This window comes from Topomyia yanbarensis, chromosome 2 (assembly GCF_030247195.1).
Source record: "Topomyia yanbarensis strain Yona2022 chromosome 2, ASM3024719v1, whole genome shotgun sequence".
NCBI classification, from domain to species: domain Eukaryota; kingdom Metazoa; phylum Arthropoda; class Insecta; order Diptera; family Culicidae; genus Topomyia; species Topomyia yanbarensis.
The window spans coordinates 197939965-198042333 of NC_080671.1; the positions used below are offsets into that span (position 1 = coordinate 197939965).

The following is a 102369-nucleotide window of genomic DNA, read 5'->3' on the forward strand; positions in this document are numbered from 1 at the left end:
AATATGTTGAGCTCATCTTTGAAAGGATGTACCGAGTTTGATAAATTAGTGAATGTTCAGAAACAAAAATAGTCTAACAGATGCATTTTATAAACATGTCAATGAAGTCAAACAATGCAAATACAAAGTGCATTTTTAAAGTGGAATAAATGTTCAAAAACTTTTCTAGCGGTTAAGATCTATAATTCCGAAACCAACTTTCAACTTTGAAGGGAATATTGGATTAAACCAATTTGCGCATCAAACCTATCTTAAAATTAAGTTTGATTTGTGTTTCGTATTCATCTTGTCAGCAACTAGACCATCTGGGTGTCTAATTAAACGATGTATCTAAACTAGTACCCAAATTAGCACTAGTTAGACACACACACAAAAAAATACAAACAGTTCAAACGACCTAGGTGAACGTCAAAAGCAACTAACTTATCCCGAGTGATGTCCCAGGAAGCAAATTCAGAAGCTCTGGTTTGTTGACGAGAAAGCGAAAACAAGCTCTTGTCTTGTGGCTAGGGAGCCAAACGTCTGGCATTATGCAATATTAATACCCAAGGGGAAAATTAGATTTTCTATTTGGATTGGATTGGATATGTTGTGTGAACTGTTTGGAATTTTTTGTGTCTAACTAGTGCCAATTTGGGTACTAGTTTTGATACATCGTCTAACAAGACACCCAGCTGGTATTAATTAGTGACAAGATGAATTAGAAACACAATAAAATCAATCTTAACTTTGAAGGTTTAACAATTTCGAAGAAGCTTTTCAACATAAAAAGCGCTTCTTTTGATATAATGATGTTGAAATAATTCTTCAAAAATAGTAAGTGACTTAGTGTCTTCAGCAAAGTTGTTGATAATTTGATAATTTTAAACAACTTTGTTGATAACATGAACGCTACACAAATTCAATATATCGAGACATAAAATATTTCAGAAATTTCCTTAAGCCAGTTCTTTTTGATAAAACTATTTATTGTAAGCTTCAGTGACTACATTGAGTAGAATGTGAATTTTTTTGTTTATACACAGCAGAATAGATTTATCAATTGTAGTAATATCAGATTAGTTATGGTGTTTGCATTTTGACCTCGTCTCATCAGAATCAGAACTTAGTTAACGGATTAATGTCCCGGACGGAATAACAAAGAGGCCATTTTGGACACACATGGGCAATTCAACATCATTTACCGGAACACCGGTGTCCGGTTCCGGAGGATCAGTTCAGATTTCCATCAGGATACTCGTCAAATCATATTTTCTCGATGAAATAAGACTGAAGGAAGAGCAAAGATGTAATTTTAATCACATATGGCCATTTCAACACAAATTCCGGAACTCCGGTGTTCGATTCTCTAGAGCAAAATCCGATGTAGAGACTGTTCCCATCATGCGAGATATCAAACCATACTTCCAGTGTCCGGATCCGATTTAGCGGTCATTTCCATCAAGCGATACGTCAAGTCACACTTTCTCTACAAAATAAGATGAATGGAAGAGCAAAGAGGAGTGATTTAATGTGCCGCATGCTGGAAATGACATCCAAATCGGTCTCTTTGCTCTTCCGTCAGATTTATCTTGTTGCGAACGTTTGATTTGACGTGTTGTATGATAGTAATGGCCTCTAAATCTAAACTGGTCTTCCGGAGCCGGACACCGGTGTTCCAGAACCCCTTGAGCTGATGAGAACTGATAAATTCGAAACATTTGTTTTGGCTTAGCAGGCCAATGCAAGATGCACTATGCTATATTTCTCTTTAGTGTAGAACAATTTTGGTAAAAGCTATTTTTTCTCCATTAGGGAATAGTGTGTTGTTTACGCCGGGATCTGGCCGATACTCAAGCCCGGGAAACAGTGAAACACAAAACACAAAGCGGACGAACAGCACCCGAAACAAAATAAACTTGGCTGGCCCCGCACAGGCCAGCAAAAGGGCGTTCGTTTCCGCCTGCTTTGGACAACTTTCAGTCCGCACAACACTAAAAGTTCTTACTTACAAAATAACGTTTATTTGCACAATTTACAAGAAGTTATATTTAAATTTCACTGTTTCAAACTATTCTAAGTCCCGGTCTGTGGGGAAGCGGTCGTGCGACGTATGCACGGCGAGTGTGACGCACATTAGCATGTTTACGCCGGGATCTGGCCGATACTCAAGCCCGGGAAACAGTGAAACACAGGGCGGACGAACAGCACCCAAACAGGAAAACTAAACAAACTGGGCTGGCCCCGCACAGGCCAGCAAAAGGGCGTTCTTTTCCGCCTTCTTCGGACCTTTCCAGTCCACACAACACCAGAAAGTCGCTTACAACATAACATTTATTTACACTATTTACATAATTGTTATATTTAATTCCACTGCTTCAAATTAATTCTAAGTCCCGGTCTGTGGGGAAGCGGTATGCAACGTATGCACGACGAGCGCGACGCACAGTCAGTTCTGCTGGACTGTGTTGTTCGGCGATAAACTTTGTACTGCCGTACTGCCCTGCTGCTCCCACAGGACATGAGACGGCTGAAGGGGAAGATGACCCAGCCGTGTGCGATCATCTGCTCTCGGTGCTGCTACGGCGACGAATTTGCGTAGAAATCGCCGTACAGTGAAAACTTATTGTTGTCTTCTCCAGTGGCTAACATCAGCAGTCAGCTGGGCAACGATGATCGTAGCGCAGGATTTGCCTTAGGTGATTGAGGCTGGAGAATAATTTCATCTGTGCGTCGGGGGAGAAAATATTTGATTTCGCACACTATCTGCAAGTGTCGATTTTGGCGGTCAAAATCATTTTTCTGGTGCGATGTTCACTTCGGCGTGAACATTCTCCCCGCCTTGAATTATTAAAGAAATTCAACAAGTTGTTGCTTAGGCCTGTGAGATGGGTCGAACTACGATAGAGTTGGTAGCGTTGACGATTCCGCTAGTTGGTATGGACTAGCGGTGTAGCTGTGATGACGTTGTATTGTCTGTTTCTTGCGATGACGTAGTACGGGCCGGAAACTGTCCGGAGATAGTGTTGCTAGGCGATGGTGACTCGTCGACGGCGATCACAGAAAACTACTGTGCGGTCCAGTCTGCTACTGGAGTGGTGATCCCGTGACGTCACAAACGTTCGTGGTGATGAGAATAGATTTCCTACCGATATTCTGTCGGGATGATACTCGTAGAAGGTGGAGTCCGATATTCTGTCGGAATGGTGATCGCAGAGCTTCGTTGATGTAGCGATGAGTGCACCTACGATCATGATAAAACGGTCCGAAATTCTGTCCGGATGGATGTGCGTACAGACCATAGTGCGGTTAACGATCACGATGAAAACTGAAAGAATAGAAAATCTGTACGCAAACATCGTTGCTGCTGAGCGAAAAAATTGTACTTAACTATTGTCAAGTCACAGCCGGGGGGTTCCGAGAACCCGCCCGGCGAGGCTTGTGCTCTTTACAGATGCTTCAGGAACTGCTCGATTCCCCCGAGCTTGGGCCAGGATCTCGTCTGGCGACTCTATACCCTGAGTGAGGGCCGGGATCTCGTCCGGCGGGTGTGTTTGCTGCTATGGCTTCGTTGATGGTGATGACAAAACCGCTTCGTCGTAACTTACTGTGTGTAGTGATGCGATGTGATCAACTTTGTGGTGCAATCCGTACATCCGTGGACGGATTACACGCAAAAAGATGGATTCCTCCGGTCCAACCACAAGGAGTGCGTTGAGGAACAGAATCCCACGGAAAGTTGATCCAGTATCGGGTGAGCTGACGGATGACGTGAAGAATTTGGCGAATGTCACCTTCCGGTTGCATGATTTCTGGCGAATACGCGATCATAAATCCACCAAATCGCCCTTTGGTGGGACCAGAAAACACCAACGGTGAAATATGAAGCACTTGGTTGCTTCCCAGGTCGGAAAGTGACTCGACATCCGTGTGTAGTTGTATGTGTGTGTGAGAATCGTTCTTCGATCGTCTTTGACGGGAAAAGTGAAGCCAATTGCTTCCAGGAAGAACGAATCGTGCGTATATGTGGGTTGACGTTGTGCGCATTTTGGCCACCAGAGATCCTTAATGTGCCTAGTGTGCGTGTACGGGGTACGATACAGCTCTAATGCCGGTAGAGCAAATCTAGTGCAGGCTTATGTAGGGAAAACACGATCACGCGCCGTTTCGAGTGTCTGTTGGCGACACCTACGAAGAACGGCGGTCTGTGCTGCACTAGATGAAGCGGCCGTCGGTTTACCGCGAATTGATGACGTGGGATTTGGCATCTGATGCCACACTATGGCTCGTTTCGAGTGTGAATCGGGCTGGTAGTCTTCGTCGTAGGGTGCTCACTAATATGTGATGACGTAAATGGCTCACAACGGTGCTCGTCCCGAAGAATCGCAGCAAAAGCGGGACGTGCTGTGGCCACGAATCGGTCCTGCTTGGACCTACTGTTACAGCGCGGTCGGTGTGTAACATTCGCGAATTGTGTTTGTTCTTCAACGGCAAGAAAAAAGACTACCAGACGCACTGATTTTTCCACACACTTGAATAGAACTGCACTCACCGGTTTCCGTCGATGATGCGATGGAAAACGCGTCCTAAAGCTGGCAGATTTCTTGCATAGCTCTCCAGCTGGCCGCCGATTCTCCAAATCAGCAGCGAAAGTGATCTCAATCCGCGTCTTCGCAGTGTTGGAAAATGGGTGCAGTCTCCATTGCATTTTCTCCCACAGACCGGGTCGATCGCGATGGCGCTCGCGAAAACAAAAGCGCGATCGTTGCGCGCTTTTTGCAGCGGACCGCTTGGCTTGCGGTAAATGAAGCGCCATCCTGCGAACTTGAGGATCTATCCGGCTCGAAGGACCATGTTTACGCCGGGATCTGGCCGATACTCAAGCCCGGGAAACAGTGAAACACAGGGCGGACGAACAGCACCCAAACAGGAAAACTAAACAAACTGGGCTGGCCCCGCACAGGCCAGCAAAAGGGCGTTCTTTTCCGCCTTCTTCGGACCTTTCCAGTCCACACAACACCAGAAAGTCGCTTACAACATAACATTTATTTACACTATTTACATAATTGTTATATTTAATTCCACTGCTTCAAATTAATTCTAAGTCCCGGTCTGTGGGGAAGCGGTATGCAACGTATGCACGACGAGCGCGACGCACAGTCAGTTCTGCTGGACTGTGTTGTTCGGCGATAAACTTTGTACTGCCGTACTGCCCTGCTGCTCCCACAGGACATGAGACGGCTGAAGGGGAAGATGACCCAGCCGTGTGCGATCATCTGCTCTCGGTGCTGCTACGGCGACGAATTTGCGTAGAAATCGCCGTACAGTGAAAACTTATTGTTGTCTTCTCCAGTGGCTAACATCAGCAGTCAGCTGGGCAACGATGATCGTAGCGCAGGATTTGCCTTAGGTGATTGAGGCTGGAGAATAATTTCATCTGTGCGTCGGGGGAGAAAATATTTGATTTCGCACACTATCTGCAAGTGTCGATTTTGGCGGTCAAAATCATTTTTCTGGTGCGATGTTCACTTCGGCGTGAACAGTGTGTGTTAAAGGTTTTCTCTCTTATATAGCCTAATGTATCTCGATATTCTGAATACACGGAGTTTTCATGTCTTCAATAAAATTTGTTATGGAATGTCTACAACAGTTTTTTTTTTATTTTAATTTGTCCTTAAGGTCCTTAGGGTCTTTCGGTTTGGTTTCAGGTTAGAAAAATTTCCAATCTTATGTGCTACCCAGGTAACCAACAAGCATTAGTGTGTGCAGTAAAATAGCATATAATTTGCATTTCGGATGCTTCTTGCAGTATATTTGCATCCTTTATGCATATCTATTGTTAATCAGCATTCAAAAAACTGTTAAAAAGCTTCTTGCCAGTATTCAGCATGCTGAATGCACAACAGCAGTAAAACAGCATTTTCTTGGCACAGCAGTAGAGTGGCCGTATATTTTGCCAAAAGCGACTTTTAAATAGCATTTAAAACAACTTAAATGCCTATCAGGTAGCCGTTAAGACGCATTTTGCATGCTTATTGGTTACCTGGGTAGGGTTAGGAATCGAATTCAGGTGAGTTACGTACACCATTTCCCGCCCCATTCAACAAAGATTTTCAACAACATTTTCAAAAACTTTGCTGAAACCATTAAATCTCGAGCTAAATATTTTTGAAGACTCAATACTTTATATAGTACTTTTAGGAGGATTAACCGCCAAAATTATTTTATTAGAAGAGGTGCTGCTTTACGTTTTATTATATTCGTCGAGGATACTAAACATCCAAAGTTGACAGTTTCGAAATAATTTGATCGTGACCGAGAAAAAATGTTTTCGCGTATTAATTTTTTCTTCACTATGAAAGCGCACAACTCCAGAACGAGTCCTCTTATACAAATGTTATTTTACCTTTCAACTTATAACACAAATAAATATCAATAACAGGAACTAACTTGAAATATTTTAAGATCTTTATTATTTTCAATCCTTAGCAGAATAGATTTATCAATTGTAGTAATATCAGATTAGTTATGGTGTTTGCATTTTGACCTCGTCTCATCAGAATCAGAACTTAGTTAACGGATTAATGTCCCGGACGGAATAACAAAGAGGCCATTTTGGACACACATGGGCAATTCAACATCATTTACCGGAACACCGGTGTCCGGTTCCGGAGGATCAGTTCAGATTTCCATCAGGATACTCGTCAAATCATATTTTCTCGATGAAATAAGACTGAAGGAAGAGCAAAGATGTAATTTTAATCACATATGGCCATTTCAACACAAATTCCGGAACTCCGGTGTTCGATTCTCTAGAGCAAAATCCGATGTAGAGACTGTTCCCATCATGCGAGATATCAAACCATACTTCCAGTGTCCGGATCCGATTTAGCGGTCATTTCCATCAAGCGATACGTCAAGTCACACTTTCTCTACAAAATAAGATGAATGGAAGAGCAAAGAGGAGTGATTTAATGTGCCGCATGCTGGAAATGACATCCAAATCGGTCTCTTTGCTCTTCCGTCAGATTTATCTTGTTGCGAACGTTTGATTTGACGTGTTGTATGATAGTAATGGCCTCTAAATCTAAACTGGTCTTCCGGAGCCGGACACCGGTGTTCCAGAACCCCTTGAGCTGATGAGAACTGATAAATTCGAAACATTTGTTTTGGCTTAGCAGGCCAATGCAAGATGCACTATGCTATATTTCTCTTTAGTGTAGAACAATTTTGGTAAAAGCTATTTTTTCTCCATTAGGGAATAGTGTGTGTTAAAGGTTTTCTCTCTTATATAGCCTAATGTATCTCGATATTCTGAATACACGGAGTTTTCATGTCTTCAATAAAATTTGTTATGGAATGTCTACAACAGTTTTTTTTTTTATTTTAATTTGTCCTTAAGGTCCTTAGGGTCTTTCGGTTTGGTTTCAGGTTAGAAAAATTTCCAATCTTATGTGCTACCCAGGTAACCAACAAGCATTAGTGTGTGCAGTAAAATAGCATATAATTTGCATTTCGGATGCTTCTTGCAGTATATTTGCATCCTTTATGCATATCTATTGTTAATCAGCATTCAAAAAACTGTTAAAAAGCTTCTTGCCAGTATTCAGCATGCTGAATGCACAACAGCAGTAAAACAGCATTTTCTTGGCACAGCAGTAGAGTGGCCGTATATTTTGCCAAAAGCGACTTTTAAATAGCATTTAAAACAACTTAAATGCCTATCAGGTAGCCGTTAAGACGCATTTTGCATGCTTATTGGTTACCTGGGTAGGGTTAGGAATCGAATTCAGGTGAGTTACGTACACCATTTCCCGCCCCATTCAACAAAGATTTTCAACAACATTTTCAAAAACTTTGCTGAAACCATTAAATCTCGAGCTAAATATTTTTGAAGACTCAATACTTTATATAGTACTTTTAGGAGGATTAACCGCCAAAATTATTTTATTAGAAGAGGTGCTGCTTTACGTTTTATTATATTCGTCGAGGATACTAAACATCCAAAGTTGACAGTTTCGAAATAATTTGATCGTGACCGAGAAAAAATGTTTTCGCGTATTAATTTTTTCTTCACTATGAAAGCGCACAACTCCAGAACGAGTCCTCTTATACAAATGTTATTTTACCTTTCAACTTATAACACAAATAAATATCAATAACAGGAACTAACTTGAAATATTTTAAGATCTTTATTATTTTCAATCCTGTCTGGAGGCTATTTATAGAATTGATAATTCAACAAAAATCAAATACTCATAAAAACTGATCCTGACCTGTAAGATATAAACGGAAAACGTCATTTTTCATCATTTTCTACTTTCCAACATATTATTGTCGTTGTTAATCACATTTAGTTTTTGTCTACGCATCCTGAATAAAAATATTTTAGCAAATATTGAGATGTATGCAATTTTTCGATGAGCAAGTTTTTGTTTATAGGTAATCAACTTAATCAAACTTCGCTTCCCATTCGAAACATTGTCCCTAGTCGATAGTTCGGAGCATCTCACAGTGGTCCCCAAGAACAAAAAAGGGGTTTTTTTAGATTGCGTCAAAACGGTTGACTTTAGCAATATTATGTCTTTGAGAAAGTTTCTTGGAGTAGAGCTCCCCTTCTTTCTGTTTTATCGGATTGATGATTAATCCCCCTAATAGTGAGTTACGAAATTTATTTTCTTCAACAATTCAGATAGACAAATACTTACTTCAGCAAAGTTGTAGAGAAACTTGTTACAAATATTTTACCTGAAAACTTCAACTCTCTAACTTTTGAGGTTTTTGAGATATAGGACATTATTTGTAAAAGGCCCCTTAAAAACTGTTTTTTCATCATAAGTTTTCTTCTAGATTTTTTCCATTATATAAATGTTCTAGAACATTGTTTGGACTATTAAACTGCTTTACTTTGCCGAAGACGGAAACTTGCTATCGCTAGTATGTGTGGAGATATTAACATTTTTTTATTGAAAATAGCTCTTTTTCCAATGCCGATAACTTTTAAACGGGCAAAAACGGGCAAACCACTTTATAAACAAATTAAAGTGCGAGAAAAGCACACCAAATACTGGAAAAATCAGATCCCCCTAAGGCGGCCCTCTGTGGAAATACTAGAGCTGAAGTTTGTCTATGCTAGAGCTGTTCCGGCATTAAATACATCGCTATATATATTACTGTTAGCTTTGAAATAAAGGGTTAAAGTCGCAATAATTAGCCTTTCTTACTTTTGTAAGCACGTCTTGAGTAAATACCCAAGCAACCAAAAGTTGATATAAAGGAGCTGCTAAAGCTTCTCGTTTTAAGTAATTTTGCAATACGTTTTATGTTCTAATAGCGGGTTAAGCAGTTTTATTAAAGCTTTAGCAGCTTGAAAGTTCGCTAAAAACTTTTTGTGAATTTTAAAGTGTGCTTTTTAAGTATTATCCTAACTTCTGTTTGATTGGGCCAAAAGTTACAGTGGTTCAAAAACTCAATGCATACGCCTGACACCGGAAACTGACAATTCCCATGCGCCTACTTCATAACAATGGCGTAAGTGCAACTAAACGGCGAGTAATCAATTGCATTTAATGACGGAATGAGACAAACTTCAGCTCTAGTATTTCCACAGAGGGCCGCCTTGGGGAGATCTGATTTTTCCAGAATTTGGTGTGGTTTTCTCCCACTTTAATTTGTTTACAAAGTGGTTTGCCCGTTTTTGCCCGTTTAAAAGTTATCGGCATTGGAAAAAGAGCTATTTTCAATAAAAAAATGTGAATATCTCCACACATACTAGCGATAGCAAGTTTCCGTCTTCGGCAAAGTAAAGCAGTTTAATAGTCCAAACAATGTTCTAGAACATTTATATAATGGAAAAAATCTAGAAGAAAACTTATGATGAAAAAACAGTTTTAAAGGGGCCTTTTACAAATAATGTCCCATATCTCAAAAAGCTTAAAAGTTAGAGAGTTGAAGTCTTCAGGTAAAATGTTTGTATCGAGTTTTTCTACAACTTTGCTGAAGTAAGTATTTGTCTATCTGAATTATTGAAGAAAATAAATTTCGTAACTCACTGTTAGGGGGATTAATCACCAATCCGATAAAACAGAAAGAAGGGAAGTTCTACTCCAAGAAACTTTCTCAAAGACATAATATTGCTAAAGTCAATCGTTTTGACGCTATCTAAAAAACCCCCTTTTTTGCTCTTTGGGACCACTGTGCATCTCTACAAAAAAAAGCTAATGACAGCTATGAGACCTTGGCTTAGAGATCAGTTATGCGATCCAATTCCCTCAATTTTTCAAAAGCCCTCATGATGCCTAAAACAACAGGATATAAATAAAGTGATCTGACAACATATTTCAATTAATATTATTGAATATTTAATTAAATTTTAAGTTTTTTTTTTAATCCAATTAATTTTAGTTTGGGGAGGGGGCTTTAACCCCCAACCCTTTGTCATTGTAGCAATTATATGAATGGATAAAATAAATATTCGAAACGAGTTATGTAAGGTCGAGATCACATCATTTGGAAACCGGCTATTTCGAACATTTAGTATCTTCGAAAAAATTTACAACGTAAAACAGCACATCATCTGATAAAATAATTCTTTCGTTAAACGCTCCTAGAGGTAAATATGGCGAATTTATTCTTCAAACAAATTTCGTTCGAGACTTAATGTCTTCAGCAAAGTTTTCGAGAGTGCTTTTACAAACCACTTTGTTGAAGAAATGAATGCTCCATGTGTTCAGGGTATCGAAATATGTTAGGCTATTTGTGAAAGATACCTTTATAATAAGTTTTTATGATATTATTCACGATAAAAAGTTATTTTGAAAAATAAATAGATGTACGGACATTTCGTAAATTTCGTTTTGTAGCTCGGTATGCTCCCTACATTAGACTGCCCAGAAAAATAATGAATTTTTGAAAACTCTATCGGCCCACCCCTGAGTCGATTTTAAGTCCCACCAGGAATACTTGTTCCAAACAAGTATGGGAAAAATACATTCGAAATTCACTCCACTGTATTCATCTTCTGATACATCTCATGCTTCCAATTGCTGTGTTTACACTGAGCATGTCGCAAAGCTCATTCGCAAAAGCAGCTGTGCGGCACTCAATTGACTCCCGTTCATTCTAAGTCGGAGAGCCTCTCATTCTCTCAATATTTTGTAAGAATGATGTTTGGGTGCGAGTGAATCAGATTGGAATATTATTGTTTTGGTTTGCGAGCCACTCGATGAGTCTCATCTTGATTCAATCATCATATTAAATCATTGAATCGTTCAATCGGTTCTCTATCCTTTGTAGAGGTAATACATGGAAAGATTTATGCCCAGGTAACCAACAAGCATTAGTGTGTGCAGTAAAATAGCATATAATTTGCATTTCGGATGCTTCTTGCAGTATATTTGCATCCTTTATGCATATCTATTGTTAATCAGCATTCAAAAAACTGTTAAAAAGTTTCTTGCCAGTATTCAGCATGCTGAATGCACAACAGCAGTAAAACAGCATTTTCTTGGCACAGCAGTAGAGTGGCCGTATATTTTGCCAAAAGCGACTTTTAAATAGCATTTAAAACAACTTAAATGCCTATCAGGTAGCCGTTAAGACGCATTTTGCATGCTTATTGGTTACCTGGGTGGTTAGAAGTGCAAAGGTAAAATAGCTCAAGAGGGAGGATGCGCAAGCTTATCGTTTAACGGCTAGCGTGACCTACCAGTTACTGACTTTATTTCTTCTGTATCATGTTGAAGTGTTTTTTACCATTTGTATATTTATTAATATATCTGTCTTTTGTACAGTTCAAATATTATCGTTACAGTTGAAAACTGGAAAATGTAACAAGCGACATTTTTTTCTAATTCACGACGTCGGGAGTAGTGTGCATTATAGTGCATAATTTTATGAAAAATTCGCACTACTTCCGACGTGATTCCATTGTTCAAAACCGGAGAAAATGCGATTGTGGCTGTTTGGATTTTCCAGTTTTCAACTGTAATCACAATATTTCTTTGGATATTATGACGCACATGAAATTCAAGGTTATAACATCCAAAAATAGTGTACGAGGCGTTATAACGACCAAAGGGTAAATTTAAAAAAATAAATGCATCAAATCATCTAAAATCATCCCAACGGAACACCTGTAAGTACTATTTAATCCTAGTCAAACCAGCCACAACCAGTTTTCAATGAAACAACCGATAATGAGCCGTGATCGTTTGTTTTATTTGATCCGAAATTCTGACAGAAACCTCAAACCAGCTCAAATTCTGGATGGGAATGAAACCATCTTTTTCGGCAATTGCCGATCGAGCCAACCCCATACCCGGTCAGCGTGGCAAGCAGAAAGTTAGCAAAAGTTGAGCAAAGCGAAATTGATGCTGGCAGAGTTTCTGCGAGCATTTTGCGTGATTTGTGCGAGAATTCTGGCAACGAATTCGCTCAAATGCAACAACCGTTTCTGACAGAAGCGGTTAAACCAACCGGTGCTGCTCACTTTTATCCACAATCGAGCCAGAAATGTACGGCCAAGATCTCTACACGCTTCCTGCCACATCTTTGTCAGATGTTTTGCTCGATTCGTGCTAAATTCTACCAGGTTGGAATTGCCAGGATCTTTGCACAGTTTATGTCCGAGTTATACCAGGGTTTAGCCCGGTTTCTATCAAAATTTGTCAGAAAACGCCAGCGAAACAGAGTTCGCCCTAGCTCAACTAACCCGACAGGATACGCGCAGAAATCTGGCATGGCTGCCAAACCAAGACTTACAGAAATTTAGCAGAGCGGTCTCTGCCAGAAAATTTGCTCACTGGGTAGAAGGTGTTTATACGCGATTAAAGAGATTAAGCACAAAGTCGAATGATGCCATATTAAAATCCTAGAGGGCGAATATCTTTCGAAATTATATTTTTGATACGGGTTTAGCGACTAGTTGCCAGCAATAGATATCTGACGTCAATAAAAAGTCATCTGCCCCCACCATATTTTTTTTTTAACAGGCTTTAGAGTCTAAGGGCAGATCACTCTAGAAATGTATAACAAATTTGCATCAAATTAGAAAAAAAAGGCATTTAATTTCCCTTTTTGCATCAACTTTGCACTCCCTCGCAGAAAATTTTGTTTAACAAACGTCCTACGCTGATTCACGTTGTTCGACGTTTTGTTGAATGAAGGCTTGATTTTTTTGTAGGGTTTTGACGTCTTACACGCAACGCAAAATACATTACGAATTTCTATTTTGATGGAAAGAAATGCATTTAATTTAGCTGATTTTTAAAAATACATCACAAGTGATCTGCCCCTAGTTTAGAGTAGATGCCGGAAACTACTAAACGCTGTACTGATTGAATGATTATTTAATTAGTAATATCTATCAGATACGACTTTGGACAATCTAAAAAGTCAAAAAGCTTGCGATTCGATTATAATCGATTTATTATTATATTGTGTAAGGGATCATATATTTCCGTGCAAAAAACATCGATCTATTGACTGAATTATCAATTGCGAAATGAAATGTTTTTCTTCCATATTTTAAAATTTACAATAAATATTATTAGCAGAATCTCAGCATGATAATGCACTCGCTTCTAATAATTGTTGCCGAAAATAAAAAACTAGCTATGCGTTTACCAGATTTAGCATTTCCGATAAAGCACAACAACGAAACGTCAAATTTCTGACCGCCATGAAAATGCTTATTTTGTAGAATTACCATAACTGAGAAACAGCTCGTTTCTGATTCGGCCAGCGATTCTAATTGCACTGTGTCTCGCAATCGTTGGCTCAATACTACCTAAATTTAAGTTAAAAGAACTTATTCTGCGGGTTTTTTTATTTTTATTTTATTCATTCCAAACGAGTCAAATTCATGTATTTTGACAGGGCGTTTGTTCGTTTGGAATCCCCATAAAAAATCCTCCCGATTTTCCCTACGACGAAATCGGTTTTCGTCGGCTGAATCGCCCGACTTTAAAATCGACGAATTGATAGATTGTTGCACCGACTCTAATGAGAGTTCAACATGGGCGTATGTCAACGAAACAACCGACGAAATCAGTCGACGTAACACAACTAAATCGGTGGATGCAAAACAATTAAATGGGTCGATTTATCGATACTTATAAATAAAGGGAACCTAGTTTGCTTCGGGAATTTCTGTAAATAAGCACAAAAGAATATTGGAATAGAAGAATTTATTGGTGAATTTTTTTCTCGCTAACTATTATGAAGGGAGGTCAGTACATATTTTGAACTAGCACTAGCAATTGGCACCAGCATTCACTGCAGAAGCTATTCACTGGAAAACATAAAATAAAAATTAGCTCCACCAGTCTTAAATAGGTAACGTCAATACACTTACGTTTGAATGCATAACCGATAGACAGTCTAGTATCTGTTCCGCTGTTAGAGGAAGTCACAAAATCTCGACGGTTGCTAATACGAATACGGAATATTATAATATTACAAACGGAAAACAATGTAACTGAAACTTACCCAAAACTAGCCGATTACCGAATAATTTTCGTATTCCGAAATTATAATCGGAATATTTTCCATTGCGTGTGCAATTCAAGTAATATTTGAAATAAAAAACTTCAGACCACTGGTTTTGTCAATCTCGCTGTCAATAAGCAAACCGATTTCGTCTGTTGAATAATATGTCAATTAAATTATGTTTCTATGTTCCCAACCGATGTCTCAGTCGATTAAATCGAGCACCAGATTTACACAGATTAAATCTGCCGACTAATATATTAATTCGCAAATACATCCGACGTAATCCGATTTAGTCGGTAAATTAATAGGTCGATCTCCAATACCCCCGATTTCGTCGGTCGAGTGTGCAATTTCGCAGCTGTCAAATTTTCTATGGGGAATATTTCAAACGTCTTCACGCTCATCTGGCATCGCTGCTGGTCACAGACAATATTCAGACTAGAACTGATAATCAGGCCGACAAGTAAACAACTTTTAATTCAGATTATGTATCATCACATTAGATTTTCTTTCGATTGAATCAAAGATAAAACCCAATTGTTGCAGTTAATTCAACTTACATTATTATTGTGTCTTCGAAATACGTGCGTTTTAGAACATTTTACAACACATTTGCAGCAAACGAGTGTTGTTCGCATGTCTGTTAAAATAAAGGTTCATATATTTGTTACACCCCAGATGGTTATATTGTCGTAGCGTGTACTTGTCAAATTAAAAAAAAACAAGATGGTGATCGCGTTTGCAAATCGATCTGTGATTAGTTTTTCGTAGAAAATTAGGTGTATTATTGTAAAAGATGTTATCAATTTATGTTCTCTAACTTTTTAATAAGGTTAGTGGTCGACTGGTGATGGAATGTAAAGGAAGCACCAAAGTAGAATAGGTTTTTTTGTTGGTAGAAATTCATACGGATGAATCGCCCTTGGGTGGGTCATTTTGCTAATAGTTATTTTGCACGGATTATGACTAATTTGCTTGCTGATCTCTGGATTACCCGATAAGAACTACCTAGACTTCAAGGCTTGCTGTTATGCATTAATTCGTATCATCGCAATATGTAGATTCGCTGAATGTTGCGAAAATATTGATTTTCACTCCGTCGCTCCGAAATCGATTTTCCACAAAAGTGAGGTGTCATAACAATACTGGAACTGCACTTGTTATGTGCTGTCGCTTGACAGAATCTTTATGCTGTCTTTTTCGGATGGTGGCGGTGGTGGGGTGAAATGCTGTCGATCTGTTTGGGTTTTAGTTTGTGGGTGGCGGCACGGGTGGAATCCAATGTTTACGTTTTAACGCACGCGTTGCACATCAGTCTAGCGAACAGCTGATTATTTAGAGTTTGGGTGAGCAACCACCAGTTGCGTCTTGTTTGTGTTTCTGACGACGATTGAAGTTTCGATTGGACTGCTTTGCTCATACAGTCAATATCAGTACGCGGTTGTTGACCTTTGAACTACATTCCGTTTATGTGGAGCGCAACGTTTGTGTTTTTCTCTTGGTTTTTCTTCACTTTAATCAGTACTTGTTGCTAATAGAGGTCATTTCAAATTTTTTTATGCGTCCTATTTCGCGCGAGACAGCTTTTTCTACTTATGCTTTTTTATTGTTGCCATTACAGGAATTATTACTAACACAACGACGTCACCATGAGTTACGAGGTGTCTGAGGAGCCAGATCTTATCGACCTGAGTATGGGTCAGTTCAACACGACTCAATCGCTCGAAGAGATGAAGCTGGACAAGAATATGGTATAGCAATCATTTTGGTTCGAGCTAGAAACTTTGTTTATCAATGATTTCTTGATTCTTTCCAGGTGTGGCTCTTGTTTTCACTTATTTCCTCGATTATCTGGGTTGTGTACATCACCTTTTACAACTCACGTCTGTTTGGATACTGCATCACTAAACTAGTGAATAGATTGTTCATTAAGGGCGCCTATTTTAAGATAGGATCGTTGAATGTGAACCCACTCGCCGGAAAGATTATGTTCCGCGATGTTGTGTATGTCTGTTATGATTACACAGTTCGCGTTCAGGATGGCTATTTCATATTTCGCTGGTGGCGTTCGTACGTGCCGAAGGACGTATCAGAAGACCTATCCCATTCGGATACGCGATTGTCGGTTATGTTGAACGGTTTTGAATTGCATGTTTACAACCGATCAGACCTTTATGCCAAAATTGAAAAAATCTTCGGACTGAAGTCATCGATTCTCATTCCAACGGAAAATATGAGTGCTGAGGAAATTGCACGTTTCAAAGAGCAGGCAATGAACTATGAAAACCAGCGGCAGAGTAACGAGCAGTCAGGAAAGATTAAAAAACCTCGACCAGAAGCCATGACAGCCACAACGTGGCGAGATTTGATTCCGGTGATAAAAATTGATATTTGTTCTGGAAGATTCGTCTTCGGAAATCGATTAACTCCAACGACGCTCTCGATATGTGTGGAAGAGGCTCACTGTGTCTACAGTACAAAACCGGCAGTATCTAAACTTGATCATTTTATGCACTTTGTTAAGGCAAAGATAGAAAATTCGAAAGTGTTGTTGGCACCAAGTCCAAAATATACGGGTTTTGTGGACGAACCCCCGCGTTACATGGGAGAAGGGTTTGTCGTAATGATGGCCAACAATATGGAATTATATTTTTACATGGACGAAGTTGGTCTGGTTCCGGAAGAGCCGGTTACCTTGACATTGGCGAATGGGGATGTTGTGGAAGCAGCACCGCCCGTGTGGGGTATTGATATTAAATGTGGCAAAGGAACTGATTTCAGCTACGGACCTTGGGCTGACCGGCAACGTGACCATCTATTCAAATTTTTCTTCCCACCGGACTATCAGGCCATGCAGGTTACCAAGCCCCCCAAACCCGGGGACTGTCGTGAGATGCAGTCGTTTGACATCAGCCTTTGCACACTGAATGAAGCGACAATCGATATTCTGTTTTCAAAGAATAAAGAAACTAACGCAGTTCATGTAAACATTGGTGCTGGATCGTATTTGGAAGTGACACTTCCTTGGATTACTCTACAGGATGGTTTCACGACAAAAGTTACCGGGCAGCTGTTGCACGTAGAAGCTACTACCAGTTTGCAGTATCGAAGTCTAGCCGAGTGTGAAACACTTCAGTTCAATGTGAAAATTCATTACCCCGTGCGGTGGAATGATCACCAGGAGTGGAATATCAATCTGACCGGAAGTAAAGCCACCGCTTATATCGTATTTTCTCACAAAGAGTTTTTCCAAAACTTGGTAGAAGATTGGGCCTCGAAAGCAAGACCGGATGTGTTAAGTTTTATTCCTTACACGTGGAAGTTTGGTGTTATTTTGAAGGAATTCGAAATCATCACTCTAAGTAACGAGTTCAATTGGGTTGACTGTTCCAGCACGAATCAGGAAAATCATCACCTGGCTTTCTGTGGAGACCTGTTCGATTTAAGTTTCACTCTTCCGTTCGATGATTTTCTTCCGCTCAAAATACCGATTGTATTTTGGATTCATGGGGAAGGTTTGGATTTGAGCATGTACCTACCGGAACAATCGAGCAGTAAACCGATTTTGGTAGCGCTGGATAAAAATGCCCGATTGCTTTCACGAGACGGTAACGTAAAGCGACGTAGCGAACTTATCATAAAAAAGTGGCGACGCGTTTGTCAACGTTCGACTGGTTGGATTGATTGCTGGACAGTTCCCATAGTGGCCCTTTCAATCAAATACATTTACCACCCAATGCCTCCACTAGGACCTGATCCACAGGCTGACATTACAACACCGGAAAAGGAAGAAATACTGCTGAGTCCGATGCGAATACCAAAGATGAGAAAGTCGCCAGCTATTACCTGGAACGATGCTGGACAGCCAAGGTTTGATCCGACCACTTTGCCACCGGATCATGTATCGGTAGAACTGGAAATTGGATCTTCCATTATGCTGGCCTACGGTGCTATCCTTAGAAATTTTATCCACCTGAAAGAGAACATCTTTGGTGAGGATCAATCCTTCACGGATATGGACAAATCGAACTCCAAGTCTAACGCTGGCAAAGGTAGTGGCGGGACTAAATCTTCGAGCTCAAAAGACGATCCAAACAAGTCTATTTCCGAGACGAGTGTCAACGCCGAGGAGAAACCCAAACGATTCGACCCAAGACTATTTCGCCCGTTAGAAGTCACTGTTAGTGTTACGATACATGATCTTCAGGCTCACGTTATGAAGAACTGCAATGAAAACGACCCTCCATGTCCGGTTGTTCTCATTGAGCGTCTCGGGTTCGAAATGAAGAAACGGTTCCACGAAACAGAGCTCCAAGTACTGGTCAGTCCATCGTTTCTAGTTTCTTCGGACACTATAATTCGACCATCAAAAGATAAACATCTGAAACAGGGACATCTGCTTCTATCGGCTGTGCAGGTTAGAGGACACGCAATGTTCAGTAATGAAGGACGACAGTTGGACGAGGAAACCCTCGAATATGCATGGTTGCTTGAAGTTCAGCTCGGCAAACTATCTGGAAAAATGACTCTCCCGCAGTTGTGTAACGTCGTCAATGGACTAGAAACGCTAGCTTTTCTTACGATGGATGGTGAAAATGAATTAAAATCTCCCAAAACGGTTCGATATTGCCACCACGGAGTTCCGACTAATGCTTGTCCGCACACGAAAGAGGACGCAAAATATCGCTGCCCTTCAACGGAAGACATCAAGTACCGCATGACGCGAGTGGCAATCGATGCGGTTGATTTCTATATAATCGAAAATGGTACCGCATTGCACACGTGGATTTCTCCAATCCGAATTGCAACCTGTAATCTGCACGGTCAACAGGTCAAATCCGGCGTCACGTGTCTGATTCCAACCGTTCTACTGCGACAATTCATATCCACAGGAGGTCATTTCAGTCACAGCAATGGGAATTCCCATAGCAACACGGGAACCAGTGGCAGCAACCGCTCTGCAAAAGCTCACCATCAAAATACTGCGAAACACGAACCGGAACGAAAGGATGATAATAACCCTTTATACAAACGAACCGACGATCCATGCTCAAGTGGAATTAAACAGAAAAAAGTAGGTGAACAACACCAACAATCAATGCCGCCACATGCCTGTCGCCGAGACTCGAAAGAAGATCCGTTCGGTTCGCTTCCCAATCGGCGTAGTCACGATCCAGACCATGGGCATCGCCGGGAGAAGGAAGAAATCTACGGTTCGGTTCATTCCACCAGAAATAGCTGCAGGGATATCGATTCAACTGAACCGTGGCTGGAGGTGGGTTGTCTCTCGCTGGGGCCAATTATAATCGAGGCTGCCTCGGCATTGCCTATTCCGGAACATTGCTTGCATTTGGTGCAACATAAGTAAGTATAATATTGATTCGACGTAGTAACGATAACTACACAGATGAGACAAGAAGGTAAAGAGTCATTTTTATTTCAGTTATCTGAAACTGCATGATGAGCGGGCGAAAAAACTATGGTTCTTGTGGGCCAACAGCAACGATCCGATCCGTTGCGGATGTGTTGGTGGATGCGTCTTTTTCGGCACTAATCGGAACGGGCCTCGCTTTTTCAAACCGTCTGCTCAAGATTTGCAAGACTTCATCAACATTGCCCGATACCACATTTATCCCAACTCCCGTGAATATGGCTTTGGACAAAGTTTGCTTCACGACGAACAGCTGGTGTTCCACACACCGCCATACAGTTTGCAGCCAGTTTCGTTGCAGGAATGCTACGAATACGTGGGCAGACCAAACCTGCGTACCGCTAGATTCGGTACGGATTCCAAGTCACCATTGCCACCGAAGCACGAATCAATATTAAACACACAGAAACAATGCGATGTTTCGCCGAACAATACTATGATACGTAGTGGAGGCGACAAATCCGGAAAGTCGTCTTTAGAGCGGGTTAAGGAAAAGGATAACAGCTCTCCGCTTAGCGCTGACCGCAGCAGAGGCAGACGCTTTTCCTACTCTAGTGGCAGGTAAGTGTAGTGATAGCTCAATGCATTAGGCCTCTCATTGACGAGAGTACCTGTGAAAGTTCAAATCCCGCTTAGGATTGTTAGTCACGGTTGGAATCTCTTCAGAAGTGAGATTTTTGATCAGGCTATTTGCTCCCTCTCTAAAGAGGGAGAAATCCAATATTAACGTATACTTCGATTGGTATGCACCAGGTAAAATGTTATCTCAAATTATTGACACATTTTGTATAATGCTACCTACATATTTATTTTTAAACGCATTCTCTTCGTCCAGTTAGAATGAAATTCCAACTAGATAGAAGACTTTTGTTGAAGATGTGTTAAGCGTCAACAAAGAGTTTGGAAAAGTGGCCATCTTTGAAAACACATTTATGCAAAACATTGGCAAAATCTTCATGAACATCAATTAGTAGTATACTAACAATGCCTCGAAAACATTGATTTCCATAAAGATTATGTAAAGCCAAAAACTGTTTTTTTTTCGTTTTCAGTGATACCCGCTTTTTGAGATTTCCTCAACTGAACCTTAAGCTATGTCCTTTTCCAGCTTCTACAATGCTCTATTAAAGCAGTTCAAAAAAAAAAATCCTATTCGTTCCTTTCATGTTATTTTAATGTGGACTAACAATCGAATTTTCGTGTCTTGCAGGCAAAATACCATCTCGCATGATGTTCCCTACTATCGATTGTTGGAATCTAGCCCTAAGATTAACAACTCGAAGCTGTCGACTTCGTCTGGGGTTCGCCAGGACTCAGAATCACGTCTACTAACACCAAAGGCAATCAAAGTGCAGGTACCAAAAACAAGTGCTTCGGATTCTCGTCTCACGATGGAATATTTCCAAGGCGACGACACAACTAGTGTACCAGAGGACACCACTGAACTGTCCCAGTCGGCTCCTCAAGCACACCCGCTTGAGTCTGATTCGGAGCATTCTCTGAGCCCCAAAGTACCGGATGAAGTCATAATACGGGACGTTCAGCGAACGGTTTCGCTCACTTCTGAAAACCCCTCCGAAGCGTTCTTCTCTGCCGATGAAGATTTACATGCCTCGCGCAGTTCGAGTCTGAAGGCAAGCGATGTTCATTCGGTTATTCCGAAGAAACGTTTTGCGTCCGACCTCAGTATCGTAGGACCCAATGAGCTGGAAGGGAAACTTTCAACGCATCGGAGCGACTATGAAATACACACACCAGAGCACCGCAGCCTGCCAATGAGACCACAATCAACAGCAGAATTGGTAAGAAAGGAATATTACTGGTACAGAAATACAACGTTCAACGAGTTGGTCAAAATGTAAATTTGTTTACTTATACATAATGACAGCTTTGACTACTCCTCGAACACTATGCTTGTGTACTTTTTTTAATAGTCGAACAATTTAATAGATTACGAAGAGCCCTTTTGATAAATCTTGCTGTTCTGCTATTTTGTTACACCAGTAACAAATATTAGCGAACGTTATGCACTAGTTCAAGCGGGTTCATAGCTCGAAATTATGCATGACAACAGTTTTTTTTTGCATTTTTCGTTGATTTCGTTCCACATCTGTTAATAGTTTCATTTCGTTCATGCGTGATTTAGCATCTATGGTACTGTAGAATATGATGTAGAAAAACAGAATAATTACAGCAATTTTCTTGTTTTTATGCTTGCAACCCAAAATATGCGCTAAATCACAATCAACCTCGTCATGTAATAATGGGTTCCACTCATGAACAATGAATCCAAACGAAAATCGCAATAATACATCACACGTCATGCAAATTCGACTGGACTTTCAACTTCATACCTAAAAAACAAAATCGTATCGAATTCATCCCCGCAAGAACGATGAGGAACGTCGGATTCATGGTCTAGCGACGCCCCTGCGCAAATTCAGTAACATTACTTCACGCCCCGAATTTCGTCATTTCAAGCCAGTTTACGACGTGAGTAAAATATATAAGTAGTAAACATGATGTGTGCTGGATCGTTTATACGTTTTATCCTTTTCCCTAGCTTTCTTTTGTTTGCCATTCGCTTTACAGCGATAACACAGCATTCTAGTTAGTCTCATTAGTTTTCAACAAAGTGTCTTTATATCCGTTGCTTTTAGTTTATTTTGGTATTCATCAACGATTTGTTACTCTGATTAGAATCTGAACTGCGGACGAAGAATTTTTTTTATATATAACGCTTACTAGCTTAACCCGCTTTTGCGATTGGTTACCCCAGAGCATGTTGGCTTTGCAGTTCCACAGTATCTTTGAAATTATATAACTTACCCCAAATGATTCTGTGCGTCTCTAATCTGTTTTTTTGTTCGTAAAATATTGTTTTTTATTCAATTCGTTTATTTGATAAGGCACGTTTACATTATAGCTTAAAGGTGCCATTTTTTCTTTGTGTTGCATTTTGAATTTTCTAAAACTAGGGGGTCACACATTTAAATATTATTTTGTTTTTTTTTTATAATGAAACTAAAGAAATTTATACTTATACATATAATATTCGTAAGATTAGGGGGGATGGTGTCATTTTGTGTATATTTTACATTTCTTGCAAAAGAAATGTATAGGATTCGCTCAAACTTTGAAAACTTTTTCCGAGGCCCGGAGGGCCGAGTCTCATATACCAATCGACTCAGCTCGACAAATTGAGACAATGTCTGTATGTGTGTGTGTATGTATGTATGTACAAAATGTCATGTAATTATCTCAGCAATGGCTGAACCGATCTTAATGAAACTAGTTTCAAATGAAAGGCCTAACGTTGCCATTTGACACTATTATTTTTGATTTTCGGTATGTTGTTTACTTTCCGAGATATGGGCGATTTTGTCAAAACACAGCAGGTTTTTTGCAAATTATTTTCGAACGAAACAATATTGCCCCATGAACTGCACATAGATAGAAAGCTTATAAAAATACCTTTCTAACAAGCTACAGTTTTTAAAAATCCTGCACGAGCGGCGGAGATATTAAACATTTTGAATTTTTATTCCTCGCTTACCAATTTCCACTAACTAAAATGAAATTGTTTCATACAGAGTATTGTTTTACTGGTGTTTTAGGGGCAAAACTAAACCGATTTTGAATATCGGGGTATGAAAACACATCTACGTGATTCAAGGAATTCGATGTTGAGAACATTTTGTGAATTACCTTTATAGTAAATTAACTATTTCTCAAAAATCAAGTTCACTTCAAAGTCAAAATAATGTGTTGATAAAGAAACAGTGAGTTCTAGTATTTATCCTTTGGATTAGGCATTGCGTTCAATCATGAGGTAAGTGTTGGATGCTATATCAATACACGGATCAACAAGTAATTCACCTAGTAGTGAGATAAAAGATTTCTCATATAATTATACTCGTGGCGTCACCGAAAGCAACTGTATGTTTGAAGCCCAAAAATCTAGCGAAAATTTAGCTCTTTTGCAAGATTTAGGTTATACTGGTTATGGCGCAAAAATTACTACTTACATTATTTATGATAAGAATGTAAGAAATCAATATATCATAATAATATACCTATAAAAATAATGTCACTGCATTAACCATCATTTGCCATTCCTCACACCCCCCATCTCTCTCTCTCTCTCTCTCTCTCTCTCTCTCTCTCTCTCTCTCTCTCTCTCTCTCTCTCTCTCTCTCTCTCTCTCTCTCTCTCTCTCTCTCTCTCTGTCTCTCTTCTATCGCATCTATCTAACTATTTCTGTATCCATTTCTAAGTTGTGTGATAAGATCTGCCAATCTGAAATATTTATTAATTGTAATTGCGAAGGTTTGAGAAAACAAAACTATGTTTTGTCTGCTGCTACATCAACTCAACTTTAATTCAATTGTATTCAAAGCCTGTATCAACACTATAATTAAGGAAATTCATGGCTATATCAGAAAAATATTTGGCTTAACTGGGTAATATAAAAGTTTGACGAAGAAAATTTTCAAAAGAGACATTCCACGTGCGATATTTAAACTATTCGTATCTCTATTGAATTTTGAATGAAACATATGTTCAAAGACTGAAAGCTGAAGCCAGCAGGATTGGACTTGCCATCAACGTTTCTAAGACAAAATACATGAGAGGAAGAGGTTCTAGAGACGACAATGTAAACCTCCCACCCGAGTTCGGATTGACGGTGACAAAATCGAGATGGTCGACGAATTCGTGTATTTGGGCTCACTGGTAACCGACGACAATGATAACAGCAGAGAAATTCAGAGACGGATCTTGGCGGGAAATCGTGCCTACTTTGGACTCCGGAGGACGCTCCGATCGAACAAAATTCGCTGCCACACGAAGTTGATTATCTACAAGACGCTGACTAGATCGGCGGTCCTCTACGGCCACGAGACCTGGACTATGCTCGTGGAGGACCAACGCGCCCTTGGAGTTTTCGAACGAAAGGTGTTGCGTACCATCTATGGTGGCGTGCAGATGGAAGACGGAACGTGCCGCAGGCGAATGAACCATGAGTTGTATCAGCTGCACATTCGTTGTATTGGTACGAACTTTCATGAAAAATAATGGATCAAAGATCAAAAATATCCACAAATTAGATCCAGGAAAAGAAGTCTACCAAAGTACCCACTCTCGATGGGGGATGCAACTACAATGTGTCTTCTAACTTATCGTCGTCCATATCTGGATATACTGAGTAGTTTGAACCATTTCATTTTCACAGTATTGGTCTGTATAGGACTTATCCATATTTCCTGCACGAGAATTCCGAACGAAACAATATGAAAGCTATAAGGATGAATGGAAAGAGACTGCATTGCAATCTACTGAATGCACGGCTTTTATGCTATCGACATAGCCTAGACATTTCACACTATTTACTTCAATGCAAATAAAAACTTTGAAATATCTACCTGTCTCTTTCACGAATCGCATTCTCCCTGTCGTTCTCTGTTCAAGGGGCTTGAAAGCACATGGGACCTTGTCTCACTTTACTATATTCAATCGCGCGTTATAATACTGGACCAGTAAATTCTATTCTGTACATAAATCTTTTTTTCGAGAATATGTGACCAAAAAGTAAACTTCGAATTCTAAATCAAATTGAACGTTCCAGGTTCCTGATAACTAATTAAGGTCCAACAATAAAGTAGAAACACCAGATAATCTTAAAACGACGCCGTCAAGTAAAGAAGCATGAAAACAAAAAGAATAAAACCAAAAAAAGATGGAAGCCCTAGAAAGTCCATTGCATATTTATTAGCCTTTTCTCATAAGATGGGATTTTCAAAAACATTTCAAAACTTTCTGATGAAATGGTTCTCAACTTCGTACAATCCGGTTTATTCATTTTCTTTATTCAAAAATGATTTTAGCTTCAAATATATGACCATTTCATTTTAATATATTATTTCATTCGGCATCTTTTTATTCGTTTTGTTCATTTGCGTCCATTTTACTTATTTTATTCGTTTCATTCTTTGGAATCACTCTGATCAGTTTATTCTTTTTGTGCATTTTACTCATATCATTTATTTAACTTATTTTATTCATTGTTTTCATTGTATGCATTTTATTCATTTTTTCCAGTTTATTCATTTTGTTCAGTTTCTTCATTTTAATAATCTGATTACTTTTTCAGTTTTAATCATTTCATCCAATTAATTTATTTGATTAAATTTATTTCTTTATATTAATTTATAACCTTTTACCATTGTTTAATTTTTCATTTTATTCAATGCATTTTATTCTGCTCATTTTCTTTTTTATTCATTTTATCACTTCAGCTCATTTTGTTTATTCGTTTGTTTTATTTACGCATTTCATTTTGTTCATCCATTCTTTTTATTCATTTGATCCATTTCATTAATTTGATTCATTGTATTCACTGGATGAATTAAATAAATTTGATTCATCTAATTCATTTGATTAATTTGATTCATTTGATTCATGTGATTCGTTTGATTCATTTGATTCATTTAATTCATTTGATTCATTAGATTTATTCGAGTCATTTGATTCATTTGAATCATTTGATTTATTTGATTCGTGTGATTCATGTGATTCATTTGATTCATTTGATTCATTCGATTCATTTGATTCATTCGATTCATTTGATTCATTGGATTCATTTGATTCATTTGATTTATTTTATTCATATCTTTAATTTTATGCATTTCATGTTCAGTCATTCGTTTTATTTCATTCAATTTGTTAGTATGAGTTATTAGTATTATTCGAATAATCTTATAACTATTTCTAAATATAATCTTAATTTTTATTTAATAACCTAATCTTATTTGATTCGTGTATTTTATAATTTTGATTTACATTAATTTTTCTACTCATTTTATTAAATTAAAAACCTATTATTTCATTTTTTCGGTCGTTTTGTTGATTTCTATAATTTATTCAGTTTATTCGAGATTTTATTCGTGCAAGACTAGAAACTGTTTTCATCCCACCTCTAGTTGGGTGCCTACTTCTCGTGAGTTCTGCAAACTAATCCAATAGTGAAATGTGTAAGAAATGTCTCATCTCATTGCTAGGTGGATTAAATCGGTTTTTTGTATAGTAATGCACTTTAGGATTTTGGAAGGAAGATTATTGGGGCAATTAATTATTAACTAAACGGAACATTTTACAAACATTATAACTAGGAATAGATAGATTGAGCGATTTAATTTTATTAAAATAAGGGGGTTTAATTAGGACTATTTAAGTAGTGGGTGGTACTTAACGATATGAGGGGTGAAATCCTACTTCTATGTATCAGATACAGGAGAGAGAGAGAGAGGGGGGGGGGGGTGGATAAAGCTGACAGGGGAAGAAAGATATTAACTTTGAGCTTCCGGCATCGGGAATCAACGGTAAGGATTACAGACTCGGACGGTTTTCATCAGGATGCATCATGTATTGACTTATTGGACGTCTAGGTCACCAACACAGTTGCAATGTGTATAGACAACATACATATAACGCGATGTTTACCATTCGCCATTTGATTAAACCTCATTTGGCAAAAATTCCACCCGATTTAACCTAAATATCGCACTAACACAACTGCACATGAATTAGTCAATTGGTTCCTCCAGACGGTTTTGTAGTACGGCTTAGATGCGGGTCGACAACACACCGCACGTGTGATTCGTGTTGTTGGGTCATTCGACAGAGACGGGGTCATTTGGAGTCGCGTCAACCCATCTGGTGTATGGTACAGGCGGAAGAGGGCACTTCTGAAAATGATAAGAAAAATAATAGGGACAGTTAAATCTGGATACTGATGGTTTTTAGAAAGGTGTATACTGCCGTTCCACACTAAATTGTCCCATGTTGCAAAACTGGCAACTGAGAAAAACGCGATTGAAGATAAAAATTGTATTAGCAATCTGGAGGGAAACGGTGCAACAAATAAAGCTTTGTTGTCTAGAATTACGTTCATAGCAATCATTTCCAATATAATCAGTCCAGTTTTTCATTATAGAAATCCAATTAACGTGATTTTTTACGAAAAATGTTAAGTGGGACTGTTATTCCGAGAAATCGAACGGAAACCGGAAAATTCTACGCATATCAGACCCATAACAATCTATGCAAACGATGCTCATTACTCATTTTTTGACAAAAGTGTATGTCGTGAGTTTTTTCGTTGCTCGGAAGATTTATTGCTTCATCAAAATCTGAAATAGGGTAAAGTTCCTATTTTCACTCTATTTAGGAGGGTACCTCACAAATTCATTAACTACTCTGCCTACATTCGATGGAGTGCGTATAATTTGGCATCGCCAACTTTGCTTCGTTCTTGCGAACCAATTTTATAACACAAATAGCCTAAAAAACGATGGAATGCTAGTCGCCCTACCATTTGACCCAATGTGTTAAACAAAAATAGCAAATGCTGCACTAACCAACGGTCTCAAATGGGTAGCGTGATAATAGAAACATTGCGAAAATAGGCTCATTATCCTAGATACGTTCGCCATGTTATGCCAGCGACGATAGTGATAAAGAGCTTTACAGGATTGTTTTCACTGCTGTAATCAATATTACCACGGACATCTATTTTTTAATGAACCTTTATTTTTCCATCAATTTTTTCAGTGCCCGACATCTAGTGTAATGTACTTCTTAACTAAATGCTACGTAATTATTTTTTATTGCACTCTTTTTTGGGTTTTTTGTTAGTGGGACAATTATGCCTAGAATTTGAACAATGGGACAAACAGACATGGATTTTTTTCACAAAGTCTTCGGACAAACTGTATGATTTGGATGTGTTTTCTGAAAATATACTTCAAAAAAGACTGTTTCATAAAAAAGTGAAAATGACCAAAAAGTAACATGGGAGAATTATGCGTAGAACGGCAGTATACGAGGGACATATAGAGGAGATCGCGGCTTGCCAGTACATCTCGAACCAGGACATTGGGTGATCTTTCCCGGGCCCGAAGGGAATTGAATAGTTGAGATCTGGCAGAACAGTACTCGGCGTATGCCCAGACAATATGTTCGATACCGTGATAACCGTTGCCACAAGTGCAGATACAGCTATTCGCGATCCCAATACGTCGGAAATGAGCGTCCAGCGTGTAGTGATTGGACATGTGCCGAGACATCACGCGAATGAAATCCCGAGCTACATACATCCCCTTGAACCAAGGTTTCGTCGATACCTTAGGGATTATCGAATGTAGCCAACTTTCGAGGGTTCTCTGATGAGTAATACTAAAAAATTCGCTGAAGCAAATTGGTCTTTCATATATGTCACCTTCTGAAGCGCCTGCCTTAACTAAAGAGTCCGCTTCTTCATTACCTGGAATCGAGCATTGCGAGGGAACCCAAACTAAGGTAATCTTGTGCGACCTTACAGAGAAAGAACTCAGGTGCTCCCAGATTTTCCCCAGAAAATATGGAATGTGCTTTCTAGGTTTCATTGAACGGAGAGCCTCGATTGAGCTGGGGCTATCTGAGACAATAAAGTAATGATCGGTGGGCAAAGTTTCAATGATCCCAAGGGTATACTGAAAAGCAGCAAGTACTGCGACGTAAACTGAAACAGGATCATTGAATATACCGAAGCCAGTGGAGTCGTTGAGGCTTGACCCGTCGGTGTAAAACATCTTGCAGTCGACTTCTCTAAATTTACAATGAAAGATGCTTGGGATCACTTGTGGACGTTTGTGATCCGGGATTCCACGAATCTCGCATTTCATGGATGAGTCGAAGAATACAGTTAAATCAGAAGCATGAGGGAGATTGATATGGTTTGAAGATCCTTTTCCATGTAATCGAAGTGGAGGACATAAATCGGGTTTGAGAATTGATCTCGACATGCCTTTCGAAATTTGCAATTACTAACGGGTTCAAGATATCGCATCGGATGAACAATCGATATGAGAGGTCTCAAAGTCGATTTTATGCGCTTCTATACTCATCGTATGTATCGAGTGCATGCAACCCAAAGCAATACGCAAACAACAATATTGGATGCGCTCTAGTTTGATGAAACGTATGTTCGCAGCGGAGCTTAAACAGAAACTGTCTGGTCCTGGGGCTTTATTGTTACATTATAAGAGAGCAAGTGAGAACTCCATCACCGAAAACGGTGTTTCATTCGCACTATCGTGAGGGGACGCGGCACAGTAGATCTTCTGTGCCGGGGCAGAATCCGGTCAAACCTTCTTGACAAGATCGAATATCCAACGGTTTGAATATTCCACGTTCTCGTTAGTACTGTTTCGGTTTCGTAAGCTCCGGGTCGTGCCCCAAAGAGTGCTCATCGGTATTTCTCTCGTTAGCCCGTCGACGAACCGGCGCCAGTAGTTACGTTTTTTGGCTGTCATCAAACTCTTCATGCGCGTTTCCGCCATCGCGTACTTTCGGTAGCTGGTTGGCAGCCCGTCATCCCGGAAGGTCTTATACGCGGCGGCCTTCTCTGCGTACACGTCTGAGCACTATTTGTCCCACCATGGGTTGGGAGGATGCCCGCGAGAGTTCCCGCGCTTAGTCTGTGCTTGAATCGCGGTATCGAGAATCAAGCCAGCCAGGAACCCGTACTCTTCCTCCGGAGGAAGTTCTTGTGTCGATTTTACTTTTCCGGATATTACGGACGCGTAGCTCTTCCAATCAATATTTCGTGCGGGGCCATACGAAACATTGATTGTATTCCGTACCGTGAGAGTTAACATCACCTAACACTAGCCTCGGTGCGGGGAGGAGTTCCAAAATATCGCTAAGCCGTCGGTGGCTAACTGAGGCTCTAGAGGGGAGGATATAGGTGGAAGCAATGCAAAGGTCTTTGCCTTTAACTCTGGTTTGGCAAGCGACAACTTCAATGCCTGGTGTCGAGGGGAGATCGATTTGATTAAAAGAATAGCCCTTTTTTAATCCCCAAATCTACTCCTCCGTAAGAGTCATCTCGATCCAAGCGAATAATATTAAAATCGTAGAAGTGTAGGTCTATTTCTGAAGTAAGCCATGTTTCGCATAGTACAAATGCATCGTATTTCAAGTTATTCAGTAGGATTTTACAAGAATCGATTTTCGGGATAATGCTTGTTCAATTCCATTATAAAACAGTGATTAAATCCTGACCTCGTTCGATGAATTAGCCATCGAAGGATACAATCGCTGAAAGGAGGGGCCATTCCGCAGTGAACTGCATCAATAATCTTTTTACTGCGGGGAGAAAGCTTATCAAGATGCTTTCAAGGGGGTCACAAATATTTAATGCTGTAAGAATACGGTACACAGTATCAGAGAAATTTATTAAGCCAGCGCTTGTTTCTTTCCCTGGTGGAGAAATGGGAACACTTGGGGTTTTTGATGTTCCTGGAAGTGCTGGGAATTCCTTTTCTGAGCTAAGATTCTTGAGACCGGGAGCGACTTGATTCGGTTTTGCAGCAGTACTTCCTCGAAAAGTTATTTTAGCGGGAACTGGAGGAGACACCTTCTGGCCTTTACAAACGAAGCTTTGGAGAGGAAATGTTCCTCCTTTTTCTATGGCTTCTAGGCACAGCAGAAGATGTTCCCTCCTGGGGTTAATCATAGTCGCCTTCGTCAGCAGACAAGTCAGTATAGGTGTTGGAGTCCGATGGCGTTTTTAGTATTTCTGCAAAAAATTGCTTGGAACGTCCCCGAAGGGAACGCTTAAGATTCTCTTGACGCTGCACAGAGGAGTAACTAGAACAAATTCCTGGCCAATAACCAATTTTTTTTCGATTTTTTATTACGGTATATTTTTTTTACATAGCTACTGTATACCCTGGCAAAATTATTAGTAAGTCAAATATTGTTAAAGAATTTTTGCATTGATGTGAAATGGTGATATTTTCAGGCGCTTTTTAATTATTTTCATAATATATCCAGCAATACCGCTTTCTAGTGATGATGGCTGTATTAAATAAGACAATATTATTACAAACGTAGTTGAGCACAACTATTTGTTTAACTTCAGCCTAAAACTAACTGAAAATAGTAGTGTTGCTGTTCATTGCACCAACTTTAAAAAATACGTTTTTGAACATTTTATTCCAAACTTTAATGATAAAAAAGTTATATCATACGGCAAGATCCGGCAAAGTTCCTGAAGCAATATTACCGAACAGCTATCCAAAAAATATTGGAATTCTTCCGATCCCGTCCAATCCACAAATTCCAAGCGATTTGAAAATATTGAAAATTTTACTAATTTGAGGTACATCGAAATGCTGTAGGGCCAAATACTATGTTTGGAAAAAAGTATCTCTATGAATATATGGACAGGAGTACCTTCCCCTCTCCCCTTTCTGCTGATCATCTGTTTATGCAACTGGAAAAACAAATGTATTCGCAAAGATCATCTCAAGATTAATAGTATTCGCAAGGATATAGAAAATGGACCTCTACACTGGTAGGTGGATAGATGCCAATTTCTTCCAAAAACTAGTTAATGTCTATTTTTAGTTCATATTAGGGCACAATAACAGCAGCAAATAGTTTTGCCAGATAGAGAAACTTTTTGACATCACTTCCACAGGAATCATTCGCACACGGTGTAATTAATAATAATATCTTGATTTTTGTTCCTCTACCCTGAGATGCTCGTATTGTGCACCGAATCCCAATCCCAAATTCCAATTTGTATAATTACAACTCGTAAACGACAACTTCTCCAACCTATTTGCTAAAGAAAATCTGTTTTAGCTCCTCTACTTCCTCTCGTTCGATAAATTTCGACGGTGTATCAATTTTCTGGAATAATAACAATAATATTAGGTTCTTAGGTATAACCCCATTAGTAAATAATTTTCTCGCCTATGAAAGTACGACTCATCAAATTGTATTTACATTTTTATATCGCCCAAATAGTCTAAACCTAGCGTTTTGAATTTCAATTCTTTTTTCTCGACCTCCGATAAGTCCATTTTTTCGATCGAACCAAACACAGTCTATCTATTTTCAAGCAATATTTCAAAATCTAACAGCAATATTTTTGTTTTAAATAATGCTATTGTACAACCAACCAATGCTTTTTTGGTTCAACTAAATACTTGAATTTGAATCAAAGTTCCAATATATTTGATACGAATATTCCCTGCTTTTTGCTGTATGTAGTAGGTAGAGCAGAACCGGCGTAGGACACCCGTTAAGAGCCTGAGTTGACGTATGTTTTCTTCCCGCCAGCTGCAACTGATGCTGAATGCAAACGTTCGCACTCCAGTATCTTCGCTGGATTAAGCATGGGGAGTTTGAAACAGCCATATTTAAGCGATGTACCCAGTGCACGTTAGTAGGAGAACCAAGAAGGGGTAACGTAAAATAATACTTAACTTGTCTATGTAACGATATCCAGATGGCTTAGTGGAAGAACACTGCTTCACTGGTCACTGGCCGGCTAACGGTTCTCAGAAACAGAAACACAAAAGAAGGGAAAAATACTGAGACGGAGAGTGCGCAAGATAACCTTGAACGCGGATTAGCACTACACAGAAAAAAATATTTTGTAATTTTAAATTTATTTTCATGCACATATTTGGAGCATGAATGTAAATGTAAAATTAAATTCCACCACAAATACACACAACTCGTTGTGCTTTCTTCAACGATTTTTATTATGATTTTACACGGGATACCAATGCACTTTAATGTATGCTCCCATTGAGTGCATCGAATACAACTTAATTTTCAATCAAATTTTTGACTCAGGCTTTGTATGTTTACATTCGTATTGATTTCATGTCGTTTAAATTTCATTATTTTTTAGTGTGTATTCTTTGGCGCTATACACTGCACGGATTGGCAACAAATCACTTGTGTCTCAATCGAGCGCTCGAAATTGAATGTCGGGGGCACACTTCTGTGCTAGACTCTTTATCTAAATTGTATACCTATATTTTTCAGTTGTAGTGACGAGAAGGTTTAATAAGATTAGACAGGCAAGAGGACACTATTACACGCTTTTTGAGGCAAATATGCGTCCAGTTGTATGTATGTATGGATGTCCAAAAGGGCAACGTATCCCTGAGCAAAATGGAAGGACAGCACTCGGAAAACTGGGTGCGCGGTCATAGATGTTACCATAAAGCACTGCGCATACCGACAGGCGCAACGGTTAGAATGTAGATGTCCAGTTGATGTACATAGGTTGCAGAAAATGACTGTAGAGGCAACCCGATTGTACACCAAGAACTTACAATTAATCTAGTACATATGCTTAACAATTATAACAACTCCTTAGCCCAATGCTACATCATCCCAATAGCCTTATTATTCTTGTGTTTTCAGTCTGCCAAGTTTGTATTTGTTGATAAGCGCTTGTTTGTACGCTCCAGTGCAACGCTATCCTAATAAATGTCAACTACTGCGAAACTACATAAAATTGAAATTCTTTGTTCCAGGTTGATCCGCATGACTCATCGGAAACGCATTCGCTGTCCTCTAGCTCGTTCATCTCGGCGTTATCGTCTCAAGAAGACATCACCCTGGTCAACTTGCACATGCAAATCAATCGTCCCATCGTCGACTCGCCACTACTGATGGCCAGCTACGTCACTCATCTGGCGCAGGTGCGCTGCTCGAACTGGTCACACTGTTCGATGCCGTTTGGAGCCGATGCTTTCTCAATGCCGCTGTTTCAACAGAACGAAGATGGTGGATTAGTTTACATTGGCAGCAAACTTGTGCCTCATTTTGACAACTATTCGCACTGGCGAGAAGTGAGGATCATTTCACGTTACGACGCTTGCGCTGGCCAGCCGTCATCTTCGGGGATGTCTACTTTACCAAAACCTCATCCGTGGGATCCAAGCGTCATGGTTCGTGGTAGTTTCGAGAAGCATGACGGCAAAGAAAATGAAAATGAATTTCTCAGCTCACAAGGAGAGACGGCTACCAGAAACTCGGTCGTGATACGATTCAAAGGGCAAGTGGATATGATGCTTACACCACTGTTGCTTGAAGGATTGCAAAGGTAAGTTCTTGAATTTATTTTATTTGAATACGTAAAAACAAGTATAAAATAGAGCACAGTACATTAACAAAATGCAGATAAGGCTATACCTAAGAAGGATGTCTTTTAACGCGCACCAAGGGTTCCATGGGGCTGTGAAATGATGCAGTTGCTTGGCTTGGCTCGGGAAATGAATCCTCCAAGACACCAGACGTACCTGATTCACCGAGCATTTGAGTACGACGAATTTCTCGTTTTCGGCGTATTGCTGATCGTTCCATCTGTGGATTACTCAACTCTAAAACAAATCGGGATGTTTAGATTTGCGCTTATATGCTGTGCTTGGTACATACCTGCTCGCTTCTGGATTTTTTTCTTCAGATAGTTAATTCTAGTGTGAACATTTCGATCGACTGCCTTTTTCGTTTCCCGATTATTGCCATAGGTTAGAACATCCTTGTTATCAGAGAAGAGCTTACTAGTGTTTTTCCGTGCAGCTGTCCTGGATGGAGGAACTTTCTTTTTGGAGTTCTTTGGGCGCACAGTGGTAACTCTATTCGCAGACCTTCGAGCAGTAGTTATTGGCACTTTAGTTGTTTTCGTTGATTTACCTTTCGAAAACCACGATTTGAACGAGGCAATTTGATCATTGTCTGATGTCTCGGCTAATGAGCTATCTGCCAAATCTTTGCTAGAACATAATTCGCCATCGCAGTTTGCTCTACGTAAACGAGTATAATCCATCTTATCTTCTACTTCCCTTTTAGTTAGCGATTTACTAATCCTTTCTTCGTCGTCCACTAATAGCGATAACTTATCTAGTTCGCGATCCGATAGTTTGGACAGAGCTTCAGAGAAATCTGCGTCACTGAAGGTGCTTAAATTATCAAAGGCCGACTTCGACAGCCTGTTGTTTTCTTTCGCTCGATCCCGAGCCACACCGAGACTTTCGTAGTTCTGATCTTGAGTATCGATGTAGTAAGTTCCATCTTTTTCTAATGGATAATCAGCTCCCGTGTTGTAGTAGTAAGCTTCGCCGAAACGATGTCGAGTAGTCTGGAAATTCCTATCGTTCAGATCCGCCGGCTGTCTGCGGTTGGTTTGCAATGTGTGATAGCATTGGATCGGCTCATAAAAAAATGTACTAAAAATCAATATAAATTCGATGATATTCATGTTCCACAAACTGTCTTATGTTAACCAAGATGCTTGCGCTTGAACATTGTAATTTGATTTGTCAATTCAAATCAAAGCTTGCTGGGTACAGCTTTTCGTTTAAATGGTTCAGGCTATAAAATAACTATAATAATCAGTGTGAATCATTGAAGAATCAGACATTGGCACGTGTATAAAGCGTGTTTGCCCAAAGAGAAACGTCTTGACCTAATTCTGATAAATTTTGAAAATCGTATATTATCTCTTAAATCTCATAAATGGTCATTCTGGAAAAAACTACTAAATTTTCGCCTCCCATTCGCTCAGTAACATTTGCCATCATTTCTCTCCCTTGATACATTACAGAATGATTGAATCACTGATCGGAACGCTAGCTACGCTGCATCCTCTAACAATAATAAATGATGTTCATGCGTCCTGCGTTCGCAAAGTGGAAGCAGTGAACGTGCTGAAGCGAGACCAATCACTCAGTTACTGGTCGCAGGTGCACTCGAATTCCAAACGATCAACTGCCGAGCGTAACCTGCAAGGTCCGGGCGGTCCAGTTCTAACCGACGTATACGAAGAAAGTATTTCTACCCAGCTACAAGGATTGATTGTTCTTCCTAAGATGAATGTAACATTAATTCAAAGTTCAGTAATCGAAGAGGTCATATCGTTTGCCGCGTTGGACAATGTGCAAGAACTAAGTTGCGCGTCGTTATTGGCAGTCTGCTTTGAGGGTGTTTCGACAAGATTTCATTTGGGAAAGACTACCAAAGCGTCGATGCATACTGTGTACACTCAACCGGCGGTTCGAACAGGCGGACTAAAAAAGAGTGGGTTGATTCGAGGTACTAGAGCTTTGCTAGCACATCTTTCATCTCAATCAAGGCCAGATAACGTTCCGGGAGAACCTGTTTTGCTGGAAACATCTGAGAAGCAGTTGGAAGAGCTAATAATTACGCTGGACGTGGGAAAAGCTCATGCTCAATTAAGGCGACTGAAGAATGATCCAGTCGCTGTCCAAGATTCGCAAATAGTAATTACTGCTATACCGGCACACCGTTGTCGGGCAATGTTCGACTGTACAAAAATTCCAGAAGAACCAGTCCCAGATGGCAGCTCTGCGATGGGCTATATAATGTTTGAGTGTGGGTTGGAAGGTGTGAGCGTAAAAATTGTTAAAAGGTCGCAGTTTGAGAAATCGGAAAATGCTGAGGATGCACTAAAGCCTTCGCCGGAAGTTACCAATTCGGAAGTCAACCAGAGCAGTGTAACTGGTAATAATCCACTGAATCTGGTCACATTGCTGAACGAAGCTGGAGGTAGCATGGCAGCTGAAGCACTTGCAAAAATTGGAATGAAAAAACCTTCAACTCCTAAAAGCAGCACCCCGAGAGATAAAGCCAGTGCAGGATTTGACCAAAAATCGAAAGATAAACCAAACGACAGTTGGATTTCTCGTGACCGATTCTCTAACAAAGCTATTGATGATTCGATAGTGGATGATCTGGATCAAGGAAAAGATCAGCCATCTCAGTTAGGAACGCATGGCACGGCAGATGAGAAGAACGTTTCCAATTCGGTAGTACCATTGAAAAACGACAATGGGAAAACTTCGTCCTGTGTGGTTGATTTTAAAACGGTTTGGTTCAATTTTGCTGCACCTCCCCGAACACCCATCACTAGGAAAATCGATTACTCTCGCTTGGATTGGAATCTGCTTAGCACAGCGTCACCAGCTATTACTGCTTGGATGAATCCTAGCAATCGTTTCGCTATCAAAGTTGTAGCATTGATCCGAGCAACCTATGTAAGGCGCACAGCCGTAATGGTAGCACTGATGGCGGATGCGTGGGAACGACAAACTCTACACCGTCCATTAAAAAGTCGCTACCCGGGAATGTTTACCCCTCTAGCCAAAACGTTGCAGGAAGATCCCAGCTGCTTACTTTGCACGATGCTGCAAAAGTACGTTCTGGAGGAAACAGTAGCCAAAATTGAAAATGATCTCAAACAACAGTACGTTCCACAATTGAGTACGTTGAGACAGGTAAGTAAAAATGATAAAATTATCGTATTTGAAATAAAAGTACGCTATTTTCGTTTTCTAGGCTGTTATCGTACTGAGCAGACAATGGAAGAATGTACTGTACAATCCAATGCTATTTGAACATCAGTATAAGGGAAAATTGAACAAACCGATTAGTGTAACATTTTCGTTGCCACAAGATGAGGTGAGTGTAGAAATCAAAATCATCTAGCATAAAACTAGCGTAACATATCAACTGTTTCATCTAATTTTACATAGCAAACTGTTGAATTCCGCATTCAAAAAGCTAAAACTCTCTCTTTCAGAGATATAAACCAATTTGGGGTAAGTTCATATAGTTGAACATTCTCCATGCGACTTGTAGAAACGCAGTGTCTTGGTACCACTTGTGTTCACGCTGTTTATCTGTATTTGGATCGGAGAGGCTTTGTTGTAAATAACCACACAGAACATTTTAACAATCCGTTTTTTCGTCGATATTAACCCACATACGATTTTCATTAATCATTCACTATGTGTGCTTTTGTGCCGCATAGTCAAGCTCTCGATAGGTCGAACACAAAATCGTACATTATAGTGGCCGAACAGTTCGGGTGTTGTTTTGATCCATAACCGAATGTATTGCAGATGTCTAGGTTGCTCGTTCCATGGACTATCATTTATTTGAATTATTACCAAGTCATGAATTGCCTAGTTGTCATTCTCTGTTAGATATTTAAACCGTCCATAGTTGTACCTGATTATAGGCCATAGCTAACGTATAGATGACTCTAGTCTGGTGGAACAGCTAAGATTCCTTTTATTGTCCAGTGCACTCTTACGGATCAGTTGTTGTTTTGATTGATGCGAATATTTTGTTATTTTAGACTTTTTTGAGGTCCTAATCGTTGCTTTTTATCAAGCAGTTAGCGCTCAACCTCCGAGTGGAGCAAACACGTTTAGAGTCGTTGGAAGTCGTGCACGAGCTATTATCTTTGAGCTTGTCACGAGGTTTTGGAGCATCGCCAGCCCGTTTTTCGATTAGATTTATCGTAAGCAGTGTCAAAATGAGACGTCGTGAGAACGGTTCTATCACATTCGCCCGAATGACATTCGCCCGAAAGTCATTTACCCGAATGACGTTCGCCCGAAAACCATTTACCAGAATGGACCATTTACCCGAATGTCATTAACCCGAATGGATCATTTACCCGAATGCCATTAGCCCGAATGGACCACTCGCCCGAATATCATTAACCCGAATACCACATTCACTCAAGCATAATATAAAATCGGTAATTGTCTAGTTTAGTGACTTTAGTGATAGAAGTCCGACTTTAATGCGGTTTTTTCGCCAAAAGGATGTATTTTAACCTAAATAAACCAAATCCGAGCGGGAAATGTGAAATCTTTAACTAAAGTTTGATAAACTAAACAATAACAAGTGAGCTTATACAGCGGAGCTAGTGTGATGCGGCTTGGCCGCATATCCGAGGCCAAGGATCCGAAGCGGCGCAAAGCCGCTGAGGTTCTGTTGGACGAGGCGTTGATCCACCCGTCGCCGGAGTTATAAGCAAACCTGTGATCCTTTTGTTTGCCCGGTTTACTCAAACATAGGGGCTATAGCTAGTTTAAAGCCGACTGAGCGGCAGCGAAGTCGGACAGAGCACCAGAAAGCGATGTGGCGTAGCCACATTAGTCAACCGTACACTAACCACTGTGGCTATGCGACATCGCTTTTAGGTGTACTATCCGACGTCACTGAGGTTCTGTTGCCAACGCCACAAATGCTCTTCAGGTGCAAACTGATGCATATAGGACGCAGTTGTCAGCTCAAGCGGTAAAATCTTGTGATAAACCGGTCAAAATACTAAGAAATCTTTCGGAAACACCATCGATCGAGGTAAATATATATTAAGATGTTCCGTTAGCGAATTGAATCAATTAAATTAGTAATTATATCTTGCATGGTGGAAGTCCATTTGGCATGCTATGCTTGGTTTACTGAAATATAGGGGTTGATTCCTTCTTTAAATATGAGCAGTACTTTGAGTTTGTATACCAGATAGCCCTCGCAATCAAACCGGTGATCCACTCGTTTGCCCGGTTTACTCACACTTAGGGATTGATTCCTTCTTTTAAACATGAGCAGCTCTTTTCCCACAATTAGGGGTTGATTGCTTCTTTCAAACATGACAAATCCTTGGATCTGCATGCCAAATAAGTTTGCAAAGAAACTGTTGATCCACTCGTCTGCCCGGTATACTCAAACATAAGGGTTGATTCCTTCTTTCAAAACAAGAGCAATTTCTTGAATCTATATACCAAATAGCTCTCTTTCGTTAATACTGGATTTCAAGACAGGATGATTCTTCCACCTAATTCACGGGTGACCAAAGTTTTTTCTGAAAAATAAAACACCTTGTCGTCAGACAAAATATTCGAAAGATCACCGAATACAACTAATTTACAAACAAGTTGTTGCCTTGGCTTTCTTGCCCCATCAAGGTATTCCAATGGCACTCGAAGAATTGAGGAAAAGTTGTCCAAAGGCTCTCGACGATTTTTTGGATTACATTAGTAAAAATTGTATAAACTGATCAAAAAGTTTCTCGATACCTCTTCTTTGCCCCCCGCTTCGTGGTCAGTTTTCGAAAATGTATCGACAAAGATTCCTAGAACCACCAATAATGTGGAAGACTAGCACAATAAATGGAATGGTTTGTTAAGCCGTGGAAATTCCATGGTGTGTTGAAGCAGTTGCAGCTTGAAGAGAAAAACCCTAGTACGTATGTTTTACGTACAAGCGGTACCAACAGCTAAAAAGTCTAAAAAGAACTCACGAAAGGACCTAATACTGGAAACCCTAGTTAAATCATACAAACCAGGTGATTGGATTAACTATTTGACTGGTATAGCTTTAGTGTTAATTTCTTCATAGCATCAAATGTAATAAAATTTGTATTTCATCTTAATAAATTAAATTTTTTCGATTGACATTTCGATGTTTTTCGGGTATATGGAATTCCGGCGAATGGCATTCGGGTTTATGTTGCATTCGGGCGAATGACTTTCGGGTGTTCGTGGCATTCGGGTGAATTACATTCGGGTTTATGTGACATTCGGGCAAATGTCCTTCGGGTAAATGGCTTTCGGGCGAATGTCATTCGGGCGAACGTGACAGAATCGTGAGAACACGTTTCGCATTAGTTATGCGCATTTGCAACAGAAGTCATCTTATGAAGAGCTTCATCACTTCGTCAGTACCGTTTTGGTATTGCAAAAGAACCAAGTTGTGCGAATTCAACCAAGCCGAAGCCCTGCTTGTGCGTTTGTTAAGGTCAACGAACTCGCTATGACACAGGCAACTGTTGTAAATCACGACAATGTACAGTGTACACAAAACAGAGATCGACGGAAAGATTTACAAACCTCGGATAACGTTTGAGGGTGGGCTACAAATAAAATTCTACGATCTTTCCGATGACGTAACAAACGAAATGAGATGATGCGGGACGAGAAGTACGCTTTCGGTGGCATCTTAACTGGTGTTCGAGTCATGAAGATGACGGTAAAACGAACATTCCATCGTTTGTCATCATCGATGGAGAGATGACAGCCCTATCTTACTACGGACAACACCAAACGTGCCGTCCACAACAGGATCTCATGCATTCGAAACAAAAAAAAAACTTCTGATCTAGAAGCTGGCCGCAGACCAGACTAATAACACATCGTATGCAGAGGTCGTGAAGCAATCGGCTCGACCGATCTACCAGAAACAAATACAGCCAAAACAAGCGAGCACCAAACCGTCTAGTTCGAAGTCTTCCCCGCCAACGGCGCTCGCTCCATCACCGCCAAGCGCAGGTTTTCCAACACAACAGAACTCGAACTCCGAACTTCTTACAATTCGGCAGTCTACCGACGACGTTTTCAAATTGCCCACGAAGCAACCGATTAGCGGAGGAGAAGCAATTCGCAGAGCGACACCAAACGACAGGAAAAACGACGGTGACGAAACCGACCGGTCATCAACTTCTACGAGTAGCCGACGATCGCAACGCCGACCTCTGAGTAAGAAATAACTACAAGACGGTGGAAACGTAACGTAGGAGGAGGTAGGCTTGTAATGGCTTGTAAACAACATCACGAACATAACCAAACTCAACGCTCTTCGAACCTTCGCTTGAGCGAAGGAACTAGACATCGTTTTTATGCAAGAAGTCGAGAACGAACAACTTTCCCTGCCCGGCTATAACGTAATCTGCAACGTAGACCATTCAAGAAGGGAAAATGCAATTGCACTACAATAATACATACAATTTTCTAATGTGGAAAAGTCTAGATGACCAGCTCATCGCCCTACTGATGCTGAAAGAGAGAGTTTTTACAACAACACTTACCTCCGCCACCAGATCGCAAATGTTATTTTTGCAGGCGCATTCAATTATGTACTACGACAGTGTGATGCGACAGGGTATAATTCGAGCCCATCTCTTCAAGCGATCACGCAACAAATGTAACTTTGTGACGCGTGGGTTAAGCTAAATCGTCAAAATCCGGGCCACACATACATTACACACAACTCGATGTCCAGGCTCGACCGGGTCTATGTGTGCAATGGTCTATGCGATCAGCTACGAAATACGAACACTCACGTGTGCTCCTTCACAAACCACGAAGCCGTCACTGTTCGCATGTGCCTCCCCCACCTCGACAGAGAACCTGGCATGGTTTTGGCCCCTCTGTTTCCATCTTCTTACGGTTGAGAACGTTAATGAACTATGCACCAGCTGGCAGGATTGGACTCGCCAACGTCGAGAGTTCACGCATCGTTCGTGCACATCAACGAAACACACATCGCCAGTGAGCCTCTGTCGACATTCCAGCTTGAGGAAAGAAGGAGAAAAAGAACAACGGTCACACAGCTGCGCAACGAATTGAATGAAAATCTCGATCGTTCCGAAGACATCGAGCACCACCTCTTGCAGTACTTCCAGGCTCTATACGTGCGGGAAAAGACGCTTGAAGACAGGAACGACGACTTCGTCTGTGAGAGAGTTATTCCTGAAAACGACGACTCGAACGAAGTATGTATGAGCGAAATTACAACGACCGAAATATATGCAGCAACCAAAACAAGCGCATCGCGAAAATCTCTAGGACATATCGCTTCTCAACTACGACTTGGAACTCCTGTTGCGCATTATTAACGCGAAAATTGAAAACTTAATGCAAAATCACCGAGTTCTAAGCGGCGTGTAAAAATGCTCCGCAATATTCGATCGCAATATTTTCCAAGCCATCCTTTCGTTAAAGGATAGAATCGCAAAGCTGATTCATAGTAAACAGAGCCTTCGATCTGGACCATGAGTTCGATGGGGTCGATCTTAGATTCCGCTTCGATAACATGTGCGAGCTGTGGTACGAAAGTCCGAAGAAAGGATTACAAAAACAATATTCAGCAGAGAACCAGGAAGAGGACGCCGACTTCGTGGGAGGCCACGAACACGTTGGCTAGACGCAGTGGAGGAGTACCTGAGATCCCGTGCGGGGGAACTGGAAGGACGCCGCCCGAGATCGACAAAGACGGAGCTCTACGATACGCCCGGCATTGGCGAGATGACGCTTTAGCCAAGAAGAACAAGAACGAAGAACATGTGCGGCTCGGATTCAATCGCAGGTTAGTTGATCTACTCTCCCGGTTTTCCGAGATGTCGTCGTCTCGCTTACTTGTAAATGGACATCTTTCCGCCACCTTTCCTATACAACTATCGGTACCGCAAGGAAACCTGTTTTCAAGCTGTTTATTTACCATATACCTACAGCAACTTCTACGAAGATCGAGCGAGTATGTGGTGATAATCTTGTAAAACACTGTAAAAATTAGCTAAGGACGCTTTGCTCCGACAAATGTTCCATGTATTTTTCTGACGTTAAGGCGCACCACAAGTCGCCGCTGTCGCGAATGTTACTCCTTGTAGTTCTCCGGGTCCAGATGGTGTACCCTCGATTTTTGTCATTGTTTCCGGTTTATAAAAAAGGGAAACAAATCGAACATCGATTGATCTAGGAATTTCGTGTTTAAGTGCGGTATCCAAACTATTCGAGATTTTTTTTATCCTGTTTTTGTCTGCAAGCACTACATCGCAGACGACCAACATGGTTGTATGCCTGAACGATCGATATAGAAGTTCTTACAAATGGCATACACGGATTCTATCGACATTTTATCGACATAACTCTTCAAACTAGTTCAAAATGAAGATTTTGTGGACTTTATCATTGAGAGCATGTAGAAATGAAACTAAAAAATATCTGTGAAACTGGGATGCCATTCATTTTCGCCCCAAAATAGTACTAAACTAGTGTTACAGTAAAATGTGTAATTTAAATGTAAAAAGGGAGGAATAAGAGATTAGTGTGTACTGCAAGAGGTGGGCATTTGACAGCCCGCTTGAAAACAAAAGATCGCTGCACAATTTGCTTGAAAACAAATCCCCGGAAGAACGGGTGCCAAAATAAAAATGGATAGTCGGAGAAAAGGAGTTGACCGAGTACGGTCGGTGGCGGTCTGCGATTCCCGCCGGAAAAAGGGAGTCTGAAAAAAAAGTCGACGGAGAGCGGTGGTATTGCTCCCCGACGGGAGGCGTCAAAAGGAAAAAACGCCACGAGTGAGTGAACGGTCGAGGTCGGGCCGTAGTGCGACCGCTATTGCCAAAAGTGGTGCCCTTTTTCCCACAAAGGCGAGATTCGTCCGGCAAGTTTCGTGGTGGACGGAAGTGAAATTAGGTTGGCCGAAACGAACGCGCACGTGTGCCTATTCTTGCTTCGGCCGGATCAAAAGGCTAGTTTTTCCATCCCCTTTTGCTTGGGTCTCGTCGCAATCGTCCTGGTGGTCATCGGTGTGGTGAAAATAACGGAGACATTTCAGCCGTGCGCTCTGCGATCGGGAGACAATTTTGTTTATCGCCAGCGACATCAACAAAACTGCGCTCGTGTTCCCGAGACCCGAAAAAAGCAAGATTTGGAAGTTCCGGAACTTTCGACGAGGCCGAAAGACGTGTTAGGTCGAGCAGCATTGAACGGGAATTAACCTCGCAGGTTACAATTAGTTGGCGCTATCATCGAACGCACCGGCGACGACGGTGAACGAATCGACGCAGTCAAGACCGTCCCACCTCTCCATCAGCCGGCCTCGTTATGCAGGCGCACGTATGGTGAAGAACGACTGCCAGCCACGAGACATCACAGTGATCTGCTTGGTTCCAAGATGACCCACGAGATGTGATCGTCAACTACCGGTGAGTCTGCACATTATCTCTTCCCTCTTACAATAACATATTTATATTGGTGGGATTTCGCCTTTTGATTTGGGTAAACAGCAGCAAAATAAATATTTTGTTACAATGGCGCCCAACATAAAATCCCACATGTTTATTTGAGCCAATTAGCAGATTAGTGTAACATTAAAGATTTGTGGTAGTAATTAAGTTTATTTGGTTTGCGATCCATTAAGAAACTTTTAGGATGGACTTCACCCATCTAAATGACGAAGAGATCAACTACGAGTTGGCCTTACGTCACATGGTTAATCTAGGTTCTATGACTCATAGAGTCAAAGTTCAAAAGTTGAGGGCCGCTGTTCAAGATGACCGGACCCGAAACATTTTTCACAACAGTTCGGATCACGTTATGAGTCCAACTGTTAATATAGAATCCTGTCAGGTAGCCATTTATGAGCTACAGAAAGCTGTCGGACCTGCTCTTCAGAGCACCGACAAGCAAAATTTAAGTCAATTACGGTCGCGACTCGTACATTATAGGAACAGGTTGGCATGTCTCAAGCCGCCGGGTTTCCTAGCAGACGCGCACAGATCGCTCGACGCGCTTGTCAGAGTGTTAATCAGTGACGTGAACAGTGCTTTAACCAATCCAGTGAGTGTGGCAGGTTATGGAAGTGCAGGAGGGGCAGTGCCAAAAACCAATCGGCAGCTGCTAGCGGACGAGAACAATCCAACGCAAGACGATAACGGCGCCAGGGCGACTGGACCGGACGCGTCGACAGAGCATAGCAGAAGAAGCAGTCAACATACAACGCTTCCGGCATCCAGCTCGTTACTATCCGCGAGCCGAGGGCAAGGTGCTCTCGAATTGGACTTCTCCGGCAGACGTTTCTATAGCGATCACGGACGGATTACGACAGAGTCACATTACACGCCGCCACCACTGGACATTCCATCGATTCCCAGGAGTGTTTACAATCACGAGCGGTGGGACAATTCGCGCTTAGCGGATCAGCAAGAAGAGGAGAGAGCCGGCTGGAATTCGATCGATAACCAACGCAGGTCGGAACGAAACGACCGAACAGGAACAGCCAGCGGCACGAGAGGAAACAGGAACGTATGGGAAGAGTACGACCAGCTGCGCGATGATTTACTGCATCATCTACTGCGGCGAGACACCAGAACGGCGAGCGATCGGGGCGACGAGAGGCGCACAACGAAAGCAGTACACAACTGGCCATTCAAGTTTCGGGGAGAGAAGGACACAACGTCGCTAAACATATTCTTGGACCGAGTTGAAACATTCGCTAGATCGGAAGGGATGAACGACGACACCTTATTGGCATCGATCAAACATCTGTTACAGGAAGATGCTTTGGATTGGTACGCACGAGCCATGGCGCAGCACACATTACTTTCCTGGGAGGCATTCAAACGGGAGATACGGAAGGAATTCCTACCCAGTGGATATGCACAGATTTTGCGCCTTGAGGCTTGCTTCCGATTCCAAGGACCCAACGAGGCATTTTCGAAATATTATAGGGATATCGCAGCATTATTTCGGTTTGTTACGCCACCGATGTGCGAGGAAGAGAAGTTTTTCATCGTAAAGAAAAACATGAATGCCGATTATGCAGCGATCGTGACCGCAGCCAGACCACACACTATACAGGAAATGGTGGAAATCTGCACCAGCTACGATGAAACGAGGATGCTTCTGAACAGGCAACGCAGGGTTCCAATTCCGCACAGTGCGCTTTTAGAGCCTAGTTTCGCAACACCCACTGTTGTACCAAGACCAGCACCGGCAATGCAGCATCAACCACGGTTCGGCAGGGTACACACAGTAGAGCTGGAGGAAAACTCGGCAGGCGGATTGGTCGACGGGCAAAATTCCTCGCTCGATGAAGAAGGAGCATACTCGCAACATGATGACGGATACTGGCAGCTGAAGATAGACCAGCTCACGGAGCAAGTCAGCGCGCTGAAGATGCAGTTGACGACGAGGAACGCTAGACCAACGTTTACGTCAGCACATAATTTGGAGAAGGCGAACGTCGCACAGCAGCACAGACAATACGCGTCACAACCACTCACGCAGCAGACACAGCGTCAGTACAGCAACCAGGTACAGAGACAGCAACCTCCGCCTGCGCAGCACCACTCTCGGGAGTTGCAAGCTCCGCAGAACTCAGTACGAGGAGAGCAAGACAGAGCTGGGGAACACAGAACAGATCCGATAGACCAGAGACGTACGGGTATGATCTGCTGGAACTGCGATGAGGAAGGACATCGTTTTATGGATTGTGCAAAGCCACAGGCAATTCTTTTCTGCTATCGTTGTGGACGAAAGGGATACTCTCTACGCAGCTGCATCACGTGTCGGACAGATGCGGGAAACGCCACCGCGGGGAATCTGCAATAGAGGGTAAGGAATCTCCGCAATCAATAGAAAACCCCTCCGATACCACCGAACTAGGATTACTAAATACAATTATCATTAATCCCGGACTAGACAATCGCCCACATGCAATCATTAGTATACTGGGCAAAGAAATGACAGCGCTGCTGGATAGCGGGGCGAACTGCTCACTGCTAGGTGGCAACAATGTAAAGATCGTCGAACAGCTAAGTCTGCGCAAAGGAAACGTGATTGGAGGCATCAAAACAGCGGACGGCACGCAACATAAAATTTCACACTTCGTTCGAGTGCCGATAGTTTTTAACAACCGGAACGAGACCATCCCATTGCTGTTGATTCCGACAATTCCGGATTGCCTGATCCTGGGCATGAACTTTTGGGACAAGTTCGGAGTCAAAGCAACATGCTGCAGTGTGGAAACAGAGCTGGAGGAGACGGAGCTGAACGAGGATGAGCCAATGAAAGTCCTGAGCGCAGCACAACACAGACAGCTTAAGGAAACGCTTGCGAAGTTCCCAACAGCGGAAGGAAGGCTGGGCAGGACAACATTATATGAGCACCGAATAGACGTCGGAGACGCACCACCACGCAAGCAGCGACACTATCCAATGTCTCCGTATGTGCTAGAAGAAGTGAACCGCGAGATCGACAGGATGCTCGCTCTGGATGTGATAGAAGAAGCGCTATTTTCTCCGTGGAACAACCCACTGGTAGCGGTTAAGAAGAAAACTGGGAAGTACCGGGTCTGTCTGGACGCCCGCCACTTAAACTCGGTGATGGTTAACGAAGGGTACCCTATTCCGCAAATCTCGTCGATCATCAACAATCTCGGCGGCTGCGAGTACATTTCGTCAATCGATCTCAAGGATGCGTTTTGGCAGTTACCGTTGCAGGAGGCATCTAGACCGTTGACAGCATTTACGGTTCCATCACGAGGACACTTCCAGTTCAAGGTAGTTCCCTTCGGACTTTGTACAGCGAGTCAAGCCCTCGCGCGACTAATGACACACTTGTTCGCAGACATGGAACCATACGTATTTCACTACCTGGACGACATCGTAATCTGCTCCAAAACGTTCGACGAACACATCAAGCTGTTGGAAGAAGTAGCGAGGCGTCTACGAAGAGCAAACTTGACGATATCGCCAGAGAAATCCAAGTTCTGTCGTCGAGAAATCAGATATCTGGGGTACATTTTGAATGAGAGCGGATGGAAAGTCGATGAAGAAAAGATCGAGAGCATCGTGAAATTCCCAGCTCCAACGAATCGAAAGGAGGTGCAACGGTTTCTCGGCATGTGCAATTGGTACCGACGTTTTATAGCAGATTTCTCTCGAGTGGCAGTACCAATAACGGAACTGACGAAGACAAGGAATAAGTTTCGATGGAATACGCAAGCAGACGAAGCATTCCTAAAGCTCAAAGCAGCGTTGGTATCAGCCCCGGTGTTGGCAATGTCGGACTATACAATGCCATTCGCTATTGCCTGCGATGCCAGCGATGTCGCGATTGGAGCCGTACTGACGCAGGAGACCGACGGAGAAGAACACCCGATTTGCTACTTTTCACAGAAGCTATCGTCTTCGGAACGGAAGTATTCGGTAACGGAACGGGAATGTCTGGCGGTCATCCGCGCCATCGAGAAGTTCCGAGGGTACATAGAAGGAGTGAAGTTTACAGTTTTTTGCGACCATGCCGCACTCAGCTACCTGCGATCGATGAAGAATCCGACAGCCCTCATGAGCCGGTGGTTGTTACGTTTAAACGCATTCGACTTTGAGATCAAGTACCGGAAGGGAAGCATCAACGTAGTGCCGGACGCACTATCACGGATAGTGGCATCGGTGTCCTTCGACGGTGCGAACTCCACTGATTCGTGGTACATGCAGCTAAAGGATAAAGTACAGAAGGAAGGCGATCGTTTCCCGGACTTCAGGTTAGCGAACGACGAGCTGTACAAGAACTGTTTAAGCAAGGACGAAGATGGAAATGCGATCCACTTGTGGAAAAAGGTGGTACCATTCGAAGAGCGACGCGGGTTAATAGGCAAGTTCCATGACTCACCTACAGCAGCACACTTGGGTTTCCACAGAACTCTTCAGAAACTTCAAGCCCATTTTCACTGGCCGAAGATGCGGGAGGAGGTAAGCAACTACGTCAAGAGCTGTCAAACCTGCAAGGCAAGTAAAGCACCAAACACAAGGATGATGCCACAGATGGGAAACTTGAAGCCAGCCAAAATGCCCTGGGAGTTAATATCAATGGACTTCGTTGGTCCGTTCACACGCTCGAAGCAGGGAAACACAGTTATGCTAGTAGTCGTAGATTGGATCACGAAATACGTCGTCGTACATCCAATGAAAAACGCGGACGCTTCAAAGATGGTTCAGTTTCTGGAGCAGGAAGTCTTCTTGAAGTTTTCACGTCCCAGAATAGTTTTATCGGACAATGGAAAACAGTTCGAGTCGACGGTGTTCAAGTCATTGCTAGCTCGGCACAACATCGTGCATATGAAGACGGCTTACTACTGCCCAATGGTAAACAATGCAGAGCGGGTCAACAGAGTACTAATCACCTGCATTCGAGCATTGCTAGAAGGAGATCATCGAGAGTGGGATTCACAGCTTCCAGCAATCACGGCGGCCATCAACGGTGCGAAACATGATGCGACCGGAGTAAGTCCGCATTTCGCCAACTTTGGAAGGGACCTAATACTTCACACAGATCTCTACGTGCAACAAAGTCTCAACACCCCAGACGACCCCAAGGTAGCACAGGATATGCGACTGTCAACGGTTCGGCGGGTACAGGAATTCGTACTGCAACGCATCAGGAACAATCACGAAAAGGCGAAGCAGAGATACAATCTTCGAACACGAACAGTAGCATTCAAACCGGGAGATTTGGTATGGCGTAGAACCTTCGGTCAGTCGTCGAAAGCAAACCACGTGAACCGCAAACTTGATCCCAAGTTCGTTCCAGCGATAGTCAAAGACGTCCTGGGCGTCAACCTGTACACTCTAGAAGACGTAGCCACGGGAAAGAGAGGCAGGTTTCACGCAAAGGACATTAAGGCGGATTAGAGAAAATTTACTCAGCTATGTCGGTAGGCTCCAACCTGCTAACCACGAGCATCATGCTCCCAAAATACCGTTAGCCGATCGGGACAAATCGTGCCCTGTCATGGTGTGGCGAGCAATAACTTTTCAAACTACCTCCCCATCATGGCACACCAGCCAGCGTCATTTGGATTCGAAGAGCGGTCTAGGAAGGCCCATGACAACTCGCAGTCGCAGCAAGGAGCTGTCGTGACGCGAGGGACGGGACAGGACTTCCATCAACGAGGACAGAAGCCTTCAGCAGGCAAGCCGTTAGCGAATCGGGAGAAAACGCACGTCGAGAAGCAGAAGCCTTCAGCAGGCAAGCCGTTAGCGAATCGGGAGAAAACGCACGTCGAGAAGCAAAAGCCTTCAGCAGGCAAGCCGTTAGCGATTCGGGAGAAAACGTGTTTCGAGAAGCAGAAGCCTTCAGCAGGCAAGCCGTTAGCGATTCGAGAGAAAACGCATGTCAAGAAAGCAGAAGCCTAAAACAGGCGCGCCTTTTCGGAACGAGAGAAATCGACCAGCGAGCACGCGAGCGCAACAGGAAGGAAAGCAGGCAACCGCAAACTAGAGACGGAACTTTCGGAGCGAGTCTCGGGAAAACCTTGAGCCGTTGCACAGGGGTGCAGGTCGACGAAGGCGGACCCCTCTGGACTCCGCAGACATAGCAAAAGTCAATCTCATAGGTAAGCTGCTTCATGGTGACACATCAAACCAAGATAGACCTCAGTCACTGGCGCAAGCGCACGAGCCGTATTCGGAGCAAGCAAAACCATGCAGTGGATGGAGCAGAGCATACCAGGACAACAATTGAGCACAGCAGACCGTGGCGAAGCGGAATCACCAACGGACATACACCGCTCAGAGCGGGGGATGCAAGTAGGACGAAGCCAAGCACCCAACCCTCCTCACAACCTGCCAACTCCAGCTGTTTACACAACGTTCCAGCGTTTGCCGTTCTCGATACGGGAGAAATCGAAGCACGAGAGTCCACGACACGCAAGCCTCAGAAGGCCAGCCGTTTGTCAGAGCGAGAGAAACTGATACAGTAAGAATCCAGACGCGGACGGAACATAGAATCGGATAAGTAAGTAAGCTATGAGCAACACCAGCTACAAGCACAGAACGAAGACATGAAACGGAAGATAATCAATCCTGGATTGGTGTCGACAGCCTGTTAGATTCAGCACAGTCGCGATCCGTAAATCGGATCCATCAGACAGTTGTAGTGGGGGTCGATGTGAAATCAACCAAAAGAAACGCGATTCTGGGCGCGGTAAAACCCTAGCACTGGACTCATATCGATTTGGGAGACTAAATACCTCCTTTCCTACGCAGCTGTCAGTCTTAACAAACCAAATAATCTACCACATTATAAGTCCTTAGTTTCAGTATTAGTCTTAAGTGTTAATTCTAACCTATTTAGCCCTAATAATAGGTTAAGAGTTTATTGAATGTTTTGCCGTTGCAAACGATGGTTTCGAGTTTGAGACAAGGACTTACCCGGAGACTTATAGCCAAACTTTAGTTGGCGGATTCGCAATGTTTAGCCAGGATTCGCTGGCGGTATTATGTAGTTTTGTGATTTGTTTTTTGAGATTAGTTTGTTCCTTAGCTAGCTGGAGCATGTAGAAGAATGTCGATACATCGAGCATCGCATTCGATTAGCGATTTAATTAGTCTCCGGGAGACTCCTTAAAGGAGTATGGCTCATAAATTTCTCATGAATCGAGCCATTGCCGATTCATGAGAAATTTTTCTGTAACGGCAATGTTGTGTTACAGTAAAATGTGTAATTTAAATGTAAAAAGGGAGGAATAAGAGATTAGTGTGTACTGCAAGAGGTGGGCATTTGACAGCCCGCTTGAAAACAAAAGATCGCTGCACAATTTGCTTGAAAACAAATCCCCGGAAGAACGGGTGCCAAAATAAAAATGGATAGTCGGAGAAAAGGAGTTGACCGAGTACGGTCGGTGGCGGTCTGCGATTCCCGCCGGAAAAAGGGAGTCTGAAAAAAAAGTCGACGGAGAGCGGTGGTATTGCTCCCCGACGGGAGGCGTCAAAAGGAAAAAACGCCACGAGTGAGTGAACGGTCGAGGTCGGGCCGTAGTGCGACCGCTATTGCCAAAAGTGGTGCCCTTTTTCCCACAAAGGCGAGATTCGTCCGGCAAGTTTCGTGGTGGACGGAAGTGAAATTAGGTTGGCCGAAACGAACGCGCACGTGTGCCTATTCTTGCTTCGGCCGGATCAAAAGGCTAGTTTTTCCATTCCCTTTTGCTTGGGTCTCGTCGCAATCGTTCTGGTGGTCATCGGTGTGGTGAAAATAACGGAGACATTTCAGCCGTGCGCTCTGCGATCGGGAGACAATTTTGTTTATCGCCAGCGACATCAACAAAACTGCGCTCGTGTTCCCGAGACCCGAAAAAAGCAAGATTTGGAAGTTCCGGAACTTTCGACGAGGCCGAAAGACGTGTTAGGTCGAGCAGCATTGAACGGGAATTAACCTCGCAGGTTACAATTAGTTGGCGCTATCATCGAACGCACCGGCGACGACGGTGAACGAATCGACGCAGTCAAGACCGTCCCACCTCTCCATCAGCCGGCCTCGTTATGCAGGCGCACGTATGGTGAAGAACGACTGCCAGCCACGAGACATCACAGTGATCTGCTTGGTTCCAAGATGACCCACGAGATGTGATCGTCAACTACCGGTGAGTCTGCACCTTATCTCTTCCCTCTTACAATAACATATTTATATTGGTGGGATTTCGCCTTTTGATTTGGGTAAACAGCAGCAAAATAAATATTTTGTTACACTAGGCTCGAAGCAGTTTCACTGTGTGGGTTGGCCCTGGCGCGTGGTCTTGCTGGAATATACAGTGGTCTTCATGGAGGTCTCACATATTTGGGGAAAACATTTTCTCCAAGACTTTCGCTTTGTAGTAAATGGGGTTCATTATTACCCATTTATCGATGAATACCAAGAATAATTTACCCCGTTTGGAAATAATTGCCCCCTATAATTATCTGAAATCGAGATAGATTTGTGGGACTCAACAATATTTTCATTGGTAATTTTTGCATGGCTAACGAAAAACGTGCAGTTTTGAGAACAATTACTACGATCTGAGTAGATCGAAGCCATTAAACAAAATCTATCATGTTTAGCTAAAAGAACAGAATCTCATTCTGCATGCGCTGTAGCAGTTTGAACAGCTCTGAAAGAATGAATTTTTAATAACAATATAGGTTGTGAAATAGATCAGGTTTCTCTTTCCAAGATTGGGAGATTATAGTGCATACATCCGTCCTGCCATTATATTTCCGCATCGGCTTTTTTCTATTCCTACACAGGATGCAGAAGACACGGATGACATCGATGCTGAGAACTATCCGGTGGGTATGATTGAAAGTCATCCTTTGATTGACGAGGAGAATGAGCGCACTATGCTTCTTGGCCAAAGCGCACAGGCTCATCAGCGACAGGCAACAGCAACTGGTCATCATGGTAATTCATCCAATCGTTATTCAATTGCATTTTTTTTCGGTTCATGCTTATCATTCTTATGTCTCTTCCTCTCTGATCTGTGTCAATACATTCTTTTTGTGTGATCATTAGACTTTTTGTTTTGGGTGTACGCTTTAAACCTTGCTTTACGCTGGTTTTGTTAATGAAAAATGTTGACACATTTTGAACGGAGTCAATTTTTGTTTCACCTTCCCCGTTTGTTTCCAATAGTAATAAAAGTGCCCGAGGAACCGGTACCGATTCACGTTACCAAGCTTGGAGATTCCCTTAACACTTCTCCCAGTACTAACAACTCTAACAAGCTACGGAAGAAGTCTTCGGTAAAGAGTTTTATTCCTCCAGCAGCACCGTCTTCACGATCTAGCATGCAAATGTTTCCGATCATTTTCGATAAACATGATCCTCAAATTGAATATGGTGCATTGAAGGAAGGTTCGCTACCGTCGATGTGCAGTTCATCCGATTCACTAGACAAACCTTGGACGCCACCTGCGAATCACAAAGAAGATCTTTACTCATGGATGGCAAAACAACAGAATGGAAACAATAAAAACAGTCGGGATAAAGAGAAGCTTGAGGTGTGTATTACTACGATTCGACCGAACAACTTAATTTAACGTTTTGTGTTTCAGAATTCTCGTCAAACTGCAAAGATTCGACCGGAAATTCATTCAATTAAATACATTCAAGAGAGTAACCGAATTCTTGATGCTCATCTTATCTTTGAACCGATGCTAACTTGTCTGGGTGTCATGCCGCAACAAATGATTAACAGCGTGTCAAGCTCGGATGTTTCATCGTTGGATAGTCTTGGTACCAATTTGTCACTGGTTTGTTACTTCGAAACAATGCGCATTGATATTGTGGTCAGTGAAGCAGGTGACTCTAAGAAACCCAAGCCCAAAGTAAGCAAAAAGGGCAACGGCAAATTCTCCTTGATAATGCCCACAGAACAGCCAGCGTTTCTATGCGAACACGTCGGAGTGGAATTAGAGCTGATGAAGATGACAGATGGATTTCCCGATGATGCGAAACAACATATGCTTTATGTTTCAAAGGGCCAGCTAAAGAAACATACCAGTACGGTAATCAATTTTAGCTTGAATGTGAAGCATCTTTCACAACAGGTGAATATGCCTCTCCTGCGATTGCTTCACCAAATTACCAACATGTATCAAAACGTAAAAGCTGCTCAAAACGAACTGCGTGATCATCCAGACCACGGCAAACGTAGTGCTCCTTTAAAAGATGAGTCTAGTTTAGGTATGTACGTTACGTTATCAATCTAGTTTAGGTTTGTACGTTATGTGGGTTTAACATTAACAATGTTTCTTTGTCTTCAGCGTCTGAAATGAATGATCCAACCTTAATGGGGTCTCTAAACGAGCCTCTGATGTCGCACATAGAAAACGGTATATTTGATTATGCAGATGAACGGTATGACAAATTCAACGAAGACATTCCTTACCGACATGAATTGCGACATTCAATTAGTCGGTCAAAGTTGCCAAGTTTGGGCCCGTTGATTCCCCTCACGCCTTCCCCAAGTTCACGCAACAGGCCTCATAGCTTTGCTCAGAAGCTTAGAAGTACAAGCAAGTCGGTGAAGGGTAAATTGGGTTATACGAATCTCAATGAAACAGTAACGACGCCGATCAAAGCGAGCCCCACTGCGTTGACCTTTGCAGATGCACTATCGAGGAATTCGTTAGAAACTAAAAATTCACTTACCGGATTATCGAGTTCATGTGGAGGTAGGTTATAGTTTTTCTGGTCAATATCTTCCAAACATCCACAATCCTGTGTTGTAACAACCAATGAATGCTTTGATAGGACGAGATTTAGAATATATTGCAGTATGAGTATTACTCAGTTGATCGTAGTTTTGACAGCTTAATTGAGCAAATCTCTATCATTTTCAACTCGTTAGGCATTTACTACCGTCATACGCATATTTGTCCGATGCGTAATGGCATTCTACAGGAGTCACATTTTGCACCTACAAGTAGCAGTACTAATAGCGCAACATACATTAATCAGTTGTCCTCAAAATTTATGCTACAATGACTAGCGTTCATCAAGCTTACTTGCGCCTAATTTTATATTAATAGAGATTTTAGAATACATTGTGCCATTAAGGTTGACCTGATAATACTACGAAGTACTACAATTTCGTGAGATTCTCCGTTCAACCTTAAGTTCTGGATTTATGGGTTAAATGATTGTCCTAGAAAATGAAATCGTGAAAGACGGCTATTGTGTGGTTAAGAGATCAAATTGCAATGATGTGCCAAATAAATTACATTGGTTAGAGTTGCGCTCGTGGTCTGTTAAGATATTGGGGATGAACATCAACGGTTCAGCTTGCTTCGTTCTTCAATGCGGAGAATTAATCTTTTGGCGGTAGGGAAAAATCTAAACGCTAGCTGCCGCGTTGTTCACCTTTCATTTCTCATTGTTAGCCTATCATTTCTCATTTCTCCACTTTAAGCTGTCACTTTTCAAGTTCAATCTTCCAATTTTTGGGGTCAAAACAAAAATATGCCCTACCAGATGCCGGAAGTTAAAGAGTTTGTTCTACATATTGTTTCTGATTTTTTTCTTTCTGTCATTGCATTTGATCTATTTTAGTTATGTAAAATATATAATATATAAACCCGTTAAAAAAGAAAACAGCAAGCTCATCGTGTGCACTTCATGCTTTATTGAGAGTCTGAAACCAGGAACAGTAAGCATTAAATGTTTCAATGATTTTTCTTTCGAAATCCAAACCAAAAAACACAATCCTGCCACACGGCAACCAAAACCTGCCGTTTCCCAATCCTACACTAACGGCCATCGCAGGACCCAATGTAAATGAAGCTTTTGTAGATTACACGGCACCGTTCGACCGATCGACATTCACCGGACCGATCCATAGCATACTGGACACGCCGAAGTGCTGGAAAACCATCTACCACCTGCTGGATTTATATTCGGCTATGCCGGAAACGAAAACTATTTCGCATCGGTAAGTTTTCATTGTTTTTTAGGTTAGGAATGATTTTTTCAAACGTTGAAACATATAAGAGCCACACTGAACAGTTTTTTATCCATTGTTGTAGTGGCATCCCCTTGCTATAATCCAACCTAATGTCACAAACATGGCTTGATGTTCACCTATCCAATTCCATATCAATCAGCTTTATCAGTCTGCTCAGACTCTCGGAGGCTGGAGAATTTATAACTTAAATGCAGACAGACATTCCAACAAATCCGAAGGCTTTACTTATTCCATCCACATCGTCCCGATTGCGCAGTGGATTGCTTCGAGCGACCGGTCTCTCCGCACTTTTAGAAGTTCGGTCGGGATTCCGGCCTTCTCGTTAGCTTTGTCGATTTTTGACATTCGAATAACGTTTCGCCTTTATGTTAGAGTGAGTTAATTCACAGTTATGCGTCAATCCTTATTCAGCTTATTGAAGCTTACTCAATTTGTTTTTGATTATGGAGGCTTTAACCTTAGGGTTAGGTCATTCACCTCTTTTTCAGGTTTGAAAAATTTCTTTAGAAAAAGTACCCTATGTGCGGGGTAGAGAATCGAACATGTGAGCTGCATACAAGGCACTCGATTTACCAACTACTCTACCAGCCCCGAATAATTTTATTGTCATCCGAGAAACGTCAATCGTCTTTCAGAACATGGTCGATTAGCCACCTGCTTGTGTATTGTAAAATACCTTTCTATTGATAAAGGCAAAAATGATTGCAACGCTTACAAATAACACTATATTTCTCACGTTGAACAGTAATGGTAGTGCCAATTAGGGATGCGCTTTGGAAAAACAAATGTTGAAAACCTGCTGTTCTATGCTAGTTTTACAAAGGATCAATGATCCAGATAAACTGGATAAGGATCCAGATAAAAAAGGATCGAGGAATCAGCATGGAACAAGTAGGAAATCCGAAGCAATGGGTAAGAAAAGGGAGGGAAACATAATAGATAATTTCACCAGAAATTCCAACGTTTGAACACGTGATATTGGTAAAAAGATCGGTGTTTCACAAAGTTGATTAGATACTGCTATGTGATGGATGAAGAAACATACGACATAACTGACTTTGTATGAGCATGGTGGCCGTAAAATTCGTAATTGCTACTCCGTAAATGACAAGAACTAGCGAAATTGCACCGAGAATCAACGAATGGAGCCTGGGAGTAGCTATCTATCCTCAATGTGCATCTTTCGAAAGTTCCATATTTTGAAGTGCCAATAACGGCGCTGGTCACGTCTTTACAGTCCTCGGGTAAGGAAAGGAATGTTAGTGTAACAAACGTTGTTATGGAAACCGTGTATACCTCTGCATCACCACGTTTGTCACGGGAAGGGGTTTATTTTAAAAGGATGGAGTAAGGAGTTACACAAATCTGGATTCACATTGATAAGTCGTACGATCATGTTTATTGCTCTAGGTAGGTGCCGAGAATTTATGATCGGATTATCGTTTGTTGAATTAATTTTGAAATGCTCGGTTTGTAAAAAATAAGTAACTTCAGCTCTGGACAGCCAGCAGTCGGGAGTGTTACTTATGTTTATTTGAATCAAAGGACAGGTGAACAATTTTAGTGTTCCTTGCTTCTTCATTCCGGCGAAACACGACATTCCAAAAACAATACAATATAATGAAATGCGATTACTTTTAGTGCCTCGAAATATTTGTCGAAATACCTATATAATTGAACATTTCGCAACACACACATTATTTATCGTGCATGAAATTTGGTATTATTGTAAGAAATGAAATGACAAGTATGTATTGGTTTCTTTCTCCGCGGACGATTGATTCTTATGTTCTAATTATTCGAGCCGTCATACATAATTCAAAAGCAGGCATTGTAATTCTCTCTCACTCACGCGAGAAGAAGCTTATCCGATGTCCAACTTTTCCGAGATAAGATGGGTCGCAAAATTCTCCGTCTCCACAAATAGCGTGAGAATGATTTTCCGGATAAAATTTATTTGACTTTTTCCTTCTCACCGGAGAAGGTGATAAAAATTTAATTTCGTGGAAATCAACAAAAACTTCAAAAAATACACTTAATTACAAAGAAAAGCGGCAAAGAAATATGATAGACTTGTTTTTTCGTGTTTTGGAATAACGGCAGGAAAGCAGCGAGCGAAAAAAGGATACCGTGATAAACTCATTCACTCATTCTCCGGCTGTTTTATTTATGCGGAGAAATAACACGTTGTATTTATCCGGAGAAGTTGTGTGAGTGCCAATAACTTTTCGTGTGAAAATGTGAGTTTTTATTGCCGCAGTAGCAAACTATCCGGGCGCATTTACTCATATGAGCGATAAATGCAATGCCTGTTCAAAAGTTATCATTCACTCAGACAAGACCATGCGTATTCCCACGGGCATTGAATACCCAGTGGATTAGCTTCCTAGTAACCGGCGGATACGTGTTCCCTTCCAATGCCATTAAATCAATTTAAAATTTAAAATTACATACGACAAAATATATGTAATTTTGACTGTAATAAAATGAGGACGCTTAAATTATTGCACTAAATAGAATCTAAAAATTGGTGACGAGAGCGACAACAGCTGACCATCGCCTAAACATACGACATAGATGACTTTCAACAAATACTAGAACAGGAGTTTTACACTGTGAATGATAAATTCGAAGTGGACGATCGTTTTAAAGAATTGTTTATTTTTTCCGGTAGCTTCCACTCATATACTGTCGATACTCGCGACCGTATACTACTACGTATAACGGCAGTATAACAAGCGTACGGAATCCAAATTATATGGGACCTTCCGTGATACCAGTTTACATTCATGGTTGCTAGTTTTCCTGTTTTTGTCTCCGCAAGTCTGTGTATTGATATTTTTGGCGAAATTAGTTCACAGTGCCGTGCCATTAACAAGAAGCTGGGAATGGTAAGTCGTATGTCGAGCGGTACAATGATCGTTTGACCGTCAATAGAATAGAAACGTACCCAAAATGGATCTCCATGTTGTGTGCAAAATCACATGCGAGAGAGAGACGGATGAAATAATTGCATGCAAGCAGAACTTTTATGCAAGATACAGAAAACATGAAGATTTACACACATTCAAAGCTCAAAAGCTGTATCACGATGAACGGCAGAATGCAATGGCGAAATCACGTGCGCGGAATCTCTACACTCAGCTGGTGACTAACCGCATTATCTCATTATCGATCACGAGACTTTTGTGAACGCAGATTTCCGGTAGCTTTTTGGGCTCCTTTTCTTCACTGCTCGTCAAAACTTTGACGTCTTGTGGGGAGCTAGAAAGCAGATGTCTTGAGCTTGTCAAAAAATAAATGATTTGATAGGCAATTTGATCGCGTTGAAAGACGAGCACTCCATTCGTAACCCGAAACGGTGAATGGGCAAGTATACTTGAGAGGTGCCTTCCAAAAGCGTCTAATTTCAATTCCTGAGGTTTCAGAACCAAGAATTAGAATATATTGGCTTAAATGGCACGTTCCCCGTATGTAGTCGGGGATTTGCGCCTTCATGAGGTCTCACGATGGTCCTGTGCTTTTGTAGTCGGATTTATTCTCGAGTCATTACTCGAAAGTTTTTTAGAGGTCTAGAAGACTGAGGAGGTAATTTCGTATCAAATCTAAATGACCCAAGCGTTCCAGCCAATTGAGAAATACTGGGCCATCTTAAAGCGGGACTCCAGAAGCATCGTAAGAAAGTGAAACCGGAAGCAGAAATGAGGAAAAAAAGGAATTTCCACAGAAACAAGTTAGCCTCAAAGTTGTACAAGACGACAGTGTTAAGAGAAATGTGCGTGCATTTGGATATGGATGTGAATAATATGAAGTTGGAAAAAGTTTAATAATATATTGTATTCTATTCCCTGAAAGTTTGAAAACGATCGGTTGAATGGATAAATTTTAAATAACTTTTTGTGGTGATACAATTTGATTCTATACACCTTTTAGATATATCTAACATCTATGAATGCGAAAGACATCTGCTGCTGAAACTACAATAATGACCTAATAATCCTCTTTCCTGCACTTTTTATGTTGTAACGACATTCAATTAGTAAGGAACTGGAAGGAGCGAAGTATTTTCATATTATTGTATTATTTGCTCAAGGAAGAGCAAGGAGGTGAAGGAACAAAGTTTTGGAAAAGCGTGGAATAGGGTCATATGAGCAAGCTTAGAGTTTCCCAACGACTTAACCCTCTGTCTTATACCGCATTTTCATAAAATGCGAATCACCTGTGCCTTCGGCGTGCCCGAATAAGCGTAAAGTGACTTAGCACGGGACATGCACGTTCAAACGACTGGTAGATACTGATGTCCTGATGGTGCAAAAGTTTTGTTTTTACTGATAAGGACAAAAATTAACCGAAACTTATTTGGCTATCACGCCAATATGCTTATATTCGCTAAAGGAGCTAAATTGGAGTCAACTCCCGAATTTATGCAGTTCGTGTACAAACCAACTTAAAGTTAAGTCCACATACTTTCGCACTCGGTGTATGTAACTTACAAATGCCTTCGGTGACGTTCGTTCAAACAACAAATGACAACTGCTAAATACCTCACTCACATTTTAATCATTGCAGGGTGTCTCTGTCTCCAGATGCCATTGGGCAAATCAAGGCACGTAAATACAACTTACTCCCGGATTCTAAAGGCGGCACTACTCGAGATACCGTCGACTTGAAATCGGGTACTCAAATGCCGAAAGATGTCGGTGTCGTGACTCAGGAGAGAACCCGCTTGGTAGTTTTTGGGGTGGCTAAAATTCACCGTACGAGACTACTCGCAACGCTTAGTGGTCTGAAACTTGAAGCAGAAATTACCGCTCTTCACAGCAGCACTACATGGCGAAAAAAGTCCCGCCCGGCGTCATTGGAATGCTCCCTGACTGGCCAGGTCGGACGTGCCATGATAGTGCTACTCGAGGGTGTGCCTCCTAATCAACAGTAAGTATTGTGATTGCATTTATTTGATCTGAAGTGATGATGGAATAAGATTCAATAGCAAATTTCGGACGATTCCCATTATTTCATTTCAGAACCGTCGTCAAGATAACTATTGGCAAAAGTCAAACATTGTATTCCAGTATTACCCGCAAAGGAAAAGACAAAAATAACGGCTTACTCTCTATCGGGATTGTGAATATTGATATCCCGCAGCATCCAGTAGCCCTTCATGGAATGATGACTCGTGGTTCCAAGCAAATCTCGTCAACACTTCAGGAATTGCGTGTGACTCGGAGCTCTGCGAGACTAGCTCGTCAAAATGAAGAACCTGAATCTCCGTTACATCATTTGCGAGAAGCGCGTGATAAGCACCCCAATATATGTAAACAAAACGTTTCCACAGCGAAATCAAATGCTGGTAACCCAAGCGGATTGCTGCAACCACTTGTCATGCAGTTTAATATTATCCTACAAAGCCTGTCGGTGACAGCGGCTCTCTTACCTTCTTTGCAAGCTCAGTACAAGATGGACCAAGTCACGTCCACCGGCGTTACAGGCGGCAAGGCCAAATTCACCATAGATTTGCCCAATCACTCACTCAGTTTTACGACTAAGGTACAGACTACCGAGACTAACCTCCCTTCGGAGGCATGTATTGCTTTGCCCCCAGTGCATGTTAGCGCAGAGTACGTCCCGGAAAGTTCTTCAGAAGAAGCTCCCATAGATGGGGTTGTGCTTCGCCAAGGGGGCTATTTGGCAGCTTCAGCTGAGATTGGTGTATTTGAACGATGTCTCTCGACGGATTTGTTGAACCATTTAGTTTTTGTACAAAAGGTGTTTATGAAAGAGGTCAACGAGGTTGTGCAGAAGGTGTACGGAGGAGAGAAACCTGTTCCCATATGGTTGGAAGATGATGAAAACGGATCACACATTAAAAGAATTTTGTTTTCTCTAAACATTAGAGTTAAGCGAATACAGCTCACCGCAACAACGCCATGTAATTCGGCAGTAAGATTCGAAACTGGGCAGTTGGACTTACATCTCTCGAACCGCGTGAAAAACTTGGCGGATGTATCGAATACCAAATTATTCGGCAAAGCACAAATCGATCTCAATCTGTCTTTAGGTCAAATAATCAAGAACGTAATATTCGACGAAGCTGAACCAGAGTTTCAGCAATATGCATTTTTCAATACCACGATTGGTCTCAGAAACGCCTTCCAGGATGAGATGTTGAATGACGACAAAGAACTTGTTTTGATTACACTAAAGCGACCACTGATGTACGTGCAACCTATTGCCGTAGACAAAGCAATTCTTGTATGGTTAAACTACAAGAACGCATACGAATATTGGACGGAAAAACGCGCAAATTTGAATAAAGAAGTTCTTATGGCGACACAACAGGTATTCGAGAAAGTTCCATTTGAAAAATTTAGTCAACACTTAGCAACCGCCAATTTATCCACACTATTCCTCCAATTAACGGTAGAAGATATGGGAATATGTGTACCACTAAACCAACCCGCACAGCTCTGGGGAGCAAATCGTTCGGTGGGAGATTATGAGCAGAAAGGAGCAGTAGTTATCACGTTGGAAAACACTATCATTTCTGCCTGTAGTTGTGGGTCATTGGTGTCGAATGGAAAGTTTGTTGGGTTGTGTCTTCGTTTTGCCGAAGATTTTGACTCATCACTAGACGATTGGAAGCCTAACATGAATGATGCTAATATTATGAACTTGTGCGTAGTTTCAGAAGGAACATATGATGTCTGCTCTCGGACAATTGCAGCTAAGCATCCAGATAATGCCAAGTGGTTCCTAAACGTAAAGTGGCAAATGGAAGGTGTAGATATTCATCTGGATGTGAACATCGGTAAACAGCTGTCTGCTTTAGGGCATACGTTGACCATGCTGACGGGTTCAGAGGATGAAGAACCAATCTCCTCTGACACGCAAGATAGCGACGATGCAGATCATTCTGAAGATAATCGAACATCGCAGGAATTTGTTGCAAAAGGACGTAAGTCAGTGGATTCATTACCGTCATTTCTATTCGACACTTCTATGGATCCGAAAAAACGTTCCTTACTGATGGAGAATGAAATAGCTGAACAGACAAAAACGGTGAATGACTTGCGTACGCTTGGAGCCTCAAGCAAAACAATCGAGAACGAGGAACGAAGATTGCAAGAGCTACAGGCTATTTGCTATAAATATTTCCGCAGAGACATGCTTCAGGTAAGAGAAAGTACATTTCATAATTTCTTCTTTTGCTTTCAAGTCCTTAGGGACCCTTAGATCGTCTCCAACTAGTCAGGTTAAGGGATGCACTACACAAACTCAACTAGACAAACTCATCTCAACTAATACCACGATGAAACGCTTCTATACACGAAACATGGAAGGTGCGACATCTCCTTCGATTGGTGTATCTCCCCCAATAAACTACTTAAGCTCGTTAGGCATGGGTCAGTTCGCCAACTTATGCGTGATTGTGTCGGAGTAAAGAAAGTTACATTTAACACCCCTCCCTTCCAGAAAATGCGCAAATGTTGTGTCGCTTCATTCGACTTACGTATTCCTTCGATTAACGGTTGCTCAAATTGACATCTGAGCTGACGCAAATGATGTCAGTAATGCCACAGTATATTTTAACGCTTTTGAAATCATGAGAAGGTGATGTTTTATTATTTGGAAATTATGTCGGACATTGTCCTATTTATGTTAGCAGTCGATTGACTGTTACAATACAAATATCACGAATTGTAAGCTTGGGTCTGGGTCATTTGGTATAAGGTCGTTTAACATAGAAGCGTTTAGCACATTTGGCATAACGGTTATTTGGCATAATAATCATTTGGCATCATAGTCATTTGTCTTAATTTTGAGAATTGATTACACTGAAGGTTATTTGGTTAAATTATGTTTATCTCCAGAGTAAAGGTCATTTGGCTTAACGCCATTTAGCATAAATTCTAATTGTGCGTTAAGTGAGAGTCATTTGGCATAACGGTCATGTAATATAATTTAGAGAAATGATCATATTGGAGGTCATTTGATCGGTGTTAAGTCAGACCGGACTAAATTGCAGAATCTAAAAAAATAAGATAATAACACCACTGGATAAAGAATCTCTTTAGCTACATTCGACATTTGCCAAATTTGAAAAATGTTATAATAAGTAAGAATTATGACAAAAGTTAATTTCGAATTATAACGTAAAGGATGCTGCGATTCAAATTTTAAACTCGTTTTTTTAAATGAATGCGATGTCACTTAGTCCGGTCTGACTTAACACCGATTATTTGACATATTTTTCTTTACCTTCAGGGAACCAGACATACCCTTAAATGCATACTGTTGCCATTTGGCAACATACCGAATTTTGTGATAAAAAGCCTGAACGAGAGGTATACAGCCGCTCTACGCATAATTGTCCCATGTTTATAGGGAATCCCATAGCACATGGGACATTTATGCGTATAGCGGCAGTATATATCGTATCCAAGCCAAAAAACGAGTATCAAGGAAAAATGAAATTTTTGCATTTAAGGGTTAAACTTGGCGAGAAGTAAAATCATTTGGCACAATTTTGAGCCGCCCACTGCCCATAATCGCATAGTTGTCCTATGGCTTGCGATATTCGGGAGAAGTTGCGCATTTGTGTGAGCATAACGGGGAACGAATGGATCACAGGTTGATTGGCACTTACGACTGCCGAATACCTGTTACTTCATCCGACGGTTAGTTTGCTTGCGTGTGGTCGGTTTTTCCGACGGCGGATTATTGAACTATTGATCAACAACACAACGAATCACAAAATTCTACAGCCTAATGGGGCAACGCCACAGACACATTTTCGGAGATAGCACTGTTCGTTCACTTCCATCTAAAATAACTAATTGCAATTGACCAATTTTGAGAGTTGAAAAATGGGTGAACATAAAAATGCACAGTTGTCTATTTCTCAAGTGAAACTAAAAATAGTTTAAATTGATTCCTGCTACTTCTGACTCAACCATTACTTCCTTTGTAGCATCTTAATGAATAATGTTGTAATTATGCCAGAAGGTTTATTAATTTTCACCGTAACTGTTGTGTCAAATGACGTAATGTCAAAGGGGGCCCTTTCTCGCATGCTATATGCGGTTTAACAACTTACGCTATATCTAAAATCATTAAAAACTTTATAGTCATATTACTTAAATAATCTCTAATGAAAATATTTTTACTACTTTTTCAGAAATGGAAGCGCCCGACTATTCGCAAATCGATTCTGAAATCCACCAACCGCTCGCGTTCGTTCATCGCTCCATCCCCTACCAAAGAGGGCCTACTCGAGGCGCACGATTATATTGCTTTAACTGAACTTGGCGGAAATGACGGACTGTTAAATAGTTTGCAGGAATCTCCAACTTCGGGTCCATCCCGAACCACTTCCCTGAGAGTAAAGATACCGCAAACTAATCGCGTTACCTTAGCGGAATCAATGCGCCAATCGTCGCTGCCCAGTGCTGATACTGATGTAGCATATTGCGACTCCGGCTTCGACTGGCAGCGATACGATACGGGATCGATTTCATCGGATGTACCCCATTTGCTAGAAATCGACGGCGAGCAAGTGGAGCTCCGCAAGAAGAGTCCTAATCACCCACAGAAACAGCAAGAACCAAACATTGATTTTGAGTTAGATATCAAAGTACTAGTCAATTCTGGTAAATGTGTTCTTCATACAAAAGATATTACTGACGAAAAAATGTCTACTAGTGTAAGCAGCACAGTTAAACATCACAAACGAGAGAGAAGCTTTGGAACAGACTGGGGAAGTCCAATTCCCCAAAGAAGAAATAAGGATAAATCTAGATACAGATACAACTCTCCCTATACTGCTTTGGTTGATTTGACCATTTTCCACATACCCGGATTGGATGTCAAATTGCAATACCAATCAAAGATTATTGGTGACGATGCCTCCCCACGATTAAGTACAAGCGATCCATTTGGAATTGTTCGAAGGCACGGTGCAAAACGAGCTACATTGTTTGCATGGATGACCCTGCAGAGCATTCCCGAGGAAACAATCATTTCACCACATATTCTCGAATTCCTAGAACAAACTCTCGAGCCGATCCCGTCGAGAACACTCTCCGCTCCTTCGAATCCAGTTAATTTACAAATGTTAGAAAATAACTATGCAGCATATGCAAGCTTTCCCGTGGATGTCGTAGTTTACTTCCACATGCAACCGTCAACGTTTCGTTTCTCGTGTTTACCAGTTTCACGCGTCGAGTGTATGCTACAACTTCCGAGTTTGGATATAATTTTCAGCTCAAACCGCCATGAGGAAGACTCCGCATCCCTAGGTACAAGTGAAACCGAAGGAAAATCAGCTGGTGGCTTAAGTATAACAGGATGCTTGGCGGATTTTAACGTGTACATTTTTCATCCATACGGTGGCAAGAAAACAAATCTTAAGGAATCTCATCAATTCAGCCCCTTGGCTGATAGCGAACGAAAAGATTCGTTAAGCATAAACGTAGAGTTTGTCAAGTTTCACATAACGCGATCAAAAAAGATCAACTACTGTGATACTGGAATGACAAGGAAGCTGTCTGATCAATCGAAAGCAATTATTCGTTTCTCGACTATAGTTGACATTGGTTCTGCCTCATTCAAATATGACATGCGACGGTTGACAGAGATTTTGGCCTTTCCCAAAGCGTGGTATCGCAGGAGCATTGTCCGTAGGATGTTTCTGGGTGATTTGAGTGTGCCACAAGTTAGCATGTGCGATTTGGAAAGTGTATCTGAGGATAGTAGTACAAAAATGTCTGAGGATCTTCCGCCTGAAATGTTAAGCCGAGATAAACTGAAGCTGAATTTAGAAGGCGATATTTCAAAACATAATTTTGGAAGTACAAGCTCTTCGTCCATAACTGCAAAACTGAAAGATCAGAAGTCATCTAGTATGGATTCTAACACGTCTCCTTCAGATGTAAATCAGATAACCTCCTGGGAAACTTTAGTGTTGTTCGCAGTAAACTTTACCAAGTTGAATGTGCAGATGAACATGGGAAATGTGATGGGAAATATCGTTTGGCTTACAAAGGCCTTCCAAAGCGATGGAAGATTAAGCATTGGCAGTACCGGCCACAAAAATATGTACTTTGGTATTGGTCTTGGAGGGTCATCACTCGATGCAAAGGGAGGTATTGTGGGAGGCACAATTGAACTGAGCAAAATAGACACGTTTGTTCACATCAGAGAAGACCCCGGTTGTGAGCCGGATCATAAAGTTGGAATAAAGTTTCTTGCTCTGGAACTAAAGTTTGACTACATGGGAACAAGTGTTCTAATGACCAGAATCAGTTCGTTTAGTGCACAACTAAGAGATGAGTGGAAGTTCTCGAAGGATCATGACTTCAGCAACACGCTCCCAACGAATTATCCTGCTATTATATTATTGCATGGTGATCTTTCCTGGGACCAACTACAAATGATGATTTCAAAATCTACAACAGTCGACATTCTGAAAATGTTCTACAAATTAGAGGAGTTTTTCTCGCAACAGTTCAAATCTTCTAAGCGCGTTTTCTCCAACTTAGAACCTCGACTAACAGTAAACAATCGTTCTAGCGTGAGGCGACGGGACTCTGCCAAAAAAAGTTCATCAACTCCAGTTCCACAAGCGGTCGAACGCGATGTAACCATGCACGACACTCGTCATCATCGTCACTGGCAGCGTCCTCTTAAGCAAACCGAAGGTCTGTGGCTTTCGACATTGGGGGTTCCATTGTCAAACATTGGTACAGTATTGGGAGGCACGATGGAATTGCGCGGCAAGAACATATCTTTGGCTTGTTTCCATGGTATCAACTTTAAATCCAAATCATGGGCTCTATTTAGCCTCAAAGAACCATGCATCAACTTCGCCACTGAAGCACAGCACGTGGAATCTTCTGAAGAGGTCCATGTCATTCAAACGCTTACATTCGGCCTAGGAATGAACACTCTACAACCTTCACAGCACCATTCCAATGCAACGGTTGTGCGTATGTCGAGAAATGTTATCTTTCCTCCTCAGTTTAAAACATTGCACGAATGGTTCCACTACGCATTCGCTAACAGCGAAATTGATGGTAAGTAAACTTTGTCAATCCGTTGAGAACATTGTGTACCATTTTGCAATATACACCTCTATTATCATTCAATTCTATAAAGTCTACTTCATAGAAAATAAAAATATTCACGCAAATTTATTTTTGCAATTTTCGTATAATCAATTAAGAAATGCTACAAAGTTATAAAGCTAGACACATACTACTGAAAAAAGTGCCAATGGGAGAACCTAACGATGCTTTTTCCTTAAATAGCGGTAGATCGCTTCCCAGTGTTAGAACGTGATAAGGAGCATCACACTAACTCAATTGAACGTGCTAGAGGAACATCCGCAGGAACGTCCGCGCACCCCAAATTGCAGGATCCCAACCATAACAGAGAAGTTATATTCGCATTACCTAGCCTTCAACTACACTTCAAGACTGAGCATCTTCAAGGCGTCACAACACCGGATGTGTCACGTAAGTCCTTTTTTTCCAGCCTGTAGGTAATCGATATTGTTTTATGGTACAATCATTTTAGAAGAAAAACCAACTGTCGAATGCAGTTTCATTACTGAATTCGAAGATCACATATTTGTCACCGTCGATGCAGATGCATTCTTCTTTTTGCATGATCTCATCATGTCGTATTTAAGAGAGAAGGAAAGAGTGGTAAGCTTGAATATTTTTTTCTGGTTCTTCGATTATTTTTTGTAATGTTATGTTTTTGTTTAAGCTTGGGACAATTACAAGTGCAAGAGCGACGTCACCAAATCCCTTGCCGGCCCAATCACCTTCGCCGACTCCTTCGAACACCTCTTCCCTAAAGTCTGTTAAGAGTAATTCCAACGTATGTGCACCATCTCCCCAAGATTTGTCATCCAGTCAAACTATTGCAAATGGTAGTGCTACTAGTCCTACTGATGGCGCTTCTGGTTCCAAGAATCGCTCGGATAACAAATCCAGCAACTCAAAACATGTAAACATAAATATAGACAAATCTGACATCGAGCTTTTGATGCGAACCGATTGGCGACATTTTGACTGCAAGACGTGGCATTTAGAACCAACTGTCAGGTATAGTAATTATAATTGTTCATTATCTGTCAAACCTAATTTCGTATATTTTGCAGGCTCCTCTCGTGGGCGGGTAAATCAATAGAGCCGTACGGCATTGATTATATTTTGAACAAACTAGGATTTAGTCATGCTAGAACTACGATACCCAAATGGTTACAACGAGGTGTATTAGATCCGCTGGACAAGGTACAGGCTATGTTGATGCTTCAGTTGCTGCTAATGGCGAAAGAGAATGATGCAGATGAGAAGGAACCCCTTAAAGATAAGTAAACTCTCTAAAGTATCATATTCTGAAGAAATATGCTATTCCGCTTAAAAACAATTACAACGATAATCACAAAAAATCTAGCAAAACTGCATTATATTGCATCATATTCAACATTGGAAATCAATTAGCTATTCACGTTGCTCCCCTTTCTAGTCGTTGCTTTGAGCAGCATTGCCTTGGCTATGATGCATAATTACACAGCTTTTTGTGTAATCAGTAATCACATTAAATGTATTACCAATTGTCGATGTCTAAATAAAGCAATACACAGAATTACATTTATGTTACGATTATCATCTTCGAAAATTCTTTTGCACACGCAAATATACAATTGCGATTATCCGCTATCTCGCTATCTCGAGAGCACTAAAACACCTCTGTAACTAAGTGAACATTTTAAGACCTACCAATTTATAAACACGGTCTTTAGTGCCATTATACATACGCACGTTCAGAGCTGGACAATATCAGTTCAGTTGTATCAAAACAAGTGAAATTGATAGGCGAACAAACTGAACCATCACTCATTGTACTGAACTTTCAGTTGAATGCATCATTCACTGACATTGACTGCCAGCGAAGGGATATTTCAAACAACTTCACGTTATTGGTCAAACATACCGTTCGACATTGATCCTACGTTTGTCTGACAGTGATCCGATTTTTGGCCGACATAAACCCTACATTGGTTTGACACTGGTCCGATATCGGTCCAACATTGCCAGATGTTGGCCCAACCTTGGTTTAACATTCCATCTTATACCCCCTATCATCGCTTTCCAATTTTTTTGCTTGATCGAAATCATTCGGTAAGTGAATTGATGTTAGTGTTGAATTGATATTCGTCCGCAAAGGTGATAGCTCAAAACAGGAGGATGTCAGCTATCAACTGATTTCACTGAAATTGTTCTGCTCTGCGCACGTTCTCATGCGAACATGAATTGGTCACGTCCGTAATCATATGCCTTCGGCTGGACCATTTAGAAAAAATGACTAGTGATATGGGGGAAAAACTCTCATGTAGCATTTGAACCGTACTCAAAATTGAACATCAGACTCCGCGCGGACATGCAGGAACGCACGCGTACATGCAAACGACCACCGACTTGAAATGGCGAGTGGGCTAACAGTACGACTGCCTCCGTTCCTTTAAAATCTTGACAAATCTCCGGGTACGTTCAAAACTCGTCACCAATAGTTGGTAATACCAGGTTCGGATGAACCATTCCCGATTTCAAGCCGATCCGGCTCTAAACACTACTTCCCATGAAGGATAGTGTCAATCCCAGCATGTCCTCTCTACTTGCATAGATCACCTTGGGATCGCAAAATACGACTACATACAACGAGTGCACAACTAGCCATTGTTCCTATGTTTGAGTAAAACGGACAAACGAGTAGATCACAGGTTTGTTTGCGAGGGACCGCCGCTTTCGAAAGCCACCTCTTCTGGTGGATCCTCATCGGCTTTGCACCGCTTCGAAGGCCTTAAGGTTGCACAGAGAATGCGCAAAATTCGCAAACGAAAAACGCAGTTTTTTTCCACACCGTATGTCAGATCTTCATAAAAATCAATCAGCAGTACTGTAACAACATTCTACATACGCTGATTGATTTTTATGAAGATCTGACATACGGTGTGGAAAAAAAACTGCTTTTTTCTTTTGCGAATTTTGCGCATTCTCTGTGCAACCTTAAGTCCCTACATTAGAAAGATATAGTTCCTACAAAATCATTTCCAAGTGTCTTACAGAAAGCAATAAAATTATCGGAAATTGTCTACGTTCTAAAACATTGTCTAGGAAATCCTAAATTTCTGGCAACGATAACAACAATGACAATAATAAAAATGACCACAACAACAAAAAACGACAGTAACAACAATAGCCATTGAGTATAGCATAGCACGAACACCTGCACAAATCGTAGATGGAGTTGCATAATTGAGCATTCATTACCATTCATTATAAGTTTATAACTGATTCGCTCTAGAACACATATCCGTCTTTCAATTTCATTGCTTTCGTTTCTCTTAGTCTTATGGCGTTTTCGTTTTTACCCGGTGCTACACCGGTGTAGTGCAAAAAAGGAGATAGACTGATTACACCCAAGTTTGAATGAGTGTAGCACCGACTACACCGATGTAGTGTTTGCACGAAAACGTCATTAAATTTGCCGAAAAGAGCCAATAAAATCGATACAGAATAAACTCTAATCGGATATTGTTATTAAGATATAAAAGAAGGTGTTATATAAAAAATTGAATTGAAATTTAAATTCAGTTAAGATTAACATATTCATATTGGGTAAATGGAGAACAGTGGATCTAGTTATGTAACGTATGCAAGCTAGGCTCGATGGAACTCTGCAAGTCAGCCATAGATCACATACGCGCGTTTCAATGTTAAGTAAGGACCGTCGAAAAGTGCCGGCCCGTGGATCAGACTCCAGTGAAAATTATGGTGTCGGTTTGCCAGCATGGGTGAGCTAACTGTTTCCCTGACTAATCAAAAAAACCGTGGCCGTTCTCGATGTAGAGGATAAGGCAAACGAGCCAATCTCTCCTCTACAGCTAATCGTCAAGAAGAACGAAGCAGGGCGGACAAAGGTTCCCCCTGGGAAGTGCACTGCGATGGCTTCCGGGATCGCTTGCGGTGAGCAAGCCGATACGGCGATAGTTCGACACCGTCGATAGGGAGGTTCCAACAAAGGAGCAAAGTTAACCTCCCTAGATAATAGCCAAGCACCGCTGCCGGAGCAGCCTGTGATACCAGCAGAAGAGCACGGCCGTTGAAGTCCCGGCCGGTCAAAAAAAAACGCCGCTTTCCCGCCATCGTCAGAAGCAGCGGACCATAAGAAACAACTAGCAGTGGAGAGTTGTGGGAGAATAAACGGTGTTGCTCAATAAACAAGTGGACTGTATTTTTCACCGGATTTATAAAATTTTGCTGGAGCACAGAAAAAAACACAACAGGCGTCTCATCTTACTTGACGTTTATTGACAAAAGAAATCGCGCAGAGCGCTTTAACGGAAGTAGAAACATTTCAATTCATAGCTCATGTGGATTAAAGTTGTCTGAAAATTATGCCGAAATATTCCATCTAACATTCACCCCGGCGTTGGAATCTAGAATTTCAAAATTCCGCTCGGTCCTGATGTTGTTCTTCATCTATAGGGGTAAAAGGCAAATCTCCGTGACGGCACGTTTGAATTCTCCTCTGTTGGTCTTGACGGTTACGACCCTTGTAGCACCATCCTCACCGGTATGTAGTATGGTAATTCTTCCCAGGAGTCACTGCGCTGGCGGAGCATTCTTGTCAATCAGCAATACTAATGCTCCAGCTTTGATGTTGGTTAGATGGTTCCACTTCTGGCGGTTTTGTAGCTCGGGAAGATATTCAGTAGTCCATCTTTTCCAGAACTGCTGCTGCTGCTCTTCCTATCAAAAATGCGCTGGCGTGATAGCAGTAAGGTCACTTGGATCATCCTGGATCAAGCTTGTGTCAACGGTCTTGAATTTAAAACCGCTTCGATCTGGGTTAATGTTGTATACAGCTCTTCAAACGTTAGACGACGAGTACCAACAGTTCGTTTCAGGTGGTGCTTTATCGACTTCACTCCCGCCTCCCATATCCCACCAAAATGTGGACTACGCGAAGGGATAAAACGCCATGATGCCCTTGCTGCTGCAAAACTGGTTCAACTGCCTTTGATAATGTTCGTTTTCAAAAAGTCGCCTCAGCTCTTCCAACTCACCATCAACACCAACAAAATTTGTTGCATTATCCGAGAAAATCGTAGAAGTGATTCCCCGTCGGCTTACAAATCGTCTCAATGCTCTATAGGCCTGCTAAGCCAAGACAAGATTCGGCTTCACTTGTGTCTCATCGGCATAAACAGAACTTCTGCTCGAACGAGACATCACATTTGATCAGTCGTTTGATTGAAACACATAGTGTGTTTTAGTTTTAAGGGATTTGCGTCAAGCCGGCGCTAATCTATTCCGACAATGTCTCAATGCTGCCAAAAACGCGTCCGAAGTGATGTCAGACACCAACTCAACGTGAATTGCTCTCGTGCTCATGCAAACAAAGAGGCAAACGTAGCCCTTGACATCATCGGTTTTCTTGCTTGTGTAGTTGTTTTGATTGAAAATGGACCAGCGTAATCAATCCCAGTTCGAGCGAAAGTCGGGACCGGTTGCACACGATACGACGGCAAGTTACCTATCAACTCGGTCGTTTTGATTGGGTTCGCACGGAAGCAAATAGTACAGGAACGGACTACCTTTCTAATTTTCGACTTGACATTCAGGGGCCAGAAACGTTGTCTGACTACTGCTAGCAGTCTCCTTTGTCCCAGATGCATTTTCGATGTGCAGGTGGCGAAGTATGTTTTCAGTTACTGGATGATTAGCGGGCAATAACATTTGATGACGACGGTCGTATGGAATAAACGCATGCTTGATACGCCAACCAACTCGCAGAATTCCATCCTCAGCATCAATAAATGGATGAAGACCCCTTAACCGATGCTTCTTATTCTCACCTCTTCTGAAAACGGCAATTTCATTTGAAAAAAGCTTCGGCTTGCACAAGCCGAACAATCACTTTCAGCGCACGTGTTAGTTCTCCCGTTTTAATAGGTCCAATGATCACCGTTTTCTGTTTAGAAGCAACGAAAAGTGCAAAGCGTATCAAGTAGGCCATGTATCGTTGCAGTTTTCCAAAGTCACTAACGTCATCGAATAATTTCATCCGCGGAATGGTCGTAACGGTGAGCATGACTGCCTTTTTCAGCTCTGGCAGCAATTCATGCGAAATGATTGCGACAGTTTCTGGATTCGTCGCGATGGGCATAGTGCTGGGTCCGTTCCACCAAAGTAGTTTTCACATCAATATCCCAGGCTGTTCACCCCTAGAGATGATGTCCGCTGGCTTCGAATGCGTATCGATATAGCGCCACTGATAATCGACTGTCAATTTGTGCACCTCTTTCACACGGTTAGACACAAAAAGCTCCAACTCACCGGGTGATTTTCGTAGCCATCTCAATACAATCTGCGAGTCGCTCCACAACATAACTGCAGCAAACTTTATTTCAGTAGAAGTAATAAACTTATTGGTCAAACGAGAAAGAAAAACCGTAGCAAGTAGCTCTGAGCGCGGTATTGTAATGGGCTTCGATCGACTGGATGACTTCGGAAGGATCCGTGACTTGCTACATATAAGTTTCATGACGCTTGTGCCGTCAGATTGTAGCATCCGAGTATACAAGCAGGCTCCGTATGCCTGCATTGATGAATCAGCAAAACAGTGAAGTAGGGGAAAGAGGGTAACAGTGGAACTATGAAAACGTATTGTTTTCATAGTTCCACTGTTACCCTCTTTCCCTTACTACGTTGATAGCACTTTCTGATAATATCCATCGTGGAATTTTCAAACCTTTTTATTTTAGCAAGCCATTCCGGAATGTTCTCCAGCGTTTTTCAATTGATTCCGGTAACGGTTCATTCCATTCGGTCGTAATTGAAGCAATTTCTCGAAGAAACAACTTGGCAGTTGTTAACACAGGACCGATTAATCCCAGTGTGTCGTAGATTCGTGCGACTTCGCTCAGCACGTTACGACGAGCTGTGCTGGATTCAATTCATCTGTCGGTACGCAAAACGAAAACCAATCTTCCTTGGGATTCCAAGCATTACCAAGCGTTTTGACAATCGACTTAGAGTCGATATTGGAAACATTCATATAATGTCCTTTTAGTTCATCTGGAACATCCTTAAGAATGAGAGCTGAATTGGAACACCATTTATGAGCATCGAAGCATTCAAGTCGTAATAGCTCCGTCAATTCAAGCTGCAGCTGGAAAGCTTCATTCAACGTTTGTGCTCCTGCTAAAGCGTCATCCATGTAGAAACACTTTTCAACTGCAGTTGCAGCGAGTGGATATTCTTCAGTGAGATCAATGGCCAACTGTTTGAGTGACATAGTGGCAAGAAAAGGTGACGACGCCAACCCATAGGTGACAGTTTGTAGCTCAAACACCTTCAGCGGTTGACTAGCATCATCCCTCCAAATGATTCTTTGGTATTTTCTATCTGCCTGCTGTATACCAATCTGTCGAAACATTTTCGGTACATCCGCCGTGACAACGTAACGTAACGAAAACAGCGAAAGCTCATCAATATCGCCACCAAATCATTCTGCACAATAGGTCCCGGAATTAATGCGTCGTTTATACTTATCCCGCTGGATGAGCTAGCCGATCCATCAAACACAACTCTTAATTTTGTGGTTGTACTCGACGGTTTCATAACGCAGTGGTGCGACAGATACAAAACTCCGTCTTCATCGTCCGTGGGGTTAATTTCTTTCATATGACCCAATCGTTGATACACGTGAATAAAATCCGCATATTGTTGTTTCAGTGGAGGATTTTTATCTAACTTCCATTCCAGGTTTACGAATCGTCTGACCGCAGCCGTTTTGGATTCACTGATATCAGTCTTGCGCTCGTTGAAAGGCAAGCGAACATGGAATCGGCCAGCATCGTCACGTTGAAAAGTGCGCCGGCAAAATTCGAGACATTCTTCTTCCGACGTTGTAGTACTTCGTTGATGATCATCAAATCCTTCTATCTTCCAGAACCTGTTGAGTAAATCACTCAAATTCTCATTCTCGACCACCGAGCAAAATGCTCGTCGATCCTGCTTCTCCGATGCTTGAAACGATCCGCCAAAAATCCAGCCGAGTTCTGTCTCAGTCACAGTTTGAAGATTTGGGGCTAACTTTATTCGATTTGGTTCCAACAAATTTCAAAAAACGTCGGCTCCAATCAAAATATCGATTCGATTCTTCTCGAAAAAACGATGGGTTAGCAAGCTCAATGCCGGTTGGGAATGGCCATTTCCGAACATCTGTTCCGCCGGTATGTCACCGATGATCTTCGGGATAACGAGACAATCGAGTACGGTGTTGTAGTTAGTGACGCGCGATGAAATCTTCAGTTGAATTTTGAATCTGATTCTTGTGTTCTTTCCATCTAAACCACTGACCAGGTAATTCCTGGTTCCTTTCGAAGAGCCAAGAAATCTGCAAACTTTTCTGTAACAAAATGTGTCTGAGAACCAGAATCTAGAAGAACCCTGCATGGAAACGGTAATCCTGTACTGTCATAGGCCGTGACAACAGCAGTTGAAATCAAACAATAATTCTTAGCTTCATCGCGGGAACACAACGTCGACGTTGTTTCAATGCGACCGGTCTCGGTTTGATTATCAACTGCTTGAACGAATTGCGATTGTGCTTCATCGGTACGGTTGCCAACCTTCATATCAACATCTGACGTTTTCGCTGTTACTATTTTACGTTCTTCCGGGTGCAGGAATGTATGATGGCGCTTACTACACTTCTTACAGGAACTCGATGAAGGGCACTCGTTAGTGCGATGACCTCTCTTAAGGCAATTATAGCACGAACCACTTTCGCAAAATGTCATATTTTTCACTAACACCGATCTTCTTGAAATCATCATATCTCCAGAGTTCATGTTCGTTTTTGCACAATGTGCGCTTTTGTCCACCCATTGTGGTAAGCGTGTTACTCATTGTCACCTGACGACAGCATCCGTACTACTATTCATGTTCATGCTAATCTTCTCCAAAACCTTAAAGCGTTCCTTCAAGAAGTTCATGGTCGCACTGTACTCAGGAAGTTCGCCTGTAACTTGGTTGGTTTCCCAATCCTTCCTAGTTCCGATATCCATTTTTGATGAAATCAAGTTGATCAACATTGCTTCGCCCAACACTTCGACAGGGAGTTCTAAGTTCTTCAGGGCATCCACATTCTTCGAGCAATTATCATCAGCATCAATTTCCTCAATTCGACCGCACTTTTTTTTCGTAATCTTTGGCATTCTGTTCAACGCTTCTATGTGTCGATCAATGATAAGTCGCAAGTCCTCAAAACGTTCGGTGAGCATCTCCCAAGCACATCATAATCGTTGTTATTAATGCAAGACTTCATTGGTCGATGATGACTGCTGCCTTTCCCGTCAGTGAAGGTGGTATAATTTGATGGCCGGTGATTCATGCTTATACCTTTCCATAATCGTCTGAAACATGCATTGAAATGACAGCCAGTACTCCTAAGAACCATCAAACTGCGGCAAGGGAACTTTCAGAGGGGGCAATTGAGTTTGAGTTGCAGGGGCAGAAAGGGCAGATGTTAAAGGAGTGGCGGCGACGTTAGAATCAACTGTACGGGATTCTTCCTTAACAATCGGTGCGATCAACGAATTCAGCTTAATGATGAGATCATTGTAAGCCGTCTCGAAAACGACAATTTAATCCTCTTGTTCATCGCGGATTTCGTCAGAAAGAGGCATCGAGTACATCATAATTTGTAACTGATTAAAATCACGGTAACAACACTCAGTCGTATTCAAATGAAGTTGTATGAAATGAATGTTTTTGAGGTTAGGGTTCGGATTCTCTTTAGTGTCCAATAGTGCTCTCTGCACTCGCGAAAGCCTCGATTTCACTGCACTTCTCTGACGCATTGGTACATCGTATTCTTCTTCCATTGTTTTGGAATTTTCTTTTTCCTTCTGTTCGGCGAGCTGTTGACTAATCGGCGTATATACATTTCCTTTTTGCTGTTTTATTCCTTTCGGCGTCTTCGATCGTTACGGTCCGAGCGAGAGCCACACTATCAGAGAAATGGCTGCCTCGCTACATTTGGTTGACGCTTCAACCAAATGTCCAAGTGCTTTTTTGTACAGCAATTACGCGTTTTATATCGATTTACTCGTCACTTAAATCCGGCCATGAAGGATCAAAAAAACTTCTGTTGCTCAATAAACAAGTGGACTGTATTTTTCGCTAGATTTATATAATTTTGCTGGAGCACAGAAAAAAACACAACAGGCGTCTCATCTTACTTGACGTTTATTAACAAAAGAAATCGCGCAGAGCCAGGGTGGCCAGATAGAATTCCTTAATATCGGTAGTGTCACTAAAAGTTTATCTGTAGTTATCGGTGGGCCGGGTTGTTGTCCTAAAAACGTAGTGTTGACACAGAATTGTAAAATACTGAAAACACAGATCTCACACCAAATCCAACCCAAAAATGAATGTTGAGTAGAATGTGTCCAAAATCAATAAAAGTCGGTAGTTTTCGGTAGGGATAACAAAATATCGGTAGTTTTCCTTTGGTCGTCTGTGAATTGGTAGGGAAGGCCAAAATCGGTAGGACAACCGATAAATCGGTAGGTCTGGCCACCCTGCGCAGAGCGCTTTAACGGAAGTAGAAACATTCTGTTCGACGCTTCTATGTGTCGATCAATGATAAGTCGCAAGTCCTCAAAACGTTCGATGAGCATCTTATTAACGATGTCTTGGTCGATGATGCCTGCTGCCTTTTCCGTTAGTGAATTCCGAAGGTGGTATAATTTGATGGCCGGTGATTCATGCTTATACCGTTCCATAATCGTCTCAAACATGCATTGTAATGACAGCCAGTTCTCCTAAGAACCATCAAATTGCGGCAAGGGAACTTTCAGAGGGGGCAAATCAGTTTGAGCTGCAGAGGCAGAAAGGGTAGATGTTAAAGGAGTGGCGACGACGTTAGAATCAACTGTAAGGGATTCTTCCTTAACAATCGGTGCCATTGTCTGAAAATTATGCCGAAATATTCCATCTAACAAACGGTATAAGTAAGCTGACTAATTCTGCCGGGAAAACCCGTACACCATTCGGCAACGAAGCGTAATCGTTCTCCACGTTCAGGCAAATGGTTCGCATAGTGTACGGATTTTTTCGTCGGAGTTGGTCAGCTTAGGTATAAGTAATTAATTTTGTTTGTTTGCCCTTTTGTTGATGTAAAATGGCTTTTCCGTGATCACGATTACCGAAAAACCACTCAACCGATTTTTCTCATTTTTTTTCGGTTGTTCGTAATTAGTTTTGCTCGTTCCTAAACGATTCCTTTTTCATGCATAATTTTTGTTTAATGGAAAATAATTTAGAGCTTAAAACATTCCCGTAAGCAGACAAAATTATTATTTATTGAACTAATCGTTTAAGTACGAACATTACTTCTATATTAATGGAATTTAATGAGTTTTAGTATTAGAGATGATCTATTGGCCTTCAATCGTGATGACCGTTTCGTTCTAATTACTAGGTAACGTGAGACTGTGAGTATAGGGCCCATGATATCATCGTAGGCGGAATTGGACTGAGTGGTAACTAGGATATGAGTTGCTGAACCCAGTACAAATCACCTAAAGTCTGACAGAGTATACGATGATCGGTTTCAGCTGACAGACAATGCTATTATCCAGAAGTTTTCCATTAAGGGGATCTTCTACTCTCACGGTTTCAAAAAATCGATTTTGTTTAATACCAATCTATATGTATCTGAGAATACGCCACAGAAAAGATTTGTAAAAATCATATTCCTTGGCATCTTTCTAGGAACCGAAAGGTACCCATCTCCGGCCGTTTTTGAGACTAAGCGCGGCGCACCACGATGGCGCTTGTGTATGGAAAAATAATTGTTTAAAGAATTCATTGGCCCATTCTTGACGGTTTATGCATATGTGAGCGTCTGTGAATGGTTTCTTGTTTTTTTCGTTTTGGGACGAAATAATAGAATGGAAGAAAGAATGCGTCGGACATGTTGAGAAGTGTATAGGAACTACGTATACGAAAACTGAAGATAGAAAACAAAGGTATCGGTGGGAAAGGGAAGGGAAAGGTGACAAATTTATCGGCAACAATATTTTATAGGCTGGTGATTCGGAGAAACTCAAATTCTGTAGAACATATGCGAAATGCAATCTGGGCTTCCCTCGAAAACTGCTCGTCGTCGAACGAAAATCCCCAACACTCAACGCGTACACCCTGCGAGGACGATACTTTGGAAACTTTCGAACATGACAGGATCCCCATCGCTCCTTCCATCTTAGAATTATTGAAACCCATCTACAAAAACAACAATGAGTCTCTGAATAGTGAAATCGGGGGCATAGCGCCAAAACACTTGCACAAATTCTGGCAGGCAGGTGGTCAATGTTGCGACTTATTTGGCAGTTAGCGTCTTCAACCAAGGATTTTCAACGATATTACAAGCTATGGAGGTGATGGGAATTACCTTGGGGACTGAAACTAAGAGATGTGCTACTCGACTCGACGGTGAACGTATTACTCGTTTTGAACACAAAATGGGTGTCGCGGCAAAACAGGCCCGAATTCAACAGAATTAGCAAAATGTGGGCAACCAGGTACATTTTCGTGATGAGGAAGGTGAGCTCTACGGCCCTGGTATAGCAGGTGAACTAGTAAGGTATTACAATCGAGTTATACACCGTATTTTATCTTCAAACGTGTTTTCCCGAAAGTAGTGGTTTTTAAGCGGTTAAGTAAGACTTTGCATAGAAGTACTGGTCCGATTACAATTTTTTTTCTCCAATTGTTCAGAAAACATACCGCTATGTTTTCCCGAGAGAGATTTGCAAAATGTCAACTTGTTCCATTTTTATGCCCTATTAGGGGCTATAACGTAACGTAAACGTAAATATTGGAAAATTTCACAAATCGTTACATAACTTTTACAAATTATAAAATAAAAAATCTCTCTCGGGGAAACATAGCCAACGACTATGATTATAAAAAACGCTTTTAATCCACCTAACAGTGTGATGAGACATTTCTTATAACTCTTATCACTCTCTTCGGATATTATATCGTTTGAGAACATTTAGAACTTGATGCTTCGCGATGTTTTTGATTACACATACTACATGGGATAGTAGCAGGACTCAGAGAATCGCTCAAATCAGTATAGGACATCAGTGCTAGAAATCTCGAACCAAATCAATGGGAAAGCGAAAAAGTGGCCCATAAAATAGACATGCAAACGAATTATTGCTAATGCTCTGTTAATAAAATATCTAAATTTCTCAATCAATGCATTGTGGTGGGAAAACTGAATTTTCCTCAAGGGGTTATGTATTGTACTGAGCCAAAAAAATCAAAAATTTTTTTGAATCGATTTGAAGTTTATATTTTACTCAAATTTCCAACGTGACTGAGAACTAAGAAATCAACGCTTTTTCTTGAAAGGGCGATACTAGCAGCGACACCATTCAAAGAAAATCAACAGTGAATATTTCCAGACTTGGTTTTATTTCCTATTTAGGAACTATTGTGTTTTTTACATCCTAGATTGCATGATTCAGTGATCGAAACCCAAAACTTCATAAAATATTTGAAATTATTAAATTAAAATTTGTTTTTGTTATTGAAATTGACAAAATGATAGTATCGCCCCTTTGGCGATTGTTTACTTTTTCGGTCCCACCTATCAGCATTGAAGTATCGCCCTTACGTTTTTTACAATAACTACCGTTTTACACCGCCGATTTCGTCCGGGTTTTTTTCAATAGCAATCATTGTTACTATTTACAGCTGGTATCAGCTTGATAATCCTGAAAAAATACGAAAAAAAAACAGTTTCGCCTCTAAACTGCTAGCAAAAAAAGTATCGCCCTGTTTGTTTGCATAGAGCGTGGAGGGCGAAACTTTAAATAAGAAAACAAAAATACAGTTTCGCCCGTTGTATTTTTTGCTGTAGTTTAAGAAAGCAATATCGTTGAATCCAAATTTTTAGGTTAATTTGTTGCGTTTCAAAGCCCTCATTCGCATGTATGAAAAAAGCCTTATGTTTACATTTGTAAGTATCGCCCTTTTCACAAAAAACGTTAAAATGAAATCGCAGCTCCTGATATCACGCTCTGAAGTGCATGCGTGCATAGTTCCAAATTTTACTTCGACATCGACTTTTTCTAAAGGTGACTTCCCAGTAGTACCCTTGATTTGAATTATTATCGCTAATCCTAATGCCAATGAACAAATAAAAACCTCTCGAAAATGAACCGTTTGGGAAAATCATCATCATTACTGGAATTTTCATTTTCACGAAAATCTTCGATAATCTTCCGTCACTTGCGTTAATGCACTGGGTGCACAGTGCTCTGAAAATCTAGCGAAATCGTCTTAGGGCACCAGCGGGTCTAATTCAGAGCTATCTGCGCGGCGAGCTAAATCTGTAAAGAATACTAAAAATTAATTTCTATTCCATAATTTTCAGTTCAGCAATTCGAGAGATCGTGCTCACCGCAAGCCATGAAAAATAGACTACGTTGTGAAGCGATGGTCACTATTTATTAAAAAATCACGGTTAAATAAAAAATAAAACTATTAAAAATTTTCAAATAGTTTATAATTTTCACAAACTTATTAAGATTTTTTTTAATAAGCTTTCGTAATATTGTGTAGGAAAAAAGCTAAAAATTTCAGTATTTTCTCTATCTCCAACATATAAACCCTTAAGTATACCAATTAATTGGTATACGAATTGGAATAGGTTCGCCAAATTTTGGAAGAAGTCTATAAAATAACCCCTTGAAAACTACCTAAAAATTGTTGTAGTTCGATGCAATAAAAATATCCTCAAAAATGCAATGTATCTATTAATGTGAAACACAGTGAATAATACATACAATAAAGACCCATTTTAATCAGTCTCATGGTGTATTTTGGGCTGACAAAATGGGGACATTGACTAAATCGGCCAATTTTTTTTCTTTATAATAAACTGAAGCTGTTAAAATATTCTTCCCGTCCCTTGATGTAGTCTGATAACTATTTCTGATTATGATGAACTTTTTATTTTTGCATATTTCCATCTTCATGATAAGGAAAACATGCTCAAGAAAGGATTTCGAATTCAGTCTTGTTCGTCTGCTAGAGCCCATCAAACATATATTCATATTTGTCTGATAAAATCGGGGTTTCATTGTAGTATAATAGATATTCAGCATTCGAATAAGTTTCTTGCGAACGAGTGTAGAACGACTTTGTTTCTACTTACTTGAAGTCAGCGGCGTAGCCAGAAATTCGGTTTGGTGGGGGTTTGGTGAAAATCGATCTTACTGTCCAAACAGCATAATTCCGAAACCATAATTTTTGAAGTTTTACAATTATGCAGAATTAATTTTTCAGAAAATAGTAACAGAGTTGGTGTCTTTAGCGAATTTGTTGAGACTTTATTGTAGTCATGAATATTAACCTGAGAAAATTCACCATAAATACTTCTTGGACGACATACCGTCAAAATAATTTTATCAAATGATGCGCTGTTTAACGTTTGTAAAACTCATCAAAGATACTAAACCTCCGAAATTAGCGGTTTCAAAATTATGCTATCTTGGCCTTAACTTACTGTTTTTGAACATTTGACATACATATAATTGGTCATACAACAAAAATCAAATGCTCATCAAAATAGAACTGCTAGAGTCGAATGGAAATCGTCATTTTCATAAATTTCTCTCTGCATTCGGAAAGTGTTATCCTCGTTATTAATCATATTACGTTTTCGTCTCAACTCGACGCATTCCCAAAATAAAAACTTGTTTTAATCCACCTAGTGGTGCAATTGTGCTTTTCTCATTTGTCCAGACTACGATTCCATGGCTGGTTATGTTCAATATTGTATTGTGAAAATGAGTATTACATATTCAGTACGATTTGCACATACATACAATGGATCGACAGCCACAATCTTGAGATACTGTGATACTGAAACATCGCTTGAAACCAGCGGCGGATCATGGAGAAAGATCCGGGAGGTCCGGGTCCTGCCGAAAATTTTCAACTTGATTTGAAATTTTAAACTAGTTTTAATTTTAAAATAGCAACCCCTCACTGCATACTACCTCCGGGCTGGTATGATTGACAATTTTTAGAGTGATTGCATAACCTTTCTATATGAGAAACGCAAAAATGTACCAAAGTCCAAAAAAGTCAATTTTTGTCAAACATTTTTCATTTCAGTTTATATGGAAATTTGCTGTGTGATTGCACTCTTCAACTCGTAACTCCGGAACCGGAAGTCCAATCAATAAAAAATTCAACAGCAGCCGATGGGAAGGTTGTACGTTTCATTTGTGCAAATCGGTCCAGCCATCTCTGAGAAACAGAGGTCACATTTTTTTCCACATACACACACAGACATTTTCCGATCTCGACGAACTGAGTCGATTGGCATATGACACTCGGCCCTCCGGGTCGGGATTAGATTGACGAATTTTAGAGTAAATGAGAAAGGCAAAAATATTTTTAGCAAATGTTGAAAGTTATGCATTTTTTTGGTGAGCAGTTCTATGTTTCATAGTCATTAAATCAATTTTAACTTCGCTTCCTATTAAATAAAGACCCTTATTACAGTACATCTCTACAAAAGCGAGCTCAATTTGAAAAGAAATCTAAAGATTATGAATGATTACAGAACTCTGGAATTTTCTATTGGAATGTTTTCAGGCAGGAATTTGAAATTGATGCTATTAGATAACTGTGAAATCAAGACCAATAGATCAGTTACATATCAGGACCCCATCTCGGCAATTTATCAAAAGTCCTCATAATGTTTACTATAACAGGTTATCAATTTACGGATCAGATAATATTGAATTAAATCAGTCAGCATCAATAAATTTTCAACTTCAATCCAATTTTTTTTTGGGTGGGGTGGGGGTGGGGGTTGTATGGTGTTAAACCCCAAAACATTCTCTTGGCTACGCCGTTGCACAGTGGCGGATCTTCAAACAAAAGTCGGACAAAACCTCAAATACTACTTAATTTGGCTGAAAATCACAATTTAAGCTAATTTTGAGATGCTGAGCTCATTTTTGATGTTAAAAATCGTAAAATATTAAATGCATTTTTCCATACAGTGTCATTGAATCTTTCTTATAACTATGATCCCGTTTTCATGATAGATTTTCCCTTACTGTTCACCAATGTCAGCAATATCATAAAAAATGAAGAACACTACTTTAAATCCATTGTATAACGTGTTGGTTTAGGTAGATTGTCAAACTGTTTTGCACAAAACACCATGCGCCTCCATATCAGCAACAACGCTTCAAAATCTCCTTAAACCTTTTTGCGCACTTAGGCGCAGAACGAGACCATGATATTCGAAAAGTAGAGGTTATTTTCCATAGAATGTATACTATGTGACCGTTCCGAAATGATTCCGAAATTTGTACAGAATACATTAGTGAAAAAAGTATTTTTGATCTGACCACCTCAAACATATTTAAACAAAACAGTCATAGTTCCAAGCAAATTTACCGAATGTATTTTAATCGCTAATCAAGTTCTTTCGTTTCTCTACACAATGAAACTAGTTTTGCTAAAATCGGACCAAAATCAAAAGAGCAATATGCATTTGAAGTGAATAGAGCAATTGTGGTTTCGGAAATGAAAATCATTAAAAATTCCCGACTTTGCTACGTTTAAACTGATGCTAAAAATCGTGTTCATATCCAATGATCATCAAATTTTGACTATACATAATTCTATATATGAGAAATTTAGAGAAAATATAAAATATCAATATTTCAAAGATAATTTTTTGAGGTTTTGGCCAGCCTCCAGCCACTGTGCGTTGCTTGGAGTTATTTATTTCGCTATTCATTTTCCGATATGTTTCAGATCGATCCGATGGTTATAAGTTAGAAAGATTGCAGTCAGAAAGTTCGCACAAATGAACATTTTTGCACTGATAAGTTATCAAGTTCCTTCCAGACAACTTGGAAGTGTTCGGTGATTATTTCTAGCGGTTGTAGATAGAAAAATGAAATACAAAATTCGTTTTATCGAAATAATGTTTGGCTTATTTCAATGGATTATTACTATATTTTACCGTGCAGAGCCCATCCACCGATAGCCCTCCATTTACCGATCAATTTGACGGCGAAATTGTTTTGACTCGAATATTGCGCGGAATTTAGAAATTATAAATAAAGTGAAATATGGAAATAGTACGTATAACATCAATATAATATACACTTTAATTATTCATCTTTTCGTATTTTTCCAAATAATTATATTTGAATGCTGCATGAAATCCGTTGCCATTTTACCGCATTTTTTCGCTTAACTCAAAGCCAACTGTTAATAAAACTGTGTAAGGACAATATTTCTAAGTGAATTATACACAAACCGAATGAACAAAGTCTGCAACACATGTTTGGACCTAATTTGTCGGTAATAAAATTTATAAACCTAGAATTTTCGGTAAATGGATATCTATTACTTGTAGTGATCGGTGAATGGCACCCTAGAATTGTTGGGCTTTTCGGCTATTTTGCACTGTCTGCCAATTCATTTACAAATTTGCGTATTTTTTTCTTGATAGTTGATTAAATATTCTAGTTGAAAACGAAAATCGAATTTAAATGCCTTTTAACATTGTTTTTTTAAAGAGCGTTGGAAGTAGAAATCGCTGTTAATTGATCGGTAGATGGGTCTTGCACGGTACAATAAATAGACGACAAAGAGTAATCCACAAACAACAAGCCATAACTTTTAAAGTATTCAAAGTAGATATTTGAAGTCTTCAGTAAAGTTATTCGCAAAAGTAAGAGCTACAAATTTGCTGAAGACATAATTTCGATATACTCACTTCCAAGAAATATTGTGAAAATATCTCACTCATAGGGAGATTAATCAGCAAATGCACAATACCAAAAGAAAGGGCATATTGCCTCCATTCAATTCTCCGAAGATACTATTGACCTAAAATAAGTCGTTTTGGCGTTAATAATAGATTTCGTGTTTTTGGTCATATTTCTGGCTATGGGAAATGATACAAATCTTTCGTCCGCATTTAATGTTAAGTATCTCTTTTGAAAATAGTCCGATTTCAACAATCTATAGCTTGTTCGAAAGGTATTCGTATAAGCTGCCCAAAAATATATGAAGTGTTAATCTACGTTGCCAATTTCGGCAGATAATTAAAAAAAACTACTAAAAACGCCATTTTTACACATTCAAACATTCATATCTTGGAAACTAAACGTCAGAATCAAAAATAAATTAATAGCGTTCTTACTGTTTGATAGTTCTTTCATTTAAAATTAGTTTGGATAAGATCGGTTCAGCCATTGCTGAGAAACACGAATGAGAGTTTGTCCTTTAGTATGTAAAGACACACAGACACACACAGACATTGTCCCAAATCGTCGAGCTGAGTCGATTGGTATATAAGACTCGGCCCTCCGGGCCTCGGAAAATATCATGAAAGTTTCAGCGAATTCTATAGATTTCTTTTATAAGAAATGTAATAAGAAATGTAAAAATATGAATTTTTACGATTACAGATTACCCAATTTGCCACAACTTTACTTAACCGGGACCAGTGCAGTTGCAACATCAATGTTATTAATGAAGTTTCAAGGTCGCGAGAGATTTTTCTTTTCGTCTTCAAAAGTAGAATTGAAAAGTTAAAACATGTATCTTCAAAATAAAAAAAGATTCAAAATCTATTCCAATCCATTGAGTTTACAATTTATTCGTAAAAAAAGCTCAATTTTAGGCTTCGCGACAAATTTGCTTCTACTCGTTCCTCCAGCACAATTATACAAAATCAGCATAATCGCTTCGTTAAGATTCGTATAGCCACTTCCGGGATTCTTAACCGAGATTTTAACGATACCGTCATCGAATTACTCAATATACATACCTACACTTATAGCAGCTTTTTCGGTGTTGTCTGCTTTGTAATAAAACAAATCCAAATAGACGAACAAACAAATTCGTTTTCTATGTATATAAACAGTTATTAAAAACCAGTCTACTTAAATAAAGTTTCCAGCATAAGCTTGTCAGAATAAAACATTTGGAATGTTACTCGTCAAATTGATTAATAAAATGGCTTTTTCTCCTCAATATAATTACTTAATGACTGTTTGTCACGACCAAAGATAGTTTTCGATCTCGTTCAATCGAATTCGTCTTTTTCTGTTGGTTTATAAAATAGGATTCTATTATCAGTTTTTACCCGAAAACAGCTTACCTGGCTACATTGTTTTAATAGATAGCCTACATCTTGCGCCTTCTATGAGAAAATCGAGGGTCTCGACCCCGATAGTTTTCATATATTTTTTTTAATTTAACTTGTTTTTTCTTCGTTAGTACTACCAACAAATTGAGCTCTGCTTTTTGAAAAAAAAAAAAATGCGTAGAACCCTTAAAAACACGAACTTTGCTCACTTTTGCCTCACAACTTCAGATATAACCCTTAAAGAGCAAACATATAAGCGCTCGCTCCCATGCGATCAGGAAATCTCCACGTTCCCAAATTTGCACCGTTTACCATATCACAATCTGCATCACGGCAACTGCAATTAACCTTAAGCAAAGTTTTGACGAGTGATATTAGCTGCTATTAGCTCGTCTGCAACTATAGTGAGTGAATCTGACAGAATAAGGGCATCGAGAATCTAGCTATACAGCTCCAGTTATTCCACTCTCAAAAACAATAGAGCACAATACCTAACTTGAAGTTTGTTATTTCAGAGTATCGGATTTATCATTGAACTAGCTCCATATTGGTGTCAGTTCAATGATAAATCTAAACTTGCACCAAGATTGGCTCTAGTGAGATGCAAAATCCAAAAAGACATACGTCTTGCATGAATATAACTGGCTGGTTCTGAGTAATGCCTCGGAAGACAAACCCAGAAGTTCTGGTTAGCTGGTGAGAAAGCGAAATACGAAACAATTCTTTGGATAAAGAACCAGAAGCCCGTATAATTGGAATGCACCGTAAACCGGGGTGACATTGATCACTTTTCGAAGTAATCATTACATATTTTTAGACGTAACACATTTTTTCAAGTTTAATATTTTTAAACCATGTACTGATGTATGGAGAACAAGATTGGATGGTTTTAACTGAAATTGTCCGCTTTCGACTATTTTTCCAAAAATAATTTCAAGTTGAAGTCCATTTTCGTATTCCGGGGTGACTTTGATAACCTGCATGTCCACCCACAATAAGTTATTGATGTCAATGTTTTTCATTCAAATGTTTGTTTAAACTAATTCTGGAAAGATACTCATTGCTAAATAGATGTTAATTGGTATTATACAAAGTATTGCAATGTACTGTAAAATTCGAGTAGCCAAAATTCGTATAACTTATGTCCAACTAAAATAAAAGATTCTGAAAATCTTTAAAACTGCTAAAATTGTTTTATTTCAGTGCTTTATAAATGTTCAAAAAGTTTCATCTATTTTAACCCGCTGGAATATTGAAGAATAAAAAAATGTTGGGAATTTTAGCTTAAAATAATTTGAAAAAATTGCCAACTAGTTTCACAAAAAAAATGTATTTAAAATAAACAAACTCTTAAAACTACATTTGGCACATCCCAATCTAAAGGAAAATAAAAACTCGCTTGTAATTTATTACTCTTGCTCAATTATGAGATTCATTTGTTTTATAAAAAAGAGACACTTTACGAAGCTTCTTAAAAATAAGGTAAAGTCAAATTTAGATTTTTGTAGTTTTTGTACCGAAAAACCGAAAATTATACTCAAAAAGTATAGCAAATCAGTATTTTATAAGTTTAGAGTAAAAATCATTTTAAAATCAAATGATTCGGTAGACTATTCTGGTTTAATAAGCGATCTACGAAAAACGTTTCGAGTGATCAGTCACCCCGATGATCAAAGTCACCCCGGTTTACGGTACTATTTTTTGTGCGATAGGGTGCAATACCTAACTTAAAGCGATTTTTTTAGCATTTTGAATTTTCCTCATCAGTAGTTAGCACCATATTTAATTTATTGGTTTATTCGTTTTAATTGGCGCAGGAAAAATCCGCCTGGAGCTAGGTTTCATTCAAACCGTCTCTCCAGCGGACATAAAACCTCCTCATCTTTTGTACCTAAATCAGAACGGTTGTGTTATACCGTTCACTTTACAATAAAGAAACATAAATTGATTTACTAAAATTTTGATTGATTTGATATTCAGTGTGAGAAGAAATCATATTTGCATTATATCCATTCGTTACTTGATCTCTCACATTTTGGTTATTCTAACATGATAACAACTTGATCCGTTATTATAAAGAAACTAGCGGTTTCCAAATCCAATTAGTATAAATATTTTCACGACATGTTTGCATTTTTTTTAATTTTTAAGGTGGTTTTAATCATTTGTCTCATTCGAATTAAAGAAAATTTCTAACCCTATGTGCGGGGCTGTGGCAATAGACGAATATTTACCAACTGCGCTAGGCCCTCTCCTATCTATGTTCACAAATTCATAAAATATTATTCATAGATTCATGAACTGGTTCATGATTCCTAGTACATATATTATTGACGACTCAACATTCGTATTCGTAAGATGATGGGAACGAAAATCGCGACTAAGCTTCCGAAATCATAAACATCGTTTAACTGTCTGTTCATAGTTTATACGAACTGTATATGAACTAGATTCATAACCAAAAATAAACATATCAAGGAAACAACAATCAACCAAATATTCGAATGTAACCCCATGTATATAGGTGGAAACAAATAGTTTCATGAATATGAGATCTGTTGTTCATGATTTGAGGAACTTGATCACGATTGTCATAAACCGTTCAATTCACGAAAGCTTTATTTTTTAAACAAATTTAGGAACAGATTTTTTCGCGAATGATTAAAATTTCGATGAACGGAAGCAAACTTTAAAAAACTTGGACTCGCGCCGAACCTGATAGTATAAAATTTCACAAACCCACATTCGAAAATTCCAAATATAAAAAATAAACGGAAGCTGGCTAGAGAATTTAAAGTTTTAAGAACGAAATGTTTCGTCAAAAGTTGAGCTTTTTAGCACAGAAATACAATCATCATCCAAATCATTATAGGACAGTGATTCTCAACCTGGGGTCCGCGGAATCCTTGCCGGCCGTGAAGTAGTTACTGGGCGTTTGCGAAGCATTTTTTCCGGGTACAAGCATTTTTTGTAACACCGTGGTCCGCAACAACCGAGGGTGATTGCGAAGGGGTCCGTGGGACGAAAAGGTTAAGAACTGCTGTTACAGGAGAACCAGATCAATTTTAGTGGAAATATCGTGCTCACCTTTCACGGAATTTTTGTTCAACGAATATATGAAAACATAAGCTATAAACTAAATATTGCAAAAAACTATACATAAAATATTGCGAAAACTCCGATTCCAAAGTAATAATAAGTAACGAGACGCAGAAATGATATTTGAATCTTTTTAAACGTTTATTTGACAAGGAGCAGCATTATAGAGAAAAGTTTTGAAAGTCAACGTGTACCGACTCTCGACTTTTCCAAAGATGCTTTTGAAAACTGTTGAACCAGTGGAAAGAAAACACCGCTTATTTTTCATTTTTTTATTTCATAAGAACTATTTACACTTAACTATTATAACATAACGCCTTAGTAGGTGAAGGAACACTATAAATTTTACTTCTAATGAATATGCAGTAATGCTCGACAGTCTAGACTCTAGAGATTTCCATTGACGGCGCTTTGCGCCAAGAGTTCAATGCTACGAAATATGGAAACCTTTGGACTTGATGCCCTTTGCACACTACTATATTCATTGCTCCTAAACTGCTTGGTCATGTTGCACTCCTCCGATGATTCATTTCCTGACATACTGTTTTTACGTTTGGATCCACCTTCCATGGAACTGTTTTTATCTACGCTGTCATTATGCACTTCCGTTAATCCCGACGGTGATGAGCTGGAAGAAAGCGTAACGTTCTTCTTCTTATACGGGCCACGTTGCTTTCGACGTTGTTTGGTTTTACTGATTGGTTGATTTGTCATTCCCGGAAGTAACGATTTTTCAAGAATTTTTGCTTGTTGATTCAGCACATATAATGCTGGGGTCATGTGGTAATCCACGACGTTACAGGGCTGCGTTACCGGAAATGTGCTGGGAGCCTGCTGCATCACCTGATACTGCTGATAGTATGGACTGCTCAAGAGCAATGAAGGATCCTGTTGATAGGAATATCCCATCGCGTGGTTGTTTTGCTGTTGATAATAATAATCTTGGGGGCTTGCACCATAGCCGTATCCTTGTTGGTACTCCATTGTTTGGTCGTACATTTGGCCCTGTTACTAGTAGACACTTACACAGATGTTGAATATTTGCTGTTTAAAACCCGAATGACTAGATCCTCGGCAGGCTCATCTTAATATACCTGTTTTCTTGGTAGGAAAATTTGCCTGCCACTACCCATTTTAATGTTCAGAAAATGCAATAAGCGGTGATCAGGTAACGCCAATCTTGGCTCTCTTAACTTTACCCAGCAGAGCCGAGAACCGGTAAATTACGGGTAGAATTGAGCTTATGAATTTTCTTCTTTTTAAATTGTCAGCAAATCCTCACAACGTCGAAAATTTAACGGGCGGGACTTTGATTGCTTTTACATTATTTCTATAGAACTGTACAACAACTAAAATAGATTTTTTACTCTAATACGCTCTAAAACTCAATATCGCTTACAACGTGTACGAAATAGAATGTAATGCAACATAAACACATTGGAGAATGTATTACACAGTACTTGAAGTGCAGCTCAAGAGACAATGCCATATGTCTAATAAAAAAGGAGAAAAAAGATTCTGCCAGTTAGGCAGCAGACTCCCCTAAATATTATTAAATGATAAGGAGATCCACATTCTCACAGCTGCATTCACCCAACATTTTTAAAAAGTACTTCTACTTAGCTAAAATTGCACATAATGCTAGTTTCGGTACGATAAGTAATCATTAAAGACTAAATATTTTTTCGCTCAGGTGCCCAACACCGCCTTTAAGCTGACAAAGTATTTTACCGAAAAAGCTAAACTTCCGATTAATTCCACTAAACCAATTCACATCTACAGTGAAATGCTCGTAAAAGGCTACTCAAAGGTAGCTTTTTAGTTATTGAAATTTCCAAAAATAGTTAAAATTTGTTTAATGAACATTACCACTAAACGCAAAATAGTTTTTTTCAAGTTTTCCTCGAATTTTCAACTATGCGCTTCAATTTTCTTTGAGAGAAAGCTACGAATATTCAATCAATGTGTGTGTATGAAAGGTATGAGCGTTGGGAAGAAATGCTAGTGCGGATAACAACATACAATCACGTTTTAGTAGTTCTATTTAGATTTTGATAGAGACCGCCTAGAGGCGGTGTTGGGACCTAGATGGTTAATAACGCCTCGTGTTAGGGTATCTGATGTCTGCGGGTTAAAATCCGCGCGGTGGTAAAGAAGACTAAGTAGGCACAAAAACAAATGAAACGACCACACGAATTGATTTTCTCAAACAAAAAAAAAAAAATTTACCGTAGCTTAATTCCCTACAATAAAACAATGAATGATTATCATGAGTGCATTGTCGTTACTCTGCATTCTTTAAATGTGCCCATTGCAATCATTATTCCATGGGAAGTCGAAGTCTGTGACGTCAGCGATTTTTCTATTTCGCTTCAATTTCGACAACTGTAAAAATAATCCCAGCTTTCATTAATTACATTGCATTTGGCAAGCTGGATGGGAACTGTTATCCGAGCGTCGGTTGCAAAAAATTATTTGACATATTTTGTGAAATGCGTTCAAGAGATGTCGCTAGTATAACATGGGCGATTATTTTTTTTAGAAGTTTTTTCAAACTGTAGCGTCTGTTTGTCTGTGACTGTATGCTGCGAAGTCTATTACAACAAAAACCGAACATTCGCGAAAGGACTTGTACTGCCAAGAATTGTTTTGGTTGCATAGGTGTCAATATTCGTCATGTAGACATAAGCCGGCGCGCCGCCGCCGGTTGGGTCCAACGACGTGGCGCCGTCAACGACGGCCAAAAATGTCGCTTATGCCGCCGCCGATTATATAGCCCCACATTATACGAAATGGCTCGAAACTATGTGGGCGTGTTGAATTATTACTGTTTTCACAACCTATGATCACCGTCAAAACGCCCCATCAAATTGTGGATGGTATGCCCCATTATTAGCACAACTGCAAAGTAACTCTTATGGGCTTCAAATAACATTATTTCTGTTTTTTAGATAAATCGAGGTTTCATAAATTGTATGACCTTTTTAGTACAATAAAAATTCAAAAATTCGATGGGGATACTATTTTTGCTTAGAGTGTGTTAGGCTAGTTTACGCGAACGACTTATATTTAAACAACGACATCAATACTGACTTTTGAACTCAGGTACCTCTTTCAGGAAAGGATTACTGAAGATTAAAAACCAAAATCCAAATTGAATAAACGTTATCCAACCAACGGGCTTGAGTATTCTCGTGTTCGTCCAAATCAAACAAGCACTAATTCCATCTAATCTGAACGGCACCAGAATAACCAACAGTCGAAGAACATAATCCTTTGCAGGTCACCGCCTCCAAGAAAAAACGAACCGTTAAGCAAATACAAGAAGGATTAGTCCGGTTCGAAATATCGGCCAATGTTTACAGGAAAAATTAACTCTTTAAACCAAGAGTATAACATATCAATAGGTCTGCACTGCAATTAGTCTCGTCGCTGCGACTTAGAGGGAACGCCCCAAATTCATTTGAATTGGTCCATTCCCTCCAGACAGCTGCCTGTAGCCTGACAGGTAGAACGACCGTTTTCAGACTACCAGGTTTTACAAAGACCGAACAATAAAGTATGACTGATGGGAGTAGCCCAGCAGATTGAAGTGCAATATATTATCACAAAAAGGTGTTCCAGGTATCTGTACTTTGCAATAGGACTTTCCACTTGGAATGCCAGACCAGACAATCCCATTTCTTGTATCTTAATGCAACCTTTAGCCATGTACATGTACAATCTGCCATACACATAAGCTAACGCGTTATTTTGTTTTCTCGCACCCGTCCAAACTTACCGTATTAAGAAAGACCCTAGTTACTGATAATTGCAGCATCACTTGATCAAAAACTTCAGAAAAATCAAATCTGCCATAAAATTTTAAGGACAATTTTATATTTGGTGTAGGCGTGTAGCCACATTAAAAAAATGATATCTAATACATGTAAAAAGAAGGTTTAAACAGTTGAAAAATATATTTTATGTACCATAAATCAAGTTGCAGGCTTTGATTATCAAATGCATATTTTGAAGGAATAAATTCAAATATGAATGATAAAAAAGAACATGAATTTTGCTGTACGTGCGTTGTATTTGACATTGTGTGGTTTCAGGATTATGCTACACAGATAGAAATTATTTGCTGATAATACCTAGTTGTAGCACACGCAGATCTTTCACTTTTAAACGAGGGCCAAAACAACAAGAAATATATACCGTGAATGCACACAATTCCGCGCATCTAAGGCATAAATGAACCTAAATTCGTTATAAAAAATCAATCAAAATTGATAGAGTTATGCGATTGGTCCCACTGATTAGCAATTTTATCATGTTTCTACGAAAATTTATAATAACAGAAGAATTTAAACAGAATTCTACAAAAATTGCAAAAATGAAAGATATGTTGTTGTACCAAATTCCACGCATCATATATTGCGCGGATTGAAATTCCACGGAGCGTATTATTTAGCAGGAATCCAACAAATGTGGAAATTCATCTAAATCTATTGGATTTTTTATGAACGTACATCGTTCATTACATTTACATCATTAATTCTAGATTGGATTGGTTTTGCACTGCAGTTCCCTTTCTTTCTGTTATTCGTCAAAAGTTTTTTTTACTTGCTCTATTTTATCTGTTCTTCTTTAACTCGCATTTTATTCAGTCTCACTTCTCTTTTTTGTAAATTTATTACAACAATATGTTCTTCGTTGTAACCTTTTCGAAATATTGCTGGTAGACTAGTTGCAACAAACGATAATTATCCTTTCGTATTGTATATGTTTGCTGCTTTGTGAAAACTTTTATCAAAAAGAATTTCGGGATGTTATCGATTCAGCAGGTTCTGAAGTCAAATCATATTAAGTTGTATCAACTCAGAATGATACATCCAGAATTTTTCCTTTTTGTAACCGTGAGTTTATCTGATTACATATTGAAATGTTGCTTTTAAATCGCAGATTACCAATGAGAGAACCTCTTTGATTGCATACTGGGAGGATTATTGTCTCATTCTATTTTTTTTTTTGCAAGCATATGAGCCACCAGAAAAAATATCTTTTTCTCAGTCGGTATGGATAAACATAAGCAGCATATGTGTATTACATGTTCAATCATTTTAACAAGTCTGCTTCTGAAATTCGATAAATAGATCAGAGTGCGCGAAATTCTAAGCTGCGCGGAATTATGTGTCTTCACGGTACACACGAAAGGCACACGTTTGATTATTTTGCTTGATTTTTTGAGCGGTATAGAATTCAAACTAGCCATTTTTTACAGCTGCCCGGAACAATAACCTACACGAGCTCGATTTAGAGACAGTTATTTTGTTTTTATTGTACACTATTGTTTAACCAAACTCGTACATCTTCAATAAAGTCTGTATACACGTATACATAACGCCCTTGATCTCCAATGTATAGGAAAGGTTTCCGTTGACTTGATTTCGAATTTTGGAACACGACAATTTTACGAAGATAGATTTATTTTCTTTTAGAAGAACATTCGAACATTCAATAAAAATGGAACGTCAATCAAAGCGAAAAAGTAGATACTGTGTGAAATCTCAGAAAAAAGTGCTTACACTAGAAGTAACAGTTGATCCTAGGCACGGGTCTTCAACCGTTGCAAATGGACAACGAAATAGGTGGCCTGTTCCAGTGGATCAAACATCTTCAAGTAATTCAGCCTCTTCGTGTTTGCATCAGAATTACTCACAATTGCCAACGACGAGTACAATTGTTGACAAACAGAAGCTTACAGTGAATACGGTGTGTCAAATTAACAACGGTATATGTAAAGTGGACTTCGATCGTCTGATTAGACAGAGACTGGAAGAACTATGCCGATTACCCATTAACCTGTCTGGTATGCCACGAGAAGACATTAGAGGCAATATCGATTGTGAGAAATTTATCAGCGATCGATCGCATAATCTGCAGCAGGAGCCTCCGCTGGCAGATACAGGCAATAGTGGACAAAAATTTTCGATTTTTCGGAATGTTGAACTGATGGCACAAAGTTCACAATCAAAAACTTGTTGATCAAGTAAATTCTTTTAACCATCTACGTATATAGCGTAGTGCAATTTTGTTTAATTATTTCAATGAATTAGTTGCTGCTACTGTGCTGTATTACCGTATGAATTAGTTGATTTGAAAATGTAAATAAAAACCCTAAAATAAAGAAAATGCATTTTTGAACGAATTCCGAAAAACTTTGTACTACAGAATGGTGGACACTCTTCTAGAAAGGGAAAAAATTTAAAATAATGATGTTGAATTATGTATTTCTATTTTTGCAAATTTGGCTACTTAGGGACCATTCATAAATTACGTAACGCAAAAAATGCCCAAAATTGACTCCCCCCTCCCCCTATGTAACAAATTGTCACAAATTTTTCCATCCCCCTCCCCTGTTACGTAACTGATTCCAAGAAAAATTTTTTTTCTTCAATGAAAACATGTTACGTAAAGATCTAGTTAACACCCCCTCCCCCCTATGTCACAACTTGTCGTACCACCTCCCCCCCCCCCCCTAAAAGCGTTACGTAATTTATGAATGGTCCCTTATCCCTCAAATCTCTAGCTCGAATCTTAATGAATTGGGATGATTCAATTTTTACGATGAATAAGGCGTGAGTGACGGAATATAAACACTATTGACTGAAGTAACTTTGATCACTACCAGAGGAACGTCCCTCGTTTTTAAACAACATGGAAATGTGATTACATTATTTTTGTTAATTCTTTTTTTAATTAGGTAACAGTCTACAAATTTTTAGTCTAAACAACTCAATTTGCTCTGTTTGTTAAAGGTTCAACTGAGAAAGCTTCAATAAACGGCCATCTTGAAAACGAAAAAAGTAGTTTTTTTTCACACCGTTGGAAAATATTCATGAAAATGAGTCAATGTATTCGGGGCTTTGGTAGAGTATTACTGATTGATTTTCATGAAGATTTGTCCAGTGGTGTGAGGAAAATCGCTTTTTTCGTTTTCTAAGATGGCCGCTTCTCCAACCTTTCTCAGTTGTCCATTTGATCAAATAGGGACCTGCTTGAATGGGGCGCCGAAGCTGCAGTGAAATACCCATTGTTTTATCTGCATGGAATGATGGCTTGCCATCATGTTTAATTTTTGTATAGACATTATTATGGCTATTTGCATTAAATTGCAAAACAATTAATTATATTCATTTATTTTAACTTTAAATTATTATCATTATATTTAGTATTAAATTATTATTAAGTTTGAGGAAATACTAGCACTATATCAAATATTATTATGTTTATCATCATATTTCGTTACATGAATTACATATATTCTCGGGCAAACTATTCGGAGATCGATTTCGAATTCTGAACGGATTCTGTATGGGTTTTAATTCAGATGCAACAACCTATTAAGTCGGAATTGGTTTCTGCACTTGAGCTGGAACCCATTCAAAATTTGGAACAAGTGTGACTGGATTACAGTTTGATTATTATCGTAATACCGTCATAATCATAATCAAAAATATAGCTACGTTGTCATTTCGCAACCGATTTTCGATAGCCGTTGTGGAACAATGCAGAAAATAGTTGTTATGAAACAATACTAATCGGCATAACAATGTCACGTAAACCTCTTAGATCTAACGAAAGGGTTCCTAATTTAGGAAAGATTGAATAACTCCTACATTTTTTATTGATTTGGATGTTAAACAGTCGTTGGATGCGGATTTTATTGTTTTTCTTTTTCAAAATTTCATTAAAGCAGGAGCATTTCAATAGGAAAAATGCTGAACATTTTACATAGTTTGCATGAAAAGTTGCAAAAACTAGGGTTACTGCTCCCTAATTTATCTCAGCTCCTCTATTCATCTGACCCATTTGAACACATTAGTTGGAGCAGTATCTGCATTCAACGCATTAGCTCAAATGGTAGGATGAGTAAGGATACGTTATACACTACTTTCGCTTCGCTCAAACGCGAGCATTTTACGTTTTCCAAGCAAAAATTTTAACAGTACATCGGACTCGATTATCCGAGGATTCGATTATCCGTGATTCGATTATCCGGGGAAATTGATTCGATTATCCGGGTGTTTCGAAAAAAAAATCAATTTTCAACTGGAATGTCTGATTATAGTGCTAATTCGATCATTGCAGTCAACAATACTTTTTTTCGGGGGGTCTAGGGTTAAAAATAGTTTATATATGGGTCATTCTGCGCAAAGTGGCCAAAAAACTGAAACTTGGGATCGACCTTCACGGATTGGAACCAATTTTGAAGAAATTGTTCAACTACAACCAATATATAATATCCTAAATTATTGTGTCATTTTTAACCACCCCTCGGTCTATGGGAACACTTCTAATTTGAACAAATTGTTTTAAAAAAATTGTTCTTCGGATTATATCTCTGGTATTGTTTGCACAAGAATCAATCAGAGAGATGATTTTTGAAAGATTTGTTCAATGAATTTAGAAAATATGCTAGATTTTACGGCAGTGTTGCCAAATATGCAACTTTTTAGTTTTAAACTAAAAGTACATTTTTCTTGTAATACACATGTTGGTTACTGCAGGCCTTTTTACACATAAATACTTACTTATACTTACTCGGTCGGTTTCTGTATGGATACTTTCTAGGATTCTGATCGAAGTTTTCCTAGCATCCCGAATCTATTTAAAATTTCGATTGAATTCTTATCCGTATTTCTATGGTTTTATCTTTGAATTTTGATGCAGGATTCTAGAGAAAAGCTTCTCAAAGGTCTAATGCAGTGGTTTTCAACCTTTTTCGTTCCATGTACACCTCCTGGTTTGACCCGGAGACTCCAGTTTTTGGAGAGGATCTCATGGCCTCCGGGTTTTGCGTCTATTTCTCCGAGTATAGTGATACGATGAATTATTTTTACTCAATATCTTAAAATAAGTTTCTCCGGTGTTAATGTTGACTACTTCAGAAGCGGACCTTAACTGTTGGCCAGGTAGAAAACATTTGCTACTTTATTCAAACCTTCCTAGCGACTGTGATGACGAATAACCGAATATTTTGTGCCCAGAAAAACTTTCGGAAGACACCGCAGTGTGCTTCACAGATGCTACCGCTTTCCTGCCTGCTTCACGGTACTTAGCTGTGGCAGAGAGCAATGGTTGTTCGGCTGCTCCTCCACAGCGTGAGTGGCTGGTGCTTTTGGATTTTTTCGATAGCCAGAAAAGTGAAATTTTACACCTATCTAAATGGACAATACGGTTTACAAACGCGATAAATTTACAGCTAATAAGAAAAGCTTAAAATAGTGGTGTGCATCATGCTTTCCCAAAACAAAACAACAAATGATCAATGTAAGTCAATGTTGGTGACTTCGACGAGTTACAAAAAGAATGAGAGTTTATACTTGTCTAATTTAAGCTCAGATAGGTCAGATAGGTTCAAAGTGATTCTATAAAAACCTATTCCAGGTCAGTAAAAATTTCCAGGTCAGTAAAAATTTAGGGTTACCTCCTTACCAAAGGTTGTAACCCTGTTACCCTGTAAAAAAGATTTTCAATTGGATGAATGCCACCATTTTACA

At 40.3% G+C, this 102369-nt stretch overlaps 2 protein-coding genes across 8 annotated transcripts; one reads left to right on the forward strand and one right to left on the reverse strand.

The window, feature by feature from the left end:
- Nucleotides 1–15187: 15187 nt before the first annotated feature.
- Nucleotides 15188–71074, forward strand: LOC131682612 (bridge-like lipid transfer protein family member 1). 7 transcript variants are annotated; one of them, XM_058964233.1, is made up of 21 exons: nucleotides 15188–15304; nucleotides 16094–16223; nucleotides 16289–19836; nucleotides 19916–20464; nucleotides 21114–21705; nucleotides 22295–22396; nucleotides 34291–34862; nucleotides 36363–38052; nucleotides 38114–38236; nucleotides 38358–38376; nucleotides 54715–54950; nucleotides 55005–55635; nucleotides 55716–56126; nucleotides 57217–57382; nucleotides 61985–62347; nucleotides 62440–64588; nucleotides 66594–69489; nucleotides 69724–69930; nucleotides 69992–70122; nucleotides 70187–70527; nucleotides 70584–71074. In XM_058964233.1, the coding sequence occupies exons 2-21, from the start codon at nucleotides 16122–16124 to the stop codon at nucleotides 70798–70800; spliced, it is 15045 nt and encodes a 5014-aa protein (XP_058820216.1). In that variant the 5' UTR covers nucleotides 15188–15304; nucleotides 16094–16121; the 3' UTR covers nucleotides 70801–71074. The 7 variants fall into 7 exon arrangements, with proteins under 7 accessions (XP_058820216.1, XP_058820217.1, XP_058820211.1 ...); XM_058964234.1 differs by having other exon boundaries at nucleotides 54718–54950; XM_058964228.1 differs by lacking the exon at nucleotides 38358–38376 and adding an exon at nucleotides 54198–54351 and having other exon boundaries at nucleotides 54583–54950.
- Nucleotides 34923–36057, reverse strand: LOC131682627 (uncharacterized). Its single transcript, XM_058964276.1, has 2 exons — nucleotides 35195–36057; nucleotides 34923–35139 (listed from the first exon to the last, which is right to left on the reverse strand). The coding sequence occupies exons 1-2, from the start codon at nucleotides 36015–36017 to the stop codon at nucleotides 34952–34954; spliced, it is 1011 nt and encodes a 336-aa protein (XP_058820259.1). The 5' UTR covers nucleotides 36018–36057; the 3' UTR covers nucleotides 34923–34951.
- Nucleotides 71075–102369: the final 31295 nt, after the last annotated feature.

Coding starts and splice junctions, on each gene's coding strand:
- LOC131682627 (XM_058964276.1), bottom strand. CDS start 36,017: ATGAATATCATCGAATTTATATTGATTTTTAGTACATTTTTTTATGAG. Junction 35,140..35,194: donor AAAAATCCAGAAGCGAGCAG/GTATGTACCAAG, acceptor GATTTGTTTTAG/AGTTGAGTAATCCACAGATG.
- LOC131682612 (XM_058964228.1), top strand. CDS start 16,122: ATGAGTTACGAGGTGTCTGAGGAGCCAGATCTTATCGACCTGAGTATG. Junction 21,706..22,294: donor CACAATCAACAGCAGAATTG/GTAAGAAAGGAA, acceptor CATCCCCGCAAG/AACGATGAGGAACGTCGGAT. Junction 22,397..34,290: donor ATTTCAAGCCAGTTTACGAC/GTGAGTAAAATA, acceptor TCTTTGTTCCAG/GTTGATCCGCATGACTCATC.